The sequence below is a fragment of the Idiotropiscis lumnitzeri genome, chromosome 13 (assembly GCF_059441095.1).
Source record: "Idiotropiscis lumnitzeri isolate Australia: NSW breed Sydney's pygmy pipehorse chromosome 13, RoL_Ilum_1.0, whole genome shotgun sequence".
NCBI classification, from domain to species: Eukaryota; Metazoa; Chordata; class Actinopteri; order Syngnathiformes; family Syngnathidae; genus Idiotropiscis; species Idiotropiscis lumnitzeri.
The window spans coordinates 9997589-10141767 of record NC_142403.1 but is presented as its reverse complement, the minus strand read 5'-3'; the positions used below and the strand labels follow the sequence as shown (position 1 = coordinate 10141767).

Sequence of the window (144179 nt, the reverse complement as noted above, 5' to 3'; positions counted from 1 at the left end):
AACGCAATGACATAAATGTAAAGGTGGTTAAACATTTATTGTTAATAAAACAGCATACACATAATGTGTCTCAACATTATGACTGCCTGCAAAAATTAGGGAGATATATTATTATTATTCCTTTTTTTTCTTTTTCTTTTTTTAATATATATATTTTTTTTTTCTAAATGAAACTAGAGCCCTGCCCACTACTTGACCATTGGTATTAATGTGATTGGGAATGGTTGTGTCTGTGTCTTTTTTCCAAATAGTTGTTCTATTTAAATACTGACAAGGAATGCCAGAGATAAGTCATTCGAGCAGTGTTCTACCTCTGGAGCTGCTATTAGACCCATAATGAAGTCTTCCACCGCCCTGTTGTGTTGAAAGTGTCGCGATCACACCAGCTGGCGCATACATCATGACGTTCAATATCTCACTGCGGGAAGCCAACATAGTTAAATCCCAGTTGGCCTGCGTAAAAGTAAAGGCCAACAAATTTGCTACTGCTACCATTGAGTCGAAAAAGAGACATTTATGATGTTGCCCTGAAATCACGGCAAGTAAAGTGGGTCAGGCGTTAGGTCCAGCTGTGACCTGAACTGGATTATTAGTAACGGAAGGAATTAGGTCGATTGAGTAATTATTTGTATACGTTGACCTTTAGATACCGTCCTCAAATTATTTGTTGGTTTTGCGTTATGAGCCTCTGCAAATTGCATAACGATTAATATATAATCATGGTGTATAATTAAATCAATAACTATAACCACATAACACGGCTGAAGGTTATTTTTTCTTATTCCTGTCAGGTATTGTATATTGATTGTATAGCTGGCAGAAAACAACCAAGTACAAATGTTTTCCTGTTCGATTAATACATCGTGCAGTTGTGATGATGTTGCAATTAAGGTTATTTAATTTTTTTATAGTAGAAAAAGTGGTTCAAATAAACAAGTGCACACATTTCCATCACCTTGAACTGTTTATTTATGCAAAGCCCGTACAGGCAGCACATTTCAACTCAAAATGCAAACACAATTTGAAGCGTTTATTTCGTAATAACATATAATGTCATTTGAATTATTTAGCTCGAGGCCCAAACTCTCACCATCATAAAACGTTTGACGCCTAAAAAACGCAAAATGTAGATGGAACAGGAAGCAATACTCGCATTGTTTATTGCTGTAATCAATAAACCTTGTTGTAGTTTGTTGTCACCCTGTAAGAAACTGGCACTCAATTTTGTGAGATGTAGTTAAAAAAAAAAACCAAAAAAAAAACGTTGCATTTCTTGGAAAGCGTATCTGGTCATTGTCATGCTAGTCATCTTGACAAAAAATATATATAATAATAATTCATGTATTGAGCAGCCAGGACAAACAGGTGTAAATCTTTCCTTCACAATTAGGTAAATACCCAAGTTTATAATGCTGAATTTAGATTCAATGAGGGTTGCATGTTATGGAATTCATTTTGTAAGGCAGCATCAAAACTCATACTGGAGAGTGAGTGAGACCACGAGAGCGTGGGCGGACTTGAGGTACATTTATGAACGGTATTGACAGTAATGTATTCCTATTCACCCAAACAACATTCTATTTCAAAACTAGCCCATTACCGTATTTTGGATGTGCACTGAGGAGAACTGCCATGACCTCATGCGGTTCTGAAGATGCAGATTTGATTTCATCCTCTCTCTTACTACAAAGTTTCTGTGATAAATGTGGATTTGGCATGATGTGCATTGTTTAAGATGTTAGTGAGCCGCTTAAAAATTGTGAGCCTAAAGTTGGATATATTTGCTTTATTTGTTCAGTGGGACAAAGTCTTGCAAGAATTGTTGACAATTTGCTTTTTTTTTTTTAATTAATCTTTTATTTTTTTGGGGGTGAATACACGTAACCATAATGGGTTGGTCAGATGACTGAAGACTTTCTGCTTTGCATTATTTAGAAAAATGACGATGTTTTATGTGGTAACTTCAACTTTCAAAAGATAGTTAATTATTCACACACGTACCCATAATTTATACTTAATACTTGAATGAAAAGTTGATGACTGACAGAGTCTAAAGCTAATGGACAGAACCAAATTTGGATGTTCCGCTCAAGATAATTTGCTTAATCTTCAGGAAATAAAAAGTATGCTCTAGTCTAAATGTCAGTTAACATACTTGACAATTGATTAATATTCTTTTTTTTTTTTGACAAAAGCTTTAAGTAGCTTTTCATCGTAACTAACTTTTCCTCGCTTTTGTGAAAAAAAATAATTAAACCTTAATCATCCTACAGAGTTCTGGAATCACATTCAAGCAGGAAAATAATGATGTCGTCTGAATATACTGAAAAAGTCTGAAAGGAAAATAAATGGAATGTTATTCAGTGACCAAGTCTGTGCGTGCATTTTAATTCCGGATGACAGAACTGACGGCAGTGAGAAGTGAAGGCAGTCGAGGCTCGGCAAAACATCTGGAGAAACAGAATCATCTTTATTGGCGATGTACGTAAGAAGATAATTTGTCTCCGATAGTTGGAGTCTCACTTCTATAGAAAGTCAGCGTAACAAAATTTAGGACTCATTCATAATTTTTCAAAATACAGGAGTGACTAAGCTACTGATGAATACAATAGTATGACGGCACTAAAGAAAAGTTTGAAATATCAAAGCATTACTTTGAAATTATGTGTTAACTTTTGAAGATGCAAATGGCAAGGGGGGGAAAAAACACCTGCTTGTTTTGATGCGTTTTTTTTTTGTTATTGTAGCAGCACCAAACTAGACTGTGATGCAAGAAACGAAACAGAAAAGACCCATTATAAAACTACTTCAACATCTCCAGTGACAAACCGTGCTTCCCCAGCAGCTGCAGTAACTAAATTCCCTTTTGGAGGATGGAGTTGACGTTGGACTTCGACTTCAGGTTCTATGAGACTAGTTCCCAAGAACTCAAAGGTGCTCATTAGCAGAGATGGAGACGTATTGGCAGAAAAAAGTGATTATTTTATCGAACCAAAGCTGCAGTGGGAGTGGTCCAAAGAGAGCAGTTCCAGGTCAAGAAATGGAATCCAATTGCATGCAGGGCACAGGGCCAGCAGGCAAGGAAGCAGGGAACACACACCATCGGAGGAATGCAGGGAACAAGGCAGAGTCAGGACAGTAAAACCACTCGGTAGAAAAACTATAAAAACGGCTCGATGCATAAACTGGTGATGGAGTGTGTTGATCTGGTTACGAGGTGGAGTCAGGGACCAGCCTAAGTACTGCACTGATGAAGATTGTTCACCACTCGCCTCTCCAATCCTGCAAGGTCACACACACACACGCGCACGCAGAAAAAGGTAGTGGCTCAAGGTATAGAGCCAGGTGACACGACAAAAAGTGAGTGCAAATGTTTGCTGAAGTCCAAATATCAACCCGGCCGTCTTGAGTATGTTCAGACCCAAATCCACCCGTTCTATTTCCTGTCAATATGCAGACTCATCCTCATCATTGATGAGGCCAATGACTGTGGTGCCATCAGCAAACTTAAGGGATGTTAGCAGGTCGAGAGAGAAAACGAGGTGCTTCATCCACTGACCTACATGGTCAGTAGGCAAACCACAGGTGGTCCAGCACGACTCCCGTGAAGCTCTTCAGGTGGTCCAGCATGAGGCGTTCAAAAGCCGTCAGGCGTTATTCAGTCCTGAAATTGCAGGTTGCTTCAAGACCGGGATGCTATTCCAGAGTTTCACTGAAGATCTGAGTGAAGAGCTGATCAGCGCAATCTTATCTGCCTTGTTCCTTGAGAAAAATGGTTCATCTTAACTGCATTTTCTTTGTACAGGACTCTGTCCCTACTCTTGTCGTTGTCCTGTCTATCATTGCCGCCGTTATCAGTTTGTCAGTGAAGCATGGCCTGTTATCGAATGTGCAGAACATGTGTGGATGGAACACGTCTTCACAAAAGCTGATAAAGCCGGAAACTCCATGGTTATGTTCATGGACTGCACCTTTGAGACAATGACTATTTAACCTTTTCTTATTGCAATTATTCAAAATTAATGTTGCAACCAAATACAATTTAGCAAATTATTGTGTTTGACTCAGTAAAGAAAGTGGCACTGATTCAGTTCCGACCACCTTCAACGCCACCCTGATGAAATCTACCGCTCACAAGATGTCCATCTTTTTCCATCCTTCACTTAGATTGAGGTTCTGGTCTAAAAGCCCTTCATACATTTTCGTACTTTCACTGAAAGAAAATAAATAAGCATAAAAATTCGCTGGAAAACAGCTCGATTCCCAAGATACGATGCACCTCATGCTGTCTACATAAATCACCAGTTGAAGCCAGAGGACTGCCATCTGGTTGACTCGTTCCTGTGGTTCTAAGAGTGAAGAACACAAGAGACGCATCTAATCCCCACCTTACTTCAGACCTAGAGGGAACTGATAGTTTTCCTGAGTCAAAGTGAAGGACAATCAACACGCCTCTGCTACGTCGTTGTCAAGGTCACAAATTCTCTAATCTCTGCCTCTTATTCGAATATTGCACCTCCCATTCGCTCTCCCCCATCATCAGCTTTAGTGCATATTCCGCTTTTTTTTTTTCCAGGCTTGGCTTTTGATGACTACATTTCCGTCAGCGGACTTAAAATGAATAGTGGACAATGAGTTCTCAAAGTGTGTACAGTTTAAAGCAGACACTAAACTACATTTTTCAATCATTCAATTGTTTGTGCTGCTTGGTAGACTTCAGGTATGAAAATAGAGGTCATGACTGTTACAAAATTTTTGACCCCATTGTCTCCCACTTGGTTGTCGTGATGGGAGCCTTTTCAAAAATGTGTCAGGTTTAAAGGCCAACAAAAGGATATGCCATGCTAGCAGCTTGTCATTACCTACTGGCACTTGACCCTTTTTTACCAAAGGTCCAAAAATCAAAAGTCAAGATGATGAACAAGTTTTTTGCTAGTGCACAGTTGTTGTCTAAATTTCATTAGATATAATAATCAGGCCATGAAGCTTTGTTTTGTGTGGCTGCCCCTGTTCCATGCAGTTGATTTGAAGCTAGCAAGGCTAGTGGCGCTAGCTCGCTTGTTAGCTTCCACTGCACATGCATGAGCACTATCAGTGAAAAGATCAAACAAGTATTTTTGCTTGTCTTTACCCGGTTCGTGTAATGTGACTCAGGATTTTTGTAAATATCAATAACAATCTGTGTTACGGGCGTGATGAGAGATTTCCGTAAGAAAATACAGACAATCTGGAACTGTTGGCAACCCTGACAATTAAATGAAGTTTTTTTTCGTGCACACAGATCGTTCTAATTTTTAGAAGCCCCACTAAGACCATTTCCCCAACAATCCGATAATCACAGTAACAGTGTTTGTTTATTCTTTTAACAAGGTTAGGGCAATTGTTCTTCTAATGATGATCTGCAGTATTCTTATGAAAAATAAACCCCATGTCAGCATATCTTCATCATAATCTGTGGAGCTCGCAGCACTCAGCCAAATGAAGTGATCACGCTTACTAATAAATTTCCTTTTGATGAGCATGGCTTGACTACACGGTCTGTAATGCAAAAAGAATAAAGGTCACATATCGTACAATATGCCGACAGAAACGTCAAAAGTTCAATTTCACAAATGTTACTCATCTTTGATGTTTTAAAATAATCGTGTGAAATGGAAAAAGAAAGAGAGATAAAATCATTGAGCTTCATCTGACAGAGAAATAAGATGTTTGACCAGAGAATAGCGCGCATTTCCTCCAAAATACTTAACTAATCCTTGATACAGGACCTCCTGCCTTTTCAGGTGACATTTGGTTCCACATAACTAGACCTATGGGTCCACTTGGCTCTCACTCCAGTTTACTGTGCTGTGAAATTACACACACAACCTTGAAATGATTCCCACAATAGCAGGTGGTCGTTGCAATGAAGAGAAATTCGATGTGTCCATTTGAAGGCGAGTGACAATAAATTGAGGCTTAGTCTAAAGAAAGTGAAGAAATATAAAGGTGATTTCGCAGAGGAAACAATAAGATGTAATCTTATCTCCTCTGTTTTAAACATAAATGTGAACAAAGAATGGTGCGCTACAAAGAGATTAATGTATTTTCTGATTGCGTGAAATGAATCTAACGACATTGCAGTGGAATGTTCTATAATAGAATAGAAAGTACGAGCCCCGAAAAAATGCAAATGTGTTCTTCCCAAAATATGGTGGGAGCACATTTCTGGCAATTCCTTGTAAAATAATGCACTAAATAAGCTTCTGCCTTCATCAGCTATAAGCACAGTGAAAACATGCTGATTCACTTGAAAAAGGGCACAGACTCATTGTCATGGAAGGCCACATGATTAGTGACCGTGCAATGATTTATGAGGTAAATTCAAACGGAACCATTTTGCCATTAAAGAGGACAATACTGAACCAACCTCAACTTTCAGTTCCAAGACTTCAATTGTGAATGATTGATGTGGATGCTGATGTGCTTGCTGTGCATTGCCATTTTTCTGAATTGCAGATCATGTCAGAGAACATGCGGCAACCACTGCTGCATCCAAAGTCAAACGGTAACATCATTGTTGCCGCAAGTGTATCGATATCAGTTACAAATGATTTATAACAGCAATTCATTTGCTGTTTATATTATTATATTGGGGATGTGCATCAGTCCACATTTTGATACTGTTTTTGATATGTGGGGTGCAAAAAGATTCAAGGACGGCTTGATTTGGAAGTGGAATGAATCAGGAAGAGTGCAATTATAGTGCAATGACTTTTTTTGTTGTCATTTTACATTTTATGAACTTGTCAGGGCCGTAAATGGACCACTTCCCTCTCCGATATATACCTCTAATAAAAGATGTTTCAATACACATCTCGATATACTTCAAAGAAGATCAATTCGATTTGATGCACTTGTATCTTTTAAATCAAAAAAGACATTTTCCGGTTCAGTACGTCTTGTTTCACTATGCACAATTGCCTCACAGTACAGAGGTCATGGGTTTGATTCCAGCTCCGGTGTTCCTTTATAGAGTTTGCATGTTCTCCCCGTGCCTGCGTGGGTTTCCTCCGGGTACTCCGGTTTCCTCCCACATTCCAAAAGCATACATGGCAGGTTGATTGGACACTCTAAATTGCCCCTAGGTGTGAGTGTGAGCGTGCATGGTTGTTCGTTTATGAGTGGGCTGCGATTGGCTGGCGGCCAATTCAGGGTGTACCCCGTGTACTGCCCGAAGTCAGCTGGGTTCGGCACCAGCACCACCGCGACCCTCATGAAGAGAAGCGGCTTAGATAATGGATGGACATATATAAATATATATATATATATAAATGAACAAACATTACATTTTATGCAGAAATGTACCTTAACAGTTTACAGGTGCTGTTAATCTGGACACCACGCACATAAATAAAGGCTTTTCTGAAAAAATTCTTGACCTAATCAGATTTGTAATCTCACCAAAATGTAGTTGCTAATAATATGACTTAAATTCCAAATTTTGTTCAAACAATGTAGAGAATGAAAGAAGAAAGAAAATTGTCGTAATTAATAAACCCTTTAATTGCAAAGACTAACACAAGGAGACATTTTGTCCCATGACCTTCACTGCATGTTTTCAGCAATCATTTATTTTTTTGGCCGGGAAGCAACTCCTGATCTTGAATTCTTGGCAAACTGCTCCCACAAAGCTCTATTTATAGGAGATCTGGTCCAGAAGCATGTAGCCCAAAGGTACAATAAAGAAAGTTATAGATCGCCCAGAGGGGGAATAATTAGGACAGATATTTAAAGTAAATAACACCGGCAAGCTTAATTATTGGAACCACCTATGAGTGCCATTGTGCAAATCCGCTACATTTAAGTGTATTTCTCCTTTCAGTCTGCAGCAGTGTATTTTTTTTACGGTTACACAAGAACATGCGTGACATGCAACAATCCACTCCATCATCAGTACCCTCATTCCAAGATGATTAAAGGCAAAAAAAAAAAAAAAAATCACATCAGCATTCACACATCAGCAGTGGTGCTCTTACAGTCGATATGCTCCGTGAGTCATCACACTAATCTAACAAGGTCACTCTCAACTTTCAGCAGTGCACTGTCAGTGACGATTTGTTGGGAGAGATTTAACCACAAATTCAATTACATACGACCAGCCAGGCGTGTGTGCTGTGACACACTCACAGTTACATAGAACTGCGCCGCAGTTAAAGCTGGGGCCAAAAATACAGTTCCACTTGACTGCTGTTTTGTAAACAAATTGCTAACTCCTAAATGATTCCTTTTGTGTCCAGGGTTATGGCTGAAATGTGCCATTTGCCTTAATTCCCCCCTTCACGTTTCTATTTCTTGTTCTCTCATCATTCTCTCTTCCAAATATTTCAAATCAGTTTCTCTTCCCCCTTACCCGGCGCTCTTTGCTTCTTTTGTTCTGCACAAGTTTCACAGATGGAGTGACTCGAGGCTGTGGCAGTTATGCAAAATGTAGCTCTAATGAATTCAGGGCTCCCACGATGAATGTCATAAAAGGAACTCCAAAAAAATGCGACCGTTGTGGAGGTAGAGAAGTACATTTTGCATTTCATTATAATAAAAGCACGGAGGTCATTTTTATTTTCGGTGCTTTTCTAGAATGGAAAATAAAACAGGACCCAAACAACAAAGTGTGACGACGCACCCTCTTCATTGTTTATTCCCAAGACTCGTTCTGAGGATTTCTCTGTCCAACCCGAAATTTTCTTTACAAGAATATGTCCGATGCATGCCATCTACTCGAAACACGGTATTCCGATTACTATTGCGCTTGTGGAATATAAGTTAACCAGTAAAAATCTCCCATTTTTAGCCATCGCAGGGAGCGGCCATTTTGTCACTTCTGTCGAACGAAAATGACATCAGAATTGCTCAGGGCTCAACTAACGAGCAATCATGGCTCAGCTTCAGAAAACAGTTGAGCTGTGATTGGTCGTTACCCGTGCCGTGGGCAAATTTTATGTCATTTTTAGTAGACAAAAGTGACAAAATGGTGGATTTTACTATTTAACTCATATTCCACAAATGAAATGTCGAGACTAGTCAAGGCCTTTTTTTGTGTTGATTTGGCTTTGGGTAAAGTTCCTGATCGTGAGGAATTTTACGGGATCGCTCGTTCAAGAAGTCCCGAGATACCTAATTGGAAGAATGATGCTTGTTTTTGCCGTTCAAAATACTTGAACAAAGCACATTGAGGAAGAAAGAGAAGATCATAGTATTTGTTTAGCTTGCTTGAACATGTTCATGAAAATGAGCAATTGTGTGTGCCAGTTGCAACAGGAAAATCTTCATGGAATTATTCATGAACGTCCACATGCACCCCAGTGCTTCATGTTAATATTTTGCTTTATGTAACATTTAGCACCTCTTTTTTTTTTTTTTTGCACCTCTGAGATCGACCCCAAGTTGGTGCAAAACCACATCCCACACTTTGCCTATATAAACTAAATCAGACATAGTAATCTAAATCAGCCACACCCACATATTCAAACAACAACTCTCTTGCAGTACACAGCCTCCTATTCGGTCGTTTCCTGGTTAGCATCCGGAACCCTTTTCGTCATCAGATTCCATTGAGATCTGTAATCCCATCATTATTCATGAACTGCACCAAACCACGGGTCAACCATTGGCACTTTTCTTGGGACAAAGATGTGAATGGCGTTCTCCTTTTCCTTCTTGAAACCTTTGAACAGTGGACATGAGAGTGAATTTGCACTATTCAAGATGATGCTTGACAATTTGATGGCAACCAGCTACACAGAAGCGACAGCGCAAGTACCAGGTACTCCTTGGTCAGCTCAAACATACAAGTGCGCTCCAGCTTGCAAGAGCCTGCACATATAATCAGGGGCTATACACTGTTGTAATGAAAGCTTTATAGAAAAAAGATCTTTTTGGAATGTGGCTGGAAGCCAGCCAATCTGCAGAAAATCCTCTTGGTTTAACCTCTGAGGGTATGCCATGCTAGGAGCTTGTCATTACAAACTGGCAGAGATGGACACTTGAGCCTTTTTTATCGATCCAAAAAATCATGACCCCAAAGTCAAGATGATGAACCGAACTATGAATCCACAATAAGAAATAAAACAATATAAATAAATAAATAAAACAAATGTTGCAGCTATATTCTATGCAAGTTGTTAGTTAACCTTGCTCTTGCGCATGTCGGAGATCCATCCTCTCTGTTTGATTGCTTCATTTGTACGAGGCAGAGAGTATGTTGTGCTTAAGGTGCAGACAAACCCCCTGGAGTACCACCAGCTGTACATAACATTTGCCTTATGCATTTTATACATGAGGCATGTAAAACATGTGAATTTCCTTGGGAACAGGCAATTTGTATCAAGCGCAGACGTGGGTGGATTAGCCAAAAATACAAGTACAAGTATTGTACTCGAGTTCTTTTACTTTGCAAATGCAAATGAGAACTCCAGGTAATTACTTGAGTAAGAGTATTGAGAGATTTATTTTGTACATCAAATGGACAAAATATAAAACAGGATTGTGCTCATGAGGCGGAGATTAATTTTGAAATTTGATTACACTGAACTTCGACAGGTGATTCACCACAAGTCAATAGCAATGTGAGTGTGCCACCTTATAAAACTTTCTAGCAAGGAATAAAGAGAGTCAACTCGGCCTGATTTCTTTGGAGAAACAGCATCTGCATTCACATGCTGTGGATTACCTCCTGGTTTTATTTGACAGCCTCTTGTATGATTTTCAAGTTCAACGAGGAGGAGGTCTTGTAGGCTGAAATGTCGACTTTTTTACAGACAAAGATGGCAGCGCATAATACCTTTTATTTTATTTTTTTTTGTAGCCCCATCAGCCATCACTCAACTTAACAAAATTGTATTTATAGAGCACTTAAAAAAGTGCGTAACATAAAGTACAAATCAAACGCATGAAAACAAAGACAGTTAAAAGAATAAACTTAAAAGCGATGGTAGAATTCCAAATCACTCAAATTTATAGCCCAAATTCGGATTGGCTTTAGGTCACAGGGTCCCGAGTCCACAGGGTGGGCTGTACAAGGGCCACTGGTCCAAACACTTTGTCATGATCCGCGTCGGGCATGACAGGTTTTTGTTATTGTTTTTTCGTTCCATGCTTTTGTGTTATTGTTTTGCTTGTTTTCGGGGCGTTTCCCCTCAGCACTCATCCTCGTCAGCCACACACCTGCCCCCCGTTAACAATCACACACCTGACTCCCATCTGCTCCCCTAATCAATGGACTATTTAACCACCCCTTGCCGACAGCTCAGCGTCGGAACATTACTCCATTCGGACTATCACGACCGCTCCCTGATCCCGCTCACGCTCATGTTCTCGCTCTAGTTCATGCCCTGATCCCTAGTATTTGTTCTGTTTAGTCACGTTTAGTTTGTCTTTGTTATTTTGCACCCTGCCCCGTTTGTTTGTTCACACCACGTTGTTTGTCCTCGTTTGATTACTTTAATAAATTCCCGTTAGTTTACCCTTTGCCCTGCTTCCTCGCATCTTGGGTCCTTCTCCACCTCGCCGAACGGCGAACCCTGACACACTTCTTTTTCATTTAAATTCCAGTGGTTTCGTGACAGCCAGGCTTTGATTTCCTCCAGACCAGACAAAAGTGGCCTTGAGGAGAAAGCATCCTTTTTGCTTAGCAGGACATGCATCTCACCCACAGAGCAGTCATTAAAAAAAAAATAAATAAATACCGCAATTTCCCAATATGGAACGCAGGGTCAGCAAACACTGTGAAAACAGCAGGGCCCCCAAAATTGAACCCTGTGGAACTCCATACGACAGTCAGGCAAAATGGGATTCAGAGTCACCGAGGTTAACACAAAAAGTCCCGCCTGCCAAGTAGGATCTGAACCACTCTCGTGTGCTGCCACTAATGCCCACTTGGTTCTGCAAACGAGTCAACAGAAAAATGGTCAACCCTATCGAACGCTGCAGTCAGGTCTAACGGAACTAGACAAAATCGCAATTGTGTATGGTTTTTTTTTTAAATTGTTATTAATTAGTTGATTTACATTCACGGTTTTCTTAGATGTAATTTGAATAATCGGTAGTGAATTTTCTTATTCTGCCTCTTCAAATAGTAACTGGGACAGAAGAAGCCATGGTCTGAGAGGGATTTTTGTCCTGCTTTTGTGAGGTCGCTGTACAGCAATACATCTGAACCAATACCTTGATATGTAAAGCTGTCGCCGTGCAGAATAACACGGCCACTGTTCTGTCAAGACAGTAAATGAATACAAATGCTCAGTCCCAAGCCTGCCTGTGTGCCTGCCTGCAAACAATTAGGGTGGAGGACTGAAAAGGTGCAGTTACTGGGTCTCAAAGTTTTAGTGTTTCATTGTTGTTGTTGACGTTTTTGTGTACACAGGCAGATCTACTGATAAAATTAGCTTACAGTTCTCTTTTGTAATATAATTAATATGTAATAACACTGGGGAACACTTTTTTGGGGGGGGTTGTTGTTTTTAACAAATTTGTAGGTGCTGAATCCAAAACAGATCTGAGTTGTTGCCCTTCACCTATTTTTTTCGCCATATGAGTCTCAGTTTCATAAACAGAAATATGTCAAATAAATGAGCATGTGTGTAAGTAAAACACCATAATGAAATAATTACAAACTTTCAAAACAAAACGAAAAAATTGAATTAACAATGGTATGCAAGGTTATGAGGTTAAGAGAAAAGCCAGCAGTAATCCTCTCAATTCCTACTATGCTATCTTTTACTTTGCAAATATTGATAGTACTGACCTATTGGGAGCTGCACACACCTCTCACCCTATCATCTTAAATGTGACTGCACAAAGAAGTACCTGTAGATATGTCCAATTGTTGCTTCTTGCTTCAGCTAATCATTAGAATTTTGCTCATCTGAAGGGCAAGCTGTGGAGAGAATAATTGACGGGTTGGAAAATAAACTGACTGCAATTTGGGCAGGCGAATGAATATATGGCTCACTGAGTACATCACTTGTGCATATTTTGGCAACAGAGACTAAAAGATTTGCTATTTCTATGACATTAGGAATAGAAATTACAAATAGTGTTAGGTATTGTTTTAAAACACACAATGCATTTAGAATGCATTTGAATCCCAACCGACTGAGTCTTGCTGCATCAAAACCCGAAATGTATTTGTGTGACGTTTACAAAATCATACCCCATGAAAAAAGTAGGAGCAGCGTCTTTACATCACAGCACTTAAATCTAATCAGCTACTTTTTCTGCCTTTTGTCTTGGATAAGCATTTGCATACAATCGACAAACCGAATAGATCTTACACCAGATCACAGACTCGTTTTGACTTACGTATAGAATTCTGGGGGAAAAAATATGTTGTTGACAAGTGACCATTAAGTAAAAGAGCTCGTTCAGTCAAAAGGCAGTCGGATGATATATTTTTACTTGATTAATTATTCTTAGAATGGGAAAGCATGTCCCAAAAAAAAAAATCGTGATCAATATTCCCTTTATTAGTCCCACAATGGGGAAATTCGAGATTCGAACCCAGGCCTCCTGGGGAGACTGGGTCCTGAACGCGGCGCCTTAGACCACTCGGCCATCACATTTAAATCTATAGAGAGCTATCTCATCTGGTTAGAAATAATACACGTTGATGATTTAATGCATGGAAATAAAGGTGATGCATAAATCAATACATTCCGAGCAAATTTGATCCTCAATCTAAGGGTGTGCGTGCCGGGCCATCAATTTCATTGTTTTGGGAGCTATTACGCACATTTACATGGAGACAGGATGTTGATTGCAGGACTGCAGAGTTACTGAATGTCGCAACGGGGACATCCTGAAAGAGACAAAGCACTAAAGAGTTCACAGCCACATCTGCATAAGACCATAAATCTTTCTCAAATGAATAAGCACACTTTTTATTTCTCTTCCAAATCCATAACACCTCCCCCTCTGTGTCTATTTCCCTGCTCGTTGTGCCTCTCCCTCCTTCCCCTCGTACTCACTTTCTCCAATCGTACTCTCTCATACTTTTTAGTGCCTGTATCTGATAATGAAAGCGAGAACAATAAAAGTTTCATTCTCAGTCTCCATCCATTAGAATATTATCGAATTACGGTTGTTTTTCCGTTAGCCCGAGGGGAGAAAAAGGGCATGAAAAATTGTCATAACAAAGCCTGAGCTGTGAGACACTGTCAGCTTTTACTCTCGCCTTGTTTCTCACAGTAAATTTAATTTCGCCTCACACTCGTAACATGTACAGTACATTATTGCGTATTATAAAACATAAGTAGCAATTTAAATCATTTAACACTGAGCTAAAATAAATAAGTGTTGCGGTTGATGTGCTCTAACTGTCTTGGTGACTTTGGACTCTGTAGTTGGAAGAATTTGATGTTTTACTGTTTTAATTTCAATATCCATCAGGAGGGTTAACTCTAATTGTATCTAATTAATAAACTTAATGTTGCCTCAAAAAAAACTGACGTGCAAATGATCGTCAGCCAAATATATATATTTTTTTTTCTACCCTAATTAAATTCTCTAGCACCCTCAGGATGAATGATTTCCCCATTCAATAGAACACTTAGTGTCCAGATTAAATTACTTTTACACACACCGAAACACAAATATGAAATATGGGCAGCGGTGCAATTATATTTAGTAACAGAAATGTTAATTAATCAATTTGAAAGTGAAATAAATCATTCCTCGTGCTGGAGTAGGGTCCATCACGCTCATTGGAAATTGCCCACTTCATTCTGTAATGTCGCTACAAGATTTGCCACGTCAGCCTGATGACACATCCAACCTAATCCACATGGCTTCTGCGGACAAATTGTCCGCGTCCGCCACATGACCTCTGATCAAACAGATCAATTCTGAAAATATCACGGCAGCCCCGGCATCTCCGAAATTGAGAGAAAGTTGCGACAAATCTGAACGAGGAAAGCAATCTCACAAACACAGGCACCTGATGTGGACAGAAAAAACATCAATTCAATCAATACTCTAACCCCGGGGGGGGGGGGCTGTCGTGTATGTTAGATATCAAATAACAATCTCCTTTACAAGCCTCCCGAAGGCTCATGATAGAATTATATGGGCAGCAACAACATATTATAGAGGCTGGCTTATGGATGTTGTCTGTTTGTTTTGTGGTCAGTTTGCAGAACTAATGGTGTTTGCAGTTCAATACTTGAGAAGATGAAATGTCATCGTCTGACGTTTGTCCTTTCATTCAGTCTCTCTTGCGTCGGTTATTGCACATCCTGTGGCTTGGAGCACACAGGCGTTTTGCTTAGGGAAACACTTGCTTTGGATCAAAAGGAATCTGAAACACTTTAGATCAAATCCAAACCAAATGTAGTCGTGATCAAATAAGCACTCTGTCAGCATTGTGCACTTCTTGTCTAGCCGCGCTCCACTGCCCGGGATTTGCTTGGGATTTCTTTTTTTTGTGTTCATCTATCAGCTCTGTGAATGACAGGTGATTTGGAGCACCCACCTCTGCACTTTCCCCATGACCCCGATCGGAATAAGCAGCATGAATCGCTGGAATCCACATTTCTCACTCGATGTGTTGACGATCATGTGATCTCGAATCTTTTTTTTTTTGTGTTCGTCAACCTGGACAGCAAGCAAACGGTGATTGGTATCACTGAAGAATAGCTCCTGTAAGCCCTTTATTGCTTTTTACCACTCATTTTGACATTTTGTATCTGCAAGCCAAGCAGATAGCCCCTGAAATGAGAATCATTCTTCCAAAAATGTATTCTCGCGGCAAGTTGACAGGTCGGATGCTATTTCTGTCAGATAACTTATTGCACACACTTGACAACCTGTCACAAGCCGGATATAAATGAGGGAACAATACATGAAAAACAAATAAGATGAAGAGGAGCAAAAGCAGTCATGTCCATCAATACGTACAGGACTAGTGGGGTGTAAATAAATGCCAACTAATTAAATTCCGCAACAGACATTGTTTTTCTTTTAGTTCAATTATCCTCTTGCTTGTTTTGTCAGAACATCAAAAAAAAATTACGTGCAAAGCAAGCGTTTTTTTTTTTCACATACATGGTCATCAGGGCAGATTTTGTTAGAATTAAATTTGAACTGCAGTAGTAGCAACAGAATATTTGTATCGACGCGACCAGTTTCTAAAGAGCTTAGACTGAAAAAACATGCTGTTCTTCTCTGAACTCCCTTTTCACAGCAAAAGATCAGCTCATAAAGAAACAATACCTGGCCAAGGACAAGCACAATCGCTGTTTGTGTCAAGCCACTGTGTCCACTGAAGTATCATATTACCAAGCCGGAGCATTAAATAGATATTGACACAAATGGCCTGCTGCTGGTCAGCTCAAACAAAACAGGTTCAAACAGCTACTGAAGCAGAACAAGGTCGCCCGCAACTCGCACAGTCTCACAATGGGACTCGTTTGGTGTCTTTTCAGTCGCATGATGCCAACTCTTCTCCACCTTTTCACATTTAAATCGCTGTCAATAATATCCATGATTTTTTTTTTTTAGGTCCTCTAAATGGGAACGCAAGGCAAACATTTTCTTTGACAAAATATATTCTTAGTGGCCTTGACGTAACTCAGTATTCTGATTAATACTTTGTTCGTGGAATAGGAATGAAGCAGATGAATACATCCATCTCAGGACACGTTGAAATCAGCGTCCTCTAGTTGGATTTGCAAATAAAAAATATTTTCACTTTCCAGGTGAGGCCACTGTTTCTAACGTTGCTTGACTGGCAATTGGCATGAGCTTCATTTCCAATTTTTACTAAAAGTAGGACATTCTGATGCCTCAATGTTTACCAAAATGTTTTAAAATAAGTGTGTTGGGTCAGAAATGCTCAGATCTCATGCAGAAAACGACAAATTGATCAATTTCACCCATCAGTCAATGAAGAAGTGTACTCCCCTTTTCTCTCACATGGCTCAGTAATGCATTGTTGAAAAAAAAAGCCGATGATGGCAATAAAAGGGCACCTCCCGCTAAGACTTCATCTTTCACAAAGATAAAGAAAAAAAAGAAAACATACTTGAGGTTTATGCCAAAATGTCACAAGTAGGTTGAGATGACTCGAGTAAGCATTTATCATGATGGACTGCAGATCAGTCTGACATGAAAATATCACTCCGTCAAATATTGGGATTTGGACTTAAAAAAAAACAAAAAAAAACAAAAGAAAACATAGAGGATTACTTCTAAATATATCACTGACAAAAAACTTTGCAGTTCTAACCGCTTTCTACAAACATGCGTGCTTTTCTTATTCAGTCATCCACAACAGCACCCGAAAGGTCAGAGTTCACTAGCAGACCTGACTCAGTCTCTGTTATAGCTCATTCAGATGTTTGTTGGAGTTTGAGGTCAGGGCTCCGCTCTGTGGAGTTGACGCCGTGTTTGATCATGGCGGAAGAAATAACTGATTTGCTGGAATCCATAGCAAAAGGTTGAAGCGTGCAAAGTATGTTTATAAGGAAGTGCAATGCAGACCTCCACGGCCTGATGTAAATTAGCTACTTTTTTTTTCCGAGTGCGCGGCTAAAAATTAGCCCAATGACGTATAGATTGCGGCATTTCCATTTTGAGTGGGCCCTCCCGCGTATAACTGAGTCCTGTCGTTTCATCTGTGGCTATTCGTTGCAGCTTCGAGGTAATTATTAGCGGCGGCCCTAATTTTAATTACTTACGTGCAATGCATTACATTTACTCATGCAGGTGGTTTCATGTGTTCACACAGCAACATAATTTTTATAAATAAGGCTGGTGGGTCAAGGCTGGAAGGGTACCTACGTCGCGGCTAGAGGGCGAGGGCTGACTGGCAAAAGAGGGTCAAGTGCCCAGTTCCTGTAAAGCGATTACCTTGGAATTGGACCTGTAGTGTAAACCCGTCGAACCATTTCATTATGGGTCTAATTTTTCAAACAAGGACAAGCTTCCTTATGATCGAGGCATGTCATATGTCTTTTTCTCAATCCCGTCATACATTTATATTGAACTGTTGTAAACAATTGTAGTGTTCATTTATCTGTAATTGCAAAAGCACTGCATGAAAGAAGCAAACAAATGGGAATGAAACAAGCTGCAATCTGTAATTCTGTAACATAATGATGGTTGGCCTTCCACTACTTAAGACAAATTCCAAACATTATATTGAAGCTTTTCATTCTTTCTAATGACTTGGCTCCCTGTTGAGGAGGTAGCCTTGGTGTTGCAGACTTGAAGAGAGCTTTGAACATAAGGCTGACTCCGTTTCTTCCTGACAGCCCAATAGGCTTGAATAAGGAGGAATGTACCTTACCTTGGCAAAACATCAACATCACCAACTCCGCCGACGCCGCCAGCCTTCTGCTTCACTTCATGGACCTTGCAGTACGAGGATGTCATAATGCTCTGCTCTTTGCTTTCTTTTGTTTTACCACATGAGCAAATTCTGTTGTGAATGGAAACCTGACATTGCTGGCTGAATGACTCGAGGGAGTTGTTTGAATACCCCTGAGACAATTTAGAATTGAGATTCAATCTCTCGCTGGTGAAACCCCAAACTAGAATCATGACATTTCTTCTTTTTTTTTTTTTTTTTTAAGGTGACAACCCATGTGAAATTTAGCAAGAGGAACTTGCCAACGCGAGCTGTCATGAGGTGAGAAATTGAACGTCAGGTAAGCGGGTGCACAATAATCAGCGAACCTTGCAGCGACTCATATTGTCTAATACTTGTTACCCAGGAGGCCCTCGAAAAAATTTGGTGTCTGAGCCTCACACGGTCTGTTTGACTTCGCTGCAAGTCATTCCAACCTCAGCACACAGTAAATAATAATGGGAGTAAAAGGCACAAATGTTTACTCTGGCATTAAGTATGCGTTTGCCATTTGGCTAGGATGCGGAATTGCCCTCTTTCACCTACCCTCAAAGCCCATGCTCTTTTTTTTTTTCTGTCAACCAAGACGAGTGGGGACAGAAATCAGTCAAACGAAACTGATGCGGACATCAGGTGGAGGATCCACTTACAGCTCGTCTCGGCCGAGCTCCCCTTGACTGCTGGTGCACTCTGACACGCTTCCATGCCTCCGCGAGACAGCTCTATATCCCCGCTCCCCTGAAGGTGTTCAGGAGTGACTAAACACTCCCAAATGACCTTATCAATTGTTTTATTATTTCAGCGTAGGAGGCCGTGTTGGTTGACAAGGTGGTAGACACATTTTCCGTCGGAGATTAAGTGTGAATCTCACTTGTCCCATGAGGGGGGTGGGGGGGGGTGAGGCTGTGTAATTATGCCAAAGTCAAACATTTTCCTGCCTCCTAAGTCTGGGAACAAGGGATGCTTTGATTGGGAGTTCTGAGGCTACCTTGTTTTGTTTTTTAAAGGTCATTCTTTTACCCGTGTTCCTCTTTGTTCTTTCATCGTTTGCGGTATGTAGCTTCTGTTTTGAATGAATGAATAACCCTCACTGTAGTTCAATAGGGATGAAAGAAATCAGCATGTGTTATAAGTCGTAAGCACAAATATAAAACATGAAAAAGTTTTGGTCTTGGTGGGGCTATGATAGTTTTGGAGGTTTCACTGGTTAGTTTTTGTTTTATTTGGACTTTTGTTTTTTTTTATTTAATTAATTGTTTTTTTGTAAAAGCATGGTCTTCATTTACATTTTACTAGTTTTAGAACTACTTTTAGTCGAGCGCAAGATAAAATAAAGCAAACCCCAATTCTGAAACCTCTCTTTGACCTTCCTTTTGCTGCACGGATGTACAGCAATACAAAAATATATAAATTTGAAATAAACCCTGAAAGCTGACGTATGACATTAACTGATGACAATAAAAATGAAGGACATTTTCATAATAATTACGTAAGTTAGTTTTTTCTCACCTATGTCATTACAATCTATTTGCTCACCACTAGATGGCACTAAATTCTACACACTGTACCTTTAAGGTTGGGAACATTTGGAGGAAATTTGGCTTTTTTGGCCATGACTGCAAGAAGCCACACAACTGAAATGCAATTTGATATGGAAAAAAAACAACACTACTGAGAAATGTAGTTCAACTAGTAAATCCCATACTTGTAATGCCAAGGCTATCTAACACAGTGGCAATGTTGATCATTTCAAACTTTTGTTGTGAAAATAAATCAAGAATGCCATTATGTAGTCCAGGAATTTATCATATTCATTATAACAGCTCAAGCGGAAGTTCAAACTCACATTCGGCTTTCTATTTTTTGTGTGTGTGTGTTGCACACCACACACAGAATGTGATAATTAATACACATGCAGCTCTCCCACAACTAGTTGTCATGTTTTATATCTGTCCATAGGGGGTCTTGAACAGTTACCTTGTGACTCCAAAGTCCTGACAGATGAGCTAATGTCGCTAAATGCATATGCTAGAAAACAAAACATCCAACTATCCATTTTACAGAAATGCAGGTCATCCTCATCGCCTGGCCGCGAGATTGGAAAGTGAAGACTGAACTCTTCTTCAAGTGTATGATACTATATACATTGATTGACACAGTGTGACCTTCACCAAGACGTGTCTCAAATGCAACCATGCTGCATCATGAAATGTTTCAATGTAGAGTTTCAGTCAGGTCCCCACAGTTCTTATAATTGTTAAAAGAAATTAGAAATTGTAGACTAATTCCATATTTTTATGCCCGAATTGGAGCAGGCAGCATTCATCGTATCATTCGTCGTATTAATTTGAAAAAAATAAAATGTTAATTTAAAGCTCTGAATGCGTAATCATTTAAAAAAAAAAAATGAATCCATTAAAAATATTGTCATGCATTCGATTGACTTTCAGAATGTTTGTGTAAATCGATTCAATTATTTGATCGATAATGTTTTGAAAATAAATTGCAACCGCCAGTTTAGTTCCTTTCTCAAGCGACAATTCGTCGGATTTTTTTGCCCCTAAGTTTTTAATATTATGTATTATCTGTTCTAAATTCGAATTATGAAAATGGGTCTTCCATGATGTCTTTGCATTATTCATGATTTTATCAGTAGCATCAAGCTACATGGACTATGCAGACAGAACAGGCACCCTTGCCATTTTCAAAATACGTTGAAGGTGATGTATCTATTTATTGATTTAGAATTCAATATATGCTGTCTGCAATCCAACTAGTCGTGAATTTTAAGATTTATAAAACACAACAGCAATTACGTTGGCTAGGTTTCTATATTATTGTGTCAACAAGGGAGAGGTGATTAGTGGCCTACCCTTTGTTCTTGTTAAGCATCAGAAAGCGTAATTACAACTACAATTTGAAAAAAAAAAAAAAATAAATCAAACTAAGAGGCAAATGCTAAATTTTGCAGCCGCTCACCATATCAGATAGCCCCTTATAACAAATATTGATTTATGTCTTCTCTTCAAACGAGATGATTAATTTACTTCAACTGTACAGCATTCTTAAGACTGCAGACGAGAAAAAACAATAAACCTTTTCATTCTATTTAAAATAAATAAATAGATAATATATATATATAATACATATATATGTTTCAATGTAGTAATCATACTACCCGATCTTAGCTGACCGATGTGTAACATATTCATTAAAATTTTATTTGAAATGTTGACAGAAGAGTTCACCCAAGCAAAGCTCGTCTTTTGCAAGTACCACCAAATGTGAGCCACCAGGCACAATATGTGTGCGCATTTTCTGCCAGGCAGATGTCGGCGCTTCTGTGTGAGGGCAAGAAGCCAAACAGACAATGAATCTTGCAGCGAACAAATCAATGTATTGTATTCTTCCGTACAACTGTTGCAGGTGAATTTATTTCAGGTTTTTAATTATTAGCCAAGTTACCTGCACGTGCTGCTGGTTGATAAATTAATAATATCATTTTGAGGGAAGCTCAAGCACCCCTAAAGGGGAAGTCAACCACGACCAAAATTTGATATACGTATCATTAGAAAAACATTTTTTTTCACAAGCTTGAAAATATTAAAACCATACAGTACTTTCCTGAAATGTAATATTCATACAACTAAAATACATTAACAACCCCGGCATGCCTTAAAAGTAATTTGAGCCAAAAAAGTGTCATTTCTTCACAATTTGAAATGTTGCTTTTTACTTATATGTGTTCTTGTCTGCATTATATGTTGGGCCAGACTAGTACATGTGTGCTTTTTATTTCCTAAAACCATGACTGGATGTTTTGATAAACATGATCAAGTCATCTTGGTTGGTTGCTTGCAATGGTTTAAAAGTAGGGTTTTTTTTTCTTCACATTGACTGGAAGAATCCAACATTCTGAGCAAAAGAGTGTGCACTCAGATCAGTTGTAAATGTATTTTTTAATTTGTTAATACATGACATTAATAGAAATGAAGTGTGGCATCTTATAGTCTCCTTAATTAAATGTTGCAAATTGCGACACTTAACTGATTTTCATTTGTCCTATAACAATGACATAAAAGTTGTAGTATAATCATAAAGGGGCAAAAAAACACTTTTATCTTGCAATTTTGTGTTTTTTTTTTGTTTGTTTAATTAATATCACAATAAATCATTCCTCTCAGGCTCCAGTTCTGAGTTATTGTATGCACTGTAGCTGTCTCTCTGCTGCTTGATTCCACGAGGAAGCAATGTGCATTACATTTTAATACATTTGATTTGAGATTTTATTCCACCCAAGGGACAGATTATAATTTAGTCAGGATTTGAACAGGTAATGTCAAATGCATTAAGATGCTCTCATTCATGCTTTATTATATTTAGTCGAGCAATCATTAGAGGTCCCTGGTGGCAATACATAATTCCGCTTTCACTAAAGCAACACAATGGAGCAGTACTCATTGTTTTCCTCAGAGAGAAGCTGCTCAGCCCTTCTTAAGTCATTTAGGAGCAGGTGCTCCAATTTCAGCCGTTTTATACGAAAACAGCTTGTTTGCATGATATCTGTATTATTATTATTAGTAGTAGTAGTAGTAATTGTAGTAGTTGAATTAAAGTTAAAATTATGCAACTGGTCAATCTATTGCTGAATGGTGTTTCTTTGATCAAATGCAGACAAGCCCACATGTGGAACAATGTTGATGATATTTTAAATACGTATAACAACATTTCTCTACATTCAATTTGTTCCACCCATTTGCTTTTGTACAGTGTTAGTTGATCTAAAAGTATTAGTTACTGGTTTATGTAAGTTATTGGGATGTTAACCCAAAGTTGCAACTGTTCATCATTTATAAACTGTTAATGAATGAAGAATTGTTGCAACATCACACTAAGATGTATATAATATTAACTGTTAATAAGTCACTTGTAATATACTAATAGCTGGTTAATTACCCATTACTAATGTATAAGGTTATGTAAATCATATAGTTAACAATTAATTTATAGATTATTCACTCACAGTATATTAATAACGCAAGTCATTAATAACTCATTATTTCACTGTTTATTAGTGCGCTATAAACTAGTTATAACAGTTATTATAAATTGTTGCCCAAAATTGTTTTTAGAAAAGCGCTCTGGCCTTCATCCTGACATTGTCCTGAGTCAATGATTGCAATCTGTACATCAATAAAAACAAACGTGCCTAATGAGAAAGTTCAACAAGTACAAATACACTCAAAGCTTGAGTCCTCCTGGCTGGAGGCTGTCCAAATATGAATCCGTATTCCTGGAGCAATTACAGCGATCTATAGAAGGGTGATGACTGCAAAGAAATGAACTCAAGATCAATCTGAGCATTTATCAGCATATAAGCGAGTCAGTCTAGGTTCAAGGAGACTTCAGTCATCTGTTTGTCACAGAATGCAAAGTAGCTTGGGGGAAGTGGGGGGGTCTAGAAGACAACCAATCACACTTCTCCCCTTGTCAGTCTACATAATTATGTTGTGCCTTTCCTTTCTGTATTTGAAATTCACATTTGCATTTTTAAAGTCACAGCCTTTGCACAATATCCAAACATATTTTCCTCATTTCTTCAGTTTGTGATGACGTTGAGATACGATGGATTTGATAATGCAAGTCTTCAAGGTTCTAATGATTGACAATGACCTTCTTCTATTTGATTCTATCCACATTTTACATTCTCAACTCTTATTATACTTGACAGAGGTGTCACTTTGCTTAGCTGCATCAGTCATTCAAACACACACAAAACTAAATACCACTATTTGAAGTTCACTAAGACTTCAAATGTGGGTATTTCCAGTTATTAATCTAATTACATACGTGACAGCATTGACATTTAATAAATATCTCCGGTCTCACCCAAAATCTCTTAAAATTTAAAACAACAATTCTGTATCTACTCGATAATTTCATACAATTAGTTGCCTTACGTTTTTTTTTAAGTAGATAGAGCTCCAAATGATATTCAGTGAGGAGCTTTTAACAATCATTAGTGGTCATAAGTGGCTACTGTGACCTTGCTATGCAGATGTTTTCAAAACAGGGTTACAAGCTCAAGCTGTGAAACTCAATGTTTGAGCTGTGGCCTGGCCTTGTCTGTGAGGTGTGAAATAATAGTCATGTGGAGACTCTTTCCATTTCATAATGAAGTTTATGTTTCATGTACGCACACGTACACAAAATATGACATCTGCATTTGACCCACGCTCTTAGTGGAGCAGGGGGCTGCTGAAGGACAGTTAGCGGTATCGGTGTCTTGCTCAAGGCACCGTAGCTGTGTGTCAGGGGGATGTTGGAGGTGGACGGTTAGAACCGCGGTACCCATGGAGACAGGCAACGATAATAGCCGTTTGACCACGGATGCCCCCCATGATCTATCAAAGGGATTTTATTTTTGAAAAAAAAAACCCGCAGCTACAAAACCTTATCACTTATTCCTGATTGATTCTGTGTCATAATTCCTTAAAGTCTCAAATATTTACAAATATTGATTAACATTATAGTAATTTGTGACAGGCTTTCTGTGCACTCCAGACTGTTTCCAAAGTATTTTCCTGGTCAGATTTCAGAGCACTTTTACCCGGACACCTTATTTCAAGTTTAGGCAAGGATCAAATCAGAGCTGTCACTAACGTCTCAAGCTTCTCTGCAGAGACGGGCATGACCTTGGACAGCTTCTTTTGCTTTGCAATCTTTAAACTTGTGGTTAGCAGTTGCTCTCTTCTTTGTAATGAAAACATTTAATCCCTATAAAAGAAATAATAAAATAAAAAAAAAATCCATGTGTTTTTTTTGTTTGCAACATTAGCGACGTATAACGCAGAAATCCGTTCTCATGTGGCACTAGAAGGCACCCGGTGTGCCCGACATACTTCCAAACTAATTTTCTTCTCTGACCACGCTTTTTTTTTCAAGTGAGACTCGTCCTTCTTCTAGAACTGGAAGGGGTGAAAAAATCCCTTCTCAAATAATACAATGCGCTCAGAGTTATCTGTGCAGCTTCCAGAATGGAGGTGTCGCAGGTGATTTAATGAAATGCCGGGCGGTATGCCCTCAGGGGCAATGGGGTTTATAATACAGCGTATGTAATTTACGTTGCAAGTTAGTTGGTGGCTCTGATTAAAGCACGGCTGTCAAACTTTATTTTCATTGCCAGCAACGCGGTTTGCATTTGAAAAGTGTCATGTTATGAGAAATAACTAATTTGATACTGAAGTTAATGAAAATAAATGTGGCAAACTTTCCTGAACTACATAAAATGACATGCCTTGAGTTTGACACCTGCGTTTAAGTTAGTGAGTGTTGTCTTTGTGAGTAATGCAGCTTCATGAATGATCACAAAACCTGCTTATAATACAACCATAGAACAGCCTCAGAATTTTAAGACCCCCCATCACCCCCGCTCCCCCCACCAAGGCACACATTCTGTGATGGATGCCCTTTCAATGCCCGGGATTAAGATGAATGTGACAATAAATCATACATTCAGGGCTGATTTCAATCAGCACACCTGTATTTGACCTGTTTCTTCTTCATATGCCTTGTCAATTAATATGTGGTGGAAGTACAAGTACAAATAATAAATGCCATTATTACTGCGAATATTGTCAGGCTTCATGTTGGTGGAATTACATCCTGATTATGCATGTCTGCCCTGCAGGTTCAATAAGCTATTTGGAGAAAACTCAAATGTGTTTTTTGCACGAGTCGGCTCATGAATGGCCTTAAGCGAGGAGGAAGGCACCTCTGCAAGAGGCGGCGGTGTAATTATACAGCCTCGCTTCTATTACCAGTGTTTAATTTTTATGCACTTTAAACATTTTATGAGCGAGACTAACTTGTTTTCAGTTGTCTGAAATTGTTCATGCACTGAGATCTTAGGTTTATGGATTATAATCATTACATGTACAGTATCTGATCATCATAATTACAGTTTCACCTTGAAGGGACGACATGGTTATCCCACAATAACAAATATTGCTTGATGCATTTACTTGCACTGTAGTTGGAAAGTCATGCAAGTCAAATTCATTTTGTTCATCTCCCGACAGGAAAATATGTTGCATAAAAGAGAGATTAGGGTGATTGGGTCATACTATTAGGATGGTGCGACAAGGAAAGTGTGCCATGTGTAAATGGCACACCACAAACAACTACTTTAGCATCCCTATGCTTCATAAAAACTTGGGTTCTACTGGTTACAATTTAAAAAATAATAAATTATTGATGAATATTACATATAAAGCAGCAAATACAAAAAACATACGCCATACCTGGCTTTACCAACATAGCTGATAGCAGACAGTGAACCAACCACGCTCGGCAACCAACAAGCATGCGACCCCATTTCACCTGAGACATTGCATTTTAGTCATAGGCGCTACATGTGGGATCATATTTAGTTCCGTAAACGCCGCACCACACGACGGTGTTTCTTTTGGTGCTCATCACTCGATGTCGTTCTTTGTGCGCATCATCGCTTTGTGCTCACATTAGAAGTCGCATTTGTTTTTGTAATGTCGAGAGGTACTTAAATGATCAGATTTAACAAAAACTCCAACTGAGTATCACACCCTGCAGTGTGAACAAAGCCTTTGATTGAAATCTTCCATGGCGGCTCTAAGAAAACAAAACACGTTCACGAAGGGTTCAGATTCTAGAAACGGGTGACTCAGAACAAAAACGGTTATATAAGAAAAAAAATGCACAAGACCAACAATGTACAACAAATGACACTTACAAAAGACGGGGAAACAAGACAACGCTAAATCACGTGCAAAAGGCAAGGATAACAACAATAACAAACAGCTCGCCATGAAAAACAAGTAGGCCAATACACCGTAGAAACAAAAGCAGAGACTAAAGGTTAACAACCAAAAAGTACTTACTAAGAAAATGCCAAAACAAGGCGAGACCAAATCATGGCATGAACAATAGAGACCGTCTAGAACAGGGGTGGGCAAACTTTTTGAATGGCGGGCCACAATGGGTTCTAAAATTCGACAGAGGGGCCGGACCAAGAGCAGATGGATGGAGTTACCTCACCTCATCGGAGGGAAAAAAAATGTAAATGAAAGTGAACAAAAGCATTACAACAATATATCCTTTATTTAAAACATTAACAAGACTTGTTGATTGAATTTCTTTCAAGTTCGGCGGGCCGGATGAAATCATTTAATGGGCCGCATGTGGCCCCCGGGCCGTAGTTTGCCCACCCCTTGTCTAGAAGATTGCCACTTGTGCCCAACATCACGAGCAAGCTGAGGAACAATCCGACATCAGCTTGTCGGCTTGGCAGCCCCTAAGTACTACACTAATTGAAAGGAATGACAGGTGTGCCACTGGCGGGAATGCCCTCCACTCCAGATGAGCCGGATCCGTGACAGGTGTGCTGCTGGAGGGAACACATTCGACCCCAGCTGGAACAGACCAAGACGGAAGAGAGTCGTGACAGGTTTGTGTTCAAATTTGGCGAAAATATAACCCTAACCCTTTTCATAGATAATGCACATGATGTTGACAAATGCACAATATTAAAGAGATAATTCTTTTTTGTCCCTGAAGCGGACCGAGTTGCCATTCATAGTCTTTTGATATACTTATTACATATTTATTACCCAAGATGTTTAGGTCTTGTGTCATATCAAAAGTCGAATGTGCTTGTTTCTTCAATTCACTTTACACCAAGGGTGTCAAACTCATTTTTGTGGCCGGGCCACATCGTACCCGTATGGTTTTCCTCAGAGGGCCGTTATAACTGTGAACCAATATAAATGTATGATCACCTTATGTTATCACATACACACAGCAAATTGATGGAAAGCCAGAAGGTAATTGTTTGTTCAACAATTCTTCAATGTCTTTTAAAAGGGGGGATTGGTATCATATAAATGACAATATCTCATTTATCAATGTTGTTAAAAGTGAAGAAAATGTGCGAGGAATTGGAAGTTGCCGCACATGATTTGCCCTTTGCGGGCCACATAAAATGAGGTTGCGGGCCAAATCCGGCCCCCGGGCCTTGAGTTTTACAACTGTGCTCTACACCCTGTTTTTGGTATGGGTGTAGTGGTAGTGCAAAAGCTCTGACTCTCACAGACCATTTGCAGTCCGAAGGAGTGAATTGTTGGAGGCATTGTGGATAAAATATAAATTTAAAAGAAATTATCATTATCAGAATTAGCAAATATTGGTTTTGCTTGCTTAGGCTGCACTCATTTAATAGTCAATTTCTAAAATGCTTGCAACCAGGTGAATCACCCTTATTACCACTCTATTTAGGACTTAGCCAAGAATGGAAGGTGCTTGGGTCCAGTTGAGTGTCAGGCGATACCGTGCAGGTGCACCTCAAAAAAGTGAGAAAAAAAATTCTATTTAAGCAAAAGGAGGCCCAAAGGTAATGTAACTTTTCGGCAGGAACAGCCTTATTTAACATATGAAGATTGCAAATAACCTCCTCTCGGGGGAGAGGCAACATCTCTCTTTTACCCTGACAGTTCTCATGCTTTCGCCTGTCGTCTCACGTGAAAAACGCTCCTGTCTCTCACTTTCCCTCACTCCTCCAAAGTCCCACCCATCACGCTTTAGCTGCCAATCACATCAATAGTGCTGTGTGCATATTTTAAGCGGCAAATAATAATGAGAAGAAAACAGCAATTACCATATAAAATTATTTACACTATTGTTTTGTAAAAATTTAGTTTATCACAGAATGACAAGTGAAATGTTTGAATCGTGTATTTATATATTATATTATACTATACAGACTTTGGAGCAAAGGTGGCTATGGATTATCAGTAACCCACTAGAATCTAGTGACTAGATGCTGAAATTTTATTGTACCACGAATTTATCACGGGGCTGCACAGGAAATTAACCAAACTCAACACATTGAAATTGTTCAGATCTGTCCTCAGGATGGAGAGTTCAAATTGACCAGAGCCCGGTAGATTTGTCAATTTATTCTCCAGAGATTCACAATACTGATAAAGAGACATTGGATCTGAGTTTTAAAAAAAAAAGAAAAAAAAAAAAGAAACATGCAATCTCGATTGCTATTTAAAAGATAATAGTGAAGCAAAAACCAATTAGCTTTTTGGTCTGTGCTGTCTGCTGCTCACAGCTGTTGTCATTGCAATTAGAAGGTCGGTTCTGAAGTCAGGTGTAAGATATATCGCCACATGATTCAAGATAATTTTGCTTCCCACATAATTATGGAGATGATTACTTCCTGAAAGTGAAGAACGTTATTTAAAAGCATGTACATACAGTATATATTTGTTTCCAATTTGCAAATATCAATATCTGGCATATTTTGAAGATTTGTTTTCAAGATAACAGAATTATCTGCCTTACTAATACTCTCAATAAGATTTTGCAGAACAATGAAAGATTATTTTGGGGCTTTGGAATGCATGGCTAACCTAGTTGATGCAGAATGAAACATTTCTGAAAGAAAGAATGAAGGTGTTTTTTGGCATTAGCATTGTGCACTTGATAGGTTGTCACTTTTTTTAAGTTGAGTGAGGTTGACCTGCATTAGTTTACGGGGTCTAACCCAATCCACAAAATGGCAGCCCTCAAATATGGATAAAAACGGATTTTGCTGCCTCATTAATATTCCACAAATGCAATATTAATCAGAATACCGTGTTTAGACTTGTGGGGGAAATATTTTTTTAGTTGGCTTCTGCACCCTTGTAAGACTGCAGAATACTGTTTGCCTTTTTATCTCCGGTTTTATGTGATAAAAAAAAACGAAATATGAAACACATATTTAGCATGAAGAAAGCTGATATAAAACACAAACCAGAGAACTCCAATTATAAAGACTTTTAGTAAATAATCGTTTGTTTTACTCAACAATGCACCAATGAGCTTGTTTACCAACCGACATGCACTCCAAAAGAGCAAACAAAGGAAGCAGACGCCACAAAAAATAAGAAGGCAGTCCAATTTATGTGGGGGTAGGCAGGCGTGAATGACCTCTGAAATTGTCCAATGTGTTTAAAGAGACGGACGGCTATCACCACCACTACAGCAGACTCTTGAGTCAGCTAGTTTGTCTGACACAAATCTTGCAGGTCTTGAGTCACAGGAATGAAACTATCTTTGTCTGTGACAAAGTGTGAACGACTGCGTGTCAAGGTGGCACAAAATGTTCTCTTCCACTTGCTGCATCCCAGAGACGAGATGCAGTTATACCTTGTAACCTGCAAAATGTTCCAAATACCAATCCAAGGTAGGTAAATCTCCTCCATGATTTTCCAGCTGTCGCCATAGTTTTAGAATCCCTCCCTATTTGTCACCTCGGGAGTATTTATTTTTTTTCAATTGACGTAAGATGCTAAACAGCTGAAGGGTTGAGGAAACGATCGTCATCATTATGGAAAAGGACATACCTTTTGCTGGCATCCTGCTCAATTTGTCTGATGGGGACTATGCTATATTGCCTTTATTAAAAAAAAAAAAAAAAAATTAAGAAAAAGAAAAAAATCTGCGTAAATGTACTAGAAAACATTTTTTTTATTAGTTGTGTAAGAGATTATTTAAAGTTTGTTCCTTAAAACTTGTTTTTGGGCTGCATTAAAATGCATGAAGATGTTTTGTTGTCTCTAAGACAGGCGTGGGCAAACTACATGCGGACCGTTTAACGTTTTAATCCGGCCCGCTGAACTTGAAAAAAATTAAATGAAATAAATTTGTTAATGTTTTTTCTAAATATTTTTTTTTCAAAGACATATATATTGTTGTAATGCTTTTGTTCACTTTCATTTAAAATTAAATGCATTTTTTTTTCTCTCCTATGAGGTGAGGTGACCAAAACGCCATCCACCTGCTCCTGATCCGGCCCCTCAGTCAAATTTTAGAACCCATTGTGGCTCGTCAATCAAAACGTTTGCCCACCCCTGCTCTAAGATATGTTTCTGTGTCTCTGTTATTTTTATAGTCTGTCACTAATTATTATTATTATTATTATTGTTACTTTTTTAAATATTGAAGTCACTTTAGGATATGTAATATAACTTCAAGTTGAATTAACACAAGCTGTGACCAGAAGACAACAGGAGGGTTTCAAAAGATATTAAAAACATGTCAAGCTGAACACTAGCTAATATTTTTTTTCCGTTTTGGTTCTGCATCCAAATAGTAATAGGTTTATGAAGACACTCTCCCTGGTCCAGGAGGCAACATTACCATGTTTTGCATACACACCTTTTACAGGTATTTCACATTTATACCTCGAAGACCAAGACATTAGCATACAATGCCATTAACTGTTGCTCGCCTGTCTGTTATGATTTCAATCATCATGTGAAAAGTGTTGCATAGCAGCATGCAACGGCAACTGGGAGTTTCAAGTCAGCTCTGACAAATGGCTGTAGCAAGCAGTGGATCAGTAGACTCCAGGGCAGTCTGAGTTATCGCTCCAGCAGCAGACTCCATCACAGCCACTGGGCTTGTCTCCATGCCTTTGTGCTCTTTTAGACTTCCGCTAGAAAATCTTGCACTATTCTATTCACTGGTCAATCTTTTCCTCTTCCTGGAAGTTGGAGTAGTGTAAGTAATGTTTTCTTTCAGCTGAATGAACAGTCATCTAGCAACAGCGCTCAGGATTAATAAATAAAATAAATAATGTAAATGGTGGTTGGAAATCTGGCTTTGGTCACTTTTGGGTCATTTGTAATTATGAATGTAAGATTACCTCAAGATTATTCTGTAAATTCCATCATCAGCTGCACAAAAAATAACACTGAGCATCGGTTCAACAGTGCTGGTCCTTTGCGAATGGCTTTCACCATTTTTGGAAGAGTTTTGTTAGTTATAATTGATGAGAGATTTCTTATTCAGATACCAAAGCTATTGGCAGACTCCAATATATCCAAGGCATGCGTAATTTTGCTATTCTAAGGTTAACCATGGTGACAAGGAATCTGTCTTATCCCTTTGTGTCGTAAGCACCAGCGTGGTTGAAGGGCACTGCTGTGCGTGACCATGACGAGGAGGTGCAGGCAAAATGAGAGGCGGGTGGGAAAACCTTATATAGTTGTCAACATTATGTGAGGAAAAATGATTTCAAGACATTGTCTATTCATAATTTTGGAGCTCCCAAATGATCAAAGGGCTGTGTTTGAGCCCGCCACGGGGAGGAGTCCACCCACTCGCCCCGAGTTTTAAACACAATGCTACTCAGGATGGGCACGTTCTTCTACATCCAATTGCTTTGGCCTCGGGGTGAGTTCAGTGAAACCAAACATGGCTTTTATGTGGTTGCTGGCTTTCCACAAAAAATCAGTTATTTATTTGCCCTTGTATATTTAATGAGTTGCTCAATGGAGGTCCAATGTCAAAGTGTACTTTGGGCAAGACACAGAAACCAAATTTGCATCCGGCGTGGCTGGCAGCGCCTTGCATGGCGTCATCCACCCAGTCGTGTGCGAATGAATGAGTGAATGTGAGGCTTTGTCACGCGCTGTGAGCAACGCCTCACCGTGTATGCGCTATATGGGTATGTGATTAAACGCACACTTTTAGAATGACATTCATATTTATATATGTGAGCCAGAGCCCATCTCGCATGGAATAATGGCGTCGTTCCTTAAACTCGTGGCATTCACCAACTTGGCCGCATGCTGTTGGGCTCTGAATCTCCTCAGTGTTCTGAGAAACACTTGCCTAGAGAGGAGGCTCTTAAAAGGCCGTTGTGTGACCTTCATGCTGATCTTTTCATCAAAGTGCAAGTACTGATCAATTGTTGAGTGAAATCCCCGTTATATATCTCTAATTAGACCTATTTCATTCTGTTATCCTTCTCATCGCCTAATGACATTGACAGCAAAACTGAATACGTTCCTTTTTTTTTTGTTTGTTTGTTTAACTGGCCCAAGTCCCACCAATCACAGGAGAAGGCACTTTCTTGTTTACTGTTGTTGTAACTATAGCCAGCGGACGTGACATACTTTATATGCTATGGAGTTGAAAGTAGCAATAACAAAATAGCCCGATGCTAATGTACATGTCACGGTGAAGAAGAGACTGAAAACATGCTAAACACTGAAGTTCTTTCAGATATATCAAAGCTGGTGCGTAATGAACCCCCTATATCTTCAGGGCACGGAGAAATACACTGTACAGGCATAATGTGATATTTCCCATTTCAGTGTAGGCATTCAGATCATATTTCATCCAAGACATCGCAGCGTTCAGCAATTCCCACAGGCCTGTGTTTGCATGATGGAGGGCCAGCAACAACACGGGTTTACCTACTTGACAGTATAGAACCTCTGCACGGGGGATATAATCTCTTCACGTTGTACTTCAGTTCATCTCTTCAGGATGTAGGAACATTTAAAAGGTTCATAGGTTTTAGGAACAATTACTAGGGTCCTACAATTGCCTTTTGCTTTGGTGCCCTGTGCAAAAATAAAATAACGTTTTATCCTCACACTTATGGCCAATAGTAATTTACAAACTGTATGTCCTGGGGAGGATTTTTAATAACAGTTTTTTTTCCAGAGTATTCAGCAAGCTGATAGTGAAAACAGTGAGATGAATAAGCGCTCCCCCGCATGGTTTCTGGGTCATTCTGGTTAATAGGGTGCAAAATAGTCACTGGAGGACTTCAATAAAGTTCCAGGGGGCAAGCAAGAAAGTTTACATTTTATCCCTCTCAAATACAGATGGTTCCATTATACCAGCGGAGTGAAACTTTACGCTGTAATGTCAATATCCTTTTGAATCTGCAATATGTGTTTATGTTCAGATTTATTATACACCAAGAGCTATACACTACTAGACCAATTGTACATTTGTGTACATGTGTGTTTGTGTTTTAGTTAACTATGATAATGTGAGTAAGTTTCATGCATACGTGCTATGCTTCTTTTCAGAGTTAATAGAAGAAATATTGTGATTTTCTTTTTTTGTTCACAATTTAACAGTTCCCAGGTTTCTTAATGACTTGTGTGCGCGTGCGTGTGTGCGAGACAAAAAGCACTTTGTAAAAGTAATTTATTGAAAACAACAATAGAAGCGAATAAAGACTAAATTAAAAGTTCAAGATCATCGCTCAAAAAATAAAAAACTTGAAATCAAAAAAAAAATTAACAGTTTTATTCACTTCAAAAATAATTTGCATACATAATTTACAAATTCAAATATTTCACCATGTTAGCTGTACCTCTTTAGCACTCCGTTTAGATCATATTCAACGTTTAAAATGTACTTCTTATTTTGTGATTTTATACTAATTGCAAGATGTTATTCAAGTAAATATCTGTTACAAGTGTCACAAAAAAGTTGTTAAGTAATATTTAATTGAGGATTTTTTTAGATTAATCAGTTAAAAAAAATTATTGTTCGGCAGCATTAATATTTATATATATATATATATATATATATATATATATATACATTTTAATTTTTTTTCATTTTATACATACAGAATTTCTTGGCAAGAAAATTGAACAAAAAAATAAAATATCCAAAAACCTAATCTTTCCAAAAAAGATGCAGAACAAACACTCAGCCAATGTGTCAGAGAGATATCCAATTTAACACAAGTACTGGTATTAAGGGTAACAGCCGTGCCTCCACTTAGAGGAGCTGATGTAGTAGACTTTTCCCTCTTTGTGTTTGACATGTTTTGGATCCTTTCTGATGCATTTAAATGCTGCTCCGTTTACAACTGCCACTCATTTTGTCTGCCGACAACACTCTCCCCGAGGCTAGCCTGATTCGCATGTACGTGAAGTGCTTGGTGAGTGCAAGCGCAGTCCTCAGGATGATTACACAAAGAACAATAAAACAAGCAAACAAAAATATCACTTTAATGTTCAGATTTGCTGTTAACTAACCAATCATATATATAGTTATTATAATTCAGTTTAGCTATGAAGATTCTTAGGGCCATAATCTCCCGTGTGAGCACATTCTTCTGTCCACTCAATTTTGTCATTTACGCCCTGTTATCACAAGTACGCACTCTGGGAGGAGCAACCCGAAAATGTGAGCCTTTCCCGTCAAATCTGGCCCTTCACACATGGCGCGTTCATTCTCCCGTGGATTGAAACACTTTACCTCTTCCCCACTGTCGTAAATTCAGCGCCGCATGAAGGTGAAACATCATATTGCACGCTTTGATTCCGTTTAACTGCCCGCTGATGGCCCCGTGACAGCTGATTCGTGCTGATGGCGCAGGGCACACCTGGCCTATTAATGCTAATCTACGCTGACCCACTTTGCAACAGTTGTAATGTGTTCGTTCCTGCAGCATTACGCCCATGCTTGAATGTTGACATTTTGTATTAATTCACCCCTTCTACTTGCCTAGTCAACATGTGCCTCCTTTCCACATTAGTGTTTTCATTTTCCTGTGCTCTCTGTCGATTTCATTTCTTCATCTTTTTAAATGGTGAGTGTGTCTTATTTGATCCAGCTGTGTTCCACTTCGCATTAAATATAATCTTATGGTTTTTAGTTGTGCCTTGCTTCCTACTTCCCTTTCTCCGCCTGCAGATGTTCACAGCGACCCATGACAATCTTGCTAATAATGTGACTGAACAATTCCCGCAGAAGATGTAACACCATGGTAACAGAAGCTGGAGACATTGTTTTTCATTTCACTTGGTATTTTAAGGGCACTAACAACTGCTACTAAATGAGGCCAGATGGCTCTCATCAGTGAGAATGTTGTATTTATTTAGCATAGCAAACATATGCTACCTGTCGAACAGACTACTAATATAGTTATAAACAAGATTACCTGAGGGCAAATACTTAAGGACATGAAACTCTTTGATCATGCGGAATGTCATCATTGGACTGGCGAGAGAGAGGCAACTGACTGACATAAAGCAGTTGTTTCACCTTCACCCAATTAAATGAATCAATAAAAATACGAACACTCGTGCTCACACAGTAAAAACTTATAGAAAGACGTTATAACATTGTGCTTTGGTGCTCTCTTATTGATCACAGAAATGAAAACATGCACTTTTTGCAAATAAAGCAGCACGAATTAACATAAAATGGAATAAAATTGGTAATATTACCAGGCGCTTAAAACACGACTAGAGCACACGATCCTTATTTGCATGATGAAAAGACGCCCGATGCATGTGATAAGCAAAAGACATGTCTGTTTAATCAGCCATCTAATTTGTTTACTTGCTACATGTCGTTACGTGGGCGTAAACATATTTAAGCGTTGTGGGACCATATTCTGTTATCTTTAGATGCCTTCGCTAATGTTACGCAACTATGCACGCACTAGATCACAGAATACAAAAGAGGAGCCGTCTACCGAGTCATTTTGAAAACAAATTAATGATCTTAAAAGCAGGTTGTAGCGGACGGAAGTCAGATGGCTTTCACAGTGCATCGCAATCTCTCTGGAGTGCTATTGCAGAAGGTTTCTTTGAATCTGTGATTTCGTTCTCACCAGAGTTCCTTTTCTATTTCACTTTTAGTTGTTTACGATTTTCCTACGAGTTCCAACCTGTCCAAGCCAACCAAACCAAAGAGAAATGAAAATGAAAGCATCTTTATTGACTACATGGACGAAAGATTGAGCAAGACCTCAGTACCCTTACCTACGTCTGATGCTGTGCCATCATTGTGTAATGTTTTCCACTGCTCACCATTGTGCGGATGAGATTGACTTGGAGTGCTGCTTTGGGTGCCTTGATGGTAGAAAGGTGCTGAAGGATGTTATTGAAAAGCTTCAATTAATAATGTTTTTTTTTTTACAAAGTTAATGAGAACAAAACACAGAGATTCATGGTTAGTGCTATGATAATTGCAGCTAGTAAAAGTGAGAGGCACTTGACAGGGTGCCATCCTGCAATATACATTATGCATATCGTCTGATCATTAAAGGTAGCTTGAGGCCATCGTCACCTTAAAATACAGAAGGTGCAATCGAGCCTGCCTGTCCTTGCCAACAATCTTTCACGCCGAATACTGTTTCTACAGATAGCGGTGAGTGGGCTTCGGCTGTTAGAAGATTTGTGTGTAAGATATATTCACTTCTATTCCGACAGCCTGCGTTGCCAAAAGCTGCCAGTGGATTGATTTCAGTGTGCGTGGGACATCTTGATATGACATGCATGTTTCACTTTTGGCAACAAACAACTATCATTGTAACTTGCTTTGCTTTGTATTTCCATTTGTTGGAGAAATTTTGCCTGTCCCCTTTCTCTGCACTAATACTTTTATGCTTCTTTTTTTATTTATTTATTTTTTTTTTTTTTTTTACTTCAAATGTTGCAAGAAGAAAGTGATGTCAAAAACACCAACAAGTGATGAAGTGCTCTTCACTGTGTGGAAAAAGTTTGGGTTTGATTCTTAACCTAACAATATATATATATATATATATATATATATATATATATATATATATATATATATATATATATATATATTATATAATTAATATATATATATATATATTATATAATATATATATATATATATTATATAATATATATATATATATATAAATTTTTATTATTTTTATTTTTATTTTTTTTCCCAAAATACAAAGTAGTTCAAGAGAGACCAGTATACAAATGCTTTGCGCTGGTTAGGGGTCTACTTGGCTGAAAAACAATTTCACAGTGCTTACATCACTGTGCTATGCTATATAGTATACACATTTGTTGATTTATGGCCCCAAATAATAATAACAATATGCAGTTATAGGCTACTATATTTATTTTATGCCCGACTACTTTGTCCACCTTTACTTTGTTCCACAGTGTCCTAAAATCTTCATTCATGTTTTTTTAAACTTTGGGGCATATTTTTCGCTCAATTACTGGTTAGACTTCCGGAGCATTCTAACAAAGATGAATAAAATATATTGAAGTTACTGACATGGCCGAATTTTGAGACGCAAAGGAGAATTCTTTAATACACTCTTGGATAAATGTTGGGAGTCAAGCCAGCTAGTGTTGTATTCACCTGGCATGCATATTACTGCATTTTTAGTCCTTTTCGCAGGTCCACAAATGTTGCATTGACGACGACATTGGCTCTCTTTGAACCTTTTGAAAAATTGAAGGTGCCCTTAGGGCAAGAAACGGCAACCCAGACTGATGGCCAGTTAATCACAGGGCTGGCCCATGAAGACAGAAAAGCATTCGCATTTACAATGTACTCACATGCACACCTATAGGCAATTGAGAGTGTTCAATTAACCTCACTGTGGGAGAACCCGGAGTCAAACCACTGCAAATCCCCACTCTAACATTTCTTGCTGTGGGGCAACATTGATAATTAACGCGCCACTGTGCTGTCCCCCAGTTTAGCAATTTCATTCATATTAAGTAGGTGCAATAATGTCATTATTCTGTAACTTTCATTAACTCCAAACAATAATCTGACTCCGATATTTATTTTTGCCTTTGATGCATTTCTGTGCATAGTGTGCTCGAGCCCTGCAGAACTCTACAGTGTAACAAATCTCCAACGTGCATGAGGGAAAATGCATAATGATTTGTTGAAACCAAGATTCCAGAGGCTGACAATAATTCCATCATGCATCATAATTTTGGTGGAGATTGACAGCAGAATCGCAAGCAAACCATTATTGTGGAGGGGTTTCTAATTTAGTATGACCTAGATCATCATGACAAAATGTAATTTGAACAAGCTGTACATACGAGATTACAATCTGCATTTTCTCTGAAAATGGGGGGGAATGGAACAAAGGCACACCAAGTAACTCGATTATTAATTTTATGAGCAGGCCTATTATTCCTGCAAACATATGACTGGATGAACCTCATATGAACTTCGTGGCATGACGTGGTTGTTTTTTGCTTGACCTGGAAGAACCTGCACGCACAATTTGAACTGTGAGCAATGGGATTGCTTGCCTTTACACCAAGTAGTAGACAATACCAAATGTAGACGCTGCTCTGAGGTAATGATTAAAATGTCTTCAAAGGAATGAGGTAGTCACTTATTGATAAGGATAACGTGGCTCATTGTGTATTTGCAATGAGGCTGTCGAGATATTTGTAATGTTATTGTCTTCAACACATTTGTGTCTTTCAACATTTAGGTAAACTAGATTGGAACTCTAAAATGATGAAAATCACAATTGTATCATAAACTAGTGAACATTTCAGCATTTGGTAGCCTTTTGATGTATTAATGCTGTGTCTACTTTTCAAACGTTTGGTAAAACATATACCAAGAAAACATACGCTAGCCTAGCATGCATGTTAGCATCTGTTTTTAAAAAAGGCAGAGGAAGCAAAACTGAGTCCAGTTGTACTTTATTAAAGTATTGAACTATTTAACACACCAGGTTCCCTCTCGTCTTTGTCAGAGTCGCTCTCGTTGCCGTCCAGCAAGCAGACAGCCCAAACAATCAGTTCACAAATTGTGGCATTACTTGCCTGGCGCTGCCTCCCAATCTGTTTGGCATCTGTGATCCATCGCTCACACCTTCACTTTGAACACCCTGTTTACACCGATGTCAAACGGTTGGAGTTCCTTCATCACGTCTGCCGAAATGATAGCAAACTCGGAGTTCATTTGCTGCACGATACAGTATACCGGTACTTACTGAGGACGTGCCTTTCGCGTCCTCTTTCACGTGCATCCTTCCCCCTCTAACGACACCTCCACCTTTCCTCGATATAAGCAGCGTGTCACCAGAAAATGTTCCCAGTCAATCAAGTCACACAGTTACAGATTTTGGACCTCGTAGCTTTGACAAATGCTTAGGTATTCCAAGCTACCTGACAGACTCTCCGCTAAGTGACCGGTTACAAAGGTGGGATAATGAACATTTGCAGCACACTCGGTTATTGCATATCGACGGACAAAATTAAAAAGCTGTGGTTTAAGACAAACTGCGGCAGGGTTTGCCTTCCGGACCTGGCTTTGACACCTCTGTCAGATCGGAGGTTTTGCATTCAGCCCTTCGATATTGACGATCAACAACCTCAAATGGAGTCAGAGCAGTAACAAATGCCATTATTAGCGTTTTAATGCCGAATGTTTCACATTGTTCATACCGTCAACTGTCACACTGCTTGGCTCATTTCCTAAAAAGAAAAGTTTCAGGCATCGTTTTTTTTTCCCCACATTTTAAATTCATTAAATCTGTTCCTCTACACTCAACAGATAAGCTGTTTGTTCGCTTACTGTACCGAGATTTTTAGAGTACCGTTGTACTCTAGCGATTGTACATTTGATGTGGTTTCATCATAACTGAGCGCCTGAGGGCAACTATAACGACAATGTGGACCAAGATGAAAACATGCCATCCTCGCTCTACACTGTGTAACTCACTGTGAAATAAAAACACAAGTTAACATTGCTAGTCGCCTGTATTAAATCCACACCAAATAGTGTGCAACCAAAACGACTTCTTGCTTTGTGGGCTTCTTTTATAGTTATTTGTTGTTTGTTGTTTTCATGACAGATAGGGGGAGAGGAATGTTTCATTGTGGAGTGCTGGAAGGCTTTTTTACCCATGACAGATCTTTGTTGTTGATTCGCTTCTGCTCTATGGTGGCAACAACAAGTAGTGTTATATTACATTTCCTTTTTTTACTTGAATAGAACACACAATAATAGCAAACAGTCGTTTTTAATGCTCGGCCAAATTTGACCAGAAGATCAAGAAACTGCCCGTTACTTTGTCCTTCAGAATAAAAAGCCTAGCGTAACCTCTGCTTTAGATTTTACAAGTAAGCGCAGTGTGTTTGAACTTGTTTAGTGTCCTTGTGTTCGTGACATGTACAATAAAAAACAACTCCCAAGAGATGACCACAGCTGCATACATTGTCCTGTTAAAGAGGAATGATGTGGCTTTGCTCTGATAAAACAGGGCTTGAATAAACGATCAAAAACTCTAACGACCCCGAGATCACTTGTATAAATGAATTGTTCCTCTTAAACAGTCAACCCGCTGAACGCATTTATCTGATTGTCGTTATTTACTGTTTTCAATCGCTCTTTGTGTTATTCAATCTCATTTTACTGTTGAGAGGTGTGATTAAAAATGGCATTTTTTCAAATTTTTTTTAGTGAACTAACTAGGAGTTGTATATATTTGCACTAGTGAAAGGTTTGGCAATTTTGTTGTGCTTTGTAAAATGAGTTTCTTTTTTTTTTTCAGTAGACGGGCAAGATTTTGTGTTTGAAATCAAAAGTGACAAAGTTACTATGAGACAAGAGATGAATAGTTCAACTTTATTTCCAGTTATTTCCATTTGGTAATGGTGTCTCTACAACCCCTGTGGGGCCTACGCAAGTCGGAACATGGAACCATGCAAAAAAAAAAAAAAAAAAAATCCTGTTAATAGGGAGATTCATAAATTCTGACATCTCATTGCATGACTGCGGGGTTTTGAGTGTTCCTTGATATGGACCAATATCAGACATCTGCCTGGGCCGCGTCCTATTAGCCAGCAACAGCTAATAAGGGGCCATCCATAGGGGACACTGACAGTTTTTGTCACATTTTCATTTTCCCATCAGTGTGTGCCCTCCTCCTGTCTCTCCCCTATTTGGCTACCCATATGGCCATTTCTAGAATATGAGACCATGGCTCGTTGGCCAATGATGGCTGAAAGTCGTTTTGTCATCTCCTCATTCCATACTTGTCTCTTCCTCAGATTATTCTCAACCAGTCAACCCAAGAATTTTTCTTTAGCTCCTCATACCAAATCTGTCATGTCACTTTTTTTTTTTTTTGCACCAATGTCTCTTTCTTCACATCACTTCATGCCCATCACTTAACCTCCTGTGGAAAAAAAAAATTTCCTAGTCTTTCCTCCTCTAGTGCCTGTGCCCTCTGTCCTCTTAGTTTCTGATGTCCCACAATCTTCATAGTGGCAGCTCAAGGCCTCCTACAGCCTACCAGCTCCATGGAGGCTCCAGGTCGCAGCTGCTGTAAAGAGGCCGCCTTCTGCCCATGCTCGGGCAGCGCACATCCTTTGCCTAAACTGCCTCAACAATTCCTATATGCATGGCATCCTGCCCATCTTCATATCCAGCCCGATCGAGTACAATTTGCCCAAGGATCATAAGCCTCATTTCCACCAACGGTATCAACTCTACTTGACTACACCAAAACCTCCAGAAAACTGTGCATCTCACTTGCGCCTCCTCATCTTGTTTGTGACATAATGTTACAGCCTCCGTAGCTCGCGCAATGCACACACGAACAAAAACAATGGAATATCTTGTATTCCTTGTAGACCCATCCAGCTGTCTCTGCATATCTAGTAATATTTGCACCGCGCCAAAAGTCCAAGCATTTTACTGCTTGGAAGCCATTTTTTCCTCTCTTCGTCATTCTTTGTTAAAGGCGACTTTTTTCCAGCGTGCTGGTTTGCGCCTCTGCATGTTGATGACGATTGTCTCAGAGCAATTATCGGCTTCCAAAATATTTACGTCACGTTTTAAAACCGGGCTACTTTTCTAGACCCACAAGGGTGTAAATTCCCAAAAAAGTAAGTTGAGTACAGTTGAGCTGGGTAGATTTGTCGGTGGAGCCTGAGCTTTTGCCGAGTAGTGTAGGATAGATACCGTCTGTGGAAACTAAGTTTTACAACATCACCTGTCGGCCTCTTCCAGTCCTTCTTGTTGATATCCAGAATGACCTTTATGAGACTGTACATCTGACATTGGTTCAGATAATTATAGTTTCCTGTATTGTGATTTAGTTTTCGTTTGTGGTTGGATTATAATATCTGTATCCCTGTGTCTCTAGTCCTTGCCTTCCCTGTCTGCTCATTATGTCTTAGTCTCCACCTGGTTTTTACCAGCCCTCTTGTGTCAACCAATCGTCTCGCTCGATGTGTGCCTCTTTTTCATAAGTCTGTTTGAATTTGGTCCCCTATTTTTCTTTCAGTCAGTCTCCGACTATTGTCTAAATGGCAGCAGTCTTGAGTCTGTTCCTGGTTGATGTCCACCTTATGCCAGCACACTGCCTTGACAATTCTTCCAAAATATGATCGACCTGAAGAGAGTAAAGACTATAATCTGACATTATTGAGTAAGTGTTTCTAATACACACCACACCTTCTCATCCAACTGCTCATTTAGCGTGAAGCCATTTTCCTAGCTCTCTTTCGATTATCTGTCCAACAAAATCCCAATCACATTTTGTTCATCATACAGGAACTAAGATCATATATCTTAGCATTGTTTGCATTGCCGTTTCCTGAAAATCAAGGAACTGTGTAAATATTTAGATCTATAACCCATGTGGGATATTTTCATTAACGAAGACAGAAGGGAAAACGACAAATTTATAGCCAAGCCAACATTTCTAGGGAGTTCAGCAAATCTCTCTCCACCTATCAGCGGGTGATCTGACTGCTGTGACCAGATTACATGGGGGAGCCCATGAGGCCCATTTTTAATTACTTTGCTGATTGGAAAAATAAGAGCCCTCTAACAAGCTCTGTCAATCATGCGTTCACTGTTTTCTGACGTGATTATATGGAGAAATGCTGAGCCTTTTTTCCATGTTATGAACCAAATTACAGATGTTGCTGAATACATCAATGTATTTTCACAACAATTTCCAACCAAGAAAACAATGAACACATGTCAAGAACCTATTCATAAACATGAGTCGCAGCTTCAGCCGGAACGTATGTTGAGGTCTACATGTAATTGGGTTTTTCCCTCGTATGTGTGCAAGCTGACTAACAGGATAAGGAATGTATTGTGCGCGTGTGTGTTTGTGTGTGTTTTAGTGGTTGCCAACACAAAATAAAGCAAAGCCAGCCAATCCAGTTCAATCCAACAAAACGTGATTGTTTTTTTTCCCCCTGCTGTGCTTCATTCTCATATCAGTCCTTAAGAATTATTCCATTCTGTTGTCTGGGGTGAGACACCCAACTTGATAGCAAAGCTTTGTATAAAGGAATTAAGTCTGCTGGTGTGTTGTTCTTGTGCCATTAGGTTCTTTTTGCCACATTCTTCCATGAGCATCTTTTAGAGAAATTAAAAGTATAAATAAGGTCTAACCTGAAGTACTACATTGTGAGAAGCACACGCTGCTATTTAAGATAAATGTGACTCGATTGCAACTGCACTTAGTAGAAGAGGCAGCTGGATGGAAAGGATGTTCTTAATAGCATCCCCAAAGTAATCCAGTGTCAGATGCAAATAGGTAATCTGTCAAACATCGAGTAATAATAGAACATTCATCTTAAAACATACATGGCTCGTCTTCCATTTGACAGTGACTTGACATTTATGAATATATTAGGACCACTGCTACCTAAATTCACATGACGTTTGCATTCTGGCTCTAATGGAAGCAACATCATGATTTATTCATCCATTAATTTGAGACCGTTTATCCTGTTGATGGTGACTCGCCAATCCAGCAAATTTGGGGTGAACAGCGGGGAACACTGCATGTATAACTGATTTGATGTACATGCATGCACATGTTCTCAGTTTAAAAAAGAACAACTGTTTTTAAACATTTAGATCGGGGTGAATATTTCTTTCAGCTGCCTGAGGGATGGTTTCAATTAATAATTGTACGTAGACTTAGAGACGGACAACTGATGAAATTTACAACTATGGGCATTTTAATTTCCCAATGAATTGAGCGTTTTATTTTTTTTCATATTCCGGGAGGAAGCTGGAGTACCCAGAAAAAAAGCCACACGAGCACTGTAGGCATACTCAAATACATCCAAGCAGCATATCAGAAGCAACCATGATCTACCATATTTGGACATTGCTCTATAAAATGCTTTATGAATGGAAAAAAAAATAGGCAACATCAAGTTGGTAAATGTAAATATAGTGGAAGATTTCAATTATTCAATGCAATATTTTTGTGTGTATTTTCCTGCGACAGGCTGTTATCGTCTCGTATTAATATGGCAGCTGTCTAATGAGCCCGTCGCTTGTTGTTTTTCACTAAGCCATAAAAGCTGAATTCCATCGAAGACTCACGTTCTAAACTCAAGGTTTTTCAAAAACTCCGTGTTGATCACTTAGGTCACTGCCGGGTTTGGTGTTTGCAGAGTTCACCATTTCTTTTTGCTTTTCAGGTTTTGTGCTATGCAGAAGCTTCCTTCCATCCCATTGTTTTTGTCTTGCATGGATCAATCCGTCCTTGTCCATTTATTCCCATACCCTGGTAACATTTATTCCTCAGGCTGGTCTCAGTCAATTTCCCAATCAACGCACCCCCCTTTATTTTAGGAAAATACCATTGTGGATGGATGTAAACAACATTCAAACATGTTCAAATCCGGGGTGTTAACAAAGTCATTACAGTCTTTGAAATATGTGCAAAGCCCCATTAAAATTGAATTTATTATTCATATTTCACCAATGTAATACGTTTCCTTTATCCCGACTCAGCTTCTCCATCATCCCACGAAGATGATGAGTAAGATAAATGTATGTACACCCATTAACGACATGCCACATTAACGATTAGAATAGCTATGTGGTACCATTAGATAACCAGTTGCCTAATTGCACTTTTCTATTGCCCAGACAGCTGTACCCATGATGTAACATGGCATTGGGCACAAAATGAGAGCAGCATTAATTATAAACACCTTATCAAGATAATCAATAAACACTTATCTGAACCTTCAATATATAAAAAAAAAAAAAAGCTCAGCTTCCTGTGCAAAATCCAAAAGTTTTAATTGACTCGAACATATAGATTAGCATCCTTTGTTTTTTCAGTTTGTTTGTGTGTGTGCTGGCTGAAAACATCAACATCTGTTATCTTGTGACCCCCAAAAAAGTGTCTATGTAGAATAGTACACTTGGAAGATAAAAAGTGGTGATTATTGGATCAGATGTAGTCAAGACATAATGAGCCGAACGCTGCTAAAGTCTGTTATGAAGGATGTGTTGGCATATGGTATGAGTGAGTGTGTTTGTTGCACTTCTTTAATATCTATAGCCTGGCAGGCAGTATGTAATAAAGATGTGAAATTAGATTTTAGCATGACAATGCAAATTATTCATTCAGTATATGTAAAATCATGACATTGTGACGGATTAGGAGTGCTTTTTGACAAAGGAGGGACATGTAAAGTGCAGTTCAACATTATGCAATCACATTATATTTAAGAGTTTGTTTGGCCACAAGGTGCACCCTGGATGATATTATAGCACATTCATTGGAAATGCCAGATGCACACAAACCTGTAATGTACATCAATATCGTGAAATGTGGCTAAAAACACTCAAATATTGTGAAAAAGTTCAATGTCGTAAACTGCTGGTGTCGCACACTGATCACCTAATTAGTTGAAACACCTGCAAAGGCTTTCTGAGCCTATAAATGGTCTCTAAGTCAGGATGAGTAGCTCCACAATTATGCGGAAGACTGCTGACTTGACTGTTGTCCAGCAGACGGTCATCGACACCCTCCACAAGGAAGGCAAACAACAAAAGAAGCCGGCTGTACTCAAATTGCATAATATGAAGTTGAGTAAAAGGATGCTAGAAAAAGAGAACAATCATCATGGGAAAATGCAGCCTTCACAGGATTGTGAGGCAAAACCCATTCAATAATTGAAGAGAACTTCACACAGGGGGCACTATTTTTGTTCCGGATGCAAGTCTAGCCCAAATCACAGTCTGTTCACATGGGGGTTTTTTTTCTTTCAGTATTTTGCTAGACTTTGCACCGGTAAAAAATGGGTATAGCGACACATTCACACCTTTGTACGTTATTGTGGGATGGAACAGAGTGTTTTCTTGTGGACTCACTGGAGTTCGTACATGACATTGGCACATAAACTGTAATATCTCCTTCCGGATAATGCGTGTGATGTGGGAAATTGACGACCGCCTCGCACCTCCCAATCGTGCGTCCATGTGTGGAACATCCCACTCCGATAATGCTAGAGATGATATTAAAATATGTTTAAGATGATCATGATTATAATTGGTTCATTGAGTTGATCAGAGATGGCCATTTTGTCCATGGGATGGAACGGGACGAAAGCCCATTTTTGGAGCAGAGGATGATCAGGTTTTATGTTTTTTTTTAAAAGGACGGACACACCGGAGGATTAAATGTCAGAACGGAAACGCTTTAAAAGGACGAAGAAAGAGGGCGATTGTTTTTTATGTGTAAGGACGGAAGGGTGGCCAGGTCGCAGTACGGTGGAACACCCAGACGGGCGCAAAACGGCACAAAGCACTTTGGTAGAGAGGGTGAGAAAATGAGAGAGAGAGAGATACACACTAATACGAATGATGTTTGGGGTTTTTTTCAGTTATGAGCTGTGCATTCATAGAGGAGAAGTTTAAATCACCCACTCAAATGTCAAGGAGAGCAGGACGACTCCATCTAAAAATTCTCTTGAATACTGCTTATTTTTTTCTTATATATATATAAATTTAGTTCAAACGCATGTTTTGTATGTTGCCCCCCCCCCCACCCACTGTACTCCTCATCAATTAAATTCGAGGAGGCTGTATTTTGTATGTTTAATGTGCATACTGTATATTGAAGGACAAGAGTTATGAACACGGCGGAACCGAAGCACAATTCCATGGCCACCTGCACACCTTCGCTTTCTCCTTCACATATTACCCACACATCTCATAAATGGGTCATCCAAGCTACAGAGCTGTAAAACACTGAGGTCACAGAGCATTATTGAGCTTTTAACATTAACGACCACGGCTGCAGCACTTGAAAGAAAGAAAGCAAAAATAAAGATAGATAGAATGAAAGGAAAAAATGGAAAAAAGATGAAAACATAGAGCAGGCAATCACAGAGACACAGCTCCCCACAGTGGAGTTGCGTTGCACAGCCAACACAATACTAAAGGAGAGAGAAAGGGGGAAAAAACGATTAAAACAAAGCTCACATCCTGATTTACGGCACAATCTTTGATCCATGTTTCCCACTGTAAATGTTGCACCTCTATTTGACCCTTGAACCCATTATCATGCTCAGTATTATATGCCCAAAGCCAGTTTTCGCATGCTTCCTGGAAATGATATTTTTCAGATCCTGCATGTCAAACTAAATCTTCCATTCTGAGTGTGGTGCATGTGAAGTCAGCATTGAAAAGGTCATGCCTTGTGTGCCGTCAAATGTAATGCAATTAGAGAAATGGAGAATAGGCCATCAGACAGCCTCCGAAAGGTGACAATGACTGTCCAAGACTTGCCCCATCAGTATCCGATGGGCAGGTCATGAAATAGAGAGGGGCACATAAATTGATTCAAAATAAAGATTCCAAATCAATTATTGTGTCCTTCTAATCCAAGTTAATTACAGTGTTGCCAGTCATTATATTGACATTTTTCCATTGAATTTCTCGGGTCTAGCTATACCTGACTAAATAGTAAATGCCCTGCATATATATATATATATATATATATATATATATATATATAGATATATATATATATATATATATATATATATATAGATATATATAGATATATATATATATATATATATATATATAGATATATATATATATATATATATATATATATATATACTGGCCTTTCTGATGCAATACTTCTGGAGCTTAGGGCATTTCATACGAGAACGCTTCCAATTTATGCTATCTCATTATTAATTGACCATTAAAGACATATGTTGGTTTACAATAAATAAATGTTTCCTATAATGAATTCGATATGTCAATTTCGTGCTTCCTGCTTTTTACTAATTAGGGGTGAAGTGGAATGTACTGGAACAACCACAGCTAAGTTCAAACACGAATATAAATTGGATGTAAGTCTTGGTTGTCCTAATTATCAATAACGGGGAAATAAATCTGCTGCCGTCATTCGAGGACATAAAGGCTACGTTCCATGATAAGTTGATAATGTATTGAATGCATGATTATGTAATCAAGTGGCAGAGAGACTGCAGTTGAATACCGTTGCAAGCTTGCATTTGACAGCTATTTGTCGTGGGCTCATACGGTGAGGATCTCCAGCAGGGATAATTACAGATGCAAATCCCAGTCACAGCAGTGTTTTATGACACCTTGTTTTCCGGGCAGCCCATACAAGTGTCCCGTCGAGAACTTGTACATCAAGACAGAACTCAAGAGATAGGTGGACAGGTAAGCGAGCTCAGCTGTCAGCATTGTCCCTCGCCTCCATTTGCTCACCCCTTCTCCTTCCCTGCCATTGCAGAGCTGCCATTTGTGTGCCCATCAGTCATTTTCATGGCCTCATCCCTCTTCGCCTTTTCTCTGTTTGTTGGATGCCTACGCAAACCCCCCACCTACCCCCCACCCCTGACTGATAATTGAGCATCTGCTTCCTTGCGTTATGGGCTGTCTATAGAGACTTTGACGTCGCAGTTATTTATGAACTGGGTCACGTGGTACCCTCATTCCATCACTAATGTATGGAATGTGTAAAAAACATCAGACATTGAAGGATTACAGATAGAATGGCGGAACACAAACCAATTGTGGATAAAAGTATGACATTTTGAAGAAAAAAAATTCAAGAGAAATTTAATTCCTGTAATGCAGAATGATGTAAATATCAAATATTTTTAATGGTGGCGACTGGACATTGCATATCTCTGAAAAAAATAAATAAATAAGCATGGGGAGGACATGCAAACACCAGAGAAGTAGGACTACACAGTTCCTTGTGAATGCCGTGACAAAATAGATTTTCATACCACTAACACTCGAGATTTCATAAGATATTTGTAGAATTTTAAACAGCAGCAACCAAAATGAATGTTCATGCATGCAGAAAATGAAGGTGACAGTGAAACATTTGCAGTTACTCCAGAAAAACCTGCCTTCCTGCATAATTTCGTTTTTTTTGTCCAGCACGCATACATCTTGAAATCATTTTCCATCTGCTGTCCTTTAAAACCTGAAATAAATCCATACTTCCTCCCTTGTCCTCTTCTTGGGTTCAACACTCATTCCTGGTGGGTTACTTGCCAGCGCAAATGAGCATAAAACAATCTCCTAAACAAGAAATATATTAGAATGCATCCATTACTTACGCTTGTCAGGTGTGTGTAATTGGGATTGGAGCGGCCGCTGGTAAAACTCACATGTGTCGTACAAAGATAGGGGATGAAGACCCTTCCGAAGTAAAACCCAATTAATCTTGTTTTTTTTTTTTCCCTGCAGGCAAAATAGTTTGTTACCGACAAACACTTACCGGAATGGGCAAGAAATTAAAAATAAACTCTTAATGGGAAGAATTTACTAAACTGGTATAATTGAGCTCCTTATCGGCACCAATGTTGCGTCGATACTTCATGTCTCTTTCTAAGATATTTGATTGTTCACTCACATTTTATCTGTGCTAAATGATTTGTTTGCAATGTGTCGCGCTTGTCCCATGACACTCCTGCTGCCCTTTACTCTTCATTCTTTGGAAGTCCACTTCATCCATCCATCCTTTTTCTATACCGCTTCTCCTCACCAGGGTCGCGGGGGGGTGCTGGAGCCTATCCCAGCTATCTTCAGGCAGTATGCGGGATACATCCTGAACTGGCCGCCAGTCAATCGCAGGGCACACAGAGACGAACAACCATCCGCGCTCACACTCATACCTAGGGGCAATTTAGAGTGTCCGATCAACCTGCCATGCATGTTTTTGGAATGTGGGAGGAAGCCGGAGTACCCGGAGGAAACCAACGCAGGCACGGTTAGAACATGCAAACTCCACACAGGAAGGCCAGAGCCGGAATCGAAACCCACGACCTCTGCAATGTGAGGCCATCGTGATAACCAGCCATCCACCGTGCAGCCCAAGTCCACTTCAAACAATCATCAGTCATCCCGAAGCGATCTGACGGAAGAAAATTGTCATATTTGACCCAATTTTCCTCAAATGTATTTGTGCAGGAATTATTCATAATCTATAGTCTAATCTAGTCATAATCCATCAAAATAATCTAGTTCTGGGAAATAGAAACAATCGCTGAAATTCTGAATGTTTTTATAGGAATGAAAGGTCCCCTTTTTCAGATGGAAGTATCGTTAAAAAAAAAAAGACAACAAACAACCAATATTAATAAATGTTAGCGCCAGAATTGATAAGTATTTTAAATTTAAAATGCACAAAATGAGTTCTTGCTAATACATCCAGTTACTTCCTCAATCATTGAAATTGTCCATGCAAGATTTATAGATTTTTTTTAATTGATTTTTTTTTTTTTTAATTATTTCTATGTTGTCACTGTTAGTGCAAAGGCTTGTGTAATTTATCACAATGTGGGTAATTGCGAATGTGCGCTGTTTCATGTGCCCTGTGAATGCAAACAACCTAATTCAATATAAAATTAAACAAAAAAAATTGATGGAAGGTAGTCAATGTCATTTAATCGCAATTGGGCACTGAGAGCTAAAGTGTAAATCCAGTCAAAGATGTCTGACACGGATGATTGAAATGTTTGACTTGCCTTCCCTTCAGCCTCCTTTGGAATGAAATGACGCTCAGATCTTGCTCAAGTAGAATGCATGTCACAAAAAAAACAAAAAAAAAAAACAAAGTGGGATGTGTTTTGTGGATGGTTGTCTCTTTGTGGGGTATCTTTTAGAGCTTCTGCTACGATCCTTAAAGATGTTATTGAAAAAATTTCCCTCTGCGTTCAGGGTGGGCCTCCAGCTATATTTCCCCTCCTTCATCACCCCCGCAACAATCGAAAAAAAAGAAAGATCAAATAGATATGTGAGACTTCTTTGAGCTGTGCTTTCTTTCACATGACGCAACACAAAATGGAGCTCGTCCTTAAGAGCATCGCCTCGTGTGCCTCAATGTCCCTTGTTCGAAGAGTCTTTTTGATACCGCCACAAAAATACATTCAAAGAAACACTTCAAGCTGTCTCCACTTTTCAGCAGTTTCAGGTTTAGCTGATCATTTTTCTACATTAGTTTGAATTGCAAGCAACAAACCGCTTAAAAGGTTTGTGCTGCGCCAAATAATGGGAAATGAAGTTCACTAACTAGTCCATGAAACTTATAAATCAGTCCCCAACACAGCCTCCCACCCAAAAATAAAGCATCATCCTTTCTCTGATCAGCTTTTCAAAGATTATCCAGTCATCTTTTCTTCTATGATTTGTCAAACAACTAGTGTTTCGCAAACAAATCCAATTCTCAGAGACATGTGGATCGCACAAATATGGGATGTTTGGTTTCCCGCTTCTTTTGTCAATTTTTACTTGTTGATTTGATCAAATGATCTCTACCATTCGGGGGTTGCAGCAACACCTGTTACTGCTTTATACCCCGTGAAATGTTTTCAATCCTATTTTAATACAATTGGCGTGGACAGCTCACATCAAAGATTCGGGCGGCGCCAAGGGGGAAGAAATTTCACAATATATATATATATATTAGGGCTGTCAAAATTAAAGCATTAACTCCGGTGATTAATCCAAATTTTTTAACTCAGTTAAATATTTTAACTCAATTAACTCAGATTAATTTACTTCAAAAATAATGTGCATACTTTGCAAATATTGCACCAAATTAGCTGTACATCTTTAGCAAGCCTCAGAATAAAACACTGTCTTTAAGTTACCTCTGGGCCTTGCAAGCCAACACTGCTGGAGTGTGGCGCTTGTGGGCGGTTTTAAAAAATGTCTCGAAGAAAAATGCCTCTAATGATGTCTCAATTTAGATCGTATTCCTATTCAAAGAAAGCTATTAGAACAGTCTTTGAATTAAATATACTACATAATCCAAGTTGCCTCAGTATAGATACAGTAGAATGATTGCAGCCATCTTTTCTTCACTTCCCATTCTAAAGCTTACTGATAGCTTTCACCTGCCCATATGGCAAGCCCTCCATTTGACAATGACTGACGGGAGAGCTTGGTTCTATTTGCTTTTTTTCTCTGCAGTCTTCCCCATTTCTCATTACAGCCCTTAAATCAATTTAGTTGCACTATAATATTTCAGCCAGTTGCCCCCTGACTAAGATGGCCTGTCCTCTAAATGATGAATTGTCTCGCATTGTGGCATTTTGATGACGGTCAAAATATGCATTGACATCTCATGGGATTATAAAGCATCAACACTGTTCTGACAGTCACATATGGGCCACCAGTCCACAGGGCAGCAAGCAGCCTCTTAATCTTATTCTTTGTCTCACTTGTCAATTATTATTTTTATTTATTTATTTATTGACATTGGGTTCAAACCTGTATGCTTCTGTTGACATTTTAAGTAAAAAGCCCAGCCTATCTGCAAATTGGATGTCCAGCCCATTACCTTTGCGTGCTTTATTTAAAAAAATAAATAAATAAATTAAAAAAAAAACCTTCCTGCAGTTGTCTGCATAAAATGCATAATTATGTTTGTGTTTTTTCAGCCAATATTCAACATTCAGAGGTATATGATGATCTGTAATAATACAATACAATAAAATTTGATTTACAAAGCGCATTTCAATAAGTAACTAATAAGAGTGTGGACATTCCAATGACTGCTGTAAAATATGTTGGGGGAAAGTTCTTCTGACATCAGCATGTGACCAATATATAAATCTTTATCACACCGAAATGGCTGAGTCAAAGATGTTCATTTCAATCACCAACCCAGCATTGATCAACGACGGCTCTGGAGCGCTGTAGTGAAATATTGAACTTCAATACAATATTCAAACGATATCTTTAGCCTAGTCTTTTCATGAGATCTGTATAAGTCAAAATGTTGACCTAAATGTAAAATACTGTCGGAACCTCTCATTTCTGGTGTATTCTGTTTTGGATTCCAGGTCATTGATAGCACGATTAGCTGCCTGAAAATATGGTGCTGGACTCTGATTTCACAATTTCACTTCTTCATTTTCATTGAAGACATGACTTAATCTAAGACAGGCGTTTCGAATTCCTCCTGCATGTTCGCCATCCCAGCTGCAAAACACCTGATTGAAATGATCACGATCGTTATCAGGCTCCTGTAGAGCTTGCTGATGAGCTGATCATTTGATTTAGCAGGTACACATGGGAAATATACAGGAAAACGGCCTTCGAGGAGCGCAGTTTGAGACCCCTGATCTAAGACCATGAAATCCTTCTTTTCTTTCTTCAAATAAATGTAAATATAAAGTATGGCGATCTCAAGAGATCTAGTAGAAGAGCTGTAAAAATTATATATTGCAATTACGTAGCTACCGGTCTGCAAATCATTTGCTGTACTTGTGTTAATTTTCGAAATGTGTGTGCGCGTGTGTGCGCGTGTGTGTGTAGTCGCACAGAATGTAGATGTAAAATAAGTCCCTGCAGAGAACTAAGTCATGATGACAGCTGGATGTCTAGTTATAGCTGATTAAATTGCTGGTGGTCAGCATAGGCTTATATGGAGGACATATTGCCGGATAGGATGTTTAGGACAGTCTGGTTTAAAAATGATCCAGTGGAGAAGGTCAAAGAATTTTTCGGAAATGCGGAATGCAAGGAAAGAGTAATTGGAATTGCATCTGTACTGTACTGCCTGGGTAGGTCAGAAGCAGAGATTTGATGGGTAGAGACAATTGCATAACGAAAGAAGCAGCTATTTTACTATAACAAGGAGAAGGAACGGGAGTCGTCTGAAATGATGAAAAAAAAAATGGGCATTTGTACTGAGAGGACAACGAGATGCAAAGCGATGAAGGGTGAGGAAGGTGACGTTATTATGGGAGCTAGGCATCGGAATACGTAAATAAGAAGCAAAGAAGGAAATGAAGTCATTGCAAGGTTGGAAAGGAGGGAGGTGGAGAAAGAGAAGCGAGTGAAGAAAGCAAGCCGAGCAGCAGCAGCAAGGTGAGGAGAGGGGACAAGGCAAGGCGAGGCGAGGCGAGATGGACAGCGGGTGCCGAGGGAGCGCTTGGAGGCAGCAAAGGCCCAGCGGCTCTCTCTAATGTGAGCAGCACAAGCAGAGATAATGCCACAGGACTTTAGGTTTTCTGCCACTGTTTGCGGTCGGGGTGCAGATAACGCAACTGGGCGTCTGCTGACAGACGCAAACGGATATTTCTTCACAAAAACTTGGAGGAAACTAAACATCGAACACAACACGGAAATTCCACGAGATTGTGCAGGACAGCCAAACAATCATGAATATCAGATTAAAAGGAATATAATTTTACATTTTGTCTGCTTTGTCCATACGGTGTCACCGAATATTTAGTACAACACATTCAGTGTCACGATTTGGAAAAAATGTACTGACAGCTAATTGGAGGAAGGGGTTGTTGAAATTTACAGTGCAAGACTATATTATTTGAAACAAACAGTTTGAAAAGACTTAAAGTTTGGCCAAATTTCATTTGCTGGTGCGTGGACGGAAGATTATGGCGTGCATCTAGGCACATTCAGGAGCCACCTTTTTTTTTATATATATATATATATTTATCAGTAGATGCTCAATACATTTCAACATTTAAAAACATGTTAAATAATCATATATAAAACATAAAAGAAGATATATAATTTTAAGTCACTGATGGTGTAGTGATTCATCTTCCTGACTTGCGCGAGGGCAGCGTTGGATTGGTTCCCACTCGGTGAAGGTGTCTACGTCTGCCCTCTGACTGGGTGGTGACCTGTCCAGGCTGTTTTACCCGTAGACAGCTGGGATAGGCTCCAGCACCCTCCAGCGACCCTGTACAGGATAAGCGGTGTAGATAAATAATTGTGGGTTGAGTTCTTTATAAGAGGTAGGCATATTTTTAGATTCTAATCAATATTTTTCATTCAAACCGCAGGGTTCAACTGTTTTTAATTGTCTGTTGCATGCCCTCTGGGCCTTCTGCCTTTCTACTTATGACCAGTTCATTTTAGTTTGTAATCTTTCTGTTTTTAAATAAAATATACCATGGCTTTGAAAGCATGTGGACAAGACTGTTGTTTTGTCACCTTTCCAACGATAATAAAAATGGTGTTTTATGTTTCCCCTATATAAGAAATGTGTTTTTTCTGTTGCTAGATTTTTGGTTTTCTTAGATAATTTTGCATGTGCAAACATGACTCCAGTTTTTTTTTTCCTAAACCCCGGTACTCGAAAGTTACAAGTCCGTCTTACACTTGGAGATGAGGGTAGCCAGTGGCTGTGACTATGTTGTAATCAATGGAATTACTGGTATATTATCTTTACTATTGCTGCTATAGTTGCCTTTGTCCTCAAAGATGATTTTAACTTCCGTTCTGATCCCACAAAGGAATCTTTTGGAGTAATAATCTGCCAAAGCTGCAAAGAGGGTTTTTGAAGCCGTAGCAACATCCTCCGGGTAAATACAAATTCTATGAAAACAGTCTAGTTGGGATGTTATTAAACCCCTGAAAATATGTCTCAGATGATAACTGGATTTATGCAATAATGCATGTCGATCTGTCTTCTTAAAATAAACTCTCTGACCTAATGTTTTATTTCTACTGGCTTTGTAATGAAAAATATGTGTTTAAAAATTCTAATTTCTTCATTTGTATGTTAAAAGTTAGAGTAATCGCAGAATGATGAGCGTTTAGTAATGCCATAAATTATTTGAAAAAGTACATGAGTACTTGAAGTGTTCACAGCGCAAGTCTGATTTGCGGAGCTGGGCACTTGACCCTTTTTTGCAAGTCAGTCCCCCGCACTCCAGCTGCGATCTTGGTACTTGGCCTTGACCCACCGGCCTTATTCATAAAAATTGTCGACCTCAGACCCCGTGATTTGTGGTCAGAATAATCTAATAATTACATTTTTCTATAATTTTGCAGGTCCCTGTGAAGTTCCACGCGATCGGCCCCAGCGGGCTTAGTGATGAGGGTGAGACCCTTCTCCAGTACCTCCATGTCTTTTGAAGATAATAAACATGATTTTGATAAATTTGTTATATTGCTACCTGGGGCTGTTTTTCAATCCTCGGCTTCCTTCACATGTTTAATTGACTGAGACAAAATTCAAAGATTTCCTTAGCTGTTCCTTATGTCCAATGTTCAGGATCATGTGCTTCAGTTGGGAAACAAAGGTTGATTGTAAGAAGTTACATTTTTCTAATATGTTGCATTTCATAATCTTTGTTGTTCCCTCTGGAGTCTATCTGAAAAAATGAATGACCTCTACATACACTGTTGCATTTGGAAATTTGTGTTTGCAATTTTTTGTAATGCTTGAAGTTGTTACTAAGTGGTTAAAGCAACTAGCCTGGAAAGACAATTATTCAAGCCCTCTGCCAAAACAACTGATTTCCACTTATTCTATTGGTTGTAAGTTGTCAGTACCCCCTTCAAATGATTACATTTTGCGCCGGGAAAGCTGTCCACTTGAGCCTTAAAAGGTGAAATTCTGGACAGATAGTCATTTGTAATATGTGTGTCGGGTTCGGGGCAGCCCATTGGGGTCTGGACAAATTATTTGGATGACCCTGAAAGTTTTAGATGAGGTGACAAACTGGGAGCCAATCAGGTACTTCCTCTCCGGTTTTTTGTGTCAGAGCCCCACCGTCACTTCCTGCAAATCCTTTTGCCTCTGGCTTTTCACTCCCAATGGGTTTTGCCCTGCCCTCCCCTCCAGACTTGATTCCTCACCTGGAGAAGATGAAAGACCAGTAAAGGTATTTCTGCACAATAAGACTACATTTTTTATATTTTGTGATTGGTTCATTCTGTACTAGTTTTATTGTTTTTATTTTATCAGAATCCCGTAAGAGTGATTTAAAGCAAGCTGTATTTAGAACTTGCGCTGATAGTATTTCTTTGGGCCAACTGTCTGTAAAGATATTAACATGTACTTAAGTGAACTTTATAATGTATTCATTCGGGTCCTTGACGAATGCCTTCTATTTTGCGTCGGTCGATAGTGATTCCTCTCGGCTTCCCCCAATCGAAGAAGTTGGGGGAAGAAAAGAGGAAGCCGAAGTCGGTCGCAGGTGGTAATGGAGGAAAAAAGGTTGTTTGTACCGAATCAGACATCACAATATATTTCAACAGTATAGATTTTAATTATTCTCCTACTGGATGTGTATTTTTGCGTTTATCTCGAATTGAACTCGTGATCGCTGTATCAAATGCAACCAAGGTCAAATTCCTGTATGTGTTCCAAGCAAGCAGCAATGACTGTGTCATAATGTTCTCTCGAAATTGTTACATTTGTTTCCATCCACTGAGTTGGATTCAATTTGACTCTATGTGAAAAGGAGAGGAGGATCTAATAAAAGCCATAAGTTTATTTACTTGTCTTCACATTGCTGCAGGACATGAATTAATAACATTCAATTTAATTTCAGAGTGATGGATAGCCTGTGCCATTTTAAGTAACTCTCCGTGAGGCCCTTTCAAGGAAGTCGAAGTTGAATTTGATTCTTTGTCTCCATCTGCTGGACAAATACAGTATTTTGACTCAGCCAAGTGTTGCACTGGATGGGCCCAGTGTGACCTTTTTGTATTTCGAGGGACATAATTCTGGATCATTAATGTTTCTCAGCTCCACAAAATTGTTATTGAAAACACGCACATATAGTGATTAAGAAGGCCTCTGGGATCAGGAATCAGGAGGGATCAGGATGATTTCAGGATAAACAAATTAAGGATTGTAATTTATTTCAATGTGTTCTGTTTTTAACAGTGATTGATATTTTCCAGCAGCTTGTTCTCCTGCTTTGGAAGCATATCACCTACCGCAGAAGAAGCAAGGTGCAGTCATAAATTTACGATGCTTGTGGTTGTTGTGCGCGCAAAATAAGCCTTGAACAGTAAGTCGCTACGATCCTCACAACGTAAAATGTGAAAAATGACAATTGTGTGTGGCGTAATAAAGACCAACACACTTTGGTCAAAGGGGCCCAAACACAAATAATACGACGATATATTTAAAACACACACACACACTATTTGCGAACCTATAACCTGTACAATTTAATTGAGAAAAAGCCTTCACTTTTTATACAATGGCGACTGAAGAAAAGGCTCTTTTTTTTCAGGGTAAAAGGGCTGGTGCCTGAGCACCATATAGTGGCATTAAGTGTGCATGCCTGCTACTGAATATGTATGGAATGATTAGGGCTGTCCAAATTAAAGCGTTAAATCAGGTGATTAATCCCAAAAATGTTAACTCAGTTAAATATTTTAACTCAGTTTGTTTTACTTAAAAAATAATTTGTATACTTTTGCAAATATTGTGCCATATTAGCTGTCTTTAGCAAGTCTCAGAACAAAACACCGTTTTCAAGTTACCACTGGGCCTTGCAAACCAACACTGTTGGAGTGTGGCGCTTGTGGGCAGTTTTGAGAAATGTTTCGAAAATAAGTGTCTGCAAAGATTTCTCCATTTAGATCGTATTCAAGAATCCAAGAAAGCTATTAGAACAGTCTTTCAATTAAATATAAATCACGACTCAGAAATCTGTTCTATGGATGTTCAGTGACAAGCGTTAAACTCGAGTTAAAACGGTAAACAATTTAAAACTGCGATTATAAAATAATTGTGCTATAATCATGGTAATGTCGCCTCTCAATGCACTTCAACATTTGGAAATAAAAGACCAGTAAATAGTGGTACATCAAATGAATGGATGGATAAAACGACTAATTTGATATAAATAAAGGTCATAAAATAGAAAGAAGTGTAATAAAATAAAGTTAATTAAATATAGAGAAGTCATTGATTCTTTAATAAATTACAATCAAATGGGTGAATATAATTAATTATTAAATGTTAACTGTACGCCTCCAAAATTATTTCGACACCAAATCTCGTAGGGAGTAAACTACTTTAATATCGTACGATCTCTGTAAGGGGCGTGACGGGTTAGCTATTTTTGCTGGTGTTGTTTCCGTCCAAGCTAGTTAGCTACTGCTAACATTTGAGCCTTAACACCAGTCTAACCTCTAGCTACTGTTAACCTTTATTTTTAACCACATAATTTAGTCTCGTTTATTTGGCCAGCTTTGTCAACATACTTGAAAAAAGCCTTTCGCAATAAGATGGTCGTTTTGACAAAACACAATGAAGAGCAGGATTATATGTGAGTGAAAATGACGCGTCTCGATCGTGATCCACTCTGCTAATGCCCATTTAAATGGACATATGTTTGTCCCCGTTTACGACTTCACGGAGTAGTAACTGCGTGTGTATTTCGATCGTTCTGTCACAACAACTGTCAAAATTGTCGTTTGTAATTTGGTTCTGCATGAGTACCCGTGTCATTATTAGTTGCAAGTTGCATTCAACAGTGACAAAAATACATGTTCAAATGCACACATTATTTATTAAACCTCTTTTTTTTTAAAGTAACACAGAAATGTGTATGTAAACTGAAACATTCTGCTACCTCTTTTAAGCCCGAAAAGTAAACATTGCGTCAGCCACTGCAGTACTACTGTCCTACATTCGCTGGACACGTCATTGGGTACCCCTGCCCAAGAAAATATCATCCAATGTAATAGTTAATAATAATGATGATAATCTGAAAAAGATTATAGAAATCTTAAAATTGCAAAACTCAGTTTTCATTTACAACGACACAGAAGCCCCTCGTGTTGCCAGATAAGGTGACCACAATTTAGCGACAGCTCTCAGATGGTGTGTATGCAGCGCTGCGCAACAATAATAGTATAGTAAATCGATATCATTCTATTGATTTACCCATACATTAGAAGTAAAACAGGACGATTGAAATTAAATCTTGGGGCGTTGTGTGTGTTTTTTTTGTTTTTTTTCAAATCTAATTTTAGTCATACCCAAGGTGTCTTTGGGAATAGAAATTAGAAATAAATGAGTTTATTTAAATTCTTACTGTTTTTTTTTTACTTGCGTTTAGATGGTATTCGCAGTTCCCTCTTTTTGCTTTTCTGATAACAAACAACATTTGAAATGTTTTTCCCCAACATTAATTTGCACCAACATCTACTGAAATAATGGTCTCAGACTTTCACTTTTGTAGCACTTTTCCACCTTTTAAGGCACTCAAAGCGCCTCACTGAGTGAGCATTCACCTACTGATGGTTTAGCATCCGGAGCAACTGTGTGTGTGTGTGTGTGTGTGTGTGTGTGTGTGTTTTCTATCTTGCTCAAGGACAGTTTGACATGGTCACAAGGACCAGGGATCAAACCCACAACCTGTGGGCTGGCTAGACACCCACTCTACCCCCCCCCCCCCCCACAGATAAACACTCATGCGCGCTGTCTTTCAAACATTTATAATTGTTAACTTGGGGAGTAATCAAGTTAGTGTGGGTAACAGCACAACGTAATTGTTATAAACTCAATGTTGATTTTTTTTTTTCTTCTTCTTCATACTAAATCATAGTTTTATTGTGTTGGCAGCCTGATTGAGGAGCGAAAATGCACCTCTCTGCCCAACTCCCCAGCCAAGCGAACGTGTCCCAGCAAAAAGAAGCAGTTTTATATCAACCAAGCCATCCGCAACTCTGACCTCACGCCACGAGCCAAAGGCAAGAAGAGCCTGCGCCGCCTGGAAAACAGTAAGTTTTTATGCGTATACAGTATTATAAGACACTTAAGTTTATGCGAAAGCTTGATGCAAGAGACTGTCAAGATTTACATTTGCTTATGCTGTTTGTCTTGCAATGCTTCGACAGATATGCTATCTCCTCAGAAAAACTGTACATGCAGAAAAACTGTTGTATGAATTACAGTGCAGTCTTCCTCCACTGAACGTTCTTGGCTTTTGTGCCACAAAGTTTCACCACACACATCACAACAAATATCTTGTCGCGGTGAGCTATTTCAGAAAACTCTTTAATCATTGCTTAATTTCATGCTTCACTCGTTTCCCTTCATTACAGAAACCTGCCCTCAAAAAGTACTTTGTTCTCCACTTCCCACCGTAATGATCAACTTTAAAATATGACCGCTTGGTAGGCTTAAGTGTTCATCAAAAACTTGACAAAGTCTTATTACTAAAAGTTCTATTTAATATTTATCCATCTAACAATAAGACATTTTAGCATTATAACCAGTTTTTATCATGCTAAATTTAGGAATACAAAAAGTTTATCTATAACATCTATAAAGCGCTGAAAGTTTAAAATGATCAAATCAGACAAAAGAATCCCACTTTGGAAGATTCATTACATTTGCATTATAGCAGAAAAAGTAAAGAAAGCGATTTGGACAAAAATAGCCCTCATAGTGCTCATAGCGTTTATTCATTTGATGGCGAAAAGGTTAAATTGAAGTTTGACTGACTGGAAATAATCTGTAATAATTTACAACTTTTCAAATCTGTCCGTCTCCAAAAACAGCACGTTATCTTACCAATCTTCTCGAGAGGGACGGCGAGTGTCCCAAAGATGAACTGGAAGTTTGCAGTAGCCCAGCAATCCCGTCTATCTTCACAGAGGCCTGGACCAATGACGACTACATCGAGGTTCGTACACATACAATCTTCTCATTGTGGTTTATTTCCTTTTCACCTCCAATTTGCTTTACTCGCCTAATGAATTGTCCATCCATCCATCCTTCTTCTGTACCGCTTCTCCTTTTTTTTTTTTTATGAGTTCAAGTCAAATTTTATAAACCCACTTTTTATTCTCTCAGCCATGGAGTGACTTCATGAATTGCTCTGGAGAAGAGCAAGAGAGACTTTTGTCTCTGCTCGAGCAGGAGGTAACCAAGAAGAAACTTTCCAGTTGTCTCGTTAAAGACCAGAGGAACGGTAATTCATGTTCAAGGTTTCCTTTAGCGCTTTAGTTTCATGTTGTTTTGTTATTCATACGACCAAAATCTTTCTTTGTAGCTTGGTATGACGATTTCTGTGCTCTTATTTGAGTTGTTCTTGCCTTACCATTCTTAAGGAAATGTCTCTTCAAAATTGGTGTGCTTTGTCTCTTAATACCAAATTTAAAATCTCCATCACAGATATAGTCATCTGCCGTATTAATATTTTTAAATATTTTTAATCATATCAGTGGACTTTATTAATGTACTAATATCCTATCTTCCTCTACGAGTAAAAAAACAAAACAAAAAAAACAATGCCTTTGAGTATTTATAGATTGAATTAAATATGAAAGTGCTCGAATACTGACTTTGGTGTATGTATGTGTTAGAATCATATTTGGAGGTTATTATACATTTGCCATGACACAACTTTATTTCAATACATGGTGCACATATCATGTTGAAAAGAAGGGCGGTGGCACTTCTTCAGAAGTGAGTCTGAAGCAAGCAACATCGTGCTAGGTCCTGATAAGAGATGCTGACGTCAAAGTCAGCTGCGACCCACGACGACACACCAATGATGAACCGGACCAAACCAGCTTTTGAGAAGACGAACTGTACCACCCTTGAGTGTAATCTGATTCCCCGATGTTATAAAAGGGAATGTGTGAAAAGCATCGAGGAACGGGAGGGGAGATAAAGTTGTCAAATAAACTTTGGTTAACCTTTCCGTCTCCAAAAGAGCTGTTTGTCTCTCCTTTTAGCTCACGAACACTATATGTCAAATTGGCGAACCTGACATACAATTGGTCCTTCAGAGCCGTGGACCCAACATACTGGAGGCGTCCAGGGGCGAAGCCGACGACCGGGGACAATCGTGGCCACGACAAGATGAGGATTCTTTCTTTTTTTGGACCTGGTCCTCGACTTTGCTACTGGATGCTGAAAGTTGAAGGGAGGCTGCGGAGAGAGACGTTCAGCTCATCTTGGGTGAGTGTGTGAAGTCCGAATGTGATGAATGAGTGTGATAAATGTGGGCATTTGAAGGGGTACGTAGTTAAATTCTGCGTTAACAGGAGGGCGGACTCCTCTGCAAGTAAGTAGTTAAATTCCGTGGGGATATTGTGGGGACTAGACAGAGTAAGTCTTTAAAACTGTGTAAAACCGTAAGAATACTAGTCAATGTTACGTGAAGAGACAGAGATAGTCTATAACACTGATAGGGGATAACAGGGGTATATCCTCCACGCGCGTTTGAAAGGGGAAAAAAAGAGAAATAAGGGGAAAAAAAGACGAGGAAAAAAAAAATAAATAAAAAGGGAAAAATAGTGTGAATGAATAAGTGTGTATGGAGGCTTGCAACCTCATTTTGGAACAGGAAATTTAACCGACAACTGTCTGGGAAGCAGAAGCTTGGGAATTACCTAAAACAAAGTAATTGTCAGCCTGTTCAGGGATTGGAGAACAGTTTAGGAAAACATGGGCAAATCAAACAGTAAAAAAGCTAGCAAAAAGGATCCGAAACAACAATTGACGTGTAAGGACTAGAAATTTATAGAAAGCCAATGTCCGGAAAAAGTAAAACATTTAAACTGATGGATAACAAAATATGAATTCACTGGTCAGCTTAGTACACAAAAATACTTACAAAATAAAACGAAGAGAAGAGAGAGAAAAAAAAAAAAAAAAAAAAAAAAAGAGGTGGAGAAGCAGCTACCAAGCCATTCATAGGTGTGGCTGTGTGTGCGCTGATAGATAACGTTCTGCGAGGCAACATCATTGCAGACATACAACAACAAAGTCTTATGCAAGAGAAAATCTATGGCTAGAAAAAGGAGCTACTTTGACTAATGGCATATATGTCAGTTGAGAGGAAAAAAAAAACAAAAAAAAAAAAAAAAACAATTCTTCCAAAAAATATTTTTCGCAATATTGACACATGTTGACACACATGTCAAACAGGAGGGATGGTATGGTAAGACAAACCAAACCAATTTTATACAACATATGGGTTTTAATTTTTTCTCAAAAGATTTTTTGAAGAGCCTGTATGATCTGTGCTCGACACAATTGTCAGGGAAACATAAGCCCAAAACGAGGACAGTTTCCCCAAGCAACATACACCTTGTGCATTGTAAAAAGTCATCTCAACCCTACCCTATTAGGGGTCTCTCGGTTGACATGATTTTCGCGTGGATAAAAAATTGAGATTTTGTGTTGTGTAGTTTTGGTTGCACTAAAAGCTGTGTTTCATGCATGTGTCCGAGACCATTACTATGAGTAATTCCAACAGCTCTTCCATCAACATGCCTTTTAGAAGTAATGATGAAATTAACACCTAATGCGGACTGCATTGCTTGGAATGATGTGTACGCTGCGATTAAGGCAACGAAAGATAAGCCTATCTTTTCTACCGATGTGGCAGTGGCTAACTTTACTTGTGTTAATCTCACAGGAACACAAGTGGTGTAAAACAACTGTACTCCAAGCAGGTACACTACTGCCACGCAGCGATGTGTGATGGTGGTGCGGGGTACTAAATTATTTGATTCATTAAAGGACGCAGTTGGAACTTGTGCATTGGTGTCACTTCTCTTACCAGTGTCTATTTTTCCATCCACAGCAAGGGATATTCAAAGGGCAGTTGAAGCCGACGAATACCCCTATTATTACGCCAGGAAAAGACGAAGTGCTTCCTGGAGGGATGGTGATATGACCTATTTGGATGCATTTGGCCAACCAAGGGGCGTACCAGATGAGTATGAGTTGGTAAATCAAATCGCGGCAGGGTTCGAGTCCATTCTTCTTTGGATTACACCGAATAAGAGTGTGGATCGAATAAATTACATACACTATAACGTGCAAAGATTGGGGAACTTCATTGAAGAAGGATTTATAGCTATTAAAGAACAATTGGTCCTACGTCGTCCTTCCATCTGGGGTGACGTAAAATTGGTCCAAAAGAACAATTGGCAGCAACATCACTCATGGCATTTCAAAACCGCATCGCGGTGGACATGCTGTTGGCAGAGAGAGGAGGGGTTTGCGCCGTGATTGGGGATCAATGGTTGTACTTTCATTCCTAACAACACTTCTCCGGAAGGGTCCCTCACAAGAGCCATTGCAGGCTTGCGCACCCTGAAGCATAAGCTGAAGGAACACTCAGGTGTGACTACCTCTGCATGGGATGAGTGGTGGAACAAAACGTTTGGTAAATATAAAAATATGGTATTTTCTGTAATGATTTCTATAACAATGTTCACCTCAATCCTTGTACTGTATGGATGTTGTTGTATTCCCTGCATTCGCGTTTTGCTTTTCCGACTTATCTCAACAGCTCTCGCTCCAACAAATTCCAAACGACAGGAAATATATCCTTTGATTAATTACAGAAGTGCTGGTGATGGAGGAGACAGTGATGACCAAGTTGATGACGACGACTGAATTTACCTGGGAGATCCTATTCGTTAATCCAAAACGCTCAAATACATTAAAGTTAAACAAAGAAAAATAGAGGGGTTTACATTTGCTATCAAGCTAATGATTTGATGGAATTAAATCTTTGGAAATTCAATTGATGATAATTTTTGGGGCAAATGTAGAATAAACAGGGGGGAATGTTAGAATCATATTTGGAGGTTATTATACATTTGCCATGACACAACTTTATTTCAATACATGGTGCACATATCATGTTGAAAAGAAGGGCGGTGGCACTTCTTCAGAAGTGAGTCTGAAGCAAGCAACATCGTGCTAGGTCCTGATAAGAGATGCTGACGTCAAAGTCAGCTGCGACCCACGACGACACACCAATGATGAACCGGACCAAACCAGCTTTTGAGAAGACGAACTGTACCACCCTTGAGTGTAATCTGATTCCCCGATGTTATAAAAGGGAATGTGTGAAAAGCATCGAGGAACGGGAGGGGAGATAAAGTTGTCAAATAAACTTTGGTTAACCTTTCCGTCTCCAAAAGAGCTGTTTGTCTCTCCTTTTAGCTCACGAACACTATATGTCAAATTGGCGAACCTGACAGTATGTCATCATCAAGTAAAAAAAAATGTTCATGTCAAAGAGCTGCTCACTAATTGATTCACTGTTGTGGTTGTGTTTTAAATACTTTGTCTTTGCACAGTAAATCCTGCCTTCTCAGCTCACGAATGTTTCCAAAGAATCGACCGGAGACTGCGCACAACTCTGAGACGAAAACAAATCCCTGTGGTGAGTGTTGCGCTTTGAAAAATATTTCTAGACGTTCTTTTGCGTCTTTGCTCTTGCAGTTGTAGGAAAACTTAATTACCTTGTTATGGCTTTCCTTTTGATTCATGCAAATGCATTGGGAACACTGCATATTCTGTAAATCAGTGGTCCCCAAACCCTTTGGAGAAGGCTGCGGCACGCCTTACAGATGAAAAAAAAACTTGTAGCACTCCCAATTTATTTATTATTCTAGGCTGAAAAATATTTTATTTTGAAAAGTGACCGGCTTCTTTGACGCTAATATTAAACCCAAAAGCTTGCAAAAATGATTAAAAAAAGATCACGTACAAAGCCCGATCAGCACAATATGCATGCAACGCAAGTCGTTGAGTATTTTCACACGAACGAAGACAGTTTGTTGCTTCTCGTGTCATCTGTCCGGGTTGTTTTACATTCTCCTCACAGGGAACGCTGGAAGTGCTTGAAGAAAACCTTCTGAGCTTCTTCCTCACTCAGCCTCATTCAGTTTACACAACCAACCTCTCCAGCAGGTATCAATATTTTCGTGGGCCCTTTTTATTTTTTTATTTATTTTTTTTGCGCGTGTGTCTGAGCATATTCTAATACATAAAATGCCTTTTTATTGCAACTTAATAAAATTCTTCACCCTGAAAAAAGTGAAAGTAAAACATTAAACATGGACTTGAGTTTGTAATGTGAGTCAGCCTTTACAAATGTTAAAATTTGTGCTAGTTTCATCGAGAATTCGCAACGTTTTTAGACTAGTACTGTAAATGTCGCATTTTCTGAGAAAATCCCGCATTAGTGAACTTGTGGATTCACAGTAGTGTGCACAACCTGCCGCATTCCTAAGTGAGGTTTCGGCAACAAATTTGGAAAATAATGTAATTGTGTTTTTTTTTTTTTTTTTTAAATCTTCAAAATTATGATTTAATGTAAGCTGATTTTTTTTCATATCCTTTTCTATTAAAGTTTATCAACAAACAAGCAATTAATTCATCTTCATTACAATAATCAATATGACATCTATTAACTCACAACTATATGATACATTATACTAAAACGCATTTTACATCAATAATGCATACAAATCATTTGCCACATCTTTCTTGAAAACATGATATGTACCGCTGACTACTTTCATTTCAAATCATTTGACCGGAGGATGTGTTTTGATTGGTCACTGCTCAGAAGCGCAGACTATTGTGAACATCAAATTATGCATGGATGAGTGATTGTGTCATGAGATGGTTAGAGTGAGGGTTAGAAACATTTTTCAGTCGCACACGGCTTAGTTGTACACCTCAGCAAACTAAAACCACAATAAAAAAAAATCCTCAACTTAATAGGTACCCTGTAAAGGGGAATAACGTGATGATTCAACTGAAATTGTGTTTTTAATGTGCTGCATTGATGTGTTGAGGTCCAAAATGACGCAATCGAAGTGAGCCAAGAATTTTGTTCATGTGTTTATATTTATTAAAAAAAAGTTGCTCAAGTATTGGACACAGAAGTTAATTTAAATAACATGGATCTCTCATACCATTAAACACTTATCAAGGTACCAGTCATGTTTTTGGGTTTTTTTTTGTCTACTGATACTGATAGTCTACTATAGCAAACCAACAACATTCCAAGAACATGTGCTGCTCAAATCACATCAGGTTGCAGTTGATTGCTTCACGTGATTCACCATGATGTGGATTTTCTTGTTTTTGGCTTAGCTTTGAAAGGCTGCTGCTCCATGCTGTCTGCCAATACATGGACCTCGTCTCTTCAAGTGAGTGCGACTTCATGATCTTTCCATCTGCAATAGATATAAAAAGTCTGCACACCCTAGTTCAAATGCCAGATTTTTTAGAGAAAGATGAATCATTTTCTGAAACACTGGTCTAAATTTGTCACGTTATGTTTGGCACAAATACAACAATGCTCATCAACAAAAAAAGACTATGTTGAATCACTGCAAAAGGCATCCATTTACATAAACAATTACGGGAGATGAAAGATTCCATACGGACATGATCAATTAACGCTAAAACATGTTTTCCGTGTTTTGTTTTTTTTTAAGTCCATTTGTTGCTCTTGCAGGCAATGACTTGAATGGTTCTCGTCAGACTGAAGTGGTGAACAAACAGGAGGACTTCCTGCCTCCCGCACTTCTACTGTCGGCCTATTTGGACCAAAAGTGCTGAGAAGAGGCCCACGCTCACCTGCCTGGCCTTGAAGAGTCCTGCAAAAATGTGCGTGCAACAATACCCTCGACGAGGCTGACCCAGGTCATAAAAATGTACGGTACCTTCTGCAAGGCTGAGATTGATTAGAAAGAAAACTTGGAGCTACTCACTGGGCTGTTGAATAATTTAGGAATGTCTATGAAAATAACAAAACCTTCCACCTCATCAACTAACGTGATACATTGTGTCTAAAAGGGAAATTGTTATTGATGTTAATATTTTGCCCTTGAGTAAACTAGGATTCATCTGTTGCCACCCCACCATTTTCTTGATGTGCCAACATCAGATCCCATTTTTATTTGCACCATGTTCACATTTGTTGTGTTCGTGGCAGTACTTTTTTTTTGTTAATTTCTTCTGCATTTTTGACATAACGTTTTTTTTTGTTTTTGGTCAAGGGTTGATAAAACGTGTCTAATCAACTTGTCAAGTATAGAAATTATACTTTAAAATTGTTCATGTATCATCTTGCGTAATGAATTCCAAGCGGAAATGCAAACAACACCAAGTTGGATATGATGTGGTTATATCCGGCAATGGCTATGATTTAATATTTAATATTTTAATATTATTTCAACTTTTTGCATTTACTTGGGAATTATGTATACAGTAGTAAATACTTTTAGGACCTTGTCATGCTTGATCATGAACAATAATTCTATTTTACATCGAAAAATGTTTCTAAATGTGAAGTGATCTGATGTTGTAACGATAACACAAAATGAAAAAAAAAATTACTGTTAAGTGGGGGTGTAAAATAAAGGCACTTGAGCGACTAGCCTGTAGGATTAAAGTACTGTAATAAAGCATGAATATTGATCAATGAAATGTTACACCCTTGCTGTCACTAATCAGGTAGTTAAAAAGAAAAAGTTGTGTATGTGCGATGTCTGTGCAAATATACACCCAATGTGTACAGAGAAAAATATAGTTCTGTTCAGCATTATCATTTTTTGCAGTTGGCGAGATTGTTTCATTGATCACATGCATTGCTATTAATGTTTCAGTTGAGCTGCATCCAAAGGACTCTGACTTTAGGAAAATGGTAAAGCACACTTTCTTGTCCTTTGATCTTCTATTGATACAAAATTAACATGATAATTACTTTTTAGTGTAGATTTTGAAAAAGCACTTCTGCCTTAGGAAAGCAAATTATTTCTACATTTGTACTTGACTTGACTTTAGTAGCACATAAAGGTTATTTAAAAAAAAGAATTATGTCCTGCATTCTTTTTATAGTGTCTTTATCGAACAAGACTTGAGCTGTTGGCTTTTGTTGCCAACAACCAAAGTTTGTATGTAATCTAATTTCTCAGGCTCGTATGATTTTTGTCAGTCCATATCATGTTGTAATTCCACTTTTGTGTACAACACACTCTACAAGATGATCACATGTATTCATCTCTATTTGCCAACATATTAAATCAATCATACTGTAAATACTAAATGTGTGCCAACGTTTAGACTAGAACAGCCTTTAAAAGTGTGATGAATTTACACACAAGATTGCGTACATATTTGTGTGTTATGGTGCTTATTTATAACTGCCTTTGCAACTGTTACTATTGCAACAATGTCTTTTTTTCTTTTGACTATGTGCACGAGAATGATAAAAGCCATGTCTGAGTTGACAGTTGAATAAACAAACTTAAAGTGCAGCATCTTCTGCCGTCTCAGTCGTTTTACCTTAAATGGAGATGAATTTTCGGCAGGTTGTTTTTAATCTGTCCACTAGGCGTCACTACTGCGTAGAGAAATGTGAGAAACACAAGTTCCCGTACAATTGGTTCGACTACTGGACGAGGTTTCTGGAAATTCATTTGAACATTAATTCATCCTTGATTTCTGGCTTATTATAGACACACTAGTGCGCTCTCTGTCCTCCCTGCTAAATTGATTTTGATCATGCTAGTAATGTTTTTTTTTTTTTTTTTTTTCAAAAAACCCTGGTGAGGAGAAGCTGGACAGATAATGGATGGATGGATACTGTAGTGCCACTTTTGGACGTCTAGTGCACAAACATTAGTAAAAAAACTTTTGCTGCACTTTAAGACTACAAGGCCCCACTAGAAGGGATGTGGCATGCACTAGTAGTCTCCTGGGCCCAACTAGTAGCACCAAGAATGCCCACTAGTAGTTTTGCCTCAAATGTCATTTCTACACAGTTATTCTACTATTGTGCTGAATTGTTTTATAAAATCTCAAACAATTAATTTTATATCCTCAATATTCATATTATGGTCCATGGACTAGCACGCTCTTTGTCTACAACATAATTCCAGTGAGGCAAAATTGTGCATTGCACTTCATTCAAAAATACTGTGCAAATTATGTTTCTCGCTCTCTTTTTTTTCAAATAAGTCTATGCAAACAGCACTCAGTATAATTTTCATGTGGAGCACTGGAGTGTAGTGCCTGTGGGTAGAACTAAATGTATAAGTTTTGAGAATTGTTTCTAAAGAAAATGCTTGTTTCTAAAGAAAATGCCTGTAAAGACGACTCCGATCAAAGAAAGCTATTAGAACAGTCTTCGAATCAAAATACGCTCCAGTAAATACCCGTTACAAGCTCCATGAAGGGGCGGCACGGTGGCCGACTGGTTAGCACGATGGCCTCACAGTGAGAGACAGCATCGGGCGTGGGTTCAATCCCAGCTCCGGCCATCCTGTGTGGAGTTTGCATGTTCTCCCCGTGCCTGCGTGGGTTTCCTCCGGGTACTCCGGTTTCCTCCCACATTCCAAAAACATGCATGGCAGGTCGATTGAACACTCTAAATTGCCCCTAGGTATGAGTGTGAGTGCGGATGGTTGTTCGTCTCTGTGTGCCCTGCAATTGGCTGGCAACCAGTTCAGGGTGTCCCCTGCCTACTGCCCAAAAGCGAGCTGGGATCGGCTCCAGCACCCACCGCTACCCTAGTGAGGAGAAGCGGTACAGATGATGGATGGATGGAAGCTCCATGAAGACTTAATAGTTGAACAAAAAGGTGATAAATTGCAATTAATTACGGAATCTTTTCGTGATTTCAAGTTTTATCGCTTGAGCACACCTACATATATAGTATGCTTGCGAAGTACGGTCTCTCTGATGCACCATAATGAGTGCGCTTCGTAATTAGTTTCGTTGCATTCTATTAGTTCACCACTAGATGACACTAAATTCAACAGACGGTCCCTGTAAGATTTTTTGGTATGGAACATTTAGTATGGCAGAGAGGCGCTCCGAGTTTCCAAACAGAACAAATTAGATGAGGAAAGCGTAAGTATAACTACCTCGCACACTTGCAATATGCTACTCCATAAGCAAATACTGTCATCTCAGTCTCTGACTTGCTAACAATACTCTTTTGGCACTATGTCAAAATTATTGCATAATTTACTGCTAGCAGCTATCACAATGTTTGTTTTTTAATTTAAATGGAATTAAATCTGTGTCTGTTTACACAAAAGAAGGGCAATTTGATGTTTTGCATTTTGTGACCATTCTTTGACAAATGTGAAATTCAGGTTTATACTGATGATTTTAATACAGAACCCAAATAACATGAAAAACTTAGTGTTTTTTTTTAATAACACTTGTCGTAATTACTAAAGCCACACTCCAGTTGGAAAATTACATGGTACGATTAGCAGTAATTGGCTTTGAGTGTGAACAGAATAAGCATTGTGGGCATAATATTGATTTGGCATTCTGCTAAACAGATTGTTTTTTTCTGTCTCATCACACCTTGAGGTCTGAAGATGAAAAAAATATTTTTGCCATATAATCTTTTCATATGCAGAGTTTACATTATATATTTGTTTCGCAGTAAGAGCGAAGTTAAAATATTGTTAAGAGACAGCAGTAGTATACTTGCCCAAGTTCTACGCAATAATACAAAATTTCTTCTTACTGTACTGTACAGCATTATATTGTTTGTTAGTTTGCAGTGTTGCAGAACTGCACTGTATAGTATTGAGATATGTTTCTAATGGTTTGGTCGCTCGTACAAAAAAGAAACAGTTCCACATATGAAATGCAATTTCGTTGATTTTTACCAAGACTTGAATCGAGTGTTAATGTAATTATTTTTCATTTTATTTGAATGTATCTTTTAGTCAGCGTGAAATCACTTCATGGAGGTGGAGCACTCCCCTTCTGCCACCGGTTCATTTAGCTGCGGCACCCCCCCCCCCCCACCCTCTCCCCTGAGGGGGGGTGGGGGTGTTGACTGAGGGGTTGGCCCCTGCTGATTCAGAGGTTAGGAATTTGCATTTGATTGCTGTTTGTCAACCAATGGCCTGAGTGTGCAGGCCGGAGACTATTCCCCACGCCTACATGTGTCTACGTGTGTGGATGTGTATGTGAATGTGTGTGTGTCCGCGATCCGGGCTCTCACATCGACACCCAATCTCTGAAAACACAATTACACGCTAAAGCTGAAGGTTGCGGTAGATACCATGCTGTCACATGCAACGAGTTTACTTGTAAGAGATAAACACAGGAGTCGTCGCTCTTCTTTTTGTTTGTGGGGCGTTTTTTGCCCCCTGTGTGTCATTTAGGGGAGTCAGGGAAAATCAGGAATGCTTCTTCCGGTCCCAAAGAGTGTAAAAAACGAGCGGAAGTCGCAGTGGTAAGTTTAATATTTCTTTTCCTCCCCGTGTTAAATACCGTTATATTAATGGAGTGGAGTGTTTTTCCATTGCGCCTTACTATGTTTGTGATTCTATTTTGCTCACTAAATGTATATTTTTCATCGATACGTTATCAGACGGCTTGATCGATAATCAATCTCCCCGGCGGCGGATGGAGACAGAGCCATATGTCACCTCGGCAGTAAGATTTCTACCTACGCTGAATGTCGCACTATTTCATACCCCCCAAAATATATTTTTAAACATATTTGAACCCGTGTCTGTCATGAACCGTGGATGTGTTTGAATTCTCAAATAAAATGGCTTATAATTAATTAAGCTATGTCATCTGTCCGTGTTATTTACGCTCAGTCAAAAAGATGGTGAAGCATTAACAGCAAATATTTGCGTCACATCACGTCAAAATTGTCCTGTCAGTGTGAGACGACAGCTTGGTTCTAACAGTTTTAACAATCCGATTATTAACCGTATTATCCGGTGAGCTAAAGGCTATATAAAGCGCGAATTAGCGCGTTTTCACGCTCAGTTCCGTCAGGGCAGCTTGCTGGCTCGAATTAAAAAGCACCAATTGAGAGTTGCTGACTTTTACAAACGTCATGTGCCATAAAATTGTGTAACCTAAACCCCCTGCTGCCTGATATAAAAGCACAGGTCATGTGGTAAACTACACCACTTTAGCTGTAGGTTTACTATTTCTTATCACACGTTACTTAGATTTAATTAAAGCTTGGTAACATTAACCCAAGAAAATACAACATGACAGTTGAGTAATTAGCCCTATGATTGTTTACATTCTTCTTTGATGGTCAGAAAATATTTAGTATGGGTCTGATACAACTGTTTCACATGAAGAACTACAGTAATAATGATAAAATTGGGTTTCTAGTGAATAGCACTCATGCCATTGGGTTTTATGTAAAATGAAGATGTCTAAATATTAAAATCATGGTTAGTCTGATCAGTTCACTCCGACAAAATGTGCAGAACTCTGCTAAAGTGCCCCAAAACTTTAGTTGTTATGTAAAGCTTGAACGATAGTGGCGTGGGCGGTTCAAAAAGTCAGTTACACATAAGGTGGTGAGAGTAATGTCAAGTCAAGTCAAAACATCCACTCAACATGTCCAACATATCAGGAGAAAAGAGATGTCTACTTACTACATCAGTGGGGTGGAGGCACCCAATGTATGTGCGTGTGATGATGTCTGAAGGCCCGGAAAAATAGAAATCCATTCTCGTGGTGGATGCCACTGGGCAATCCTCCCATTGTTTACGTGCCATAAAAGTTCGACAAAGTTCCAATAGATATGTCAGTTCTAATGAAACGGAATTATACTTACTTTGGAGGACAAAAGGTCAATTCTGTTGAGATCTTAAGTATTATTACACCCCAAAAAAATTATATGATTGTAGTAAAACCGTGACCTGTGTTCTGTGCCGACAGACGGACTCTAAAGATTCGAGTTACCCAACAATTTTAAAAAAACAAGTCACTTGTGATAATGGCTGGCATTTGGTTTGTGAGTAGTGTGACACTTTCTCACTGTGGGGGTGTGTGTGTGTGTGTGGGGGGGGGGTTGTACAGGAAGCTGGTCTTGTGTAGGTCTTTGTCTCTGCCCTTTAAAGTATAAACACTTAAAAGGCTTCTTGTCTGTTGCTAGTCCTTGAGCAACAGAAGTTGCCAAGCTTTTCTGTGCCCCTTGTAAACTTTTAACATGTTTCCAGACCCCCATTTCAAGTAATATCGCCATTTAAGATGAGAACACAATGTATTGTACTGAAAAATGACCAAATACTTATGTACCGTCCTAGACAATTATGACGTAATCATTTGGAAACTGACTTCCATTTTGTGTATTTCATTTGACAGGAACACGGTTATGACATATCCTAGGCATGGTGAAACTTTTTTAACACACGATCTGAGACTTACAGTATGTGCCCCAAATGATAACGTCAGAAGTCGTGGTGAAAAGGGGGCTTTCCGACACTGTCACTATTAAACATTTACCAACAAATGTACACACACTGCCTATCTTAAATATCTCACCCATCCACCGGTGTCCAATCACCTTCAAGGCTTGCCTTGAAGTTGCCACTCTAATCTGTTTGGTCCACTCTGGCAAATGCTGTTTACTTGTCGGTGCCAGCAACTTCTTGTAGCCATGTAACAGGTCTGATATGCTGTTATAAAATTAGGTTGACATAAAGAAGCTTCTGGAGCCTCTGGAAAGATAGCTTGGAAAATAAAAGGACAGATGGAGGCTATGATACGTTTGTCATTTACCATGCGATGGTTGAATGGTTGGCAGGAGCCGATGACCAGAACAATTGGGTCTTTGATCGATTCTATTGATTCATTTGGATCATTGAAAGCTTTTAATATTTAACAATGGACTGGGTGTCTTACTACACATCAGCATTAAATAAATGATGGCATTATTATAAATGTTTTGACGTAATGGGGGAGTGTGCTTCATTCTGTATGAGCTGATCACCGCTGTATCAGGGATGCACAAAGAGATTAAATTATTTTCTGATTAGTTGTACCGCTGTTCTTAGTGGTGTGTATCTGCACACGCTTGTTTTCGTTGCTTATTTCCCCGGAGTCTATTTACATTGCCTTCCTCCTTTAACATGTAAACAGCTCCCTGTGGCCTCCTTTATTCTTAGCGCACATTTGGATCGGCCCTGCATTCAGGTCCGCCTTCGGAATGAATCATATGTATCTCACCCTTTGTCCATTGTGTGAATCATTCGCTGACGTTTACCGACTTTGTACAATGGATTTGATATAGGAAGTCTTAATGGCAGCTAGGACTGATTTCTAATCTCCAACTGGAGGCTGTTTGAGAAAGCAGCAAGTGTAATATGCAAACATGTTGCTCAGTGAGGGGAGCAAATGGCACATTCGGCCCCCGGAACTGGTTGGTGTCTGTGAATAAATGACTCAGAGACGTGTGTGGACTAGACAAACTGGTCTGACACCTGTTTGCTCTCTTATTATCAAACTCTTATCCTTGGCGAGCCTGTGCAGACTGTTATGTTGTTACGACATTCAAATATCCCTTCAAGGTTTGTTGAGGGTGTGGGACAAATGCTCCATTAATTACGTTCCTGTGTGTCTCAAACTCGGTTGTATTTCTGTGAATGTGAGTTGACTGCATGCATGGTTTGTTTTTGTGCCCTAAAGAAGACAGAAGTAGCTTGGCAACCTTTCAGCTGCTCTTGTGCCAAAAGCTACTTTTCTGAAGGGCCTGTGCAGCACGTGGTGCTTTAACTGTGTTATCGTGCCAAAAAGCACAAGTTACTTCACTACTTGGGCTGGAGCCATGGGGGAATCCCTAACCGTGACGCAGGCAGAGGAAGGGCCTTGCAGTTGTGGGATGCCCTGCAGTTTTACAAGTGAGCTGCTCCAACAGTTGTCGGGCTTGTTTTCAGTCCATGTCTGACACCGGGATCTGTGCCAGCCGGAATGTTCGATCCTGTTACTTGTCTGCCTGGATAATAGCATGCATCGGCATTCTGCAACAAGCTCATGTGTCTTTCAAACCTGATACATTGGCAGTTTATACTATGAAATAGGGTTGAATGGTTTCAGGAAAAAAATGTATTGCGATTTTTCTGATCGTTTAATGTGCGATTTTCTTCACAATGTAAAGTACCAGAAAATGCCATCATAACCATAAAAATCAATAGAAGCTCTTCCCGTAATAATGCAAGGACACTTAAGAAGTTTTGTGAGGCCATCAAGTATAATTTTGTATTAATGTGTAATCGAGTATCTGAAAATGCATTTTTTTAAACCCCAAAATGTTTTACATTTAATACTAATGCACATATTCTTTGTACATAAATGTCAGATTATATGTCAATAAAATCACTGTCCCTTAGCAAGCTGATTGATTAAAATATATAATTTTCAGACCTACCATTGTGTAGATCTCAAAACTCAGTACTCGTGGTGCAAAATAGTGCAAATATTAGTCATGAGATTATAAATATTTAAAATACGTTTGACATCTCGGGCTCTTCGTTATGATGACGTTAGTCGTTCATGTCGTGTTCCTGTCTGAGAGAATCTGCTAAATTTCTAATGTAGCTGTCATCTTTTTTCATGTCTAGATACGTATTGATTGGAATACAACATTTGTATTCATTCGCCTCCTTGGTTAAAACGCTACTTGTTAGTGGGGTCGTTTATTTGTCATCACGGAGGAGATGATCCGCGTCACGCAGTCGTTGCTGCTGTCACACACGGGCTTGCATAGTCCCTACTGCTGCGGCGCAAATAGCTTGCCACCTAGCATTCAAGCAGTGGCGAAATAAATGACTCTCGGGACTACGGGTGACAGCACCACGCTTTTTTAAAATTTTTTTTTTAGATCAGTACGCCGCTGGTTAGTGTGGCCTCCTTCGTGAGCTTGGGGTACAAGAACCCTTAAAAAAACCGCATCTTTGAGGATCTTGAAATCACGTTTTCTGAGATCGCAATTTCGGTCCCAAAACGATAAATCGTTCAGCCCTAGTATGAAAGACCTGGCACATTGCCCAATATATCAAATCAGTGTTCCTCTGCTTTGAACAGGCTTGTTGGGAATGTGTTTATTAGATGTGGTATGTAATATTTTTTTTTCTTTTGTATCCCGTTATAAGAAAATATCAACTGGCAAAACAAAGTAAAACCTGGCAGAGCAATACATTGTTTCTAGTACCTGGCCAGCCAATGCCAATTAGATGACGTAAGCCACCACCGGTCTCTCATTTGGGAACTGATTCATCGTTGCTGTAACATTGGAATTTTTTTAGATAACATGAACAGCAATGACTAAAATTGATAAAAACACATTTTCCAGAATTATACTCCACCGTCTGCACTTGGCTTCAGTTGTGTGTTTACATATTGCCGTCAACAAGTTTTACCTTTTATTTTTTTCAACAATCCATCGTATGATATGCTGTAACAGAAGTGTGTAACCAAGGTGTGTGATCACATACTTCATTCATTCTATTACGTCCTTTTGTCTCTGTGTGCAGAAAAACAACAGCCTGTGATCCTCAGTAAGCCATTTGGTTCTGGATGTCTCCATGTTGTCGACATAAATCTATCGAAGTATGTGCCTTTCTGCGAACAAAAGCCCGAACTATATAAAAAAAGAAAACAAAACAGATAAAAACACAAAAATAAGCTGAAATGAAAAAAAAACTTTACAACACAACAGTCGCCATATATCCCCAACAAGTTGATCCAGTTTGGGATTTTCATGCCATTCCAAATCAAGTTGACCCCCCCGCACCCCATCTCTCACACTAGACGTTCTATCACCATAGCATCGAGAGTAACCAAAGCTGTGTGTCGACTCTGCGAGCTACGACATGCAGGTTGTGTTCTCAATCTCTTTTAATGGCAGTAGCTTTTTTAACACAAAAGGAATTTAGATGACTCTCACTCAGAGCAGAGGATTCACAATATAAAAGAAATGTAACAAATATTATTCACCTGGACCCATTTTAAGAGCCCAAGTTGTATTAATTATTTAGCGTAACAATATATTCAATATTTCAAGAATTATGACTCCGATTAAGACATTCATTGCTTCAAATTGCCTCGTGATTTACTCTATGTTGGTCAAATAGTCATGATTAATGAAGAAAAGTGAATTGGCAGGCTTCCACTGAGTAATTGCATCCCACACAATAGCCAATTTATTGTCAAAAGAATCTGACGCAAAGTGCTTGAGTTGTGTCGTCATGTGATCGTCTCCCTCAGAGTTTACTGTGTTGCTCCGCTCGAGCTGTCATCCAATAGATTTATGTTTGCGCTCATTGTGCTACAGAATGAAGCCAATGGTAGGTTCTCAACAAGGCGCGGTCAATATCTACCAGTGCAGCAGTCAACATAAACGGCAAAACATTTCAGCTGAATCAGCAGAACATTTTGTTTCTCATTTATCTGATGTTTAATGTTCTTGCCTCAGGAGCTGATTACAATGTTTGCCTCCTTCCATATTATAAGTATTGCATGTACAGGGTCAGGCAAACTGATCTGACACATTTGTAGGTTAAATAAAAGGCAAATAAAGTAAAGACACAAAAATGTGTTTTTATTTTCAAAAATTACCATACTGTAGTCTTATTTCCCTGGCCTGAAATAGATCACAGGATTATTTTTGCTCTATGCCAATTTAATTTCTAGAATAGTTGAGGCTAATCAGATTTGGCTCACTGTGTTGCTGTGGCTCATTGGAAGAGGTCAGCGGAAAGTGCGTGACCAGCCTGTGCGACACTTCCTCAATGATCTTGTTGTTGGTGCAGCCGAGCTCAATGGAGCCTGTGTTATTGGCATGCGAGGTAATACTGCAAGGAATGTGAGAGTGTGATGCATAATCAAGACCAGCACCACTGACCGACTTCTAATGCCTGTGTTGTTTTTGTCACTGTAATAGGGAGGGATCATTGGTGGCTACTGTTCGTCACTTCGTATGCTGTTTTTACACAAATACAACTTGCACGCTGTGTTGAACCGATTAGTTGGTAGCAACGTTTCAACCTTGAAGTCGACTCATTGCCTTACAATTGTACAATTTATCAAGAGGCTGCTGTCAATGGACAGTAACGGTTTCACAGTGAAATCTCGTCATACATTTGCGCAGGTTAGAGATATCAAAAATAAGAATGTTGTTGATGAGAATAGCGGTTAGTCTGACTAACTAAAAGTATTGTGATTGCTGCTAGTCTTGAAATTGGGGGGCACGCAGCAAGGAACAAACACAGCAGGGCAAAAAGAAGCTACGTCTTCTTGTCAAAATGTTATGTCAAATAATGCATGAGCCACAACTGTGTGATTGCGAGCGTTATCCGTATCACAGCGTATGACACTTGTGTCGCTTTATGACACTATGTCAAAATCCGTATGTTATAAGCATGCATGTGGAAACATTTTACAAAAATGAGACCTCAAATACAATAAAAGCACAAGTGAAAGAAACTGTGAATCAGAGAAATGAGGATTTTTTTTAGTGGGCCTGTCTACGATGAAGCGCCGTAATGTATGTACAGTAAAACAAGATTAGACTGACCCGTTTTTTTTAAGAAAAGCATGTGCAGGACTCCCACAGCTCAGGTGTTTCCATGCCTCGCCATTGAAATGCCCTCCAATGAAACTGGTCGTTGGCGCAGAAAACGTTTGGAACGGCTGTACTGTGTTAAAACTCCACTTTTATCATATTGTAGCCGACTACCAAAAAATCTTAAATTGTTTATTAACCAATAGTACATTTGAGCATATTCTTAGAGAGAGAGAGAGAGAAAGCAAGAGAGAGAGGGAGAGAGAGAGAGAGAGAACCCTTCTTTATCTTCGTACAACTTAATCCAAAGGGAAGAGTTTAAACCTGTTACTTAGAATAAAGCAAATAGGGCCTTGTGTACACAACCTACCAGTTATTTGCATTCTGGTTTATTATCCTTAAAGATATTACCCCCGACTTCCTCTGCCGCTAATATGTTCTTTTTGAATACCTGAGAGTGGGGCTGTCAAGATTAGTCGACTAGTCCCGACTACGTCGACGATCAAAATCGTCGACAATTAATTTAATAGTCGACGTGTCGTTTATTTGTGTTTGTTAATCTGTCGCTTTGTTTTCCTGCTGGGACACAGACGCGCAGTAGATGTAGACAGCACTATGGCTAGAGCAGTGTCGTGGCTAATAGGTGTTAGCAACAGAATCCGAAAGTTGTTGTAGTGTTGCGTTTATTAACTCAGAAATTGGAGCTTGCCACAAGCTCTAAACAAAAATAAAGTTGTATTCTATTGTTTTTTCCATGCTAATTGATTTTCTTTTCTTTTGTTTCAGCTGCGTACCTCATTTTGAATTTGTAGATCAATTTACGACTAGTGAAGCAAAATGTTTTGGGTAAAGATTAAATAAAAACACAAAAAACAGCGAAAACATTTACGTCTTTTAATTGCAAAATAATATTGTATTTTGTGATATACAAGCGCTGTGATGTAAATGTGCCAGAATGTAAGCCATGAGTGGCTGTTCACATGACTTCTTCATCACATTTTTATTCATTACGATCTTTGTACCCTCTTCTGGTGGGTGGTTTGGCTCATTGCCACTCATTAGACACCTGGAATTTAAATGATGACTAAACCACTTAAAAAAAATAATAAAAAAATAAACAACTGACAAAACTCGGCGTCGCCACTTAATGTTTTGGCTCTGATGAGCAACTTTTCTTGTTACACTTTCAGACCTGTTCTCAAAAGTTTACCTTTTCCTTCTCCGCAATGCTTTTATCATATACAATACAATAATATTTTATTTATATAGCGCATTTCACAACTGCTGTAACAAACAAGTTTTTGTTTTTTTAGCTTAACATTTGATTGTAATTTTATTTGCTGAGCAACCTGAATGCTGGCGTTACATTGTAATAATCCAAGTGCCCATCTCAGGTCCACCTGATTTAATGGAGCCTTCAAACTGGGAATGCCACAGGTCTCACTGCTAATCATCTAAGAACTTCTCACACCATTTGTCACAGATACTGTGCTCTATTAAGTTTGAAAAAAAAACTGAGACCAAAGAGCCGAAAGCTGTCGGTCTTTTTAAAAAAAAAAAATTTTTTATTGGCCTACTTCAATATGTCGACATACTGTGTTGCTGGTTGTCTGTTGCAAAGTTTGTGTAAAACCCATATAGATTTAAATTATCCCTGTTATTTCAGAGTGGCAAATGATAAGCAGTATTCACGTTTGATGTGCATATGCACAGTACGTGCATGCATGTGAGGAGGTGCAGGTCTCTTTATCTCGTTGGAGTTAGACCCTTAGCTCAAGTTCTTATCACCATGTCCTGTTTGCTTAGACCTTGCAATCTTCTACTCAAATGTGGGTTAAAAAAAGAGGATTAGCCCAGTAGCTGTCATCATTTCTGCTACTTTATCCGTGTGGCTCCTCCCTCCGCCCAAATAGGAACCTACCACCTACCACCATACCACTGTTGGCCAACATCACTTGAGCCAATTAAGGTGTTCGTGAGGGCGTTGCATTTATAAGGACTGTTTTTCTATTTTAATCTCACACATCACATTTCAAAGTATTTTTGGGGGGGGCTGTATGGTATGTGATAATACAAAAGTGTTTGTTTATTTTTGGTCGAAACAGCATGAGTCAGATGTAAGATGTAACAAGCATTGGAGCAATATTTTTTTTAAGGAAAACGATGACAAATACAGTGCAGAATTTGCTTCCCTGTTTTTAAATTGAAAGAAATGAAATGGTCACAATCTCTGGGATAGGACTGAACGAATAATTGCATTTGCGGTATAATTGTGATGTGATAATTCCGAAGGCTGCTATTTGTCTGCTCTTTGAGACTGGAACAGATGAGAACAGGGCAGGCAGAGGCATTAACACTGTGCTTTTTTGCATGTCATTTTTTGGTGAGTTTGGTGAGGCTCATCACACCTTGAGGCAAAACTCTAACTTATTTGCCTCACAAATTAAAAAAACAAAAAAAAACAAAAATTGCAGTGTGCTCGCTACTTGGGCAGTGACAAATCAGAACACATCCTGCGGTCAAAGTCTTTGAAAACGGCAGCACCCGCGGCAAAGTTGTTTTCTATGATTACAGATGTAATTAATCCTTGTTTATATACAGTAAGGGTTCAAAGAGAGGCGGCCATGCACCTTTTTGACAAAAATGTCAAAATTCAGCAGGTCGTAGCTGCCAGACCCATATTCTGATTGACTTCAAATTTCAGACTTAGGTTTGTCTCATCACCATCAAAACTTAATTTTCATTCAAATCGTAATCTGATTCTGATTCTGATTCTGCACTGTGTGATTTGCCTCACACTTGTTTGGCCGAATTTTGTTGTTGACGTGGACGACATAAATAGTAGGTTTCCACCTGTGAGCCCGATTCCTCCCTTATAATCAAATTTGTCAAGGCCGATTATCAGAAGGTTCTAATATAATATCTTGAGAGATTATCTTGTCAAATGTCATATGGATTCAAAATTTCCAACTGTGAAAACTGGCATCTGGTCAACGCCGGCCCACATATTCTGTGATTGTGACGCGGAGCAGAATCCTAGCCATTTGGTAAGATCATGCTGGTGCCAAAAAACAGAGGAGAAACTGGTTGTGTTGATTATTCGGATCATGTCCCTCCCAAGAGTGGAGAATTTGTTCTTCGGATCGTTTTGCTTTTGATGCGCAGTGTTGATTTTCCCGGGTGCGCTGCACACAAGTTTTTTTTTCCTCATGTGTGCGATGTCTCTCATTTTAAAAATTGGTCAAGATCAAATCTGTGTATGCTCTGATCAGATCACCAAGACGTTAATGGATCTCAGGTTGTGTTTCCTAAGACCCACCATGATCCACTTGTGATTGGTTCTGTGGATTGAGGTGGGTAAAGGCCAGCTTGTGTTGAATGGAGCAGAGCATGAAGAAAAAAAAACAGGCACTCCGTTGTACAGCGTTCCAAGATAACTGAATTCACTATTTTTTGTAACTTGTCAAGGCACACCTGACGATTTCTTACAGCACACAATATGGGCCGGCACACTGGATGACATTCACTGCTCTAATCTGCATTTGCTCCACCCACCCATCATGGTACTAAAAATAGGTGTAAAATAAAATAATAATATGGTATTAAATAGTAATAATGATAATACATAATCATAGACGTTGGACGGATGTTTGGCATAACATGGGCAAGAAACACACCTGAATATTTTGACATCTTCATCCAATCATTGATGTCGGCCGTTATGAAAACCTTTTTTTTTTTCACCTCCCATTTGGGGAAGCAGGGTGAATGTATGTGGTGGCGCAATGTAATTTGCACCATCTAGCATGTAGGAAATCGTGAAGGATGAACCGTGGCACGAAACAAAGCGACCACTTCTGCTTCCTGCTGTACAGGAAGAACCAACATGAGAGAATAGATTTAGTTTAGTCACTTCTGTCTTTTCAAATGACTTGTACAACACGTGAGCAGATGTTATGTTGGGGGATGGGAGCGGAGGTGTCATCACAGTATATCGCAGTGTGCATACACATTGCAGTCTGTTTTCAAGTTAACCTTTCTCATTTGACAGACATGCAGAGGGCTTTAGAGTAGTCCGTGTTAAGACGTTAAGAGGTTAAGACTTGACTGTGTACAATATGATTCGTCTTTGTGCACTCCATTGGTGTTTTGCAGTTCCATGTTTATTACTCCAAGTAAACCCGTCACTTCAGTCAAGCCAAATGTAGCCTGCCTTCGTTGGTCGGTGCTGTCGACCGTGTGGCAACTGCAGTCATTCAGCGTTCATTCAAGCTGTAAGAATGCACTGAATCAATATTGAATATCTATAGCCTGCTTGGCTGCATCTGCTCCGTCAGTTGTCACTTCCTTCGCCTTGGAAGGCTCTTATTTCCTTGAATCACATTTCTCAGCCGTGTGGCATAGACCTGTGCTTTAGTGGCTTTACGTTTCATTGAAACCGGCCTAGCTACTTAACGGTGTGTTGGAGACCGATGACGGGTAAATATGTTTTTCTTGAATCATACTGGAGCTTCAGTGTTGCTGGCTGATTCGTGATCATGAGAACTGGTTGATGGGATCTGATGGTCAAGTGTTGATTAACAGAGCAGTCGGGTGTCTGTTGCTCGGGACCAGCGAGAGGGAGGGGGTGGGGGGGCTGTTTGAGTCCAGTTATACGCTCCTAAAAAAAATTCAGTTGGAATCAGGAGATGTGACAGTGTTCATTCAGAGAACTCAAAATGCTTTTTAGTAATGCACTAAACATCCAACTTCTCAGGACAGCGTGTGGTATATGTTCAGTGTACAGTATAACAGTAAGAAAATTGCCAAAGAATACCTTGTAAATATTCTTTAATTTTTGAGCAGTTCAGTCCTATAAAAAAAACTGTATACAAAAAAAAAAAACTATTCAAATTAATCATTACAATAGGAAGCAATGGAGGTGAAAATATGTCCAAAAGGGCATGATTATTAATCATCAACTGTTCTTTCAACCCATCAAAACTTAGCAGCTATGCACCAAATCTGTCCAGGATTTATCATGTTCTTCATGTTCCAAATGTTTTTAAGAATGCAAACTAACTGGTCAAACTGTAATTCATTCGAGTTAGATTCGGGCAGCAATTGTGAGATGTAAATGACAAGCAGTGATAACAGGAATTACTGGCGTCACAAAGTTCTACTCATCTCTAACTTTTAGCCTTGCGATAACGTGAATGTCTTTTGTTAGCAGTTGTTGTGTAACTTAATCTTAAAACTCAATCTGAGACAAATAACATTTAACATTACAATAAAAATAACCATTCCATAACTGTTCTGTGTCATTTCTCATTTTCCTACATTTCCACTCATAAAATGTATGTATTTACTGATCAGGAATACGATTCAAATTCATCAATTTGTTTTGGAGGAATCAGTAAATAATTAGCTATGATCAAAACGCTCCATTTTTGCAATATATTAACCCATCTCTCATATGGCACAAATATCTGAATATCTGATTATTATTTTTTTATATGGCTTGCTGCAGGTATTCCTATATAGTGTCCATTGTGTGTGCACAATATACAGTGCCTAAATAAATAAATCCAGCATCAGTCAAGTTGTGCTCCATTTGTTTGTAATATTATGTAATAGACACAATCCATGAAGAGCATCTGAATGCACACCCTGTCTGTAAAAGTCCCGGACTGTGTTGAATATAGAAGGCTGTTTTCGCTCTATTACGCAGTGTCTCTAAATGAGTGATGTCCCTAAGTCTCGTCAAGAATGCTACATCGGTACGGTATCATAATTTCTAAGTTCTGTGCTACAATTGAATCATTTTTCCCCCTTCAGTCTGACTGAAAAGTAACTGCCTCACAAACCTGCTCACAACCAGAATCAAATGACGTGTATATTGAATCAGAGATGATAATGGACAACAAACAGTTTGATACCTACTTTTCATAAGTGACGTCTTCCCAGAGCACCTATGACGCTGCACCATGTTTGCTAACATTGCTTAGTTTTGCTAGTTGGCTGAGAATACTCTTGGGTTGGAGCCAACCAGGCAAATAGAATAAGTGTTGTCGGTGAGTGCTCACTTCCTTTTGTAAAGTCTACAGTGTTTTAGTCTGGTGTGTTTTTTTTTCTGTGAGTCATACCACACATACCTTGTACAGAAGCCATTGAAGGCCCTATTTTCATTCCGAACGCAAGTCTGGCACAAAGCGCAGTCTAGATGTGCACAATGATTGGGGTTTGCTTTCTTTCGGTAGTTTGCTAGAAATTACGCAGGTATAATTTGGCGAAACAGAGCTTTTGTGCCTGTGTGCGCCATTGTGGGGTGGATATAGTCTTTTCCTGGGAAATCCGAGTAGCATACCTCATTTGGATCAAAATCAGGGCAGTCGGAGGCGCAGTACGCACGTGTACATGCGGAAACAGAAATAGACTTGCAACTTGGTGCTTCCGAACGGCCAGACAGGCCCAACACGGCCCCAAACTCGGTAGATGAAACTTGCGCTGGCATGGAAATGAAGTTACGTCCATTTTGATTCAGAGCATGTGGCCCCTGAATTAGGTTCTGTTTTCTGCGCTATTTGCTTATTAGCAGGTTTGAGGAAAATACTTTCGATAGGGTAGACTTTCACAAAACTTTGTGAAGGAGTGAGTGATTTCAATTTTGGTATATATCCAGCGATTTTGTTGTTTTAAAATCAACAATTAGCTAAATTTCTCAATGACTAATTTAGAAATGGTTGGGGGTTTTTTGATTTAGTGATACAATAATTTTGGATTTTGCATTATAGTTTTTTTTATTTAATTTTGACTTATTTTTTTATTTCTGCCAATTTAAATCAGTTTTATTGGTTTATATATTACTTTTGTGGTCGTTTGAGTTATTTTTGATTTATGGCGTATTTGTCAAGTGCAAGATAAAATAAAATTGAAAAATGTTAGTAATTGACAAAAATGAAGGACATTTTTGCTTTAGGTTAATTTTATTAGCGTAAAATGCCAGTTCAGTTTGTTTTTGTATTTTTAATCGCATTTTGTTTTAATTTGTTTGTTAACAAAATGTTTTTTCAGCTTTAGGTTTAGTTTTTTACGTTCCCGGGATTTGTCTATCTTTATGTGAGTTTTGGTTTAACTCAGTGCCATTCTATATTACGATTGAACTTGGCTTTTTTTTATGTACAGAATATTTGTAGCTTGTTAATATAAAAACCAACCGGCAATGCCAATTTACAAATTATGGAACAAACAAAATAATTGTTGATTTAATCCATACACTTTTATAATCAGCACGGGTATATCAATAATAATCGAATCATAAAGAATACTATAGACATTTAATATTAACTTTAAAAGTGTGAATTTGAATTTTCTGGCACGTTCTAAACTTAATTTACTGATGTTTGCACTTGTTGAATAAATAACAATCTGATGCAATTTTTCTTTGTCACATACAGGTTTTTCTAGTCAATCAACAAGGTCCGGTATCTCTACCTGTGTTGATACTGGCAGCCTCACATCCATCTTTGGTCAAGTGAAAAGTCTCCATCTTAAGAATCGGACCTCTTCCAATTCTCCTCTAAGACAAATATTTTGTCATCCTCGTCACCTTCAATATTCTCCAATCAACTGCTAGTCCCTGGCGTGATTAGCAATTGCTTTCTGTGGGCAGAAAGGCCAACCATCACCTCCAGACGAACCCGCAACTGGTGCTCCCTCACTGGGGGAGGGAGGGGAAGCTAGACAGTTTAACACTGTGCCACTCCCCACAGAAATGAAGCTGCAGGCCGTCATGGAGAACCTGCACAGGCAGCAAAGGGCCAAGCTGTTGATGGAACAGCAGCTTCAGCAGCAAGCAGCTGTCCAGCATTCTCATGTCCGCCCAGGTGGAGTAGCAGGGGACAACTCTATAAGCAGCCCGGCCCCTGAGACGGAGCAAGCCCAATTGGTGGCCCTTGCTGCCATGCGTGCTGCAGCAGCCGGGTTACAGAGGGTGTCGGGCAGCCACATGTCGGAGCGCAGCAGTGGCAGTGAGGAGGAAGTGGACGATGACGACAACGATGGAGAGGAACAATACAAAGATATGATGGGGTCGGATGAAGAGGAACAGATGTAAGAGTCAAATAGCTTTGTTCACTTATGTCATTTGTTCTACTATGTTTATGTCTTCACTTATTTGTACGATATCTCAAATCAACTTTCCCAATTGAAATGAATGGAAATGCTATTAATCCATTCCAGGCAATTGTTCAAATTTGTATAAAGAGGGTTTCTGGCCAACAGTGGCACTGTGAAAAATAGCACTGTACAGTATTTCTTTCATCTGCAGGGAGTTTTTGATCTTTTATTATTTTATTTTTTTATTTTTTTTAATTTAGTTTTTTTTATGATTTCAAACAAAATTACATTTTCCAAAATACCTCCTATACAAAGAGCGAAAACTGCGAATACAAAATGCAACCATACCCATTTCAATGCAAATTAAGCATATGAATTGATTGCGGGTGAACAACGTGAAGTTCAGTCTTAACTCAAATTATGCTCTCAACACAAAACATAAAATCGACTGTACTTCGGAAAGCTCGTCAGATGGAACACTTGCAAGTGAAGTTACCAGTGTGCACTCTTTTAGTTTCATTATTTTCAAAAACAATATATAATTTTCAATACCCTCATAGTAAACGAAAGTGGGATGAGGAGGACTTTGAAGGCGAGATGGAAGAAGACTTTGACGACGACCTAGCGGAGGAAGGTCTGCCTACGGGCCACAATGCAGTGGTGCCTGGGAAAGGTATCCTCCTGCTTCCCCACCGCCAACTCCACCCTCACTCGCAGCTGCTGAAGGCTCGGCCCAGTGTTGACCAGGAGCCCCGCATTGCCATCTTGCCTCCTCACGCCACACACAGCCACCTGGGCCAAGACCACGGCGAATGGACCTACGAGGAACAGTTCAGACAGGTAGGATTGCATATCTTGATTCATGTGCAAAAAAATGTACACACTTCTTAATTCATAGATAAATCAGTGTGAGTTGGGACTGACCTCTTAGCTTTACTACAAACTTAAAAATCTTCATCTCATCAATTTTACAGTATCCTTCCAACCTTTTTGGAACAGCTCCAGCATGACAATATATAAAGCAAGGTCCATAAAGACATGGTTTTTGCAGAAGAACTTTGTCAACCTCATCATATTAGAGATGTTTTCCAATATTGTCAAGTCCTCAAGTGTAGCCCATCAGAGCTACATCTGACCTTTGCACAATCATGTCACTCTCATAACTGCACAGGGTAGGAGTGTGACACCCACTCCTTGACAGGTGCTGACATACCGTAACTTAATCCATGATTTTTGGGGGGTGGATTTGCTTTTCACACCTTACAATATGATAAAATATGTAAGATGAAGCATTTGACGATACCAGATTTCCATCCATGATATTGTTTGATCCAAATATACCAGAACTGTCACATAAGTAAAGCGTAGTAGAAAGGGATGGAAGGGTGGTTGTGTGTACAACATCTTTATTATGCTGTCAGGTTTTACTACGCAAGTGCTTACTGTAAATATACAAGTGGGCTAAATATTATAAGGGAGGCCCTGGTGGAGTTAAACGGTCCGTGTTCACAAGACGAAATTTAGAACTGTCATCAGCAAAGTTGACAGGGATGCTCTCTGTTAAGAATCTGACTTAGAACAGATTTTAAATACGCTCGCAATAATTATGTTTATATTTCTGCAATATATATATATATATATATATATAAGTACTCTTCTGCATGTATTTGTCCTACCCGCTCTAACTGAAACGGCTCCATTTGAAGACATTCTATGTTCATAATGGATTTTCCGTGACAAATTGACGTCAACACAGAGACGGGCATCTGTATTGATTTACTTATGTGGTTATTCATTAATTTGCAAAATGCACAAATCCTTGACCAGTATTTTTCATGTCTTTTATGAAACGGATTTATCTTACTTGAACCCACTTCCATATTGAAGCTAAACTCCTGGTTATACATCAACCATACTGACACTTTCTTCTCAAACATGCTTGTGCAGCGGAATCAGTTTGACAGAAAGTAACGTGTCACTGACAGCTCTTTTATACCACAGAGCTATTTTTTGCCTCTATAAATGTATACTTTGAGTGTTCAACCCAGTTGTACATGTGCTTCACTCTTAAACCTAACCATATATTGTGTAATTTCAGACGTACTGTATGTCTTGTGATTATAGTGTATGTAGTATAACCCCCATAATACCGACTGTATGCATTGCTTTCTAAATAGCTCGCCACTCCCTCCAACTTGGTGCGAATGTGGTGAATTAATACACTCACCCTGCAGTTGGTGGTTTCAGTACATCGGGTTCTGTATGTTTTTATCATAACATGTCAGTCAGCGGCTCAACTCACAAGCAGTTGTGTATCAAAACAGCCAGCATCTTGGCTGACAAGATAATGTTGTCATATTGCTCTGACTGGAGAAACAGAGAATGGCAGGAGTATATTTTCTAACATGCTACAAACTCACCCGAACTCACACCTTTGCAATAGTGAGACTCAAGTGTTGCTGTCACATTCACACTGGAGTGGGTCAGCCCTGTGATTAGGGCTCACTGCAGATGTGACCAGTGATAATACTGCAGTGTGAATGTGCCATGCTTGTGTGAGTAAAGTTCAAATGACCTACCTGTGATACTAGAGGCAGTTTTTCCCATGATAATTTTAACCTCATACCCTGCGGTTTGGACTGTGATTTAGTGAGCCTATGTTTTGTGGTTTCTTCTAATCATGTCAAGTCTGTAGTTAAATCTACGAGAAAATGCTTGTAGAATCCATTTTCCATGCATGCATTTGGTTGCAGTTTGTAGTCATCGCAAATGCTTCGTCTAAGAGTTCACTTAACATACGGAACCAAAAAAAAAGAAATCTGAAAAGTCAGGAAGCGGTAGAACGTCAACTTGAATAGCACTTGTTTCATTGCTTTTCATGCTTACGGTTACCTAGAATTGCAGATGAACATTTGGTCAGACACAAACGTGTTCAACAATATGACCGACAATGTTGTCCACATGCATCCTGCGCACTTTCTTCGTCGTACATACATGTGCAATGACACAATGGAAGCCTGTATCAAAAAAAAAATTGTCAGGCTCTAAACCTCGCGCTTGTAATTCTAATATATATGATCTGAAAGCGCTTTGCTGCTCAAATTTCAGGCAGCACATAACCTAAATATACTACTCATTGCTTACAGTACATGATTTAATGTTTAGGTTGAGCCCATTGGGGGCACTGGGTGGAGAGGAAAGAGTTAAAGCTGTTTAGTTTATTTTTGGGCAGGTGGGTGGAGGCTTCTGGAATGCGCCTGAGGCAGAGTGATAATGTGGCCATTGGAACCTCAAATCCTCAGCAGAAAACTTATGTTCGTCTATCTGTCGATTGCAGTTGGAAGTGCTTCCAAATCGAATGTTTCCCTGTCTTTCTTTTAAAGCACATTATTGTCAAAAGGCAATGCCACACATTACGCCAATTGACCGAAGAAAAGGGAGAACAAGCAGTGGTAGAAGGGTTGACTAACAGTTTACTGTAAAGTTTAAAGCAAGGGGATGGAATTGAATCCTCATAAAAGGATTACAACAAAAAATCCACCAATAAGCCAAATAAAATTGAAAAATACCGAAAAATAAATCCAGGGCAAGTATTACTGTTGGACATTGATGATAGACTTACTGTGTTATGAACATTATGGCTGTTCATATATTAGGGCTAGCAACAATAGTCTTGGTAAAAGTAAGGATCAGAAGTTCCTCATTTTAAACTTTAAAACTTTTGGTTCTGATGTCCAATGCAACCCTTTTCCCAGACAAGTTTGATTTTTTTTAATTAAAATTTTTTGGAAATGTAATGACGTATTGAAGTATTTCACAATAAAGAATCATTAGTGGTGTAATAACACCATTAACGATTGCTTCTTAGGTAAAGCGGGGAATAAAAGCAGGCTGGAGGGTCGTTAGTCCCAAGGACTATTTTTGTTTTGACAGCATGCATGCATTTGCGGGTGTGTCATTTGCAGAGGTCACCCTCAGTGCTGCCTCAGCCAAAATGTGAATGCGCAAGTTCAGAGTATGGCGGTTAGTATGATGCTTTGTAATGACATTGGGTATCTTCACAAGGTAGTGTAAATGTGTTTTTTTTTTTTTTTTTAAGTTGATTTTTAAAATTCTTATTTTTTTCCAATGCCTTCCCACTGACATGCACTGCTTTCTCAACATAGCTACAAGCAGAATTTTGCTTTGTTTGCAAAAGCACAATCAATGTTGCCAAATTAGCTACTTGGCCGCGATATTTAGAGGCTTTAACTTTTCCTCAAGGAACAATTTAAAAAAAAAAAAGAAAAAAAGTCTTTCATCAGCAACACTGGAAACAAAAAAAAACCATTTGTAAAATGACATTTGTAGTACACGAATTACTTCGCACTAATTAGGAACCAAAAATTCCCCCATTATTTAAATGATCTAATCCAATCCATCAACAATGTTATTTCTTTGCTTACAAATTAGTAGAAATTTAAATTTGGACTTTTGAGATCTGATTAATGTGATTTAATTAGGGTTCAAATCCGTATGTTGTTCATCTATGCCTTGCGATTGGCTGACAACCAGTTCAGGGTGCGCCCCGCCTACTGCCAGAGGACGGCTGGGATAGGCACACTGAAGTCTCAAATACTTTGATTCAGGCGGCAAGTGTGTGTACCTTCACAAGGTTGTTGCAAAAAATACATTACAATGACAAATACTAAATCCATAATTCATTAACAATTATGATAACAGAGTAATGACGATGTGCATTTGAAGAGCATGCATCTTTTTACCCTCTACATATTAAGCTGCAATCACCGTCCCGTGGTAATTTTGACAAAATGGAAAATAAACGGAAATTCTGACAAATTGTTATGAAATTCATGTCAAGTTCTGTAGGTTGGCATCTCTGAAGCAAATTCCAAAAGAGAAAAACAAACCACAAGGCAAAAATTGTTTTGTCATTGTCATTTGCTTTGTCTTTGAAAATTGATTGAAACGGAAACTCAGGTTTTTGTTATTTGTTTGAGTGTTATTTTAAGGCCATATCACTCAGCCCTGGTGACCTCCAAAAAGACGGTCCTTGACCCATTATGTGTCATCGGGTTGAGGACGAACAGATCTATAATGGTAAATAATAGTGTGCAACATGTGTGCACTTCTGAACTATAGATTAAACAAGCATGGAATCTGGATCAAGACATTGCTGTTACATGCAAGTATTTTGTTTTAGTATGAAATAGATGTCTTATATGTTGGCTCATCCCCATTTATAGAACTGGTTTGTTCTTTTTTTTCAGTCTTTTCAGGCCTTTCTTTGTCAGTGTTGGAATTCAGTCAAGCAAGTGACCTTAGCAACAGAATGACAAATGGGTTTTGTTTAGCCCCTCCTTCAATTAGGGTCCATTTTTGTTTGAATGATTTTGTATTCGCTTCAGCCCTGCAAAAATGGTTCATGCCCCCTTAATATCAGGCCCAACAGGTTCAGAGGCCAGGCGGCGTCTTTGAAGTTAGTCTGTGTGGGCCTTAAACACCAGCAGCAAGGGCAGATGGAGCCCAGATGGACAGTAAAGAAGGGATGTCTTTAAAAATTCATGGCACTCACCATGATCAGGGTGAGTGGAGGGCATTTGGCATTAAACATTAAATTGCTCAAACACACACACACGCACACACATTGTGAGGGGGATGGAGTTGCCTTGGGACGACAGGAAGTATAGCTCGAATGAGAGCCAAGTGGGAGTGACACTTATTGGGATTGCCTGTCGGCTTTTTGCTGATACAGCTGTCCAATAAGTGCTTGTTGGCTTTGTAGTCCGTTGAAGTTCCTTTGGAATCCTTTCGTTCATCTTATAGTAATTCATTTGACAATTTTATTTCATACATACGGAGACGTTGTCCCTGTAATTTGAAATACCACTCAACTCAACCCATGTCACAAAAGAATGCTTCGAGTTGTTCAAATTACCCAGAATGCACTGCCGGAGTCCATTTTGGAAGTAAAGCTCTGCTACAAAGCTTCATTTGTTATTGTTCAGCCGAGGTTGTAATAGTGCGGAAGCGGCGGAAAAAGGTTCTTCCGACTCCCGAAAATAATTGCAAACCAGGGATTTGACGCCCAGAAGAGCCATGAATGACTCTCTGAACTTTAGCTGGCTGATATTAACAGATCAAGTCTCCCGCACCCCATCTGTTTCTGAATATGTTCTGATCACTATGTCACAGGTAAAATACTCCCCCCTCAAAGACGATCGCTCTTTGTTTTATTCGTTGATGGTAATATTTTCATCTCGTTAGTTAGGCTATCCTGTTAAAAATAAATAATTAAAAACATAGACCCGCATGGTTTTGTTGTGTTTTCGTATTGGTCTTGCGAGTTGCACTCCTAGTACCAGTTGAGACCATCATGAAAACAAAACAAAAAGCATCCCGGTTTTTGCTTTTCTTTTTTTTTTTTTTTTTTTTTTCAGGGTATTTCTATTTCAAGCTGATGGAACCAGACTTCATGTCAAATCAAGCATGATTCTTATTTCTTGGTAGTGCGGCATCTTGAAAATCGAAAACACACACAGCGCGAATCCAGCTGGACAACAAACCTATGCCTCCATCCTTTTGTAAGTCTGAAAATTCCTGAAAGCTCACAAAATGGGCCATCCAGTCTCCGTTGAAGTTGATACGGTTCCAAATCGCCTATCAAACACAATTTGTTGTCTGTATACGAGCTTTATATTTGCAGATCTTGATCGGACGTACCTATTGGGAGCTGCACACACCTCTCACCGCACTGTCTCAATTGTGACTGTACAACCGAGTTGCCACGGCGCTGTAGATGCGTCCAATTGTAATAAGATGACAAGTCAATCAATGACTGCTAATCAGTGGAATTTTGCCAATCTGGTAAGCTTTGGCAGAAAAAAAAAATTACTCCAATTCCGATTTTAGTCTTAATCAGCATAATTATCTAGCTCAACCATTTTTTTTTCAAATTGTTTCCCAGTGTAGTTGATAAATGATTGAAATCTGACTCTAATCAATCAATTGGTTTAATTCGTTGACGGAATAACGAATACTTGAATATAAAATTGCTATGAATTAATTCCAAAGTTTTGGAAATCAATTGCCCTTACACGTCTCTGCGCAGTGGTATGGATTTAACAAAAGGAAAACAAGAAGACTTAATGGGTATTGTTTGTGTTGTGAAAACAAAAGGCTGAAAAACAAAAGCAACAGCTGTACGGGAGGAGCTGTGACAGTCTTCCTGTTGAGTGCGAGGTGGGGGTTGGGGCGGGGACGATACAGGGAGTGCAGCGTAAGAAAAAAAGAGGCTCGGTTCAGCGCAACAAAATAACACTTAACGTTTGGCGTTAAGCTTTGAAGCTGTGCCAAGTAGAATGGGTAATGCAAGGTAGTTTTGATAGAGGCACTGTGCGGTATTTGAACCTCGTCCAGCGCCTCGTGTGATTTGTGATGCTGATTTCCAGAGGTGTGCAACCAAGGAATACTGGAAAGTGCTCAATGAGGAGAGCGAAAGGGAGGTTCAAGTAGGAATGTAAACAGAAATTGGGATGAGTCCGAGTCCAGCTCCTTCTTTCTTTACTTACTGTCTCTTTTATAATACTATTTTTGACAAATTCCCTGCGATTCCCACCCCTGGTTGTAACCCCGGACTGCTCTCATAGGAAACGAGCAAATGACCTTTTCCTGGGCTACAGCAAGACTCCCAGATGCGCCTCATACTTCATTGTCTTTCACACCATATTATGCGGGACATGTATTTTCTCTCCAAACAAGGGTGCTGCTTGCCTTCTCGCCTTGTCATAATACAAGCCTAGAAGTAGATGTTCGCTGAATGCATCGAGCTGACAAACAAACAAAAGTTGCATGTTCTTATACATTGACCCAGATAAAGGCATTCATTTGAACCAAAGTGTTGGAATTGTGCTCTTGCCGTCAGATGTCCCTGAAAAGGTAGCATGTGTTGAAAGCGTTAAGTCTTGAAAGGATCAATGAAGTGCTGGGTCAGACATTGGAATTCTTGGCCAACCATTTTCAAGGTTGGAATGGCTCTTTGTGCAAAATGTCACTGGACTTGGAAGTAGAAAATAGACATCAGGTCTTCAATATGGCTGCACAATGAAAAGCCGCAACCGGATGAAAAGCACAGCGAACTTTTCATTGTCACGAAGGAACCCATTAGGTGTTGGGTCCATAATTGTCAAGGCAAAGTGTTTACACTACCACACAAACGCATACACACGCACGCGCACACTATTTTCTTTCATAACACACTGACTTGCGGCATTGAATACTGTATATATATATATATATATATTTATATATATATACTCATACTCATACTCAAGCCAACCACGGTGAGAGCCATTATCCACAAATGGAGAAAACATGGAAAAGTGGTGAACCTGCCCCAGAGTGACTAGAAATTATCCCAAGAGCACAGTGATGACTGATCCAGGAGGTCACGAAGGAACCCAGGACAACATCTGGACAACGGCAGGCCTCCCTTACCTCAGTTTAGGTCAGTGTTCATGACTCAGCAATAAGGAAGAGACTGGAAGCGACACCCGTTACAGTGTTCTCAGGCAAACAAAACACTGCTGACCAAAAAGAACACAAATGTTTGCCTTACTTTTGCAAAATATAAAATAAAAAAAGTCCCAAGACTTTTGGGAGAATATTCTCTGGATTGACAAAACAAAGGTTTAACTTTTTAGAAAGTGTGTGTCTTGTTGACTTTGGCGTAAATGTGACACAGAATTAGAAGAACATCATGCTAACAGTCTAACATGGTAGTGGCGATGAGGTTGTCTGGGGCTGCTTTGCTACTTCAGGACTTGCTGTGGTTGAAGGAAGCATGAATTCAGCTCTTTACCAGAAAATCGTGAAAGAGAGTGCGGCCTTCCCAGCAGGACAACGATCCAAAACACACCAACAAGTCTACTTAAAAAAACATACGATTTTTGAAGTGGCCTTTTCCTAAATTGAATCTCATTGAAATGCTGCAGCATGACCCTTAAAGATTGACTGAAGACTCTAAAGGTTCATCCATGGGTGATTAATTAAAGCAATTCTGCAAGAAAGAGTGAGCCAAAACATCTCCACAGAGATGTGAAAGACTCATTTGCCAGGTATAGAAAATGCTTGATTTCAGTTGTTGCTGCTGAAGGCGGCCCAACCAGTTATTAGGTTAAGGGGAACTTACTTTTTCACACAATCCAGGTAGCTTTGACTATTTTTTCCCCTTAATAGATAAAATCCTCATAAAAAAACTAATTTTATATTCACTTGTGTTATCCTTGTTTGATATTTATCTGTATTTGACGAGCCTAAAGAATAATAGAGTGTATGTCAGAAGTGAAAGTCTTCTTGTGTGTTTGTGGTTGTGTGTGGATCTTGAAAATAATATTGTACATTGGATTTTGGTTTGATTTTTGTGCAACAAGCTTGTGTAGGACAAATTGAGGGGTTGCTTTTGGCCAAATTTCACAGCCCCCACCTATTGATTAGTGGTGGGCTCGGCGAGGTGGCCACAAAATCTTCATCTTTGATGAGCCCCATAGATATCAAGCCTGCATGCGGTCTGGGTGGGCCAGATATGGTTTAAAGGCCTGTCAACCATTAAACTCAACGCACTGCTCATCTATCACTCTTCAGTGACAGTGTAACCAAAACCTCAGTTTTTCAGCCCTCCCGGGTTAGATTAAATGTCCCCCGTGTATGTCTTCTTCGTGTTTGCGTCAATGCCCTTTCGCAGACATTCATCTCTCCCGCTGTTTGCTTTGCAACTTCAGCACTGGCTGTGAATAAATAACTTTATCAAAGAAGACTAATTTAATGATTAGATATTACATACTCATTCAGGCATTGCCTGGAAACATCCGCCTCATGGATAATTAACAAAATTATACTGACTGGTTGACTTGTGGGGTTCTTTGACCTCTGTAACCGCCACTTCATTCAGTTTGGCCTTGCCCGAGTTTTGGCCTCTATGATTGGGATGCTCGTCGTCGGCAGTGTGGTTAAAAGAGATTGCCAACAGATACACAACGTCTCTCTGTTGCGGGCCCGTGAAAGCTGGTCTCGATTTCTGATTCTTATCCAAATCTACAAGACACGCTCTGATTGTAGTGTGGCAGAATGCACGCATGGAATACATTCCGCCCCGTCTTCATCCACTGATATTCTGATGTCAACCCAGAAAAAGGACTGTAATGACTGAATCGGAGGGGAAAGTACAATGGTCTGTGAAAATGAGGGTTTAAGAGTTCAGTGAAGGCATGTGTGCGTATGTCACAAGGTGTTTTTTTTTTTTTTGTGTTTGGGCTGCTCATCACTTTCATACGTCAAATTCAAGGGCCCACATGGATTTAAAACACTCATGGAAAAACATGCGACGCTCATTTGAGGAATGTTCCTTTTTCTAAGTGACCAGCTGTTGCCAACTAGTGGCCTGGCAGGCATATTGCAGTGTTTAGTCTTTGTCGAGATTGTTTCAGCCATTACCGTTATCTACAGTATAAGTAAAACAACACAAATTAAAAAAAGACTCAAATTTTTATTCAAGTCTGTGTTTTAACGGGAAGTCAACCCAGAAAAGGTCTTTTCCAGAATATGTTGTATGCTGTCCCATTATTTGAAACACGTAATTCTGGTTAATACTGCGTTTGTGGAACATACATCAAACATGGGGTGGCCATTTTGCCACTTGCTGTCAGTTGAAAATGACATCACTGTTGCTCAAGGCTCAGCTAACGGCCAATCATTGCTCAGCTTCAGAAAATAGATTGCTGTAATTGGACGTTACCTGAGTCCTGGGCAACTGTGATGTCATTTTTAGTTGACAGAAATTGACAAAATGGCCGCCCCGAGATGGCTAAAAATGGGTGGATTTTGCAGCATAACTGGCATTCCACAAACGCAAAATTAATCACAATGCCATGTTTGGGCCAGTGAAGGCGCATAGGACATATTATTGCAAATTATTTACTGCCATATTTTCTGCAATATTTACAGTATCTGAGATAAAAATCTGAATTGACCTGCAGTTGAGTTATGAATGAAACCTAAATGAAACATCAGAAAAAGAGCAACAAAAAAATAAATCAGACGCAGCATACACTACACGCAAAACATGTCCATAAGGCTCTTCGACAGGCTTGTGGCCAGCCCAGGGGGTTGCGCCATGTCTCAGAAAATCAGCCATAGCTCACCAGCAACCCGAAAGACGACGTGCTCTCGAAAAGAAATGAATAATAGACATCAGATGGGTGTTTGACAGAGCTTGTTTGTCTTCGGCTGGTGCCTCATCTCCTCGCACTCAGTCGATGCGCTTGAATTTATGAGGTCAGCTGGTCACTGCGGATTATGACGCGTTTGATCCTGCCTGTCAATAAAACAATGTTGAATGCAACTGCAGTAAAACAGATCTATTGTTGCTGTTAATTGTGTGCTCGAGGGGGAGGGTAGTATGGCACTGTGAGAGTATGTAAATAGTTTGTGTATTTTTAATCATGTTTTTTATACACTATTTGTATCAATGATAATTACACACACACTCACAGACACGCACATCATTGCTTCAGCACACATGCGCACACCCACACGCTTGTTTTATGTTTCACTTTCGATAGGTTTCGTTTTTCTCTGAATAAAGTCCAGAGGGATGGGCGAAGAAGTCAGTGAGAGTGCGGGAGAGTGAACTGGCAAGACGTCTACTTCACTTCCTGGCTTCTCCTCCCATCGCGATGGAGAAAAGACAAAACCTTCCCTGGTTATTCCTCTGGTTCTCTGCATTTAATTCAGTCTAATGAAGGCGTCAGGACCTTTTAAACCTGACAGGCACGTTGTAGCGAGTGGACATAGATGGATTCATTATTGATGTCAGCTTATGGAGACACATACGAGATGTTTCTGTCACGCTGCTGTTCCTCCACATTTTCCAGCTGAATTCAACTGCATACAGAAACAATGTCGTATCAAGAGTGAGTAGGAAAGGAGCTTGTTTCCTGTATTTGATTTGAAGTACATTCCAGTCGGTGTTGTTCAGACTGGACTCATGCAGTGATCTACTACAAGCTGGAAGCATTGTTTTGACAGGCGTTTTTCTTTTTTTTTTTTTTTTTCCACTTTTTCAAGACTTTTTCAGCCTATACAATGCCTAAATGGTTTGTAATTGATAGAATTCGTATAGTACACTGATTCGATTCCAACCAGAAATGTAGCCAATCTTAAATGCCCAGCACAGATTTTAGGGCCTTACTATAATCCATGAGTGAACCCTGACTCCAAACTTGGCCACTCTGTTAAAGACAGACAGCTCATCGCAGAGCCACATAGTTTTCTGTCTCTGCAAATGCAATTCTAAAGGGTCTCCTTTCATTAAATCTCTCAAAATACATGCAAAATACAATCTCGCCAGGCTTTTTAGAAACTTCTAAAGGTTCCCCCAATGATCATCACGTTGTAGCATTAGAATCAAATACAGTTGAATAAGTCCGCATAAAGCGGGCTCCCTCATTTATAGGAATGTTTCACTGCTGCTGCTGCTTCAACCTGTTCTTACTGAACTCAACAAAATTTAACATGCATAGTCATGTTTTACCATACATCAGAAGTGCGCTGACTCTAGAGATTATACTGTGCTATATTGTATAATTCTTTGCATCAAAGAATATTCATACATTTGTATTTGGGAGCTTAAGGGCATCCATAAAATGGCTGTTGCCTGATTCAATGCGCTGTTTGAAAATGGCTGATCATGTGTTCAAGGGCTGTGTCAACTCGCCTACATGGACCCCCTTTAGCTACGACCCCCCCCCCCCAACTTTATGAGTCACTTAGTACTCACTAAGTTTGCTTATTGCGCTTTTCTTTTCCACAGTCCATTCCGCTTTCATTCCAGACGAGCGTGGTTTCCTGCTAAATAGTTTGTATAATAAAGTTCGTGCCTCATTTCATGTGGTTGGTAAAAACATGAACCGACTTTGATTAACAAATGGAGTGACTGGTCTGCAACAGCGTTTCTGTTGTGCAACATCCACTGTAGAGACTTTCTTTAATACATATGCAAATCACATCTGGTCTGCTGGTTACCAGCAGTCACTCTATTTAATAACTTGATTCATTGCAAGAACATCCATGGACTAGATGTTCAAAGGACAGTGATGCTTTCCAAAGAGGTGAGTCAGTCTTTAGTCATATCCCCATATGAATGTAAAACATCAACAGTGGTGTAAACAAGAAAGATGAAAACTTTTAGAACAAGCGCAAAACATCAGTTAAACAGAGTCACATCCTTTATGGAGTGTTGTAATTATAAGATAATGCTACGAACATAATACAAACCTTCAGGAGGAAAAGGAAATAAATGGTTTGCAGTGGTGAATTTTAAAAGCAGGATTTTATTACAGAATTGAATGTTTTTGTGAAAGGGATTTGAGCTTATCACATCTCAGTTCGGCTTGAAGCTTGAATTTGAAAGTGCTCTGGACATGTCAAACGTGTCCTGGCCACTATATAGATTTGTATTGGATTCCCGTCTGGGCTCTGTTTAAGCCAATCCACAAGTTCCATCTTGTGCTTGTCAAGCCGCTCTTCGATTTTGGTTCATGCTTGGGTGGTTGTCATGCTGAAAAAAGAGACCCTGCTACATTGTTATTTGTTATTTTATATTTGTTACAAGGCTCATATTTTTTTATTAAGAAAAGAAAAAAACATTAAATAGAATGCTGGAATGATCAGTCATCCACCTTAGATCGAGGCCTTAAAGAGTTGTAGACGATACTCCACTCTACTCTGGGTTGTGGTTTTCTGTTGCAAAGTCCTTATTATGTGCTATGTGACACTTGTGTGCCGCTGGCTTACTAGCATCCATTTGCATGAACAGAGGCGCAAACCCTCCCCCTGCACGGAAATAAATCTCCTCCCCAAACCGTATTACTTTCCACCAACATGGTGTTGACTGCGTCTCAATCTGCAGCAACAGGCTGCTCTGTAGTTACTGATTATTTTCATCATAAACCACTTTGTTTTGTGTCTGAGGCCTCCTCATAATTTATCTGCAGAAGGGCAGTTGCTGACCTACATACACGGCCAGGGTGGGAGCTAATCAGCATTTTGTAGACAAAACTAGAATATTTCAATGGCTGCAAAGTGCTAAATGCCACCATTGCTTCTAATGCCAAGGTGTCCAATGCAATTCGATCAGAATCTTTTTCTGGGGAATTAAACAAAATGTATCTGTGACATTAAAATACAGTGTTTTTTTTGGGACCACTCATTTTCTTGCAGCGCCATGAACCGATTCCAAGCAATACCAGTCGGCCCGGTTTACTGTCGTTTTTCTAGTTTCTCCTTGTTTATCCGAATAGCAGAGCTTTAATCCAGGAGGGGCCCCAGCCCCTGCTCACACTACAAACATGAAAACCATACAGTAAACCTACACCAACCACACCCAGCTCTCCCTGATAAGGTATGTGTGTGGGTGTAGGTGGTGGCAAATGAGCTGTAATGTGCATTAGCAGTATTATAATCACTGAAACGGTGAGAAAGAAAGAAACATAAAACGATATCATCGAATTGCAGTGCACATGGAGAATTAAACAAGAAACAGACAAAAAGGAAGTTAAAGGGGGTGTAGATTAACAGACCGGTAGAACTGGATGAATGGATAATCAGGTGGCCATTTTATGAGTAGTAGTTTAGTGTGGGGAAAAAAAGAGAAAAGTGGGGAGTGATTTTGTTCTTACAGGTTGAACAGGATCCTGAGTGGCAATATATGGTGAAACAGGTGTCTCAGTCAGGTTGATTTCTGTCTTGCACAATTTCGTCATAAGTGAAGCCTTCAATTCACCAACAAGTATATTATAGTCAAAATAATGCATTATTTGATTAATAGAGGCTTGTTTATGTTGATTTGGGGGAATTAAAAGTAATTCAAGGAAATGTGGAGGGGGCACGTGTGGCCTGAAGAAGAGCATGACATCAGCTATTTGAAGATGAGCTACTTTCACTTAGTTATTTTTGCCATCTTAAATAATTTTTCAAATGTAATAATTAAAAAGAGAAAGATTTCCCAATGGTCAATCAAGGAAAGTTTATTAAAGTTTATCTATTTTGAGTTACCATAATGCCACAGGCTAAGCCACTGGTTTTCAATTAAAAAGATCAATAGCCTCCCAAAAATGTATAATGTATCAATGACGGTCATGGTTGTAAATTGTAATTTGGTTTTGTCCCGCTTAACATCCCTAAAAAAGATATAACTATTGTCACAATTGCATTACTTTCAGAGCTGCAGTCATATGAGCATAATCTCTGATGACTTACATTCCATTTCCCTCTTTTTATGCACCAGCATCACCGGATAAGTGATCTCACAACCGAGCCTTGTTTACTAACACAGCCAATCAAGCAGTGATGGCAAAATGGTGTGAATTGAAATGAATGTGAACGGATTCATCAGACATGCTGTCATGGAGGTGTGTCAAAACCATCCTGCATTCTTAATGAACTGCTACACTGCTCATACCGTCCCATTTACTGTAAACAGACGTGGATTCGGCTCTGTTACTCTCTAATTGGTGCAGGATTCTGTGATTGTCGCCTATAGTCTGACACAAAGCAGGATGCGTGTTAACTGTGTTAAGAGTGAAGACTGAAAGGGACTTGAAACGGGATACAGGATAGCCAACGGGATACTGTGCAATTCACACACTTAACTATACTGCAGATGGAAAATCGTCTTGTGTGCAAGGAATCCTTTATACTCATACGCTGACTGGCCACAACTTCTTGCACAATCTTGGGAAATACAAATATAAATGATCAAATTAATGTTCAAGCATTGTTCTAGTCTCTGAGTTATTAATTTAACACTTGGCTTATTGTTGTGGTTCTAATTGCAGTGGCGTAGCATGGCACACACCGAACAACAAACATGATTTAGTTAATATCTTACCGTCTGTCTTACCGTCAACCAAAAGTCAACATCATCAGAATTTCATGGTGCAGGTGTACCTCGAGCAGCCTGTTGGTGCATGGTAGCTGCATAACACTCCCATCACTTGAATACCTGCAATGGGTACTCAAGCCAATTTGATTCACGGTCCGTGTCTCCATGCCACAGTAAAACCGCCAGCCACTTGGGAAATATTTGTTTGCGTGATGTAGAGCAAATAAGAATAGTTAGGCAGTGGGGGATGGGAGTAAGGGGGTCATTTCCAAGATTTATGGTGCGGCACTTCACAAAACGCATGCATCCTGTAATTAAAACTCCCCCTTGTCTCCAGCAGCCTTGTACATTAGCAGGAATCCCCCACCACCACCCCATCTCATTCAATCCAGCAACCCCCAGCACACATACACACACAAACACACACATACAAGATAATAAGATCTGATGGCAGCTTGAAGTCTCTAATGAGGGCTGAATGCTACAATGAGGGCCAGTCTGTTACTGGTTAGAGGCCACTTCTGTCACATCCTACACAACTTCAGCTGTACAAGCTTTTCATTTCCTCTCGGTGGCAACTTTAGGTGAGCACAAAAGACGGTGGCATCAATCATAGCACACAAACAATCCGAACAAACCACACCGTAGTGTTCTGTGGTTTTGTGTTTGGCAGTGATGCGTTTGCTTTGCTGTTAACTTTGTCAACAATACAGCAGATCACGGGATTAAAAGTCAATAATGTACAGTTACTAAATACAGACTGGAGTTGTTTGGCATTGACTTAATGGTTTTATTTAATTTTCGAGCAAATGTATGAAACATGCCAATTGTTCACTGTGTATTGCCAAATATACTCAGTAAGTGTTTCAACTCACTTTAGGTTTGAGAAAGGGTGGGTCAAATATTTATCCAGGAAAACAAGGATTACATTTTCCTAATGTTCTAAAACTAATTATATTTGTAATGCAACACCTTTCACACTTGAAAGCTATAAAAATGGGCTTCCCCAAATTGTATTATAATCCAACTTTATTTATATAGCACATTTCACAACAGCTGGAGCTGTGAGAAAGCGCCTTCCATATGGTGAAATATAAATTAGCGGAAAATTAAAAGACAAGTCAAAGTAAAAACAGAGGTTTAAGATGCTAGCTGTGGCGTGTGTTGTTGGTCATTTGCTTGAAAAAGATGAATTGATCACCAGAATAGTTAATAAAAGATTAATTTCCCATCAGCTGGAAAATCAATAGTCATTTCAGCTCTGGCGCTTCATGGTGAGTTGTGTCGCGTATGTGCAGAGGTTAATGTCTTCCTGTGACGTTTGCTCTCATATGTAATGAGAGGGTCAATCTGAGGCTCAAGTCCCCTCACCACCATGTTGGTGCGATATTAATATTCTGATCTGTCCCAGTTACACTGCCAAACTGGACCGGAACAAACCACTATCAATGGGCTCCTTGTACTCCCTCTAGGGGGTACCTCACTTCTACTGCAAACTTTCACTGAACTTTCCGGCACTCTAGGCCCCGCCAGCCGCTGGACCTGCAGGCGGTTTTCATCAAGCCTGAGTGGCCCAAATCATTTTCCTCAATGTCTCTCTTCGCATGATTGACTAAGTCTAAAATGCTGTTTATATAAGAGAACTTAGCTCAATTTTTTTTCCAGGTCTGTTTTTTTCCCCCCCAGACATTAACGTCAGTAAGTGCAATCGTTATTGCAACCACGTTCTTGTCTGTTCAATCTTTTTGTTGATCAGTTTCTTTTTCTTTTTTTTTTTTGTGGTACCAGTATTGTGCAAATACAAACACCTTTTCTCCTCCACAGCTGTATGAACTGGATGGAGACCCAAAGAGGAAAGAGTTTCTGGATGACCTCTTTAGTTTCATGCAGAAAAGAGGTAAGCAACAAGGCAAGAAACATTCAATGTATGTGTGTATATATACTGCGCAAATAATGTGAGATAAGAATATATATATATATATATATATATATATATATATATTGCAATGGATTCTTATCTCACATTACTTCCGCTTTTTATAGGGGGATACGGAGAAGGTGATTCCTCACATTGGGTCGACCCCGAGCCGTATCCTCATCTTTTTCTCAGCTGGGTGGGGTCTTTATTCAATTCAGGCCATTGCTTGATGGTCACATAGCCTCATTCCCAGGATGTGCGTACATTGTATCAAAGCAGGAGAAGAGATCGGTTTACAACCACATCCTACAGCACGCACACGCACTGACCCAACACCCTGCAAAAATAAAAAAAAGAAAAGAAAAGTGCAAACCATTGTGTTTTACCAGTTTAGCATCACAAATGCTCAAGGGTTCAGTATGTACAAGTATCACTGTTGCTTCATAAATACCTGGCACTTTGTTAGTGTGATAGGTTGGTGATTCGTGGCTGATATAAATCAAGTACCAACAACTAAAGCTTGGAAGACAAAAGATGTATGCGTTTACAATGAAACCAAATTTTACAAGTTGTGAGTCACAAGAAGCATGCTGGGTGGGTCTGCTCAGCCTGATCAGAGGAGCTGAGTGCGCCCTCTGCAGGTCATCACTGAGTGTGCCCTTTTAATTGGTGTTTTCCTAGAGAGTGAAAACTGAAATTTGTCTAATAATCGAGTTGACTGCAAGTTAAGCTCTTTTTTTAAGCTGCATGTTGACAGAAGAGGTCTTGTTCCAGGAACCCCTGTGAATCGCATTCCCATCATGGCCAAGCAGGTCCTGGATCTGTACATGCTCTACAGGCTGGTGACTGAGAAGGGAGGCCTGGTGGAGGTCATCAACAAGAAACTGTGGAGGGAGATCACCAAGGGACTTAATCTGCCTACCTCAATTACCAGTGCAGCCTTCACCCTCCGCACACAGTCAGTCACCACACACGCAACCATTTTATGACATCCCAATGTGTCCTGCTCCTTGTGTTCCTCTTATTCCTTATATGAGTAATTGAAAGGAATAGATTTAAAGAATCACAACCTAGTGGTTTTCCATTATCTGTACCACTTCTCCTCACTCGGGTCGCAGGGGGTGCTGGAGCCTATCCCAGCTATCTTCGGGCAGTGGGCGGGGTACACCCTGAACTGGTTGCCAGCTAATCGCAGGACACACAAAGACGAACAACCATCCACGCTCATACTCATACCTAGGGGCAATTTAGAGAGTCCAAACAACCTGACATGCACGTTTTTGGAATGTGGGAGGAAACCGGAGTACCTGGAGGAAACCAACGCAGGCACGGTTAGAACATGCAAACTCCACACAGGAAGGCCGGAGCCGGGATTGAACTCACGACCTCTGCACTGACCTCTGCCGCCCGACCGAGTGGTTACTACAAACACACATTTGTTCATGCATGTGCCTTTAAGAGGCGGGCCCTGGTGCCAACAGCAGCTTCTGCATGAGTTGCTTTGTTTTACGTTACTGTTGTCTCGCCATTTGTTAAACAGCTGAAAGGTGCATGGGGAAAACAGAAAAAAAAACCTCAAGATTGTGAAGGTGCAAACGGTGAACTTCGATATAGCAGAGAAACACCATGTGTGCCTTGCAAGTGGTGGGTGACCACCTCTACCTGTGGTCTACCCAAGCCTCTCGCTCAATGTTGGCCACGACTCTTACTTACCTGCAACCCAAATGAGGACAAGCGCTTTGGAAAATGGATGTTTTGTTTTTTTTAAAGATGTTTTTTTCTTATGAGAGTCGACACTGCGCTGATGTGTATGTAAATGTACTGATAGAATGAGGAATTGAAACTCCACTTGTGGCTCACCTCAGAGATCATTTTGCATTTGGATGAACATTTTATTGAAATGTGGAGGTTGCCATTCACAGCCCAACTGTTGGGAAATAGAAACTGCACAGGCTTGTTCAAGAAAGAAAGGAAGGAAGAAATCAATAGCTTTAATTCCGCACTTTGAAACCTGCATCATATTGTATCCTCAATGTTATCATTTGTAATTGTGGCAGGTTGCTCTCTCACTCCCTAAGTAGCTTCACCACTGATGTCCCTTTAAAATGGATTTGTGGTTCCCATTAGATACATGAAGTACCTGTACCCATATGAATGTGACAAGAGGGGCCTGAGCAACCCCAACGAACTCCAGGCCGCCATCGACAGCAATCGACGGGAAGGCAGACGACAGAGCTTCGGCGGTTCCCTCTTCACCTACTCCCCCAACGGGACGCCCACCATGCTGTCTTCGCCAAAGCTCTCCACACCCACCGTGGGTCTGACAGTTGGCACCAACGGCGCCTCGCTTACCCCCATACAGAAGATCAAGAAAGGTGAGCACAGCACCAATCTCGTTGATGTTAAGTAGGATCATAAAATGTTCCAGGTGAGAAAAATCTGTGCCCATATTTACAATACAAAGAAAGAAACAAGAATATGCTGTAGCAGTGAAATGGTGACTTGAATATTTTTTAATGGCTCATGAAGATTGTTACATTTTATCATTCATTCAATGCTGCTCCTTGAGAGAAGTTTTCTTGTGATCAATTACTTAGCGGCCGTAATAATTTTTCTGCCCTGTACCCTAATATTAGTTAGGATGTTCAAATAAAAAACATTCTCCTTCATCGAACATCTACCTTTGCATTCTTTGTTTGAGGGGTAGTTGTTGTCATCTTAGTTAAATGTGGTCGTAGCGTCGTCATATAAACTTTACCACTAAGCCTCATAATACATGAATTAGGTTATTTTTTTTTTTAATGTATTTTTTTTCCTCCTTGCTGTCCAGAAGAAGAGGGCGGACAGCCTTTCCATGGTGTCGCTGTGCCTCGCATGCCAGTGGGAGCCCTAGCAGGTCACTCAGTGGCTGCCGTGCAAGCGGCGGCAGCCCAGGCGGCGATGGCGGCTCAGGTTGCGGCTTTGGAACAGCTGAGGGACAAACTGGAGGCCGGAGAGCCGCCCGAGAAGAAAATGGCACTGCCGGCAGAGGAGCACCATCGACTGCTACAGAGAGCGCTGCAAAACAACTTGCTGGCCATGACAGCCCAGATACCAATGAACATCCGCATCAACCAACAAGGTACTGGGAAGAATCGGGTGGACACAGTCTAGAGTTCCTCCGGGTTGGAGAACATCTGGTTTAAGAGAAAGCAACTTAAAAATAGAGAAAGAAGGAGAAAACGTTGCAGTATCTGGTACAATGATGCACTCAGAATTGCAATTATCGAAGTGAAAATGCATGACTCACAAAAGTTTAGGTTGAGTATATTTGGCTTTTGTGTCCAAAATTTATTTTAGTCTCATCAGGAAATTTCACCCAGGTGTTTGTGAATTTCCCCCCCAAAAAATCAATCTGCTTTCATGAAAGACTTTATAAATCAGAGAATAATTACCATCGAGCTGAAGTCAGATGATTCGAACAATTTTAAGTTAAATAATGGCTCTAAACTCGTATATTAAAATAGATGCCGGCAGTTTCATAACGTTGGTCAACAGCAAATTTCAAACATAGGTGTTTTTATGTCTTCTTTTTGACTTATAAAAAATCTTTCAGATTTCACTATGTGTTGTAATTGATAGCTATGAACTTTGAGAAAAAAAATCCTCCTTTTGCTGGACCCCTCATTCATAAATATTACTAAATATATTAGCATTTTACACATTATTATTATTATTATTATGAAAACCTGGTGTGAGAGAGAAATACAAGTGCAGATTTGGAATCAGTGCAACATTTTCATCAATAAAAACTTCCATGCGTCTCTGATTAAAAATTGTAGTAAAAATTGGGGGACAAGAATAATTGATTAGTTGTTGATTAATTGATTTTGTCACCTCTAATGTATGTATTCCTAAAAGTGATACAATAGTAAATGAAGTAAAGATAAAGAAGTCACAATAAAAACAGCTAAAGTGCCAGAATTTGCTTATATAATTGTACCACACTGTAAAAATGTACAAATTAGCATTTCTTTTCTTCTTTGAGCCGTGGTTTTTTTTTCTGTTTTACCTCAGACTTTTGTGACATGCTTTCCACATACGCTTTGGTTGGTTTCAGTTGGTATCTAATGTCTAATGTGTAAACACATGCTTGACATGTTACCACAAACCTCAACACCTGTAGGTGAGATAGTGGACCTATATGTTGACCTGTTTAACGTCTAAAAGTAACAAACATGCAGGCAAACATGCAACCACGCGTGTCGGTGGGGAGATTCCCTCCCGTGCTAGCAAACACTTTAGTCGCCTTGATGTTGGTTTCATGTCTGCAGATGTCTGTCTCGGTATAGATAACACAAGTCGATTTGGAAAAAAAATATTAATTTTGTACACAAATACAGTTTGTACCCATACTTGCTCGTCTGAGTCAGTGGTGGTACTACCTGACTTTTGGTTTTATTCTGTCAACATTAAATATGCACATACTTTAGAACATTGACCCAAGTTCCCTATTTTGTTGTTGGTGCTTCAGATGGCAGGCAGGACTCTGCCATGAACCTCACTACCAATGGCACAAACAGCATAAGCATGTCAGTCGAGCTCAACGGAGTCATGTACACTGGTGAGTTGCTGCATCATTCTTTAGTGTTTACTGCTGCTCTTCCCATTGAAGATAAGAAACTACAACAACAAAACTACGCAGCATAGCTATCACTAAATATGTTGTTTAATAATTAGTGGTGGGTCCTTTTTTCATTGATTGTTTTTAAATTAGTTGAGGAATGGTTAATTCCATGTTTTATGGAAGGCCTATTTTGATATTAGAGCTATAATAAATCATCCAAAAAAATAATAAGAATTCATAATCAGGTAGCACAAGAAGGCACACTCGGTTACTGCCGTGCTCTTATATGATATTTTATCATATATTATTGAGGGCCTTGAGGTGTTTGTCATGCAAATAATTACTGGACTTATGGGCCTGTTGTGGAGAATATGCTGCCACTTACTGCTGCTAAATAGTGGAAGTCGTTAGTGGAGCTAAGCAGCACATCTTAATTTTGCTCATAAATATATCTATTTGTTATCATTAAGCCATTTTCCCATGGAAAAATGCAGTCCACACCATTTAATACTGCGTGCAAGCCAACCTCACAATAGGCCGCTCTACAAAAGCTGGTTTCGGACGTGCTTTGTCTAAAAAAAATCCTCCGGCATTGTTGTAGTTATGAATTTACTACTTCAGTGTAAGCATTGGTTTAGATTCAAATAGAAATTTGGGTTACGTCCCCACCAAAGGAATGAAACTCTGTCCTAAACCACGGACCAAATACAAGCAGACAGGGTACTTACCCCCGCTCCCAGTCTCCCTTTTATCTTAACTCAAAGTAAAGATATCTCATTTCTTATCACACATATACCAAATGACTTTTTTCCTCATTTGAGCTTATTACCTTTTAAAATGGTACCTGAAAACAGGGCATGATGTCAAAAGCCGTAAATATTTTTTGCATGGAAGAAAAAGTTCTTGATTTGTTCCCTCGGGTTCATTTTTCTCTTGGTTTTGCAGGTGTCCTTTTTGCTCAGGCAGCAGCAGGGTCAACCCCATCGGGGGCGGCCCTCTTCAGCAAGCCTGTTGGCAGCCGTGTCTCTCCTCATCATCTGCAGCAGAAGAACACACCTACCTCAACTTCCAGCAACCCTGTGTCTTAACTAAGCCCCAGCCTTTCCCCTTTATTATTATTTTTTTTAAACCAAGCTACATAAAGCCAAAAAAAAAAACAACCACCTCATTTTCTATATAGTCGACGCCAAAAAGAGAAAGCATACACAAAGACGCCAACTAACTCAATCACTTGAAACACACTCTCAGGTTCTATCATCAACTCACTTCTTCTGTTCTTCATAGCCACAATGATTTTGGAGGAAAATATCCCAACAGAGAGCCAGTATATGTAAAACAAATATGTATGTACAACCTGTGAATTATTTATTTCTACATACATGTACAGCTTATGGAAGAACAAAAGAGAGTTAATAACCAGGAAGGGGTAATGCACTGTTTACACTTACAAACACAGCTACTGACTGACAGTAATGTTTCATCCTTTTTTTTTTATCTTTTACTTGTTGTTTATTGTCGTCTTTCATGATAGTGTTTTATCATTTAAATCTTTATCAATACTATCAATGCAGGAAAACATTTGTGTATTTAGAATTCTATCAAAAGGAAAGAGTACAAAATATCTTCTATTTTTAATCAGAAACGCTTTAAAGGTATATGGCGTTTCTTCAGGGTGTGTCGCAATGCACCACTGTGACCTATTTGTGCGTAAACCAGATACCTTATTAACACAGCAGCCGCTCTAGAGCAGTCTTTATGAATTATATTTGGTGACCAGATGAGCGCAACGTCCCTGCTGAAGTCATACATTGTCTGCTTTTCCTCGTCGCAAGGCCAGTTCCATACAAGACCGGTGTTGAAGCTAGCTCATCATGCTTAGCCGTTTGACTTTTTCGCTTTTGCAGCGCTTAAGCATGCTTTGGCCTTGACGGCGCCGACATGATGTGCTCGCAAACTTCACGGGAACGATACTCGGATTTCTCTCATAATTGTTTGCAGCGTCAGTTTGTATCTTTATTTGCCGTTATTAGTTTGTTTTTCTTGTGAAGTGATTGTGTTAAAGTCAGATGCATGCCTGTATTCGTAGGTAAAGCCCGAAGGGAAACGGATTTCCTTCCCGGAATGCACAGGATCTGTCTTTCCACTAAATCCTTGTTGTCGTGAAGACGCTCAATTGGACATTCAGATCTCAGGAGGCGCTATCTGCGTCACAGAGGACCTGATGTAGTTAAACTTATACAGTATCTGGCGCTTTCTTGTTGTGTTTTTGTGTTATAGATGTCAGATATATATAAATATATGTATTTTATGTGTGCGTTTTGTTAAGCATGACTTTGTGCTTCTCATCTAAGTGCTTCTTCTCCTGCTGTTTGGAGGATCAGGTCATCCTCAGATTTCCGAGAACAATCATTCAATTTTTGTTACCTCGGCCGTGGTTGTCGACCGTGACCACGCTGAAACCAAACAACCTCATTCCTACTGAACCTTGCTTTGCTCACAGGTTCTTTTTCCCCGAGGCCTTTAACAGTATGATATGACCAGTTGTCACTTTTTACTGTTCTGGGCAAATATTACCAGCTGCCGTCGCTTTGATCAGAGCTTTGCTTTTTCTGCCTTCTCGCCACCACCAGCTGCTACACAAACATGTCTGAGAGTCGCTGCGCTGCTCACATTGTGATTGTAAAATCTCGCTTGCTCAGTTGTGCTGTTTTTGGAGACACATTGGAATTTACGCAGGAGTATTATGGACCTACTGAAGAGGGCGAAAAAAAAAGAATAATGTGAGAATACGATTACGAGAACAATGTGTAAGTATGAAAACTTGAAAATATTTGAGCGGTTCTGGTTCGAATCTCTGCTCGGTCCCTGTGTGGAGCTTGCATGATCTCCCCGTGCTTGCCTGAGTTTTCTCTCTGCATTCACATTCCAAATAGATCATTTTTAAGTTCGTTGCAGACTCTTAATCGTCCAGAGGCGTTAATATGCGAGTGGATGGTTGTTTATTGACATGTGCGAGCAGTCCGGGGTGCACCATGCCTCTCGGCCAAATACAGCTGGGATAGGCTTCAACTCTCCTGTGACTCTAATTTGGACAAGCGCTATAAAAAATAAATGCAACTTTCTCTATTACTCTGACTGTTACGTTTACATTTGTGCTTTTTTTTTAAATTAAATAATTTTTCTCTTGTAATATCCCGACTTTAGTTTTGTAACTTTATAATTTGGTAAAAATCTTTTTTTTTCCCTTTTGAGTCTTCCCATAATACGCCTTCATCGGAATTTAATCAGAAAGCTCTGCATCTTTTCCACAAGTGGGCGCTGTGTCTTGTCCTTGCCAAAGCAGATGTGAGCAAAAGTAATATAAAGCACAACTTTTCGTTGGGGTCATAGGAGGTCATATAGTGTTATGAAGAGTCACATTTCATGAGGTACCTCCTGCTATTACACGTCAGCAGCTGATTGAATATTACTCTTTTCCAAGTGTTAACTGGAAACAGTTTTTGGGTGCTTTGTAACACCACCAAGAAGAAAGTGAGGCATTTGGAAACATTTTCTCTTCTGACCTACGTATGGTGTTGGGTTAAAATAATGTGATCAGCAGCAGTTTATGTCTTGTCAGTCGGTCGTACTGTTACATTTAACAGTATCAGTTTATACAAATATTGATTAGCAGACTCGCAGGTGCGTAATACTACACTGCAAGTTTCATTGTAACTTCAAGCGTGGACGATACCTCGTGGTTCTATGTTGTAGTCAGAAGAGTAAAGAGCCACCCTCTTGTCTTTTGATGTTTTGAATCGTATTCATGAAGATGTGCTATGATTGTTTGATGGTGGCGGCTTCAGGATCAGATTCTCGGAGTGGATTCTGTGAAGGCGATGTAACAAGGACAGATAGTGCCTTCTAACCGTGGACAATAATACAGATGCAGTCTGAAGCTGTGCTAACATTTATACAAAGAATTGCGAAATACATGACTCGGATGTTGCTTTTATAACAAACTTCCATATTTGATTGGGGACTAACTATGAATTCCGTGCGGGGCTTTTCTTATGTCGTGTAAACTATTGCTTTAGTTTCTGTATATGACGTTGTGAAGAAAGAAGGACTTTATATTGGGACATGCTTTTGTTTTTGTCTTAAGTAGCAGATGTCGGAGATGCTGTAAAAGAGCTGACAATCAAATCAAGGCGCTCTAGTAAAAAGCATCTGTTTGGGGGAGGGATGCTGTGGAAAACGAATTTCAATCAATCTCGAGCTAAAGGATCAACATCGCGTCTCTTTTTTCTCCCTGACCTTTTGACCCCTTAACCAACATTCAAGCACCTGCCCAAACCCCCCCCCCCCCGATGTCACTTGTCCCCTCCTGTATGGATCTGTGTTTGTTCGACCAGCTCTGTGAGATATTTGCATTTGAACAGTTGCTGTCTTTCTCTGCCCATCTCAAACAACTGCATCTCAACGTGAGATTGCCGGGTTTTTTTTTTTTTTGTGCGTGCCGGTGACAATCAGGAGATAATGTGATGACACTGTATACCTCCTCCATACACTCTTGAACATCCTTTCAGCCACTGTTTTGACACCTTTCTACCTCAATGACTTTGACACGCTGGGAAAACAAAACCTGGATGATCATGATATTGATTTAGTTGGCCCTCCACTAATGACCACAGACAATCAGATATCAGCTCATTGAGACTTTCTCTCTTGATTTGTTGCCATTGCCGTATGCAAAGGAAGGTTGTGGTAAGAGCTCCTGGTTATGGAAAGGTTTGGAAAATGAACGCTCAAAGTGGTTGAGTATATGTACAGTGTTTTCTTGGTTTGGTTTCCAATACTTTGGAACCAGCATTTGAAGTGTGGATCTCACATGTGTTAAGATTGACTCTTAAATTGTCACACTTAATTTTTGCTTTTCCTGTAGCTCTTGTCAGGCAGCATCCTCTATGTCAAATGGAACATTTCTGGAAAAAGTCTTAACTCTGCAAAGAAATGTTTTTTTTTGTTGTTATTAATGCAGTTCATTTGGATTGAATGCAGTCTTTAGTGCATCTACACTTTTGTGTAGATTGGACAATTTCACTTTATCTACGTGCTCGCTGTGTATAAAAATATCGTACTTAAAGAACTTGAAATATTGCTGCTGTCAATCCTTTCATGGACCATTCACCACCACTTTTATGGGTCGGAATGCTTCTGGAACATCACCGATGCCTCCGCCTCGGATAAGGTGGACTGCAGACAAGGATGATGACAAAGTAACAAGATGCCTTCTGCTGTGACAATTGTATGAATTAACATGTATTCCTAAGATTCACGGAGTAGAATATTTCTGATATATGGCCTTCTAGGGCGATGAAATATATCATGTACATTTGTTTTCACTATTTCTTTGCTTCTTTTTTTGATGCTGTCACAAACCAGCACACAGAGATGACATTTTAGAGCAGATTTATTACCTAAAAAATGGTGATGATGATAATGTGACTATTTTTGGGGAGCTGGTGCGTTTCCTACGTCTTCAGCTAACTTCAGGAAACGAGGCGTCATGTCTTGTCATTTGAAATTTCTCAGGAAAATCTACCTCTACCTCTAGTTGGATGTATTCATCCCAGTTGGGTGTCAAGTTCCAGTTTAGTGGGTACACAAAAGAGGGCATGTTACCGCCCAACTTTTGCTGATGCAACAGCAGAGATCCCACCGCTCAACAGTTCTGCTTATATAGTACCACTGTTAGCACCACAAATAGTTTTCAGTATGTTCACTCGATATGTGCTTATTCCTTCTTTATCTGTAGGCTACATACATGATGTTAATGAATGGGATGTTTCCTAATTACCTTGGTAACAGTGAAGTGGGAAGGCAATGCAACATTTTTTTTTTCTCTCTGTTTTGAATGGTGAAGAGTTGTTCTTGCCTATTTACTCAATGTGTTTGTGTGAATACTTTAAATTTGAATCTGAAATTAATAAAATATCAACTTTCTTAAATGTCACCACTGCATACATTTTAGTTTTTTTAATGATTATGCGGTTCGGTTCATGGATGCTCTGGCATTTGTAAAAATGAAAAGAAAATATAAACCAAATGACCCTGCGCTCCTCATAAATAGCTAGAATGCAAACTAAAGTGTTTCAAATTCATTAAATAGAATATGCAAAATATGAATGGTATCTTAAAAAGCAGTTATGAGACTAATAAAGTGGGATGAACCTGGGTGGTCACATGGAGTGTGAGCCAGGCAGCAGTAACGATGATAACACAACAGATTAAGAGAAGCAAGATATTCCCCACCCATGGCCTTTTTAAGAGAACTGTCGGCTTCATGAATGGTGATTCATTGTGAATGATTTGTCTTGCGCCATTCTAAAAACCACCGGTGTTAAAAAAAAAATCGCATTTTTATATATCTTGTGCTAATTTAGCATTTTAGTACACATCTGTTAGTAAAAAAAATATTTTTACACTGACTACTACTATTTTTAAAAACATGTTTTCACTTTTACTTTTTTCCTACATTTGTGATCGTGGGTTGAATCAGTATCTTTGTCTGTGTTAAAAAAAAGAAAGAAAAGAAGCAATTATTTTTAAATCCATCCCAGTGGGCATCTGATGACAATTAAATATCATTCAGAAAATCATTCAATTGATGTGCTCACATTCACACATGCAGTTTGTCGCGTTGCACGGGGAGAACATGCAAACTGCACACAGAAGGGGCTGAACCGAGATTCGAATCCACAACCTCCCGACTGTGAAGCAGATAGTCCGCTTATCATCGACAACAACGGTTTTTTTCTGTTAAAAATGTGACCCCTGCTGGTCAAAAAAGAAACAGTGCTAATTGCCTTTCTTTTGCTCCGCCTTACCTTTACAAACCTGATGTATATGGAGGACTGAAAGTGCCAAAATTAAATAAATCAATACACCATGAAATGTTAACTAAAATTTACATTAATTTATTGTTTCATTCATTAAATATAGAATTAAATGAATCAGATTAATAAATAAATTTACCAAAAATAATTATATAAACATGTCATTAATTAATTAAATTACCAATAACTATATGTTTTTGATAGATAGATAGATTGGCAATTTAATGTATATTTTATATTATTTCTGTGTATTTATTTAATTTTGGCACTTTCAGTCTTCCATAGTCCACATTTTACTCACAGTGCTTAAGTTCTGACTCCATAAAATAACTCATGAGTCCATTCAAGGGTCTTGTGCTAAGCATAATTCTAATTTGCCCAGTGCCTGTGTATGAGTACGTTAGTGTCTTTATGTGTTTTTTTAAGTTTATAATCTTGTAAATTAGGTTTTTCCATTCACGTCGCGAGGAGAAGCGGGTCAAAAATTAATGGATGGATGTTTTGTGAGATATAAAGATCTTTATTTAACAAATACCAATTACAAAATAGAATAGAAGACATTTTGCATTTTAAAACAAAATAACTATGCTAAGGGGGTAAACAACACAAAACAACTGACGAGAAGAAAAATAATAACAACATTGGGGGGAAATTTTAAATACATTAAGGAGAATATAATACATAAAAACATTGGATTCAACACAAGCAAAGATAGATAGATGTGACTGATTTTTGCATCAAAGATTGTAGAAGTGTAATGTTTTAACTCTATAATGAAAACAGGAAAAACCGAGAGCCCTTATATTTATTTATATGAAATTTTGCATGTGTAATTATAGTTTCTCGATTTTTAACCAAACCATATGACATATGTACACCTTTGATCATGAATGGCCATTCTCAACACGTGAGTTGGGTTTATCTCAAGCGCCGCCCACTGATCGTGATAGTGGCAGTGAACCAATCGCACCCCAAAATATTTAAACTGACACAAAGGAGCGCGTCATTCCACACCAAGCTGCGATTGGTGGGGCGGAGCTAAAGGAACTCGCCGGTGTCGTGCCAAAGTACTTATGCCCGAAAAAATCTGTATCCCCTGTCGCGGGAGAATAAAATAAAATGAAATTAAAAAATAAACAAATCAGTCAATTGTAATACAATTACGTGTTCTCTAAGAGGATACCACCTATCTGCATTTTGCCACTTAATTTGATCTCCCTGGAAACACGATAGCCCACTTCACTCATCCTCTCCCCTTTTCATCGTGTTTTGATCACTGAAATTCCCTTATGGTAGCTTCATTGATTGCAAAATTTCTTTGGTCTAACGAATGCAAATGCAGGTAATTTCCCCCCAATTTCGGCGTTGTCAAACGCTTACTTTACGTGTTAAATTGTAGCAAATGGTGCGCTGAAAACCACACCGACGAAGACTACCACTTTATGGAAAACCTAGTTTAAATTACAGCAAATCAAAAACACAAAATCATACATTCTTCGTGCCTTTCAATGAAAACAAACGTAGTAACATCGCGCCGCCTTCAGTCAATGCGTGCGCGCTCCCGCGACAGGGGATACAGATTTTTTTAGGGGGCAAGTACTTTGGCAGGACACCGGAACACAAACAGATGGTCAGTTACTGGAGCAAAAGACCGAATAGGAAGTCCTGTAGTTATGCGTTACACATTTCCTACAAAGTAACTTTACGAGTACAGTTAGAAGAAAATGAGACTCCGGTCGCAGAGGACCGTGACACCCTACACGGAGACGCCGAGGAAAACCCGCCAGACGTCCGGCAACCTAGCTACACCGACACCGAGACGAACTCGTCCATCGGTAGCAGAAAGTCCATCACAAGACAAGGTAACAAACCATTAACGCGACTCTTCCCGACGACGTTGCAAAAGCTCCGCTCAGTGTAAAATAATATCGGGCATTCCATTACAACTTAGCTCCACCGAACTAGCCGTGCTAGGGAGCTAATGGCTAGCATTCGAATGTTGTGATCTCTAGATGGGAGTCAAAACAGCTGCCCGTCTGCGAAGCTATCTCGGTATTTGGCCTTAACAGTTCCTTGATTAATTGGATATTCAAAACAGCCCCGAACTGCAAAACGTCCACGTGAGGTGGCGTTTGTGTTATCAGACCAACGTGCACACACCAATCTCCTATGTATTATCATTGTTTCCTTCTTTTAAGTATGCACCCCGGTTATTTTATTGGTGCAAATTAAATGCAACACGACGTGCTTCGTGTTTTGTAAACACGAGACTTCGTGTTTTTCAATGAATGTGTCCTTTTAGAGGGCTTGTTCCTCCTGTTGATAGTAATGCGAGGATTAGTTGAGCACCATGTCGTGCAGACTGTGACAGATTTAAATGGACCTGGTCGTCATGAGAGGTTGCCAGTAAGTAGGTCAAAATGCATGCTGCGCCACACACTGCGAAGTTGAGGCATGTGGCAGTCGTATTTTATTCATACACAATGTTAGAGTCACCCAAGGCGAGAGCATCTATTGCGCCTATGTAACGGCATTTTATACACAAAAACGAAATGCATGTAAACTCGAAATTGCATCAAATTTGTTGAATGCAAAACTGTCGCCATAACAAAGTGTTTTCATGTAAAGGTTATAAGTTTGAAGTGGGGCTCACACGCTTGAATTAATTGCCCCATTTGTTTGTGTGTGGCAACAGCACGAGCTTTTAGTCGATTCTTTGTAAAAATCACAAAAATCCAAATAAATGTTTAATTTGTGGGATTAATCCCATTCCCAGGGTGTCCAAACTTAATTTCAGAGCGGGCCACATCATAATTGTAGTTGCTCAGATGTTACCTTGACATACGAGTTTGATTTATTTCATGACGTGTGTAACTCGAAACATTCCCCTCAAATCATCTTTCCCCACTGAAATAAATCAAAATTACATTAATCCGTTCCAGTGTCACCGAAATAAACATAATCTTTGTTAATTAGAATAAAATGGTGCATTATGATAGAATACTTTATAAAGCATACAATGGTGTTATTCAATAGATTTGACAATGTTTCTCACACTTTGACCTTCAATACACGTTGTGCTGCTCATAATAGTGTGGCAATTTAAAGTGTATCTGGGGTCTTCGAAAGGAAAAATGTACAGTATATGGTTTATCAAGAAAAACTGCACCCAAAAGCAATTTTGATGATACCAGTTGTATTAAAGACATCTTAGAATAGCTCACCCAACTTATTTGTTGAGATGTCATGACAGCTAACATGCTCAGCCATATTTGCCTGCAAGAAGGGGAGCCGTCTCCCAAATCCAACGCAGCTTTTTCTTGTTCAGATTCTGACGAATCCTGATTATTCGCGCAAATTTCCAGAGTCAATACCGACATTTACGCCCCCTATTTTGATTGCTCTGTGTCTGACGATAATCAGCTGTTATTTATCAGCAAATATTTATCAGTCCTTACAATATTGCGCCGTTTCCCCGTCAACACCTTGTAATGGGTCACTGGACGTACACTTTAAAACAAAGATACGGATACATTGTAGTGCAGGCCCAGCTCCTCTCTCTGCTTCTGATACAACAGCGTTATGCATGTTATACAGTCCAGCGCGCTGCAGTCTCAAACCTTACCAGCAGAGGGTGCTAACATACACTGTGTAAATGCTCCCAGTCAGTCACACGGCGCGCTCGTGAAAGTCACGCATGCACAGATTATTGTTTTGAATAGATGGCTTAATCATTGTTAACCCTTTTATGAAACCTAACGGAGCTGCCAGTGGCCAACTAGAACCTCTTATTTTGAAGGTTGAAGTCACGTCTGATGCTGACTGTGTCCCAACAACGATGAGGCGCCTGCTGCCCCGCGGGTGGCCGAGAAAGAGAGCCATCACTGTGGTTGACAAAGATACAGGTGTTTTTTTTGTTATGTTTTTTGTTCATCTAAACTGGTTTAGCCTTGCAACAATGATGCACTGAGCTTGTAGTCTGTATCTAAAATGACACTGTTCTTCAAGATTCTATCTTCAAGACTCCCCCCAGTTCCATATTGCGCACTGAGCACATATTGTCTGAGATGGACCCTGCGTCGCCTCATAATTCAACATCCAGGAAAGGCTCCACCCCCATTGTTCGATTCCTCACACCCAGCAAAGAGAGTAAGTAGAAGCGTCTGGTTATGGTTCCTTAAAACATCTTATAACCCTGGACTCAAGGCTTATTATCAGGCCACAGTACAACAATCTTCCTGGTGGCACGTGGTCAGCTCCTTCTACAAATGCATCAAATGGAACACGTCAAATCAAAAATGACTGTCCCGCCACACTATTTATTTATTTTAAACAAACCATCCAAACTTGATTTCCCACTGTGTTCTTTTTTTTTTTTTAATTTGCGTCTTGATCACCTCAAGAGCAGGGATGTCGTACCCCATTTTCATCATGCAGCACAGATCACTGCTAAAATGAATATATATGTAACTGCATCACCATATTCCATATTAGAAATGTATCGATACGAGCATCTGGACTCTGTTTGCGTAAGAATGCTCCGATATTCACACTGATACAACACCACCTGCTCAAAAATTAGTTTCTGCAGAGAACCCATGCGAACTGTATAGCTATTCTGTAGGGGACTACAATTTATGCTATGGATGTTTAACCCTGCCGCTCGACAAGTGTAGCGTTCCGTCGGCCGCTGCTTGATGTAGAACTGCATTCCACAACGTTGTGCGTCAAGTAATCAGAAACCTGGCCCAACAAACGAGTACGCAGTGGGCCATCAACAACATTTAGAGCAAAAATGAACGATTACTGCTCACTGATCCCATCAAATAAAACACCCAACATGTTTCTCGCCAACTGCTCCTCTTCATCAATGAGTCCTTATTTAAAAAAAAAAATATTCCAGATTACAAGAGCCCAAGAAACAATGTGTTGATGAGTCCTGAACAAGGAGTGTTTGGTTATGGCTCCATTGACCTCCTGGTGGGAGATGAGGACGATCACGTCTTCAGTCCGTAAGTACTACTTTTTGACTGTTCACGTTTTTTTGAGCTTTCATGTCTCTAAACAACAGTATCGATTTGGCCCAGATCGAATCTGTCTCATTCTTGCTATTTTCATCATCATTGTATCTGAATATAGGTTGGCACTTTCTTCTCAACATTTGGCAAAGACATGTATTGTTTTGTTTTTTTCAGCTTCACTTTCATCAAGAACCTGCCATCCCAGTCCCAATATTCCCAGCCCAGACTGCCTGATATCCCCCCTAAGACCAGGAGCACCCCAGAGGCCACACTTGTGGTTGACTTGGTGAGTTCCACCCTCTGAGGTACTCTCCTAGTCTAGCAACCGCCCTTTGCTTTGGCCTAAATTAGGGCAGGGCCCTATCTAAATGTGAACATTCATGATATTAATATCCCAAATTAAGATTGTAAACAAGGCAAATGGTTGATGGTGCATAACCCAATCCAATGTATAATCGTTGTGCTTTCAGGAGGAAACACTGATGTTTGGATCGCTGAATATGATTGATAATGCTGAATACACCTTCTACACAGCTTTTCAGGATCATCAGTATAAGGTGAATTAATGCTGCAAACAACAATGCATCTGAAGATGGCATTGGAATGAACAGTTGATGTGTGTGGGCAGGTGCTCTTTTTTTTAAGACTAAAACGGTAGACTCGTCATTGGTGGTTTGTTATACCCATTGATTTATCATCATGAACACATTATGGCTGCATGTGTTTTAAGTATAATGGCTTCTATAACTGTGGCTTTAATCATATATGTGCCTTGACTCTTGGCAATAAAGACTTTCTATTGTATGTTACTAACAGGTTTATATGATCCTACGACCTCATGTCAAGGAGTTCCTGCAGTCTGTGGCAAAAGGATATGAGGTTTGTGTCTGTCTCCCCTTCTGCTTCCCATTTATTTGAAGAGAAAATATTAAATACGGCCATACTTAGGTTCTTTATTTTATAGCTTACGATAGTCTTGTATCCCGCCAACTAAATTACATGCATGCCCACTAGATGTAGAGACTGAGATGGGGGTAGGTAAGACAATTGCTGTTTCTGCACATACTGGATGTTTCATGCATTAAGTTGTTATAAACGCAGCCATATTTAATGTGCGGCCGCAAGTGTGCATAGAAATAGGCAGCCATAAGAAATCTGATACAATCGCACTTGGGCACTTGGATGTGCAGTGTAAATCCAGCCTTGGCGACCTGGCATGAAGTTTAGCTCTGTCATTGCTCAGTTTGCTGTTCATACAACCACAAAAGCATAGCCATTGTTTAGACGTTTATGGTGTAAGCATAACCTTTCCTTGTCTTAACTCCTATAGCTTCTGACATGGCACTTTTAAAACTGTAGGGGGAGCCCTAGAACAAGCACTCCTCACTTGTGATAATGTGAGCCAGTAAATTTCTCTTGTTGTAGTGTTTGTTAAGTTACAATGATCTTATGTTGCAGCTCTTTGTTTATACCTGTGCAAAGAGGGCGTACGCTGAGAAGATTCTGGACATCCTGGACCCGCAAAAGAAGCTGTTTCGGTAAGACTTTGCTTTGCTTTTACTTTGCATATTGGATGGCATAAATGAGCACTCGCTCACTTTCTCTACTGATGCTCCTTGCAGCCACCGTCTCTATCAGGATGAGTGTGCCTGTGTCCTCGGGCACTACATTAAAGATCTCAGCATCCTGGGGAGAGATCTGACCAAGACTGTGGTTCTGGACAACGCACCCCATACCTACCCTTACCATGTCAGTATTACAAAGATGACCTGGCGTTACCCACAATGTTGATTAGTGTCTGTTTTAACTCAACTTGAGGTGCCGTTTGAATTTTGCAGTTGATGAACACTCTTCCTATCAAGAGTTGGTGTGGTGAGTCCGATGACCGAGAACTTCAGAAGCTCATCCCCTACATGGAGAAACTGTCTACAGCGGTTCGTCTGTTTTATGTTCACTCCACATATTGGCTGCTCGTTTGTTTGCGTCTTTTAAGGCCAGTCAGACACCATCTCTGCATACGTGGGATTTTTTGTTTAAATTAATTTCTGAAAACATGTGATTTGTTCTTTCCGCCAGTCAGTTTTGAATGAAACAGCAGGTTATCTGTAACAGCAGCAGTCTTTCCACTTCCACCGTCATATAATCTCCTGTGTTTTTTCAGGGGGATTTTCGAGAGGTGCTGAAGAAGAGGGAGGATCACTTCCACCGACTGTTGTCAGAGGACTGACACGAGCAACCCCCAACCACCTACGACCCAAAGCACCACGTCAACTACCCTACTTGACCCTCACAGCTTGTTTGCCTTCTTGTTGCTTTCGCATTAAAAGCAGAATTTGGTGCGTTTAGCAAACGTGCCACCTGCTGCGTGGTGGTGGACATGCATACCTTGTTTCTCCTTGATCTCGTTTAAGGACGACTCCACCTTATTCAATCATGGTGCCCCATGTTTTGCACCACTTTTCTGTTGTGTTCTGTAGTAGCAGAGGTTAAACTTGAAATGCATTGTATATAATTATTTATTAATTGTTTTCGCTAAAACCTTTTAGATGGATGTTTAACGCAATAAAACTAAGCTAATGATGAGAAAACAATTATTTCTATTTCATCTTATTTGTCTTTTTGTGTGAAATAGTTGTGGCATTTAACAACACGGCTCTTAAACAAACAGCAGTGATGCATTTGCTTGAACTCATCTACCATCACCCTTCTGAGCCTCGAATGCGACACCTGAGTCATAAATTGTTTGCAGGCTGATGACTCAGCTCTGTCTTTTGGACTTTTCAGCTGTGTGTTTCTGGTGCTCACAAACTAAAACCGGTCTGTAAAAATAAAGCCTCACTTCCCTTGCAGCAGGAAAGGGCTAACGGAATAGATAGTTGAGCCACACTGTTCCATTCTAGCTCTCTAGTCATGTTCTTTACCTCCATTAAGGCTTGCTGGTGAGTTGAAGGCCTTCCTAGCTGAATTTAAGCAAGAGTACAAAGGTTTTCACTAGCTGTTTACCTTAATGTCACCGCTTGTTTATAAACTTTATGCAGAAGCTCTCTCGTGCTTTCAATATGAAAGCATGGCCAGTTTTAGTGTGGGTGCTGATCAATTGTTTATAATAACACTTGCTGGATTGTAATGTGATTTCTATATAAATTGCCAAGCCTGAGATTGTTTACATTTATACACCTTTGTTAAAGTGAACATGGCTGTAAAACAACACTCAGGATCCAAGGTTTAAATTATAGCAGTCATTAAAACATCGCAGGCCTGTATATGAATCCAAAATCAGTGATAGTGAAAGTCTGAATTGGGGCCGACTGTGAGACTCAAACTGGAAGTTAAGTGCTTTTACCCTCCTGCTGCATCTCCTCTGCTTTATTTGCTCCATATGGTGTTTGACATGGTACCCGCGGAGGGGTGGGGGGAGGCGGGGATGCTGTGGGCGGAGGAAAAGCCTAGTATTTTGGCCGTCCTGAAATTTGATTCACAAGTTCAGGATCCTGGAAGACAAAAAGAAAAAGCAGAGGGGGAGGGAAGAAAGGGTTTCTTTTTCTAACCACCAGAGGCGTAAACTCAACAAACAGCCTGCAACCTACTGGAAAAGTAAGTGCTTTTTAATAGTTTTGTATGTAATTACCTTATAGAACTAGTGTTTGACCCAGACTGCATTACGTTGTTTCATTTGTTTCACCAATTGTTGCTGGAAGGGCGCAAAACAAAAGACGGGCAGAAGTCATGAAGACTTTTTATTGCAGTTTATTGTGACTCAGTTTAGCTCACGGTGGGCCACATTGTGTCTCATTTTGACCCCACATTTGAGACACACTGTTTGGAATTGCACAACAGCGAGAATTTTTTTCCCCTTTCCAAAGCGGGAGAAAAAGCGCACCATTCGACCGTACGCGCATTTTCCACATGCAGGCGACCACTTATTACCACCACTGGCATTTATGTGGTTTTGACTAATCCAATTCTCTATATGGTCAGGTCATTTGTTTTTTGGGGGGTGGGAAGTCAGATCCTGTGAGTGCAAATGTTTATGTCGCGACAGTTCGCCAAAACCGCTTCACTTACCGAACGTGAGCCGCTCATGTCAATAAAAGTCAGCGTGGGCTTGAACCAACAAAATGAGACGCGTAAAAGTCATCTAACACATCCACGTGCCGCTCGCGTGGGCTCATACACTACGACACTTCACATTCCAAACGGTGGCCGAATTAAACTAATCACCAACATTTAGGTCATGTTCTAAGTAACGTGGTATTATTTGAAGAGTTCAATTGCAGTCAGTTTTGTGAATTTGGTTCTGATGATAAATGAAAAATTAACTACATTTGAATACTTCTGGTGTCAACACATTTTCAGGGTTAGCCGCTCACGGTTATTAGCGATTGGATATGAAAGAAAACTTCAGGTCTTTGGTGTCATTTTAATTGCAGAAGCAGATATTCCCAAGAAAATCAGTGAGTGAGTTAAAAAAAAAAAAAAAAAGAAAACAGGCGATAACGTCCACTATTTCAACGTGATAATTATTAACGTTGTGAATAAAAATTAATAATACACGCGAACTACAATCTCTTGAACTTGGAATTTGAATGTAAATTAACCCGTAATCCTTATTTTACCAAGAGAGAAGCCAAATTGAGTCAGTTTTCTTCGTTGCTGCTATCCTCGAGATTCTGTCAACCCACTTTTTTTTCTCTCCTGCCATTCCAGTTGATTGCGTCCCTGTGAGGTTTATGACGTCATCTCTCTTGGACTGTTTCTGCAATTATCATATTTTACACACTTGAAAGTTAAACAGGGTGCGGCGTCCACCTGAGTGTGGTGGGCTTAGTTTCCACAAGGTTTCAAGGGCCATCAAAATGAGGAGTGACCATGATGCCGTCAGACTTGGACACTGATATAGTCTTAAATGGTCGACTGTAACTGCGTGTTGCGGTTTCTCCAATTAAATCTTGATTTTTCCACGAGTTTTACGAGTAGTTGTTTGATTTTGTGGGGATGTGCACCAGGGAACAATTCCACCAAGGCCACCTTCCGTCATACTGACCCAAATACATGACTCGATTGTGAGTAAAAGTAGGACTCCTTTCCTTTTCAGGAATCTTTTAATAGTTTTCCATATTAAGGATATTCTCTAGGGTTATGTTTATTCTCCAGATGTATTGTTTGTATTAACCTGGGATTGGCTCCAGCGCTACAGAAAATGAATGAATGGATGGATGTAAACTCTTTGAATATTTTTCTCTTGTTAGCATTGCCTCTTTGTGTTGTTTTAATCAGGTGCCGGGCTGTGTGACTATGAACACGTCAGGGCGTAAGGCCGGCGACGGGCAGAACGCGAAGGAACTCGACAGCATGAAGGAATCCATCAGCGACATCATCAACCAGCTTCAGGACATCGACCCCGCCAGGCTCTCCTTCTCGCCCTTCTTGGACCTGGACACTCAGATCTGCATGGCGGCCGTGTCAGACAGCCCAGAGTCCTCGGTGGAAGAGCTGCACTCATCCTCCCACTCGGTCTCCGGCTCCCAGCGCTCCCTGGAGCCTCCATCATTGGCTGAGGAGCCTAAGGGTGAGTTCCCACTGCGACTTTTGTTCTGTGGCAAAAGAGTAAAAGATTTAGTCCATCCTTCATACAAATGGGTTCATGAGGGAGAACAATAATGTTTACTTCGATTAAGACGTTCAGAACTGGATTTAAATCCAACAACATGCAGCTTGAATTTGAGACAATTATTTGCATTGGAAAATGGTGGGCTAGAAGTTAGCATGTCTTCCTTAAGGTTTTGAGGTTCAGGGTTTGAATCTTGGCTCGGAACCTGCTTCGTGGGTTTTTGCATATTCTTCCGCTTTTTGCATGCCGTTTCTCCTACCACATTCCAAAAACAAGATACCTCAGGGCACATGTGTCAAACTCAAGGCCCGGGGGCCAGATGTGGCCTGCGACCTCATTTTATGTGGCCCGCAAAGGGAAAATCATGTGCTTCAACTTGCTGCTTCTAGCACATTTTCTTCACTTTTAACATCATTGAGATATGAGATATTGCCATTTATTACTGGCTTCTGATTTCAAAACTAGCTTTGTATCAATGTGTTGTGTGTAAGTGATAATGTAAGGTGATTTATATGAGTTCACAGTCATAACGGCCCTCTGAGGGAAACCAGAACCACGATGTGGCCCGTTCACAAAAATGACTTTGACACCTCTGCCTTTAGGGCATCTAAAAACTTTACATTTTGTTCTTAGACGTGAATATGAGTGTGAATTGTTGAGTGAGATTTGCCAGCTGTTGAACATGGATGGATGGAAGTGCTTTCACGTATTAAAAAGGTCAACAGACTTTAAAAGATAATGGCAAGTCCAAACGCTTCCATGCACGTTACTCCATATATCTACTTTTGTCACTGTGCCGACATTTTAAGCCACATGCACCACATATTAGTCATAACCACATTATTATAGGACAGAGACGTGGGTGGAGCATCCATCGTTGCACTCAGCCTTCCAATTTACCTCACTGACGCCCCTTTAGTTATAACCTACCAGGAGCCTGACCTCACTGTCCTGCCATATAGAATGTTGTGCAACTCTAACTAGTTTAGCTTGCTGTACAGTTGCTAAGACACTATACCTTTGCACTGCATGCACACACACACCCACGCACACGCATTACATCATGGTCTCTGAAGAGAATGTTATTTTTAAATATTACAAAAGCACAACTTCTGATCCCATAGTGGAGTCATTTTGCTGAAAGAAACATAAAATAGCATAAAATATCATTCATCTTCTCTATATCGATCAATGACTTTTGTACAGATAGTGGTCTAATTCTAACAAACACTGGAAGAAAAAATACGGATTCACCAATCTCAGAGGATGTTCATTCGGTTGATTAAATAAAAAAAAAAAAAGCTATGACACAAAACTAAATTGCTTTAAAATGGCAACTTTATGACTTTAAGAATCCTAAAATAAATCAAGGAAAACACGTGGTCGTCAGTAACAATTACTTGTTTTAGACCAAGCAGAGGGGAAAATTACATAATCACTCAATTAATACACTTACTTAATACGCTACAATGTGGACGCATCACCAAACACAAACATCCTACCTGCTTTGCCGAAATGGCAAAAATGGAAGTAATTTCCTGCAGCTGCAACCAACCAAATATCAATTTTACACATCGCATCTTTGAAGTTTCGAGTCATGTGAATCACAGTCCTAAATGTCTCCAGTTTTCTTCGGTAGACGCTGAAAAGAACATTGGAGAATATTGATTGGATGCCAAATTCAGTCATGAGAAACAATCACAAATGCATTTAAATCAAAACAAATGTAGCCAGCTAGTAATTACTGAATATTCCAGTAGGTTGATGTTCTGGGAATTGATTGGATGTGACAGTGCAGATAATTTGGGGTTTCGGATGCTTCCTTAATATGTCCTTCTGCTTTGAACAGTCTCGGCCTCCTGCCACCAGCAGCCCAGCAATGGCCTCCACGAGGAGCAAAGGAGAGACGGCCCCACAGAGGAGCGAGCGCTGGATCAAACTCTTTCCACTCCGATCACCACAGAGCACAATTTGGCCGGCGCCACGGAAAACTGCATCAGCGCTGCAGCCCTGATGTCTCAGCGAGACATCCCCAATGGCACAAACACACCAAATTGGAGTGCAGGATCCACTCGTATGGACTGTACAGGCGATGAGGTTCGACCCCTGATGGGTCCACCTTCGGACAGCGTGGAGCTGACAGTGTGGAACCCAGAGGGTGTCCTGGACACTCATGAGGATGCACCCGAGGCGTCCGCCGGTGGTCGGTGCTGCTGCGTGTGCAAATGCTGTCAGAGTGGCAGAGTCCCCGCCTTCCTCTCCGTGCTGGCCTCTTTTGTGTGCGCATCCGCGATTCTCTACGCACTCCATACCTACGTCCACATCCAACCCCCTGATTGTCCCGACGTGGTCAGCCGGGTTGTCTTCACCCTCAGCTGCTGCGTGGTGGCCGCGCTCCCCATCGTACTTGGTAGGCATGGTTCACAACAGACACACATGGAGCATAAAGATTAGAAAGGATTCAGTTTGTCTGGCCGCCTCGTCTTGGAATGTTTCAAAGTCTGTTGTCCCCTTTAATTTGGTGCACTTCCAACCTCAACCCAGCAGACGTTTGCTCGTGGGGAGGAAAGTTGTTTCCTTGCCTTGCATGTTTACGTCACGCTATTTGAACAGTTATTCAATATCCTTACTAGGACAATCTTTGTCATGACTAGGAAGGCAATTTTGCAGAATAGGGGACAGTGGGTCTTATTTAAATCCCTTTTACAAATTTTTCAAAATTTCTTTTCTTCCACTACTGTATGACGTTTCTGCACACCCATTGAAGGACTCGGGCACACTCGTAGAATAACTATCTTGTTGTGCACTTATTTACAAGTGTGTGCTACTAGTACTATCAGTGACATCAAATTCTACGGACGTCTGCTGTACAAACTCCACTTCCAATGAAGTTGGGACCTTCTGTAAAACGTAAATAAAATACAGACTAGAGTGATTTGCAAATACTTTTTGCGCAATTGATTATATAATTATTTATTTATTTATTTTGCAAATATTCACTAATTTTGAATTTGAACGTAGCGCTGATAACAGTCCTGATGGCCTTGGCTAGGAGACAAATCCACGATCTCCCCAAAATTCTGAAATGTGGACTCGTCAGACCACAGGACACTTTTTCCAATTTGCGTCAGTCCACCTCAGATGATCTTGGCTTTCGAGAAGCTTTCTGCATTTCTGCATCTTGTTGCAATGTTACTTTTATTTTGCACGGTCCAGTAGATTGTAGATGTTGCAAACTAATTGTTTCGCCTGACATCGGCATCTGAGTTGTTCCTGAGCCCATGTATCCTCTACAAAATGATGAGCATTAAATTCACTATGAGAGAATATTTGCCCCAAAAAACAATCACTTTAAACATTAAATATCTTGTATTTGCGGTGTATTCAATTGAGAAAAGAGTTGAAAAGGGTTTGAAAATCATTGTATTCTGTTTTTATCTACGTTATTCGCAACGTCCCAACTTCCTTTGCTTTTCGAACCACTTGTGTACTTGTTGCATCTTCCCCTGTGTTTAGTTTAGTCGCATGCAGATGTCAACTAGAGCACAGTTACGCTTCACTAGTAATGTATATTGTCGTTGTTCTACTAGTGTGCACTAATGTCATGCGGTATGCCTCACGAGTGAGAGCTACAACTCAACATATGAGCAGGGTATCAATTAAACTCTCAAAATAGTTATGAATGGAAATGACAAAAAGAGGCTTTTTTGTCTTCCTGGTCTAAATGTTACAGAAACAAAGACAGTGGCTTACATTTGCAACCTACATTTTCAGGTTTATTTCTTGAAATCCTTTCAATTTATTCCCATGAGACTATTCTTTTCGTGTCCTCGTGTTTCTCTTTGGTGTACTACTTCCACTTGTACATGGATGTGGATGTTCTTGTTTTTTTTTTTGTTTTTTTTGTCCAGTTAGATTTCAGAAGCTATATTCTGCCTTGTCAGTGTAATCTTCGCAATCAGTAGTGCCGGCCGTTGTAATTTAAACTATATTAGCATTAAGATGCAGAGTTGCCTATTACAGCTATAAAGGGAAAACCACTGTGGATAGGAAGTGCTCCTTTCCTGCGTAATCTGAATTTGGATGCTAACAGAAGGAAAATTCAGGGCCATAATTAGTGATTCGCGGTCCAAGGCAAACCCAGTCATTGACCCGTCCACATCCGAGTACTGCAAAAATTGGGAATATTTATGTTCACCAGTCAAAAAGTGAGAATTTGAGCCCCTATTTTCTGAGGGGAATAAAATCCTTTTTGAGGATTACTTTCTAACAAGTGAATCATCTCAATGCTTTTACGCTAATTGTTAGGGCGTTAATCAACATTTGATAGCTTTAACACTCACATCACCGTGATGAAAAGTGTCACTTGTGTGTCTCTCTCCATTTCATCTCTATTGTGTCGGCCTTGGCGGACACTGACAGCAGTGCGTTTGGCTCTTGCTGCTGTCAGTTACACACATAGGGTGGAAAAAGTTGGACATTTTTAATGATTTGTTAAAAACCCCTTCTCGGCTCTTTGTGGTGTAACTCGGCTTCATACTTTTCACAACACGCCACAATTTTGTTTTCTTCAAACTTATGTGCAAGTAAGAAGACAAATTTGTTCATTCATTGCGAGAGGGGGGTAGTCAAAACAATAAATTGAGTATTTTTTATGTAAATAAAAACTAAATTAATACCCAAAATCCTGTGAATAATATGCACCCGTGTATAATACGAACAACCAAAATGACCTTAAAAAAATATTTTTCTCTGTACTTGTGTATAATACAGTCCCCAATTGGCTGATCCTTTATTACCCGCGTGAATAATATAAATCAAGATTCAAAACATACCGATAAAGTGTAAATTCTTTTAAATCCAACTTAAAAACTGTGACCTTTTCCCATACCTATGATCAACATCTTTTGAAATATTTTTAAAAATATGTTTGGAAAACCTTTTACTTACTCTGTATAGTCTTTTGTTAATTTTAGTAAGCTATTTTTTGGTTTCTTGACTTAAATTTTAATTATATTTAACTCTCTTTGGAACTGTTTTTAAACTTATAATTTAATTACAGCATGGGGACCATATTGAGTTACGTTGTGCATGAAATGTGCTATAAATAAGTCATTCTATCATTTTACAACCGTTTGTCTGTCTGCCTAGGTACCAGTAAAAATCTGAACAATGCGGACATTTTTTTATTAAGCCGCTTGTAAAAATGCCACCCCTCAATTTGCAATCTTTTTTCTCTTGAGAGAGTGACAAAAAAGTGAATGTTATTCACATTTGGGGAATTCTCTGGGTCCCAGGAATTTACGTAGGTATGTATATGATTATATTTGTCCTTTGGCTCAATTGCAATCTAATTTCTTATGAAATATGAGTTATTTTGGTGTCTATTTTTCCAACCCGGAAGTAAGGCGCCTGGCTCGTGCAGAGGTGACACCTCAATCTTCCACGTAGATTGAGGAACCAATCATTTTCTTGGATTGGGTGGAGTTGGTGTTTTGAGAGCTGGAATGAGCAAAGAATACTCTGAGATGAGTGAACTGAGGAAAAGACCATTTTTGAGTTTTTTGGGGGGGGTTTGGTGAGGATTTAGCTATTTAACTAGCCGTGTGTCATTTAAAAAAATTGTTTTTCTTATGTTGTACTTTGTACGCTTTTCAGTGACTCACTAGGTTCCACTTCTGTTCTATGGTCATCATCACAAAAGTGGCATTAAACACCTGTACACTGAGCAGAAAACAAATGAGATTTGAGAGAGAATATCTTACAAGATGTTTTCTTTACTTTAATGCAGATTTGTTTTCAGAAAATTTTGGTCAAACATTTTATTGAAGACATCAGCTGACATGTTTCTTCTGTGCCCTCTCCACTCCAGCGATGCTCTTAGGTGCTGTGTGCCGCTTCTGTAGCGCCTCGTTCAGTTTGCACGAGTCCCCTCCCAGAAGACATGCAATTCAGCAACTCTTCGTCACTGCATCCCTGGAGTTATTATTCCTCTACGTCCTCAACCTTATCGTCATGGCGGCCTTCGTCCCTCAACAGCAGCTCAAGTTGATACCGATGTTGGTCACCATGTTCATTCTGGGAAGGTAAGGCTTAGTTGTCTCGAGAACATAGGTGGGAACATTTTTAAAAGGGTGAGGGGGCCAGGTCATTCACAGGAAAAAAAAAAAAGGTTTATGTAATGTTTCTTTTTTTAACAATTAGAAAAGTCAAATACTGTGACCGCTCCTTGATAGTAAAATGCATTCTTATTTTTATTCGTAATCAATTTAGGAATAATCAAACAAGCAATTATTTCATAAAAGAAATACAATTATTTTCTATTGTCATGACATTAGGAATGAACTCTACTAAATAAATGCAACAAGTATGACAAGATTCTTGGGAATATTAAAGCTTGGTGGGTCGCCCAGCCCTGTTCTCAAAGTACTACAACAAAAATATGAATGGCTAAAATATATTTAGAGTAGAGCACCATGTGTAATCAGGTAATTGCTGCATGTGTTTCATCCCATAGCAAATAGTAGTAGTGTAGCACTGTGCATATTTTTATTACAGTACTTCTGTGGTTTCTTTTTTAACCATCAAACATAGAATTACATGTTTGGATTTTTTTATAACCACACAGTGTAACCTGCAGTTAAGACAAATGCTGAGTGAAAGTGAAATTGTACTTGCTGAATGGAGATCTTTTAACTGAAGAAAATAGCAAAAGAGCGTTGTGTGAAGTGAGTCTCCATTTTGATTTTTTTTTTACTGCGGAAAGAGCACAGATGTTTCCTTAGAATTATCTGATAATATAAGAAATATAATCAATTAAATATATGCACATTAGATTATTTTGCTATTTGATACCCATCCTCAAACAAAAATGCCACTGTGCCCCATGTCAGTCCAAACGCGTTTGTTGATCTCGTTAAGGGTTCTCGGCATGTTCTTCCACACCAAACTCATCCAGTGATGCCTTTTTGGACTTTTCTTTGATCACTCGAAGACACTCAATGCCGGAACAGAAAATGACTTTTCCCCCACAAAGTCATAAAAATACAATTCTCCACATGGTTTTATTCTTTCGTGTGTTTTTAATTCTAAAATGTTCCAATCACATTCACTAATTAGAGCAGCTCACCACTGGCACGGAAAACGATATGATTTCATTTACTACAACTAATCTATCTTTGTTCATCAATCTATTTGCCTGCGTGATAAATTGAGAATATTATTCATGAAGTTGCACTTATTTATAGAAGATCCTCAAATTCTTTTTTTTTCTGCCAATGCTGGTTCTGATGTGTGTGCTGTGGATCAGAGTAGCTCTATTTTGGACTCAAAACAACCACAATTACAATGTCATCAACAAAGCCAAACCCTAAAAGCTACTGTAAATCAGACTTGTGCACAACAAAAGTGTAGTCGCTTGACCATCTTCAACATTACAATCCGACTACAAAGTAGCACGCGAGTCATATCATAAAACGTACTGCATGAATTCAACTTGAGCAAGGGCTGCTTCTTCAGTGTTTGGATGTGGCGTTCTTATTTTGACATTTCCCCCTCAAACAGGCTTGTATACTGGGCCAGCCTGAATGTGTGCAGCTCCTGGCGAGGCTTCGGCTCCGGCCTGACCGTCTTCCCGCTCATCGCCATGGTGGCTCTCAATATGTTCCTCCTGTACAACCTGTACCTCAGAGGGCCACTCCTTCCCTCCCAGGACATCTTCTTTAATCAGGTCACCACGTCTTCTTGGTCAGGGGAGACATCGCAGACACCATACGTGCTGGCCACAGACTTTCCGAACTCTCAGTGAGGACGTGCGTGCGCGTCTTTCAGGAGGAGATTTCTTCAAAAATAAGTCATTCCTGTGGTCTGCAGTCCGGCAAAGCTGCCGGAGTTGCCACTATAACCTTTGAGTCTTTGATGGCTTCACATGTGAGTTAACTCCTTCTGGACTGAACTTTTTTCTATTGTTTATTATTTGAAACTAAAGAGCCCTTTGCCTGCTTGTGGTGACGGGCGACGCCTTTGAACCATGCCCAAGTTCTGCGACTATGAGTCCTTTCAAGCTATTACAGTAACTACAATATATTTCACGTCTTCAACTCCCTTGTCGCTTCAACGCAAAAAATACAGCAATAGCGATCAGGTTTTCAAGGTCTTAAATGTAAAAAGTTTGTTTATATGAAGGCAAAATAAAATCCAGTTGTGAAAAAAAAAATGCTGGCTGCTTTTGCGTATAGTCTGGGGAGCTATTTTCGGAAAAACGTGTGCGGGGGTGTGTGTCTGTGCAGGATTGCGACTGCCATTATGTGTGATCCAAGTTCCCCTCCATGTGCCTCCTATTGGCGTTGTTTCCTGCTGATGTTGCTCTCTGTGTATGTGGCACTGTAATGAGGCCCCCAAAAAATAGAAAACCAACGGAAGACTAATAAAAATAAACCTAATTGCAGACAATTATTTTGGTTCAAGTTCATACATCAAAAGGAGATGCGTGTGCTCTTCCCAGCTCAATGGAGGAGAATGTGAAGCTCAATGTGACGGTGGAAACTACACGCATGGATAATAATGGTTCAAAGGAGTGTTTTACTTCAAAACTGGATCCAGATTTTTTTTTTAAGAGAGGTTCTAAACTTGAAATATTCAACTTTCAGAATGTGGGACTGAGGTTTTTAAAACGGTCAAGGTTTTAAAATCAGTTTCCAAAGGAGAATTGGGTTCCAAGCAGTGTTCCAGTTTTTAACAGTGGTACTGGTTACAAAGTTGCGTTAAAAACATAAGGTCAGAAAATGTCCCTGAATGATATGTGATCCCCAGCCCTCGTGTTCGAAGTCGGGGGTGCTACCAACTGAGACATGTCGACAGCTACAATTTCTAACCGGTCAGGATTTCAATTTTTGACAGTTACAAATTTGAGCTGGAAAATGTAGCTGTCAGAAATGTTTGGTTTATGCGAAGGGTCCCTATTTTTAAAAGTAATTCAAAAATTGAGTTTAAAAAAAATATATCTTTCAAGACCACGTGTTTTGAAGTAGTCAGCCTGGTTTGGCATCCAAGTGCGGTTACGGTTTTTAACAGCGGTTCCGAATTTGAGTTAACATAATCAGCTGTCAGAATGTCCCTGACCTGCATTTGATTCCTCATCCAACATCTCTAAAGTCAGCAGTGCTACCCACTGAGCAATCCAGACACCTCAGAGTGTAGAGCAGTACAACGAGTTTAACAAAGTTCAACTGTCAGTGACCAAGTTGAAATATCAGAATTTGAAAGTAGATTTTAAGAAGTGTGTTTTTTTCCCAAGCAGGGTCCTTGAATCTGACTAAAGTAATAGTCAATAAAAATTTTGTAAAACTTAACAAATGAAAATCACTTGGGCTGTCAGCGGAAAGTGTTGATCCCTGTGGGGTGGAGCATGCTGGAGGGCCGATACCATTGGCATCAACGCTTCTCAATCCTCCTGATGCTGGCAGTGTCTATAATTATCACAGCGTTGTCGACAACCTAACCAAAATCGACCTAACCATGCGTGGCCAAGCGCACTGGTCATTCGTAAGATGACTAGACAGGTAGAAAGGAATTTCAGGACATGTCGTTGCGGCACTGTGGCAAGTTGACGCCCAGGCTGATGGTGGAGTTCGAAGACATAATCCTAGATGTTTTCCATCCAGGGGGCCATTTGTCCCTCAGGTTCCCGGAAGTTGAGAAGCCAGGATAAGGTTACATGATCTGTCCGCAGTAGGAAATTCAGTCTATAGACGTATGGGCGAAACTGGCAGAGAGCAAGTACTGGGTGCAGTATGCGATGACCTGCTCCCCTTGTTCTCCCTCTTGGAACAGCCCAACCCCAAGGCCCATGTTACTCGCACCTGTATCCACAATAAAATGGCATTAAATATTGAGGTACTGCACCACTGGAGCCCATTCAAAGAGCAGCCACCATGTAGCTCAGCCCCTGACATTCAGCCATATTTCACCTCCATTATTGTAGCATTTCAAATTAGATACGGTATCTTTGTTTTAAATATTGTAGATATTTGAACGTTGTAATAGATTTCAATAGAACGAAGAAGTGGCACTTTAAGAACATACACGTCATACAAGGCTTGTTTTGCATGAACAGGAAAGCTCTTATTAGCATAATTACTTGAAAAATGTATTTAAAAAATCGTGGTATTGATAAAAAGTTTGCTTTTTTGCTATTATTACAGCCATCATGGTTATTGTTGTCGGCGGGTTACGTCCAGAAGAATCTTGACCGAGGTAGCAGCGCCCTCTAGCAGCGCGAGTCCGTTATTAACACAACCAGAACTGTGACGTAATTTCCTAAGATGGCGGCGTTGGTTGGTACGTAATGTTTTGGTTTAAATCATATGCTTTCTTTAACCTTATTGTGCTTTATAACAGTAATTTAAAAATTGCATTCGAAATTTTGGGAACCAAATCTCACGATGTTGTGTTTAAATTTGGTCAGTATCCGGAGCAGGAATTTTAAAGCGCATACGCACGCTGACCTTGCTGCGTCTGTTTTAGCAGCTTGCTAACCAAAAAGTCACCTAAGCAGACGGCTGTTGTACTTCCAAAAGCGCTCCTGTAACGTGACAGGAAAGTTAGAAACAGAAAGACGACACAAACACCCATAAATTATTTAATTCTACATTCATTAACGGCAATGCATTCTAATACTCTGCTAACGGATTGTCTGGCAAATTGTTATTCTTGAACAATAGGACAATATGAGTAGACGGTAAAATAATTCTCGTCACAGATCTATCGTAATAATGAAGTGAAATTGTTGCAGGATTGATTGACAATTCATCTGAAATACTTAATGTGTACCATTGTTTTTCAGTGCCTCGCCTGGCCATGTCTGGCAGTTTTTGTGCGAGGTAAGTGTAAAATGAGTGCGATTGTATGCGACTTTTCATCACGACGTCACACGTTTTTCCGGTAGCAAGTTGGCACGATTAGTAAACAACAGCTAAAATAACATAAAGGCAGAACATGTCTTTAATATGATTGTTAGCTTTCTTCTATTCCGCTGTAGTTTAAATGTGGGAAGTGTCAATTGAAAGAACAATATATCGTAAGATAAATTGCTACTAAGCATCTTGGGACACAAATGGAATTTACCTGACATCTCAACAGGTAAGTTGATTTCCATGTGGTGGAAATTTAGATGTAATTTTGTGATAATGACCATTGAGGGATTGGCAAATTCCACCGGCAGATAGCAATAATTGATAATTTGTTCATGGTGGATGTACAACCATGTTTCTACTACCATTCCGTGCTACTTTTGGTGACTGAAGCTGTTTGACATATGATGTCCAAGGCTATGATATGGTTATTTTCGTGTCTAACTATGAATGTATTAATCAATTGAACTTGGCTTTATTGTTGCCCAGATTAATGCCAACTGGAACAAATACAAATGTCTATGATGTTATTTTGATGTCAATGTTTGACATGCTCTTTCTTCCACAGACCCATTTCATCATTGTTTCTTCAGCAGACCAGTCTTCACACTGTCGCTAAAAGCGAGAATGCCACCACAAGGTGAGATGCTTGTGTGTTCTTCTTTCTCTGTGCCCATCTAGCAATTCTAAGTTTTCTGTCTGTTCCTGCTTTGTTCTGTCAAAGTACCCTATAACAATCTATTGTACCCTTCTGACAGCGTGGTTCCAACCCGAGAGAAAAGCACAGCAGTGGCGGCTGCCAAGCCATCGTCTGTACCCAGCAGCAAGGGCGAGTATGTCATCACCAAACTGGATGACCTAATTAATTGGGCACGCAGGGTGAGTTGACTTTCTTTTGTGTTTGTTCACAATTCCTCTTGAATTCCTGTGTTTCAATAATACAGCAGTTGTGGCCTGAACACCCATCTGCTTTGTTTAAGGAGGCATCAACTTCTGCCTGACATTCATTCACCAGCCACAACCTTACACATGCACAATAAAACAATAGGTGTTGTCAGTATAATATTTGCGAAGATTATTTGCTCAGATTATACACAGAAATGCTATTGCCTTTAAAGTTTGCCATGATTGGCGGCATGGCTCATTGTGGTGGAGTCATTTGTTACTTGAACACGTGAACGATATATATTACAGGTCCTGTCACGATAAAGTGCCATTAAGAGCTGCTTTGTTTACCCCCGCAGAGCTCTCTGTGGCCTATGACCTTCGGCTTGGCGTGCTGTGCGGTGGAGATGATGCACATGGCGGCGCCTCGCTACGACATGGACCGCTTCGGTGTGGTGTTCAGAGCCAGTCCCAGACAGTCTGATGTCATGATTGTGGCCGGGACACTGACCAACAAAATGGCTCCAGCTCTGCGAAAGGTGAGGGGAGGGGGAAGTGTCTGCTGTGGATAAAAGTCAAATTGTATTCTACAATGCCCATATTAGACACCCATGCAAATTGTCTCTGGACAATATAACCTAACGTTATGGCTCCAGTTTTGCCAGAAGCTCAATGACTTCTGCTGTTTTAGATTTTTGAGCATATGTTACAGCAAGACTTAATATCCACTTGTCACACGGGTTCAAATCACACCAGGGGCCATGGCTCCTTCTCGTGCAAATGCAAAGTGCAGCTTTCATTACTGTGACAACCGGGTGTGAGCTTTGGCATGCGACTGAGTGGCTACTAAGTGTTGCACACTTAATGACTTTGCCATTGTATTCAGTGACTGTGGACATTTTTAGCAACTGTTTTGTTCTTAAAACAATGAGCAGCTACTGTAATATAGTGACTTTTCTGGTATTATTGGAGACTTCTGGAGATTAAACACAATCATCTTTTTACGCCCAAAGTCAATTATCCACTTTAGCATGAGGATACGCGGTTTGGATTATGGATGGATGTACAATTTGATATTCTTTCCATCAGGTGTACGACCAGATGCCTGAGCCAAGATATGTCATTTCTATGGGAAGGTAAGATGACACGAAAGCACAGTTTTTCATCACTGTAGACTGTTGCATGCAAATCCAGCCTCCATCACTGATGTACAGTATCTTCTTCAGTGGCCTTTGCTTTGTTTTCTTCCTGTAGTAAATTGACATACGCAGTAAAGTGGATGTTTTTTTTCCCCAACTTATAACTGTTATAATCACTTGACCCATCATTGTTAAAACTTTTCAACCAGCTGTGCAAATGGAGGAGGCTACTATCACTACTCTTATGCTGTCGTCAGAGGATGTGACCGTATTGTACCAGTGGACATATATGTTCCAGGTATACCATTGGCACTTGTTACATACATTAAATTATATCATACGTGAATTATGATGATTATATTGTTTAAATCTGCTATTGTGCTGTTAATTATAGTACAGTGTATTAATCTATTCCAGTTTGCTGATTGAGCTCCACTTAAGAATGTATTTGTATTAGAAAACCATGGGAGACTAAAACAATCAATTCCAGTTCATCTGTGACGATTATACAACCTTTATAAACTACAGGCAAAATTCTGATCCTAATTATGAATACAGCATTGTAACAGTTATAGATTGTAATTGACGTCAAAGTCGCCCTTGGGCTCGCATCGTGAACGTCACGTGACCAAACCCAGAAAACAGTTGAACCGTGACGTGACGTTCACAATAAAAGTCCAAGGACAGTTTGGCATCACTTCCAGCCAACAACAGAGGGCGGTATGAGGCAAAAATGGCAGCGTCCTCACCACAGTTACCTTGAAAATGTTGCTTAGTTACTTTACTGAATGACTTTAAAAGCAACTAAGTTAGATTACAAGTTACTTTTATTAGTTACTAAGGACATTAATATACAGTAAAACTTTATTGATAGTGAATTTTTAAACAGAAAAGTTGAAGTTTTACTTTTTGACAAAACAAGTAAATTTTTCACATGTAAAAAAATACTTATGCCTCAAAGTCTTTGAATAGTGCATAATGCCTGCCTCGTATAGCCCATGTTGGTGCGGCGCATAGGTTGTCCAGGTCCTCAGAAATGTAACAAAACGTTAATTCAGGTCGCTTAATAAAACTGTAGCGTTTGCAGCAATGAGGAACTACTATTGGAAATGACGTTCCAGCGGCAAGTCAACAAAAACTGATGTGGACAGTCATAGAATAAAATGTTGATTTAGTTCTATGCCCCACCCCCTTTCTCTGCCCTGCACAGGGTGCCCACCCACCGCAGAGGCGCTCCTCTATGGAACATTGCAGTTGCAGAAGAAAATCAAACGCGAGAAGAAGTTGGCCATCTGGTATCGGAAGTGAATGGGCATTATGTATGACTGTCTGTTGGTCTTTACATGTTGTAGTTCTGGTTTCATTTGGGCCTTCACGCCTCAGTGTGGATTTTCAAGAAATCACCTTAATAAAGTCAATGTTATTTAAGATTAGCTGTTCCGCTGCTGCTTTTCAACCAAACTCATTGTCAGATTCTATGGAATCAGCTGCCTCTGCTGGATAGCTTTTTAAAATAAATTCATATCCCACACGTCATGAAATTCTCGAACTTGGTCAGGTTGGTATAAGCATGAGAACCATACTTGACGGAAGTAAACTAAAAATGCCTCATTTGCAGAATTGGACATTAGATGGCGCCAACGCACAACTTGTCAGCTGACCCAATACAATTAAAGTACACGTGAATACCGGACTTGTTTTCTTTGCAACTTCAGGTGCCTTTTGTTTCAATTTCTATTTTCAGAAATATGTCAGGAAATTAATCTAATTCAACCAGCAAAATTCCTTAAGTGTCCTATCTCGATGGCTTGTGTGTTTAAATCATCACTTTCTCTGATTTAGGTATTTCTACGTATGTGTTGGCGTAAAATAAACACTTGTATGTATTTTATAAAATTGCAACCTAATAGCAAAATATAAATGTAATTTAGAGCATTTATTTGCAGAAAATGAAAAAGTAAAAATGCCAAAAGGATCCAATTTTTTTTCTCTTCATTTTAGCAAAGGTG

The 144179-nt window shown here is 39.6% G+C and overlaps 5 protein-coding genes and 1 long non-coding RNA gene across 9 annotated transcripts; all 6 read left to right on the top strand.

Annotated features, from left to right (window-relative positions):
- Positions 1–60122: 60122 nt before the first annotated feature.
- On the top strand, positions 60123–71128 carry r3hdm4 (R3H domain containing 4). The gene is made up of 8 exons (XM_088313166.1): positions 60123–60351; positions 61653–61810; positions 62594–62718; positions 62889–63006; positions 67148–67233; positions 67678–67763; positions 68958–69013; positions 69325–71128. The coding sequence occupies exons 1-8, from the start codon at positions 60311–60313 to the stop codon at positions 69426–69428; spliced, it is 774 nt and encodes a 257-aa protein (XP_088169292.1). The 5' UTR covers positions 60123–60310; the 3' UTR covers positions 69429–71128.
- LOC148324278 (uncharacterized) lies at positions 63413–66987 on the top strand. Its single transcript, XR_015846316.1, has 2 exons — positions 63413–64001; positions 65635–66987. It is a non-coding gene; the product is annotated as an uncharacterized LOC148324278 (long non-coding RNA).
- A 2646-nt stretch (positions 71129–73774) lies between the features above and the next one.
- On the top strand, positions 73775–114040 carry arid3a (AT-rich interaction domain 3A). 4 transcript variants are annotated; one of them, XM_088313641.1, is made up of 10 exons: positions 73777–74079; positions 79136–79159; positions 88602–89256; positions 89823–90102; positions 107027–107099; positions 107895–108078; positions 109248–109495; positions 109951–110241; positions 111634–111723; positions 112672–114040. In XM_088313641.1, exons 3-10 carry the CDS (start codon positions 88919–88921, stop codon positions 112812–112814), a joined length of 1647 nt encoding a protein of 548 aa, XP_088169767.1. In that variant the 5' UTR covers positions 73777–74079; positions 79136–79159; positions 88602–88918; the 3' UTR covers positions 112815–114040. The 4 variants fall into 4 exon arrangements, with proteins under 4 accessions (XP_088169768.1, XP_088169767.1, XP_088169766.1 ...); XM_088313640.1 differs by having other exon boundaries at positions 79136–79211; XM_088313642.1 differs by lacking the exon at positions 79136–79159 and having other exon boundaries at positions 73775–74079; positions 109954–110241.
- Positions 114041–120138: 6098 nt separating this feature from the next.
- ctdspl3 (CTD (carboxy-terminal domain, RNA polymerase II, polypeptide A) small phosphatase like 3) lies at positions 120139–126216 on the top strand. The gene is made up of 11 exons (XM_088313233.1): positions 120139–120466; positions 122404–122509; positions 122613–122753; positions 123508–123616; positions 123800–123911; positions 124096–124182; positions 124442–124504; positions 125084–125163; positions 125248–125374; positions 125464–125559; positions 125787–126216. Exons 1-11 carry the CDS (start codon positions 120329–120331, stop codon positions 125850–125852), a joined length of 1125 nt encoding a protein of 374 aa, XP_088169359.1. The 5' UTR covers positions 120139–120328; the 3' UTR covers positions 125853–126216.
- A 919-nt stretch (positions 126217–127135) lies between these two features.
- Positions 127136–137388, top strand: LOC148324274 (uncharacterized). The gene is made up of 5 exons (XM_088313829.1): positions 127136–127219; positions 128903–129194; positions 131086–131646; positions 135109–135322; positions 136800–137388. The coding sequence occupies exons 2-5, from the start codon at positions 128921–128923 to the stop codon at positions 137041–137043; spliced, it is 1293 nt and encodes a 430-aa protein (XP_088169955.1). The 5' UTR covers positions 127136–127219; positions 128903–128920; the 3' UTR covers positions 137044–137388.
- Positions 137389–139489: 2101 nt separating this feature from the next.
- Positions 139490–143603, top strand: ndufs7 (NADH:ubiquinone oxidoreductase core subunit S7). Its single transcript, XM_088313688.1, has 8 exons — positions 139490–139574; positions 140080–140116; positions 140715–140786; positions 140905–141025; positions 141391–141570; positions 142121–142167; positions 142380–142468; positions 143381–143603. The coding sequence occupies exons 1-8, from the start codon at positions 139559–139561 to the stop codon at positions 143476–143478; spliced, it is 660 nt and encodes a 219-aa protein (XP_088169814.1). The 5' UTR covers positions 139490–139558; the 3' UTR covers positions 143479–143603.
- Positions 143604–144179: the final 576 nt, after the last annotated feature.

Excerpts from the sequence above, each read along its gene's own strand:
- r3hdm4 (XM_088313166.1), top strand. The coding sequence starts at position 60,311 with ATGGTCGTTTTGACAAAACACAATGAAGAGCAGGATTATAT. Across the intron at positions 61,811-62,593 it reads CCTGCGCCGCCTGGAAAACA|CACGTTATCTTACCAATCTT; the intron begins GTAAGTTTTTAT and ends CTCCAAAAACAG. Across the intron at positions 67,234-67,677 it reads GACGAAAACAAATCCCTGTG|GGAACGCTGGAAGTGCTTGA; the intron begins GTGAGTGTTGCG and ends TTCTCCTCACAG.
- arid3a (XM_088313639.1), top strand. The coding sequence starts at position 88,919 with ATGAAGCTGCAGGCCGTCATGGAGAACCTGCACAGGCAGCAAAGGGCC. Across the intron at positions 107,100-107,894 it reads TAGTTTCATGCAGAAAAGAG|GAACCCCTGTGAATCGCATT; the intron begins GTAAGCAACAAG and ends GTCTTGTTCCAG. Across the intron at positions 111,724-112,671 it reads CAACGGAGTCATGTACACTG|GTGTCCTTTTTGCTCAGGCA; the intron begins GTGAGTTGCTGC and ends TTGGTTTTGCAG.
- ctdspl3 (XM_088313233.1), top strand. The coding sequence starts at position 120,329 with ATGAGACTCCGGTCGCAGAGGACCGTGACACCCTACACGGAGACGCCG. Across the intron at positions 122,510-122,612 it reads TGTGGTTGACAAAGATACAG|ATTCTATCTTCAAGACTCCC; the intron begins GTGTTTTTTTTG and ends CTGTTCTTCAAG. Across the intron at positions 124,505-125,083 it reads CTGTGGCAAAAGGATATGAG|CTCTTTGTTTATACCTGTGC; the intron begins GTTTGTGTCTGT and ends CTTATGTTGCAG.
- LOC148324274 (XM_088313829.1), top strand. The coding sequence starts at position 128,921 with ATGAACACGTCAGGGCGTAAGGCCGGCGACGGGCAGAACGCGAAGGAA. Across the intron at positions 129,195-131,085 it reads ATTGGCTGAGGAGCCTAAGG|TCTCGGCCTCCTGCCACCAG; the intron begins GTGAGTTCCCAC and ends TGCTTTGAACAG. Across the intron at positions 131,647-135,108 it reads CGCGCTCCCCATCGTACTTG|CGATGCTCTTAGGTGCTGTG; the intron begins GTAGGCATGGTT and ends TCTCCACTCCAG.
- ndufs7 (XM_088313688.1), top strand. Across the intron at positions 140,117-140,714 it reads TCTGGCAGTTTTTGTGCGAG|ACCCATTTCATCATTGTTTC; the intron begins GTAAGTGTAAAA and ends TTTCTTCCACAG. Across the intron at positions 141,571-142,120 it reads TGGCTCCAGCTCTGCGAAAG|GTGTACGACCAGATGCCTGA; the intron begins GTGAGGGGAGGG and ends TCTTTCCATCAG.